Raw genomic sequence first — 139,366 nt, forward strand, 5'->3', positions numbered from 1 at the left:
TGCAAATGCAAAATACATATACATACGTGTGCATATCTACATTTCGAAACTTTTAAATTGGTGTCAAAAAAGTATCCACCTGTGTTCTCTTTAATTTAAAAAGGTGAGAAGTTTAAAAGATAATTGAAAGTTTAACATCTTTAAAAGGCATTCTGAGCTAGTAGAGAAATTGTCAGTTGTTTGAAACTGATGTACGTGTCTCCATAAAGACTGTTCCACTCAAAACTCAAGGCAACCGTGAATCCAGGTGGCATGTGGAACTGTGGCTGGATGATGGGCACGTGTGTTCGTGGGCTGTAAATGGTGCTGCGAGCAGCGATGGTCGCGTGTGCTAATGTGGAACCGGAACCCACTCCATCTGTTCTTCACCATGGCTTCCGCTGTAGGACAGCCTTCAGGCAGGACATGAAGCTCTGGAACGGCCTTCTCTGTATGGGCACTAACTTCAGAATGGCTTACTTGGTGTCACAAAAGTAACATCTTAAAGAAGTTTGAAACATGTACTCTGACAAAAGAGAGGAAATGATAATAGATGCAACACAAAAAATGCACAAGATAGTAGAAGACCATGAAGAATACAGCAAATAGCAAAATGCTTGTTTAAACCAGGAAGAGAGTCCTCATCAGAAGAAATGGTAGGTAATTTTGGTGACCAAGAGTAAGCTTTTTCAGTCTTTTTCAGTTTGTGAATTTCTAAACATTTCTAAGATTATCCACAGAAATTTTGTATCTATATGTTGTTGCCAACTGCATGGGGGTTTGTTTAAGATAGCTCTCTAATGAATAACGAGACTTTCAGGCTATGAATGGGAAAGCTTAACTCAACAACATCTTTTTCTCACATTATTTTAAATGTCTGGCAAACTTTCTGCCAATTAATGGAATATTTTGCCCATTGCAACTGACTCCCTTTAGCAGCATGATGGTGACAGGTGGAGCTGTGTCCTACTTTATTCGGTAGTGTCCAACATCATCAGTTGATGGCATGAAAACACAGTTTTTAAGAGCCTGTTATCCGTGCCAATCATCCCATATATTTTATTAAGTCATGCCAATATTATATGTTATTTGCCAGGCTTGCCCTATGATTTCTCATGTTTTTGGTATTCTGCACAGACTTAAGCATCAAGTTCTTATTTTTTTGTGGTGGCTACTGGTGCATATACCTGAAGTATTCTGAATGTAAAGTTTTGCAAATCTCTTGTTTTACACCATTAAGGAACATACTTTACATCCCCTAATGTAATTTATTGTATTTGGTCTGTGTAGTCCAAATACTTGGGATAATGTGATATTTATTACTGATGTGTATCATTTTGCACCTAACTCCAAATCATGATGCTTGTTGACTGTTCCTGAGCAGGGTCGAGGAGCCTTCCCAATGTCCCCAACAGTACCAGCAGCTGTAATCCCAGACTAGAGCACTCAGCCTGGACTCTGTCACTGCCCGTCAGGCTTACTGAATGTTAAATTATTCGTAGAGTTGAAAAGAGAGATTACACTGGCCAGTGGAAAAGGTGTTACCTGGAACATGAGGAAATTACACTGTGGTTGGAATTGGCGATCTGAGGCGGGAATGGTTTTGTTTGCTTTGTGTTCCCATCAGAGTCATTAGAAACCTTTTCTGCTGGAACTACACAGGGATTCCTGGCATAAACCTTTGGAAGGGGGTTTGGAAGTATGTCCCCATCGGATGGTGAGGGGAAAAGGGAAAAAGTTGTAGAGAATTATCAATCTAATACAAAGCTTTAATGATAAGGAATATAGAATTGGAATATAAAACAGTTACTTATCCACAGGACCTGGTAACTACAGTGTGTGCTTAGTTGCTTCAGTCTCTCGCTTCACACAAGCTCATAAAGCTTTACCAATGTATCGAAGCATAAGTAAAAACCTCACTGAGGCCTTGTGCAAGTTGTGCCTGTGTACCAGTACGATGTAGAGAAACTCAGACAATTTAAATCCAGTCAGGATGGATGCAGTTTATGCATTTACTCATTATGTAATTAGCCAGCGATTGGTGCAGAATGAAAGTAACAAGAACAGGAGTAATTGATAAAAACAAAATTATTATCCAGGAGCAAAGAACTTAAAGCTGTACCTTGGCAGTTCCTGCAGCAAGGAGGCCTGGCAGGTATATTATACCTCCCCAAAGGCAGGAATGAGCGTAATGTGTTAAGCTATGGAAAACTCTTGTGGGCTCACGTGTGTGTGAGCAGGCACACATGGGAGACTGGGGTGCACCGTGTCACTCAACACGTGAAGTGAGAATAGCCATTACCCTGCCAGGGCCCTTTTACACTGAGGGTGGTGAAACACTGTCCCAGGTTGCCCAGAGAGGTGGTCGATGCCCCATCCCTGGAGACATCCCAGGCCAGGCTGGACGGGGCTCTGAGCAACCTGATCTAGTTGAAGATGTCCCTGCTCAGTGCAGGGGGTTGGACTGGATGACCTTTGAAGATCCCTTCCAACACAAACTCTCTTATTCCGTGGTAACCGCTCCGCCCGCAGCCGCCCGCTTACCCCGCCCCCGCGCGGCGGCCCGTTGAGAAGAAGCGGGAGGGGCTCGCGCACGCCAGCCCCCGGCCCTAACGGCTGCTGGTCTCGCGCGCCAGCGAGCCCGGGAGACGGCGGCGCTGCCCTCACGGGGGCGCCCTAGGGACAGGCAGAGCCGGGCAGAGCCGCCGCTCCGAAGTCCCCGGGGCCCGAGGAGGCCGGAGCCGGGCGGAGGAGTTCCCTCAGGTGGGGTTGGCGGCGGGAGCGGCCCGCGGGGAGCGAGCTGAGCGGGAGGCAGCAGCGGGCGGGTCGGCACTGGCGGCCGGTGTGAGGCGCGGGAGCGAACACCCCGCTCGGCCGCATTGGCGGTTGGTAGAGCCCTCTGCCCCGCAGCGTACGTGTTACTCCAGTCACCGTTCCTCAGCAGCAAGGGCGGCTCGTCAGTGTGGGCTGTCATAGAGTCATAGAATCGTTTCGGTTGGAAGAGACCCTCAGGATCATTGAGTCGAACTATAACCTAACTCTGGCACTAATCCATGTCCCTAAGAACCTAATCTATGCATATTTTAAACACCTCCAGGGATGGTGACTCCACTACGGGAGCCTGGGCATCCTGTTCCAATGCCTGATAACCCCTTCTGTGAAGATTTTTTTTTCTAATGTCCGATCTAAACCTCCCCTGGCACAACTTGAGGCCATTTCCTCTTGTTCAATCACTTCTTACTTTGGAGAAGAGACTGACACCCTCCATGCTACAACCTCCTTTCAGGTATTTGCAGAGAGCAATAAGGTCTCCCCTCAGCCTCCTTTTCTCCAGGCTGAACAGCCCCAGTTCCCTCAGCTGCACCTCATCAGACTTGTGCTCCCTCATTGTAGCCTGCTGCATCTCTTCTAGAAACATGCTAGCTATGTAGTATTCTTCAAACCAACAGGACTGAGAATCCTGTTGTAGTATTTGTTAGACCCTGTTAGATTTGTCGCACCCAGCTGAGTAACACAGCTTGTGGACACGGCCCTGCTGCCTGCACCCTCTGCTCTCCCAAGCTTTGTAGCCCCATGGAACCCAGTCATCATCATTAACCTTTCTTCCCCACTGAAGCCTTGTTGCAGTTCCACTGCTTGAGCTGTTTGCACAAGGTGCTGGAAGAGCTTTTGTGCCTCTCTCCCTTTCCTCTAGTCACCCTCTGGCGACAACTCCAAAAGCACCAGATGGCTTTTTCGGTGCATGAGTTGTTAGGCAGTGTGGCCCTTTCCAGTGAGATGGTGAAGTGCTGCTGGTTTAGGTTGTGGGGATTCAGTGGGGATTTTACTGAGTGAAGAGGTGGGAAAGTGACTTCTCATGTCTCCAGGGGGGACTGTCACTAAGGTAGGCTGAGTGCCATGGTGCATTTCCAGGTGCAAACTCTTTCCTGGAAGAGCTTTTAACCTAGTTTAGCTACCTATTTTTCATGGTTTGGGGTGAATGCAAGAAGCAGCCTCTTCTTTGTAGTTCCATGGCCCAAATGTTCCCCAGGTACAGCATTCTTGCAGTTAGGCTTGCTTACATTTCATAAGCAGTGCTGTTCTGCTGGTGTTTTGTCTGCTCTGGAATGCTCATATCGATGGGGCTCCCCAAGGGCCAGAGAAATGCTGTTTATCTGGGGCCTGCTTGGACAGACACAGAAGTAGTTCTAGGTGTCTTGAGAGTTACTTAATTAAACAGGTAGTTAATAGGTAAGATTGGGCAGCCAGCTGGATTCAAGGCTTACCAACCTAAATTAGGAACCTCAAAACATCTGTGCTTTGTGATAGCAAAAACCAACCCAGCTTCATGTCCTGTGTTTGGCAGTGCCTTCTACCTTATAACTGTGAAAGGACAGAAACATAATGTGGGATTTCCAAGTGGTTTTGTACAGTTTTTTTTACTACTTGCACGTTCAGCAGTATGTGTGTCAGAAGTGCTAGCTCTGAATTCATTTATATAGTGCTAGCATGGTGCTTTCTGTTGTGTCACGTCATCTCTACTTCCCCTTCTCTGTGTATTTATTTCTTTATTTCCTTTTGGGCTGTCATCATTTGAGTCCTCAGAGAATAAGGATTATGAGGTTTATGCAAGTTGTGCATGGAGTACCTGAATTAACCTGTGGTGGAGTTAGTTAACTAGGAAGTTGATGGCTTGTCAACAAACTGTAGCTGGTTTATTTTTTGTTTTGTTTTTGCATTTTACTGATACATTCCTGTCTGCTGTCAGACTATGGCTCTAGATGGACAGTAATTGGATCATTGTTCTTGTTTTCATATTGTAAATCAAGACTGATAGTTATTTAAAGAAAGCAGAACTACCGAATAGCATTACTAAAAAAGTGGGCAGCTTTTCCAAGGAAGGCAAACTTCCGAGCTCATGGTAGTTTCAAAAGACTGAGAGAAGTGAACTGCTGTTCTGGTCTCACTGCTTACTCTACTAATCTGTTGAAAGATTAGGTGGCAGCCCAAAGTCTGTTCTTGCAGAGATGTAGAAGGACCTTGTGAGGGCATGCAGGGGTGGTGCAGGACCATCCACAGTATTAAAGTTCAAGTGCCACTTCAGTGTCTCACAGATGCAGGGCACTGTGCTCATGCTGTTGTTTGGTTGTTGAAGAGCTAAGCTAGGAGTCAGGGCTAAAATGGGGTAGAAAAGTGGGACTTAGAAGGGTAGAAGCTTTGAATGCACTTACACCTGGGATAGGTTTGGCTTTAAAACATTTGCTCTTTTCTTTAATCAATATTTATTCATGAATCTTGAAATGTAGGTGACCTATGGTGACCTGGGTTCTGCACGGGGGAGGCACAGGGCTCTTTTGGATCTTAATGAGAAAGGCACATAGTGTAATAACATTGCCACTTTATAAGGTAGAATAAAAAAAGAAATATAGATAGTAAATCTCAGTTCCTGACAGGTGCTGGGAACCATGCTTCCGTGCAGCATCAGAGAGACCCCAGATAGATTCCCATGGAAGATCTGAAGTTCAGTCCCCTCCTGCACCATGGTGCCTTTTGTCTTGCATAAGGATCAAACCCATCTGTCTCCACCTGACAGGTAGGAGCACCCTGTCCTCTCTTTCGTGATGTTCACCAGAGCGCAGCACCAGCAGGCACAGGGCATTCTAGCTCATCCCCTTCCAGTGTTGCGTATGTGGGGTCACACAGGAGTTACCCCTGCTAATGCACCAGCTGCTCAGGCCTGAAGTAGGAGACCCAGCAGTAGGCACAACCTGCCAAAGATCACTAACTTCTCCAATAAGTCTTGAACGAGGCACCCAATACAACCTGGAAGAGAGCAGGGCTGCAGCAGGGCTTTGATATTGAAACTAGTTAGTGGGACAGAACAAACAATAAGAACTGAAATACTCAAAGGGGAGAGAATGCGGAGCCTGAAAAAAGCTCAGCAAAGGCCTTTCATGAGGATAAAGTGGACTGAAAGATTAGGAGGAGAGCAGAAACCAATGTGTTGGAGATTTGAACAAAAAATACAAATAACAGCATGCAATCCCTCAAGTAGGGTGTGTAGGAACGAGTTGTAAAAAAGTTCTGTGTGAACTGGAGGAGCTGGGAGTTGTGAATGTGTAGAGAACATTGCAGGTTAAAAGGATTCAATATTGGGGACATCTGTAAGGTGAACAGATCCAGAAGAAAACATACTGAAAATATGTAGAAGGGGGAAAGAAAGAAAAGTGGTTCATTTGCAGATAGTTTAATGAAAGAAATATTAAAATATAGGATGTCTGGCATGTTGTGATACTATGCTTAAAGAGAAGTGAAAGCCTGATGTGACTAATAGGGTGCCCCAATTTCATAGAATCATAGAATTCCAGGTTGGAAGGGACCACAAGGATCATCTGGTCCAAACTTTCTTCACAAAAGCATATAGCTCAGTACCCTGTCCAGCTGAATCTTGAAAGTGCACAATATTGGGGAAACCACCACTTCCCTGGGGAGATTTTCTCATCATGGAAGATTTGTGGACTTTCCCCATTGAACTGCAAGAACTTTCTATTTCCTCTTGGTTTAGGATTTCTGGCACATTACTGTTAAGGAATGATAGCTGTATAGACAGACAGTGGGGAGTGTTAATTTTCTCGATGTACAACTCATTCAAGCAGAATGCTACTACTGTATCTGAGATTTTTTTGCAAGGTTTCAGGAAAAAATCACAGAGGAAATTTAAAGGCCAGCTGGCACTGCTGTGATGGTCTGAATGCTCATTGTAGCCACAGAGGTGTGCTGTTTATCTAAATAGTGGGACTTGTAGTCTTCACTGTGCAGAGAGAGGAAATGGCATAACTCAAATTTATTGAGTTAGGGGAAGTGTTTTCCAGTGTGCTGATTTAATCAGAATTCCTGAAAGCCTACCAGGATTTTTTTCCCATGAGTTTATATTGCTGTATTGACCAAATCAGTGACTTCTCACAAGGAGGCTCCATTTAAAAACAAAGCCGGCACCTATACCATCCATTTTCTAAAGCTGTCTGGTGCTGAACCTGCCGATTTCAGCAATATTCAGTTTTTATTGCTCTAATAACTGCATTGTATGGATTTTTGCATGCAGTTGATCAATGCAAGGGCAATAAGTCAGGACAAAATGCACCTCATTCTCATTTCACGTACCCAGAACCATAGATTCAACTCACAGGCACTGCCCAGGTCCCACATATACACATCTGAAATAAATCTCTACATAACAGTGAGGCACTCTGTGTGTCCTTGTAGCATGGACATTTGCTTTCTGTTTGAGCTGGGATGAATTACCCTTTTGGAGCATTTTTTTAGACAGTTGAGTTCAGCTGCTTCAAAGAAAGGAACCTTCTTTTATCCTTCCTTTCCTTCCTCCCTCCCTCACACATACATGAAATCTGAATTTGTCACTAACTTTCTAAATGCAGCTGAACTGTTCTATTCCATGTGCTTTTTTTTTTTCTTCTCAGTATTTCAAAGTATGAAGATATTCCATTCTGCCATGGCCTTTGCTTAGTCTAGCTGAATCATTAAAGCATTATTGATGTTTTCTTCAGCTCTGTTGATTTTTACACCCCATCCCTCCCTTGAATTTGAGGCTGAGTCTCCAGCCACAGAACAGAACTTGACAGGCAGGCAGATGTGAGCAAGGTTTGGCAGTCAGAAGCTCACAGGAAGAAACTTCTGTGTTGCTGGTTTGGAACAAGACGTTAAGTGAATATTCCCTGAAATTACTGTTATCCAAAAAGATTTCTAGTTTATCCAGCACAACAGGAATTTCCCTGTGAGCCTTAAGCTGAGTCATACCCGTTTAATATAGAACGTTGCATAGTTTTTAGGGACTTTCTTTATTCTTCATTGCCAAACTCTTCAATGTTGGCAGGATTTTGCTGGCAATTAACTTGACTGATAAGGACAAACTATACCAGGAGGATGAGTGATGCAAAGCTGAAGGGGCTAAAAGTCCTTTCCCCTTCCAGAAAACAAAAAACAGCCCATGAAGAAGCATCTTATTATCTTGTCTGATTCCAGCTTCTGTGTATTTCCTTCTTGAGAGGCAGTAAGCCATCCTCCCTACCTTCTGTTGTCCTCTACATGGCCATAAATCAGGTTAATTTCCTCTCTCCTGTGAGTATTGTCTTCTCTGAAAATAATTCCAGGGCCAGGGAGTGATACTGGGTGAGTCAGAAGCTGCTCCAGGTGCTCGCTTTCCCAGTACACTTGCTTCCCAGCAAATTCCTTGTAACTAGGCCAAAATACCACAAGTGACTTCATCCTGCCATGAACTCATACCAAAAAACACCCAGGAAACTTTCCAGAATATATACATACATATATATATATATACATATATATATATATATTTTTATTTTATTTTTTATTATTTTTATTTTCTTTTTCTTTTTTCCTTGGGAATTTCTTAGCCCCAGAATTATAAAATGTATACCCTGTACCTCCTTCCTAGAGGTATCTCTCCCCTCATGCCCTCCCCAGCCCATACCTTTAGTGTCTTGTAGGATGCCAGACTCCAGATCCCCTATCTCGTTTAGGGCAAGGGCAAGTAATTGAAATGTGATTTCTCACTGTTTGCAAGAGAGTCCAGCTCAGGCTTTAGGGCAGTCTGTTTGCTTCACCACCTGTAAGTACCCGCTGGCATACAGCCCATGTGAATCCCATTATTGCAGTGCTAGAACATCCCACTCACTTCTCGCTGCCACTCAAGTGCTACTTGAGTCTTATCTTGTAAAACTTCTGGAGAGTCTGAGTATAACCCCCCTGAAGAGCCCATATTAGCCAGTGTTAATGACACTGATGCAGAACATTTGCTTCACAGTAGGCAGATAGAGTATTGAAGTCAGGTCACAGCTACAGGGTCTTTCCTGAAGGACCACTATTTGGTGATCCTAACTTGACAAAACACTTCAAGGAGGTTCCCTTAGGAAGTGGCTATCAAATCTATCTTGACTTTTCCTTCTGCCTTCTGCACTACTCTTGGATTGGAGCAGCTACTTTTATACTGTTTTACTCAGTTGTCATATATAGTAGGGTTTTCATTGCTTCTTAAGACTCAATTTTTATTAGTCCCTCTGAGTTTAGGCTAGTGCTTCATTACATTTTCTCTGACTCCTGCAGATGCTTGTGGCTTTACTTTCTGGTTTGATTTCTTCTTTGCTATATATAGAATAAAAAAAATACATGCTCCACTTGCTCCTGGATCACACAGCATCTAAGTAGCAAACTAGTAGTACTAAGTATGGTTAGCAGTTGTGTTCAGAGGACTGCTGAAGAGTGTGCTGGTCCAGTCATCCTGAAGACTGCTTGAGTATTTGTGTAACTGAACATAAAGTCCATCCTTTACTGGGTTTAGATGAAAAGCACTGGGCAAAAGACTCCGTTTTGAAGCAGAACCTGTTTAAAATGAGGTGACACTGCGCTCTTCCAGTTGCAGCAACCATATAGGAGAAGCTGGGTTATTTCCAGTGCCAGCATGTGGCTCTCTTCTAACAAACTGACTCACCATGAGCTGAAGCTGTCACTGCTTCATGAGGCTGAAACACTGAAGCTCAGAAAACTTGCTCATAATTACAAGTTGGGAGAACAGAGAAGGCACAGGCAAAACTGTATTTAGTGTAAAACAGCACTCCATGTAGAATAATTTCAGTGAAAGGTAGCTTCTTACCCCATGAAGGTAAAACATTGGTTCAAGCTGAATTTTACCCCTCATTGGGCTGGGCAGACAGTTCATGGTCAGCTGGTGTGCAGTGGACAACTTCCATATGAGCTGAGCACGATGCTCCAGTGCTGAGAATCTGCTGTTTACTCACAGTCTGCAATCTACATTGTCCTAGAGTTTGGTATTTCTCTTGCAGGGCTGCGGCCAAGCTACAGTACGTACTGCTGTTGACAGAGCTCTGGCTAGGGCTGGGCCCAGCCCTATTCATCGGTATGTTGGTTCATTCCAAGTGTCTGCATCTGTGAAACAAACACTAACTGGCCTCTGACTGGAATTTTCTATCCTGTTCTGATACAGTCTTTAACAAAATCTCTAATGCCTTTCAAGAGCTTTTTTAAATAGAGCTTGTGCTAATTAACTTGGTCTCACATGTTAAGGCCATACTTACCTACTTCAGGCTTTTAGAATTTAAAAACAGGCCAGAAACTTTTCAGGTTTTTAAAGTCGATTTATTTGTTAGAACTGGCAGAATAGAACTGCCCTTTCGGAGTACCAAAATAATTATTAAATTAACAGTAATTGTTTCTCTTCCTTGCTGGGAACTTCGTATTCCCAGTAGCTTCCAGGTCTGGAAGAGCAGAGCTGACTCATGGTAGTTTGGCCCTGATGCTACTTTGAAGAAACGTTTTAAATTATCAGAGGTGCTGTGAGCTGCCTGGTTTCCAGGACAGCCCATCTTCCAAGCACTTTATCCTGTTTTTTTCCTCTGGTGTTTTCACTTGAGAGAGAACTTCCTTCATGGTCTGAGCTTCAGTCTTGTTCATTCTGCTTTTGAAAACATAGTCCACCCTTGCTTCCAAGCTTCTGACCTTACTTCTCCCTGTGATATTTAAGTTGTCCTTCTAGCTGGCTGCAACATTTTCCATCTCATCTAGGTTTTTATATAAGACTTTACATGGGCTTTGGCAAAAAACCTTGTTTTCTTTTATTTTCACCTCAGCATAAGAGGTCTGTCCTTGCTTTTATGCTGTGATGTCTGTGGATGCTTCTGGTTCATCATCCCCATACTGCTTTCCCGCTCTCCTTTTCAACAATTTTGGAAGAGTTTTCAATACATGTAAAGAATGATCACACCGTAAAAGCTGGCAAGGAGAAGCCCCAGGGAGAAGGCAGCAAAACCTGTGGTGTATGCATACTACCATGCACAGAAGTTTCTTTAGAAATAAGCAGCTCGTGTCCAGATTTTATTTCAACTCAATTCTGTAAATTACAGTTAGGACTTCTTTTCAAGGCAGCTCTTTTGCTTTCTTTAACTAGGCAGAACAGCATGAAATAGTTCTCCAAAATAACCTTTGACTAAAGGGAAGGAAGATAGGACACTCACAAGCAGGAATTCTTTAGGCCTAGGACATTTTCCTTATAAATGTGGGGGGGGAAGGACATGCTTCCTACTCTCTTAGGAAACTGAAAACTGTGCCAAATGGATCTCCATAGTTCAGGTTGTTTCACCTGTGGAATTTAAGTAATATTTAGTTGATGCTCAAGAGGAAACTCTTCAAAAGCAAGAACAGAGAATATTCTAAAGGCAGCAGAGGTTATTTGCATTAACACAAGATAATAGCTTTTTTTTTTTTTTTTTGGAAAAAAAAAAGGTCTAAATATTTGTGTGCTGCCTTAACCTGTTCAAAGGGAAATGTTTTTACAGCAGAAATTGTTTCCTGTCATTACAAATGCCTAAACCACAGTATCTCAGAATCCATTTCTGCTTCTCTCCTCCAAGGAATCAATTCTAATATAAATAGTTGCTGGGGAAAAAGAGGTGGTACATCACTTTAAGCAGCTTCTTTCACCTTGAAGTTCCTGCTAGTTATCTTCCCAAGTTCTATTTACAGAGAAACAGGCCCTGGCAAGTCAGCAGCTTAACTCCTTATTCTTCATTTTGCATTTAGAGACTGGTTTGCCAAGTTACTCAGAAGAAAATTGCATACAAATCCAAGTTGAACATTTCATGACCTTGCATGGTTCTAGAAATACCCAAATTTTAAGAACGAAGGCGTTTCAGCAAGTTCCTATTTCAGAGATCTATTTCTTCAGCTTCTGCTGGTGGCAGGAAGAAAACAGCAAGCTGATAGTTGTACAGATCTTGTTTACATAAAAGTCATCACATTTACTTAACCCTCACATTTTGTTGCATACAATATTCTTTGTAACATAAAGGTTTTAACTACAGAGTTCTTTTTTAAAGGATGGGTTCTGATAAAAATCTGCTGCTGTAAATTTTAAGAAATGCCACCACGTCCTAAGTAAATTCATGGTGCTAGTGCTAATGCTTTCTTGTAATTGAAAGGTTCATCTTTATTTCGCTTTAGCTCAGATGGATCTATGTAGTCTCTGGGACTTGCCTTACTGTTAATGAATGGAAAGAGCCACTTTAAAGGCACAGATAAATCACTTCTAAAAATGGTAACATTCTTGTTCAGACCTATACAAGAACAGTGTTGCAAAGGTGGGTGTAGCATAAACAGCAGCATCTGCTACTATGCCTGATACCTGGAACCTTGGGCAGTGTAGATACATTTCCAGGATTTTGGTATCCAGCTTTCAAGTGGGTGGTACTGTGTAATCCTGAAAGTAATTTCTAATTCTCCACTGCTATGTAAACCCACACTGCTGAGAAGCCAGGTTTCATCTGCAGTGAAGTTTCTGTTCATATAGGCCCCATGTCCAGTAAATTCTGGCCTGGAGACTAACTGCCAAGTGGACCCATGCATGCTCAAATGCAGAGAAGACCAGGAGAACAGAATTACAGCAGACAGCTCTTGAAAAAAGCAGTATTTATTTTAAAGTACAACCCAAAGTTGTATCCCGTAAGAAATGCACAAGGTATCTTGTTTCTTCCACAAGTGTTGGCTGTGTGCATTTCAGTTCAACTTAAAAATGCATTCAGGTTTACAAATGTACAAACAGCACAGAAAGTGTATTACAGTCTCAACAGAATGCTCTTACATTCAGCCATTTGCTCTTAAGGTTTTGTGTTGGTTTTGTTGGGTTTTTTTGTTGATTTTTATTTTTTTTTTTTACATTCTTAGAACCTGTGTTAACAAAGACAGCCTTATTTTAAAAAAATACTCTGTATTTTAGCACAAAGTGCCTTTTGATTTTAAATTAGAACTTGGAGGATAATACTGGAAAAAATTTAAAAACCCAAACTGGTACTTTTCATAAAAGTATTGCATGCCAGGGCCGTTTTATAGTTCAAATTGTTTCCTAAATAAAGATGGAAGATGGTAAAATATGAAACCAGTGAAATTGTTCAGATTTACAGGCTTCAACTGTAGCTGGGATTTGTGGCCACACCCAGACTTTTTCAAGCTTATCCACAATCTCACACTACCATATTGCAGGGCAGACTTCAAAAAGGAGCAAGTGATGAAAGCATGACTGGTGGCGGGGGATGAAAAAAGGGGGGGGAAGCAATGACCAGCAACAGCCTGAAAATGATGTTTCAAAAATTTGCATTCAGAATTGTATCATGACCTGAATAAGAGTTCTTTCCTTTTGCTGAACTTCAGTTTTCATGAGGATAGTGTGAATTAGACCAAGGATCTGAACTTCTTCTTCCAATTGTTGGGCTCCAAATTCTCCAAGGATCGTAGGTCTGTCCCATGTCTTCGGCAGGATTGGCAACAGCAGCAGCAGGTGGGGGCGGAGCGGTGGTGGAGTTTTCACTACCCATGAGATCAATGCCTGACAACGCGTTTGTTGGAGTGGTGAAGGGAAGGCCACTGCTGAGGTTGCTCGACCAAATGGAACTGCTGAATGGAGTGGTGGACCATAAGCCACTTGGGTTGCCAAGGATTGACTGCAGTGAAGACAAAGCCCAGTAAGTAGCAGTTCAAGCTTAACTGAACTAGTTAGAATGAGGTAGATGAACATGGTTCAAATCTCACAAAAAATTACAAAATTGAAGTTGTAATGGAAGGTCACAGCAAAGTCTATTCCTTGATCCTTTTTTGGCTGTTTGCAAACTTTTCTCCTTGTACTCAGACATATCTGTTACAAATTGCACATTTTGGGTGAACCCACCTGTGTTCAGCCACACTGTACCTCCCCATATTCCCAGTGTATACTTTTTCCCCCATCCAAAATGGCTCCAGATGAAGGGAGAGGAGACTGGGGAACTGGCCATTTGTCATGGAGCTCCAGTAAGTCTGTCTTGGCTCAAGACATCTGGAAGTCTCTGACAAATGGTCATGGTGCAAATGCAGGTGTGCTGCAACATGTCACAACTGCATTTGGGATGCACAAAACAGGTACAGCAAGCCTAGAGAACACATGCAGAAATGAACAAGGGCCAGGTTTTGCCAACTGTTTTATTAAAGCCCAAACAGTAGCAAGCAACCAGCAGAGGAATCTAACCCGTGGTGTGGTGGAAAGTGACACCCGGAAGCAGCCAGAGATGGAGATGAGAAAGGTTAAGCATAACTTTCATGCTAATATTAGCACAGAACCTGCTACATGTAGGCTTAACGCACTACATACCTCAGTGCCAATACATTTAGTGTACATATGCTGTAAATTCAATTTGCAAATATACAGTAAACTTGATACATCCAAAAGGCAGTGGACTTGTTGAGTAAGTGCTGTAAGGTACAACCATCCTTATGTTTGGATTTACTGGGTAGAGATAGGGCAGATGAAAATAAAAATCCCTTTAGAAAAGTAAACAAGGTAAACTCTGCAAATGTCTTCATTTCCGTTTTTTATTTTCTCCTTGGCAATGAAGATCAGCTCACTGTAATCATACCTGAAACTGGTTGGACACTAACACATTACCACAGGTCCTCTTAGAATTACCAAGGGTTGGACAGGAGCTCTGAGCAGACGCAGGGGTTAACTGGGCCAACATCATGAGGGCTCTCCAATGTCACTGAGAAGTTGAGCTAAACTAGGGTCACAGTTTATTACTGCTACATAACTAAAAGGTTATATTTAAGCTCTACAGGCATTAGACGACTAAGCTTACAGCAGGAAACACTCGTTCTGCTGCTCAGACACCAACCCTGACACATTCGAAGTCTACTCTATTTTCTCCTGTGCGCAAGAGCCAAAAACTATTCCTATATGTCCCAAAAGCATTTGGGAAAGCCCGACAGACAGGCAATTGCTCATAAAGTTGAAGCAACCAGGAAAGGAAGAGCAGAGGAAAGTACCCAAGACTAGACTGCTAGGCTGGCAGCAGGATGTACAAAGTGGCAGCCAGACAGAACCACACACAGGGAAATGGAGGAAAGAGGAATAAGGGACTGCACTTTTAGAAAGAAATCTGGGAAGAAGTACCAGCAATGCAGCAAGGCCTGAGGGGAGATGGGATCCAGAAGTCAAATGCTATATATACAGAAGCAGAGTTATGCATAAAATGGGAAAGCAAGAGGAATAAGGACGGAAAATGATCAAAATCAACTCCCCAGAAACCCTCCTAGAAAAAAGGATAACACAGAAGCCACTGTGCAAGTGCTCTTTGTAAGAACAGCTGTGGCTCTTGTGCCAGGGCCCTGGCCTGCTACCTGCAGTCTTATCTAGCACTTGGAGCAAGGAAGTTCAGTGGCAGTACAGCCAAGTCTTCCTGCTCTGGCTCACCATGAGCACTTGGGGGCAGGGGGGGAAATCACTCTTGCTAAAAACATCTTAGACTACTTCAGTCTGTTTGCTGCTGTTTGTTTGTTAAGTGATCTTCTGATTGAATAAGCTCCTGAAATGCATCCCTCCCCCCCCTTTTTTTCTTCCTCCTTCTTCCCCAAAATTGAAGTATTTGAAGAGAAAGACTGACAATTCTTCTCTACCATTTATCTGGTTTCTGTCTCGATGCTTCCTAAAGTGCACCCTAAAGCACACTTTCCAAGTATTTTTCAGAAGTAGCTGCGCAACAGGTTAGGGGCTAGAGAGATTGTTCAGGTTGTCTTCAATTCCTCCTCCTATCAAATGCTGAGACATATGCCCTCCATGTGACTAAAAAGCAAAAATCTCTCCTTATATAGTTCTAGTGAGGTTACAGCTATGGTTGTAACCACATGAGAAGGGCAGGATTGGTGAGTGTGTCTCTAAGAAGCTGCATGACCTTCTTCAGCTTCCCCTGCCCCCACCTTCCTCTGTTCCATCTGAATTGCTACCAGGTGAAGTAAACAGTGCCTCTTACTCACTACAAAAACATTTTCGGAAGACAAGATGAAGAATGATTTCAGCTGGCACTGAAGACAGCTGTTGTGGTGTGAGTTTTATTCTGACAGATAGAGAAGCACAAGGATGAGAGAGCACTGCTACAATGTGTAAAAGCTTTTTTTTCTTCCTCTTTGTCTATGCTCAAGTTCTCCATCAAAATTAGGAGTCAGTTTAAAGACTTCACCTTATGCTCAGGCCTTTAGTGTTTTTTTCTAAACTGAAAAGAATACATTTGAGGTCATTTAGATAAGTTATTCTTGACCTTTTGTTAATTTACAAGTAGGTGCAACACTGGATTCAGGAAGCAGAATCAAAGTCTGAAAGTTATCCTATTGGCTACTTTGAAACTGTCCAAACTGGAAGCAACAGAGGCAGCGTCCAGCCATAGCACAGGAGCAGAATGGTGCTTTCCACAATCCTGAAGCACGTGGGAATGGAGCACACTTTTCTAAGTGCTGCAAGGTGCTCTTGTGAGAAATATTTTCATGTGAAACAATCTACATGGATTTGTCATCCACAAGTGAGCAGACAAATCACTCATTGTCCAACAGCTGTGTCAAGTACACAGAATGATGAATACATATAACTTGCCTTTTCCTTTATTCCTCAGTCGATTTTTTTTAATCCAAATTTAAAAATCCTCTACATGAAATTAGATGGCAGATACAGAAAGGGTTTGGAATAGTAAAAAAATGCTGTATTTGTACTGAATACTTACTGCAGTTGTGTGAGTCGGGGAACTCGAGCTTGTTGGCCAGGAGGGTGCAGAATCTGTAGCTGAAGGATCCCAGATGGATGATGGAACGTTACTGAATTCACTCCAGTTTCTCTGAACATCCTGCCCATATGCAGATCGAGCTAAACCAAGTTTGCTAAAAACCTCTAAAAAGAAAATGAAATAAAACTGAGTATACTACTCTTCATCTTCTTCCAAGAACCACAGCAGACTAATACTTTTCACAGTTTATTTCCCGTATTTTTTCTAGCAGGTCCTGCTGCAGTGCAAGGAAAGGTCATGCAGTAATACAGATCTCATTTCACATGCCCAGCATCAGACAGTGGCTAGAAAGTTAAAATCATGGTTATAGTGAGGAAAAGATTTCTAAGCTCACTGTGTCTTATTCACTATCCACGTATGGGGTATGTTTGGTTCCTGGTATTTATCCACAAGCAAACAGTCAGGAGACCGGGCAGAAGCACAGCACGGCTGAGAGCCCCGGCAGTTCCTCGTAACAAGGAACCTCTGCAGATGGAATAAGGAACTGGGCTGAAGGAGCCTCTTGTAATTGCAGCACTTGTTTGCCTGGCAGCACTCCCTGCCCTGGTGACCCCGGTGCACAAGGCAGCATCGGCTGTATCCAGCCCAGACCCCATCTCCGCCAGAGGAGAAGGCACAACCAGCGCTCGCAGTTTGCATGGTCCAACTACCTGCAGCACCTTACTGCCAGCCCTCAGAGTGTTGGTGATGAAGATGAAAGAAACCCACAGCAATAGCTGCTGTTGATGCCACACACCCAGCATTGTTTCAGTAGACATACCATTTTTTCAGTGGACAGCATTTCTTCAGTAGACATAAAATCCATTTTGCAAATGCCATATGGAAGATTTGCTTTGCTTATCTCTTGCAGGCAATTTAAAAAAATATCATGCATCCCCAAATAGGGTATAGAAATCTACAGAAAGTATGCAGAGCATCCATGCCCTGCCTGCATCAAGGCCCAAGTTACAGAAAGTTTACCTAAACATTTAAATACAGGATTACTATGCATCAGTTCATCATGCAGCTACACAAACACTGGAGGAAAACACAAGAGGAAAGTAACATGAGGGACAGGCCATTGCCTTATTCATAAAGCAAAGGTTTTATGCAGCTATTAAGTGCTCAAGAAACCACAGGCCCAATGGCACATTTCTGAGATGTACAGTAAAGCTTCAGGAGGAAGAGTGGAGGGGAGGAAGACTAAGGAAAAAAAATAGTAGACCACATATCAAGAAATTTTTCTGAAACTGAAAAAACTTCAAACCCAATTATTTCCAGCCCAAACACTGTAAAGAGTTTCCACTTACTCTCTCTGGGCTGAAACACAGAATACACAAAGTCACATTTTTAACATACTTTCCTAAGTAGTCATCCTTTTTGGGGACAGCGATGGGAACACTGTACTTAGAACAGTGGAATGGAGATGTGCCATTTCTTTACCTGTATTTGAATACAGAAAATCCTCAAAGCCAAAAACTCACCTCCAGTTAAGTTAAAAGAATGTCCAAATGCAGAGAATGAGTTGAGAGGGGTGAAGTCGGGACTGCTGGGATTGCTGATAGGGCTCCACAAACCTGAACTAAAGATTATGGAATAACGGGAAAGCAATACACAACTCATTAATACAGTACTATCAACAATATTCACTTGTGGTCTGCATACAAATGTACATGTACAAATGGATGAGGGTTGGTATGCATTTAACTATAGATATATATCTATATATATATACATCTACATATCTACATATCTATCTATCTATCTTTATATATACTTAATCATGACCAAGATTTAGGATATCAGCTTATTTTTGTTTAAACAAAAGACTTCAGTGAAATACCGTTTTCCTGTGTATACACCTACCTTGGAGGAACACACTGCTATGGACATAATGGTCTTTAATCCCTAGCCTGAGCTCCACCACAAACCTGAGAGTAGCTCTTTTGATCAGTTTTTCAGAAAACTTACAGGGTCTAAGCCACAGTGCAGGATTTTTTGAGAAAAAGATAAGATTTAGAATAGCTCAGGAGGGATACAAATGCTCACACTCAAGCTTGTGGGCAAGCTTCTTGAAATTGCAGATGAGCTACCTGGAACCAGTAATAAACATTTACAAAAACAAACCAAAACCCGCCCCACAAACTTTGCTCAGAAAAGCAGTTCCTTTGTGTATCGAAACTTGAATTCAAGTCTCTTTCCTGTTCCAGAAAGGTTACCAGACTCTCACTGCTTTTTACAACCAAGACAGACATGCACTGCCAAAACACGTCAGAAAAGCCAGCGTGCCTGGGGGGAATGTGACTGAGTGCAGATCTGTTGTGCTCCTACTCGTAATGCAAAGCCCAGCGACAGTTCTGGTCTCGGTGTTAACACTGGGAGTGAAGGACATTGCCGTACAGCAAGATAATTCTGTCTGTGAACTATTTCAAGTGGCCTTGGTTTACACTCCTCAATATTGAAAGACCCAGGCTGATTTCTCTTTGCTTGAATGCTTGGGGAACACAAGATGGTTGAGTTACTGGGAATAAGGCAGGGGAAGTTCCCATCACATCCAGAACACCCTCCTCTTTCAGTCACTCCTAAGTTCTGAATTTTTTTGCAAGGTGAAAGATAGTGTGCCCAGACTTCAAAAAAACAGTTTAAAAAGGAACCAGAATGAATTCTGTCACTACCTTCCAAATGCCATTAAGAGTTTACAATGTTCCTTTCTAGGAGCCTAGGTATTTGCTTAGAGAAGATAAAAATTACCTGTCAGAGCCATCGCTGTCAACAACTATGTGGGAAATATTGATATTGCTGGAAACATCCGTCTTGCTTGGAGAAACCTTTGGTAAACTACTGCCACCTGCAAGAATATAGAAGATATAAAATGAGTAAAAAAAAATAACAACAGAATATTTAGGAAATAGTCAGAACTCCGAACTGGTTTTAGTACCTGGGCTCTTGTCATAACCTGCAGCTACAGCAGCAAAAGTGGGGTTACCGTTCCTGCCTGGAAGAGAAGCTGCCTTTGCCAGCTTGTGTTTGGTGCCATTCGGCTGCTTGCTTTTCGTTTCACTTAAAGGAGAAAAAAAAAAAAAGTAAGGTTTTGGACTTGAGCAGCTTGATAAAAAAAGCAGCAAATTAAGCTAGCATTCATGAAAATGTTAACAGCAGCTCAACAGCTCATGTAATTGCACATTTTTCCAATCTACCAAGGCATAAGAAACCCTGGAAAAAATATAAATAGCATGATAAGATATGCGCAGTAATATCTGCAAAGCAGCAGTTTCCATGGGAAGAGGAAATGGGTGTGAGAAACGGGAGCTGCACCACATGAAGCACGTGGGTTCCCCAGGTGTTCTGTGCTTGGGAAACCAGCCGGAGGTGCAGATCTGGACTCACTTGCTGCAGCTGCTGTTCACAATGCTGCTGTAAGTGCCTCCTCGTGGCCCAAAAACCAGAGATGCAGGAGGAGGAGGAGATGGAGAGGCAGGTGTCGGTGAGGGCTGTCGCTGTTTCAGGAAAGCATCTGCGTTCAGGGTTTGCAGGGAGAGTTTATAAAGGTTGTCTGTAGCTATAAAGAGAAAACAAAACACCTTCCTGTAGTATTTACTTTAAACCAAAGGCTTCTCTAACCTTTGCTATGCTTTCTGTTCAAACTGAGGAATTATGACAAAGGCTGTTCCCAGTGATTGAAGAAGTAGCTCCTGCCCTATGTTCATCTATTATCACTCAGGTTTTCTACCTATTTTCAGAGAGATTGTAGTGCAATAAAAGCATGAAGCTAAACTGATTTGTACAGAAGAAAGCAGCTTTCTAGGTGAGCGCTGTGAAGAGAGATGACTTTATGCTTGCATGCAACCAAGAGGACGGTGATTTAATCCCCACACAAACAACTTAAAACACCACCAAAAAGCTTTTAATAGAGTACCATGCTAACCACTGCATTAAGGTGTTTTCAGTGTTTCCTCTCAAGGACAAATCATATAATTAGTTTCAGCTCTGGCTACAGCAGACTTGACCAAGGAAAACCTCATCTGCTGTAGAAAATACATTTCATTTTCAAGAGACAATTCTCATTTTCTCAAGTTCCCCAGCAGCTTCTAAATCCTGTTGAATACCAAAGAACTGCAGAATGGCCCACATTCTGCACATGCAGTTTTCAAGCCTCCCAAATTGTACCAGATGCTGTCAACGAGGACTACAGTGGAAAACAGGAGCACAGCTACGCAGGGGAAAAAAGACAGAAAGATCTATACACAGACCACGCCTACCTACGGATATTGATTGCAGAAGACCAATTCTGCATCCTCTAGCCATTACTTACAGCTGCCAGCTTTGTGGAGAGGCACAGAGTCCCACTCAGGTGGTGGAGAATCCTTTTCCCCTTCCGAGCTGCTGGTGTTTCCCAGCTCCTGTCCAGAACCACTGGGGAGAAATTTTGCTAATACTGATGGCCTGCTCTCCATTAACTTACTGCTTGGACCTATCACAACAAAAGAAAAGCAAGTCCATGGATAGTAAACCGAACAGCTTTCTTTGCACACCAGACTTAGAATTAAGCACTCAAGCAGTGTTACAGCCAACTGAATAAAAGTCCCGAGGTATTTATAAAAAATAGCCGCACTCTACCTCTTGTTTTGGGGAGGTTTCTTGATTTAGCCCCATTCGTCAAAAGGTGCTGTGTAGATATCTTGGATGGAAAGGTTTTGCGCTGTTTGTTTTCCAGTGGGGGGGTATAAGACAATTCCAAGGAACTAAACGAAAACAGAGATCCATTTATTTTTAAGCTTTCTGAAATGCTGTAAAGGACCATATATATATATACACAAATATATATATATATATATATATGTGCAATATGGTCTTACAAAAGACTCTTCTGTGGCTTTCTTACGTGAAACTTATGCTCATCTTCAAAGCTATTAATAAACGGAGTTTTGTATTTATCCTATAGGCAACTCCACCCTTCCCAGCCCTGGCTCATTTTCTATCCACACTGCTCCACACATATATTAGGGCTCACTCACCTTCCAGGAGTAGCTTTCATCCTGGAGCTCCAGGATTATAAATCTGTTGATTATACAGAGGCAAAGAAGAGATGGCAACAGCCATTTTTCTACTCTGCCCCCACACATTCTTGTTAGAGCACATCCTTCCAATATGCTATTGTCCTGAATGGATATGATCATCTTTTAATCAATGACATAAAACTACTTAAACCTACCACCAAATTTACTTGGCTATATATTGTTCTTTTTTCTCTCAAGTCTTTCTAGGAAGGAACTATTTTACCCATTTCCTGCAGAAGAATTCCAAACCAGCTCTCATACTGTGGCCTTTGAATACTGTCACATGTAATGAACTTGTGATTTAGATGATAATGGAAAGTAGATAATGGCAAGAGTAAACACGATAGGGGGGAGGCTTTGCCAGGCAATGTTTTCAGAAATATTTTGGAGGAAATTAATTTATACTAGTTACTAATCTCAGTTAACATAGCATTAATTACAGCAACAGGGAAAACAGCCAATATAACATGCCTCAGTTTGGTAAAATTTACTTCCGTGGCACTTGGAATGAACTAGGTATAGCATGACTAAGGTTCTTCATTTTTCCCCTTTCTATAATCTGCAGTCAAATGCCTGCCAGTAAGGGAAAGGGACTGGCAGCAGCAGCCTCTTTTAATAATACACCCAAGATTCTGATCTTACTCTATGAAAGGAAAAAGGAAATTGCATGGCTGTGATTTTACCAAGGGAAACTAGAGGCCTGCATGTTAATGCTGGCTTACTGGGCCACCATTAGAAGCTCCTGTAGAAACATTAACCCTATTTTGTGTATGCTTAACATTGCTTAACCTGATTTTCTTCTCTGAATTTAGTTCTCCTTTTATTTACACACTATATGCCCATTAAATAATTTATTATTTACAAGCTTCAGATATTCGCTGATATCAGGAAGGAAGAGGAAGCTGCTTTAAGTTATCTGCTGTTGGCGTTAGCCAGACTGGCAGCCACAACAGTGAAATACCCTCTCTTACCAAAAAGCCTTTGTTGTGCTTACCTGGTTTTCACATCTACAGGGATTTCTTTCTTGATACTTGTTAGCAGTTTTTTAGTTTTCTGTTTTACTTGGACTATTTCATTGTCAGGTTTTTCTGGTGTGACTTTTCCCTTTTGTTTTTCAGGTTCCTATAAAAGACATGGTAATAGCATATTAATATTCATGAAAAGTAAAGTCCCTCTTGCATCACAACATACATAGTATAAATAGGGCTGAGGAAAGAAAGCTATTTGAAAACACGTGCATTTTTGCAGCTAGAAGGTATCTTTTTGCAACTTAGTGAGTATACCTGTAAAATATATTATCTATTTTTGCCTATTTGGAGAAGTAGAAATTGAAATATCGAGCAAATTAATGTGCTTCAACACCTCCAAGCCTACTTAAAAAGGTGGTAGCTCTGTAATGAGACCTGTACCACATCCGTTGTACACAGTCCGGGCCTTCTAAGACAGACCATTCAACAGAGCGAAGTGTATTAGCAACTTCACCATTCAACTTATTATTTTTTAACCATGCTTTAACACTTCCTGAATACAAGTATACTGTCAAATAGCCATCCTGAAAAATCAAAGGTGATTTTCAAATGCAAATTTACTAAACCATAACTTTTCAAATATACTACATGGACTTCTTTTATTTATTTCCCTCCTCCCTGCCCCGCCCTGTTAGAATCCCTATCTTTTCCAAAGTTCAAATCTAAGACGTCAAAATTTAGGCTTGGTGTTCCTCGCTTTGTGATTACCTTGGCTTTGTTTGGTTCCCTAGTTTAGGACAAAAAACATAAGACAACCTGACCACTAAACAAATTACTGAGCTTTAGTTTATTACCTAGAAGGGTGTAAGCCAAATGACTAGAAGGGGTAATGACAATGGTAATGAAGTTAACTACCTGCTGACAAGTTACCACCACTGAACTGACCCTTTGTAACAACAAAATGCCTGGTTTTAGCATACACTTCAATTATTGAGTAACATTCATGTCAACACTTTGGTGTTTTATTCTGCAAACAGAACAGGCTAGGAGCCTGCAGAGAGAAAATTACCACTGTGCTGCTGACAGCTGGTGTCTTCTTCAAGCCACAGTCACTCAGGTACTTTGTCCTGAGACTACACGATTCAAGCACCTTCACACTCAGAGAAGCAAATTTTATAGGGAAAGATGTTTTTTAATTAACATTCTTCCTTTGATATATATTATAGTATATGAAGGTTGGGGGTGAGGTGGGGGGACCGTATTCCACCAAGTAAACAAGATCCTCCTTTTAGGAGCAGTGCTGTACCTCTTTGAGAAGTGGTTCCGTATCTGGGTTGGAGGTTTCAGTTGTGGTTGAAGAACTGTCATCATCTGCCAAGGAATCTTTCAGTTCATCTTCCTGTTGCTTTCCTTTCCCTCTTCTGTCCTTTTCTTCCCGCTTCTTCTGTGGCTTAGCCTTGCGCTGAAGTGTTTTCCCTTTCCCTAGGGAGACAAGGATGCTTCAACTTCTCAGCAGCAGTAGTTGGAGATGGGCTAGTTCATTTTGGAGGCTAACCCACATGATTAAGCCTCCCAAGTTTGTCATCTGTTATGATCCACCAACCATTCACAGCCACTTCACACCAAATGTGAGCAACAGCATCAAACCTGAAGAACTCCGAACTCCATTGTCACATTTATGCTCCCGAGCTCTACCTCTATTGCCTCTTTGTAGACAGTGGGCACCTGGCTACCTATAATTCTTCTCTGCTTTTGTGCCTGGAGGACCTTTTAAACACCTTAGAATTCAATTTCACAGTTTAACCATGTAAGACTAGATTTAAACATGAACTTCAGAAGCTGGTACGAGCTTTATCATCTGAACAAATGCAGAACAGAAATTATTACTTGAAGAATTGATTTGTTTTTTTCTGCAATTTCTACAGGCTAACTGAAATGTAGCATAGTGTAAATTCAAACTGTAGAGGTTTAAGAACCTTCAAAATCAAGTCAAAGGTCATGGCTTGCAAAATAGGTAGGATTACGCTCCCAGGGAGTAAAAAAGTTATCAAAAAATGCATCAATACAGAGAAACTGCGTGTGGAGTCATCATCATCTTACCATCACCTCTTGTTATTCTCTTACAGGATAAGAACATTCACAATGTTCTTATATCTTTCATTAGATGTAATCTATGCCTTTACCAGCAAGATCTTTCTTAGATACTGCCCTTCAGCCTAAAATTCTCATTTATAAGCCACGCAGTGCCTGCCTACAGCTTCCAGGATGGACTTAACAGTGCACTCAACTGAAGACTCAATTAACCCATGCTGAATAAGTGGATTCAGCCTCTTCTGGGATTTGTACCAGCTCAGGTTGGAATTGAGTCTGGAAGCACAATGACAGCTGTCATATTTCATTTGGCAAAACGTCCCTCAGGGAAAGTTTGTACCAAAACATAGATTTGCCTTCAGTATTTTGCCAAATAGCAGATACATATCAAAGGGCAGTGCCTTCGAAACTTTGTTGTGTTTGTTTTGGTTTTTTTTTTTCAGACTTAATGTTTTCAGTGCTGAGAACAACTAAATATTGGAGAGAAAACTTTCTTTTTATTGTGAATGCAAATGCAAGTATAAATAAAAGCAGATCTTTGTACGGGAATTTTCTAAAGGTCAGCTTCAAGCTTATTGGGGGTTCTGGTTTTGCCTCAGGAGGCGTCCTCATTCTAAGATTTCCTTCACATTTAGCCTGCATTCAGGATTGCTAGACAGTGTAATGTTCACTATTAGAAAATCTATTTAAAATGTTATCATGACATAAAAATGTAATGTCAAGCACCTGTTCAACAAAATCTGATGTAGCCTCTGCAGCAGCCTGCTAGGACTGCAGTATTAGGAACCTGAAACAGGTGACTATAAAGAGGAGAATCCTGCACAGGATGTGATGCCAGCCAGTTTTAGTCCAGAGGCTGCTGCTTCTGCAAATGTTTGTGACCAGCTCTAGCAGTTTATCTAAAGACAAATATCAGTGTCTATATGTAGATCCAGATAGATAATGGAGCTTCCCCTCTGGTTTTACAATTTTAAAGAGGGCAAATGGAAATGAGCAAGTTTTATTTGGTGCACTGAGCTTTTGTGAGTCAAGTTACAGCTTGCAGGTTGTGGTTTTGTTTTTTTTAATAAAGCTTGTCCAAAAAGAAGTCTATATGCATAAATCTGATTTATTCATCTAGGCCGATGAAGAGGTCAAGAAACCTATCTGGATTGCAAAATGTAACATTCATAATATATTTTGCAACACAGAATATGTTTAAATATTCAGCAGACCACCATGTCAAATCACAAATAATGCAAAGCCCCTGTAACAGAAGGAAAACTGTGAATTTATCTGAATAAATTTGTAATCATGAGAAAGTTACAAAACAGAGAAGTAATGCCAAAAAATGGAACCCATGTAGAATGATTAAGAACTAAGCATTTTATCATCATTTAAACAGCTTTTGAAATTGATAGACAGATCCACACAAGCAGCCATTGCAAAAAAATGCATTTAAATCTAGTTGAAAAAAATGTAGTCAAAGGTCTATCAACACTTAGAAGCAGCTATTTGCTAAGCCAAGCTCCAAATGCATTGACTGCTAGAAGTTGCCATGGGTACAAAAATGTTGCAATAGGTACACCACATTATTTGGATCACGAATATGCTTTTAAAACCAAACTCCATGGTCCCCACGTACTGTGTAGCAGCTGCATCACACAGGAGTACCACAGTGCAAGAGCTGGTTTCTCTTTAAGTTGAGCTACACATGGCAGACACACTTCAGAAGCGCTCACAGCCCTTTCAGGCATTCAGTGCATAGGCTGGATCACGGAACAGCTTGGGGACGTTCAAAGCTCATCTAGTCCAACCCCCTGCAATGAGCGGGGACATCTTCAACTAGATCAGGTTGCTCAGAGCCCCGTCCAGCCTGGTCTGGAATGTCTCCAGGGATGGGGCATCGACCACCTCTCTGGGCAACCTGGGACAGGGTTTCACCACCCTCACTGTAAAACATTTCTTCTTCAAAAATGTCCTCTTTCACTCAGACATGTTCTATGAGAATGTTGCATCCTCACTACCAGCCATTTTGCTTTCCAAAGCTCCAGTACCACACTATTCGCTAACATAGACACTGCCTTAGAAACCTACCCAGGGTCACATCATCTGCTGCAGTACCATTTAGTCTTTATGAAATGAAGACCTGACAAACTGGTCATAATTCCCTTCAGATTAATTCCCCCCACTACATCACCTCGTCTAAATTAAAACTGAAACAGCCTAGAAACAAAGTAGCATATTTCACAGTAGGATCCTAAAACCTCTCATCGGAGTCTCCACTTTAATGCATCACCACATCCACACTGAACTAATTAAGAACTTCCTGCTCATGACTACTCAACAGACTGAAGCTTTCCCCTTTGGTGGTGCCTGATCATACAGATACTTCAGGGTTTGTGTCTTCCCACCATTCATTTTCTGAGCTTTATCAACACTGTTTCTGTACAATAGTGCTGTTAGAAAAAAGTGAGAAATAATTTAGAAAGAAACACATTAAGATTAAATTTATAATCACATAACTCTGGGACACAACTGAAATGGCTAATAAAAAAAGCATGGTTAGAAGTTGTACTGTAACAAAATGTTTATAAGAAGGAAAATTACCGACATATAATTTTAAAAGTCTGAATGTATCTAATGTAAGAAATTAAAAACATTTTTTAAGCACTAGACAACTGACAAGATGCACAAACAATTCAAACTCTGCTCTAACCTCACGCAAAGATGAATGCAACTTATAAACACAGGTGCCATATATCAATTTGCTGACCACCTGACATCAAGGATTTTTCAACAACTGCATGTCTGGGCATGAAGAATTCCATTCCCAAACAATACTACCGGGGTCTACCCACCTCTCTCTCCTCCTCGTCCCTTTCTCCCTGTCTCAGTTTTCATAATACACTGGGACAACTTCCTTTTCCTTTCCTCAGTCCCCAGCCCCAAGTACAAATGATGGACAGGAAGGGCAAAGGAGTAGCAACCAAAAGCATCTTTCTTCTTCAGAGGGTCAGATGTCTAAACATTCACCATGGCTTTCATCAAAATGTTCCAAAAATTTTGCAGGAAGAATCACAATCTAGCTTTGCAAGGAGAACTCCACTGCCACAAAATGAATGAAGGAAGTGTTCAGGACACAGGCATGTAGAGCAGGGTAGGGAACAGGGGAGAAGCTCTCACTTTCCACGCTATGAAAACATGACCTCTATGGTTGATTAAATCTTGTTGTGTGGCTTACACAATGGATCGTGTTAAAAACCGCAGAATTGTATTACCTTTGTTTTTTGCTAGTGGAGATGGGGGCTGCTCTGTAAACACATCTGGGGAAGGGGATTCTGGGTGGTCAAAGTCTTTTTCCATGGTTTCTATGAGCCCAGTGAGATCTGAATCCTCCGAGCTGTGTCTTCTGCTGCTGGTGCACTCGCCATGGGGCGGGCTGAGCAGCGGTAGCTGTGGCAAAGCACTCTCAGTCTGTTGCTCTTGCTGCTGGGGCCCGGGCGCCGGGGGTTGCTGGGGGGGCTGCTCTGCCAGCGCTGGCGGCTGCTGCTGCGTTGGCTGCTGGTTCTGCCTTGTCCCCTTGGCCCTTCTGCCTGCAGCGTGAGCCTGGGCTGTGGCACCTGCATCCAAAGTAAAGGAGCTGGCTCTGTTCACTGATGGCACGGAAGCTGTTTGTGCTGAAGTCCTATTAGGTATGCTTGAGCTGCTTTTGGGTTTGATGTTTTCAACATCAGGTGCATTTCTACTGCTGTGAAGGTGTGCTGTTGCATTGCATTGCTTATGATTCCCAGCACTGGATCGTGAAGACGAACCGCCTGCTCCATAGATCCCTCTGGATGAACTGTGATGAGAATCTGATCCAAGTGCATTCAAGCTGGAAGAACAACAAGTGTTTAAATATACTCTACAATGTTTCTGTTTCTCCACATGAAGAAAAGAATCACTAGGTCCAAAAGAATCCTTGAACTACACTGTGCTTGGCATATAACCAACAAAAATGCCCAAAACTTGTTTGACAAATCAGGAGCCTTTACCATTTCCTGTTCACTTGCTCACTGCACATATGAACAATAACACAGTAAAATGACAGTCAATATATATGTTGGAGGGAACACTGAAAGGAGATTTCTTTTTAAAACTTCAGACAGCAAAGGCAGGAACTTCTGGCCTGCATTTTTTCTGCAGTCTATAAATTTCATTTTCAAGAACATTAACAGGAGACTTGGCAGGGTTTGGTTTTGGTGTTCTTTTTACTCAAGCCATCTTTTTATAAGTAACTGGGAGAATCTTTATTCATCCACATCCTGTTCTAAAAAGCAGTATTACTTTCTTACTGGTGCCTTATCACTAAAGGGAAGAAAAAAAGGGGATAACATCCCACAGAAAATCCACACAGACTTACTTTCCATCAGATGAAATTCCAACTATTCTCCTGAGATCAAGTGGCCTTCCCATATCAAAGGGAGGGTTTGAGGCCTCAAAGGACAAGCGTCTCCTAAATGGCTCCCAAATTCCTTGAGCTTCTAAATATGCTGTTCCAATTACCATGAGAAAGAGCACACTGCAGAGAAGAGAGGAAGTTACCTAAGTATTTCTTAGTTTTGAACATTTTAAGGTTAATGAATCTAATCACAACACAGAAAGTTTTTATCTTGTACTGAAAAGCTGAAAATTGCATCCAAACCACAACTTCATCTGATAGAAACATCAAATATCCAAGTCTGGCATGATATAAGACATCACTAACACTGAGAACATAAGCTAGACGCAAGTCTGATATGCAGTTGCCAACAATATTAAACCAAAAGAAGAATAAAGAGATATAATTAAAATATCAAAATGGCATCCAACTGGTCAGCAGCTCTCACAGCTGGCTGGTGCAATTCCATTTTAAAGGCAGAGACCCTTTGTAGAGAACTGTACGGCTGCTCAAGAAGTAACATTTAGGAGCACAATTTCAAGGAGTTTTACAACCAACTGCATCTGCTGCAATACCGTGTTTACAAGTTCTCCACTTACATAATGCACTGCAGTGAACTACATTTTTGAATGAAGCAATAAAACCACTGCAGAGACCTTCATCACAGGGCTATCGATTTCATCTTCTAACAGGTGGAACTTTTGGGGAGAGGAGACACAATGGCGATGGCTAAAGCTTGCCTGGCCTATTACCCTACAAAGTTGATGAGAAAAGAACTTTAAATTAGCAACTTTGGTTTCTGTTCTCCCCCCTGTTCTGACTGCCAGTTTTTCTAAGCCAAATCTATGAAAACCAGCATCAATTCACACAAAAGGATGAGATACCTCTTGCTTAATTTCAGATAAAAGAATCTAGTCTAGATAGCTTTTAACTGTCACCAAAACTAAAAGCAACTCTGGAGACCAACTCAGTTGTTGGGAGCTGGTTACCAGTGCTTTTTCCCTGCCCCAGGGATTAAAAAGGATTCTAGATGCATAACCAGATGGCAGAAGATTGGAAAAATAATTTTCATCCAAGATGTTAACCAGCAACAAAAAAGTTAAATTCAATAGGGGAAATTGTCAGACAAGCTTACACAAACCGTTACTCAAAAGAGTAGCTTGCCTTGGGTGCCATGCTATCGCAAATGGAATTAACTTTGGGGTGTAAGGAATAAGACATCATCTCTTTCACTTACTAATTGTAATCCATGATGCTATTTGAAAATGTCACAAGCCTAATACCAACAAGAGCTTCATGTCTGCATCAACCACCATCCGCTCCGCAAACTCAGGATGGAATGCACAGTGTTCTGGTGAGCTGGGCAGACACTTCCCCTCAGCCCCACGGTGCTCCCCTCACGGTACAATATCAACGCTGGGCTCTGCAGAGGTTGTACAGGGGAGGCTTCTGCAAAAGGTCACCTCGAGGGCTTCTCCTTCTCCACTGTTCTCTGGGTAAGGACTCTACTGCCTTTACAGAGGCCAACTTTGGTGCTCTGATAAACAAATACCAGCTTTAAAATAAAAACAGAACAACCTGTGTTTTGTCATCTTTTTAACTGCACATTCTGGTTTTGGTGTGGTGGTGGTGGTGGGAACAGTAGCGGTTTGGTTTTTGCTTTTTAAAAAAATTATTATTTAAAAAAAAGAAAAAAAACTAGCTTAGAGTGTTCACGTCATTTAAATGACAAAACAAATAAGTGTGAGGAACACAGTCTAGACACCCAAGAATGATTACGGTACATCCCTCTTCCCCTCACGGTTTTATCCTGGAGCACACACGCCTAGTTGGTAAGTTTTTCCCAAAAAGGACTGGCTCCTTTGTTGTTTTTGTACACATCGTATCATGCTGGTCTTCAAAACTTAGAGCCACAAAGTGTGCTAACAACTCAAAACAATAGCGATTTAGGGAAGGCAACAATAAATGCCATCTTATCAAGTTAAAAACATGAACTAGACAAACTCCTAGAGTTGTTCACTCCTAGCAATTAAGGACAGCTTTGCAACAATATGGAATTAACACCCCTATGTGATGGCATCCATTAAGTTGGAGCCTGTCTGTGCATACAATCTTTGAAGTATTATGAAATGATTACATTAGGACTCTATTCTAGCCTGCTGCTGGAAAGGATGTTTTGTACTTGGAGGAAAAAGACACAGCAAGAAGAAGGCTTAGTATTCTGTTGTAAAGTCTAATTAATAAATACAATACCTATATAATTATCCACACAAACTACACTTACGAGCTGACAAGCATTATTTACTCTGTCAACAAACTAAAGAGAAACTATAAGCTTATGAATTTCTAGCAAATATACAGAAGATAGCCACTTAGGTGCTTACTCAGCACTTTCCTAAGTAATGCAGTGTTAGTCAGGAAAGAATTTCCTAAGTAGAAGAAAATTTCCCATTACTTAGGAAAGTAAGTTTCTTAAGTAACACTGCATTACTTAGGAAAGTGCTAAACAGTCAAAACAGAAAATGAAGGAGGCTGTAAGTTTATCTTCTCTATTTCTTTTATTAATCCCTAGAAGGAAAGAGAGCCTAATGGAGCATTTGTGTAATACAGTGCAGGAAAATGGAAGAGCCAGTACCTTAATATGAAGAAAACAACAAAAAAGGCTAAAATATTACATTTCTGTAATAATACTTTGGATTTGCAGCACACAGAAATACCACTTTCTCATCACATGCATCTACAGCAGCAACCCATCTCACATGAAGATATAAGCTTAACACTAATGACAAAGTAAAACATCCTTTGTTGTTACTGGTAAGTAACAACTTACGCTATTAGTTTCTCCGCTGGCTTTTTTTAATGGATAAAGGCAGTGAGGGAAAGTGTCTCACATCCTAAAGGTGAGAGGAACACATTCTTTATAACCTCAGATTCCAAATAAATAAAGAGAGGTAGAGGTTAGACTAGGAAAACAGAGTGGAATTTTCAACCCATATTTAAACCAGTCATAGCTAACAAACATCTGCTTGCTGAGAAAAAAGCACATTAATATGCTACTACGTAACCTCTGAGTTGCCAACAATGCCCTTTAGCTTCTCAGAAATCCCATTATTAGTATCACCAGTTGTCTGTCACATCCAAGTGGCAGCAAAGTTAAATTCATCCAAGGCACCTGCTAAGCTCATTGCAGTCACTGCCTCATGCCCCTCTAAAGCACAATACTCCAGAAAAATGCTTATGTTTCTATGAGAACCTATGGTTAGCAATGCTTTAATACCCAATCTGATTCAAGACTGGTGTGATTATTTATCAAAAACCTACACATTATGAGGGTTAACAGGAGTATGTATCTCACTTAAAGAAACAGGCCCAAGGCAAGAAGAATATCATTTTGTCCTCAGGTTGAACAGCAAGCCAGTACTCCTCAGCCTTAAACCGTTCACACTCAATCCACAGTACTGGTTATTAATGTGCTCTCCTTTTTCACCTCATCTTATTTTATTTTACACCCATCACAGCACGCACTGAATACACAGACGCTCCTCTGTAACCTGCATTCAAGCAGCAGCAGTTTGTGCACACGCATTGATAAGAGCAGACGCACACACGCTACCTCATGATTCCTGAGATGACGATGTACAGGGCCAGCTCCCAGTTGGGCCTGGGCAGCGCTTCTGCACACGTTGCTAACATGTGGTACGGGAGGGATGCGTTCAAGATAAATATGAATTCCGAGCCTCCTGTGGTGATGAATTTTAATTCACGTATGACCCTGGAAGCAGTGAAATCAGGTGTAAACCTGCAAACAAAGTAAAGCATGTTAGAAGTTTTCATATGAACAGCGCGAAGGGTTTGTGGTCATTTATATTACTCATAAATTAAAAAAAAAAAAAAAAGGAAAAAAAACCTAACCCCACACCAAAACCACATAAAAACAATCAAATCCAAAACCCCAAACAAACAAAAAAACCCAAACAAAACAACAACAAAACCTCCACCAATTACTCCTATGCCTGTCATCCCAATCAAACATTTGTAACAAACAGTCCTAGTAGCATGACTAATAATCATCCACACAATTAGCCTAAAAATACTTATGAGTATCTTTCAAATACCCCAAGATGTATGACTCAGTTCATAAACACCTATGCTTAACACACCTGAAATTAGATTGCCCCGAAACACCATATAAAGATATATTCTAATAACTGAAATTAAGTTTTGACCAAATCTGTTAAAAGAAAGCTATGAATGCAGTAAAAAAATAAGAAAAAAAAAATCACAGCAGCTGTAAGTAAGCAACGGAACCAACTATTCTGTGAGCTATAAAGTTCTTAAACACTTCACATTTAAGTCACAACAATATCTCTTTCCAAAAACATCACCGTTATGTTTCCATCTCATCACAAACTATGATTGTTGCAGAAACACCAGTGAAGTTTCACTGCCTGCAATATCTTCTATGTCCTCTTGCAGAAAAGCAGCATCTTCTGAACTTTTCACACAGCATATTCTGAATGGTTAACTTCACATCCAAGCAGTGTTAAAAGATTGGGTTTGGTGCAGAGATGTTTTACAATAAAAACTGACAGAATTAAACAAGCATCATTTAGGCAATAGACAAAATATTCAAGACTCCAATGCTGTGCGTTATGATAATAATCCTTAGTCTAAAGGCTCTTTTCTGTTTACTGCAATGCACCAAAAGCATGCAAATCTAGATCTCATGTGCATTCACAACTCAAATGAAGGAAATGTATTTAAAAAACATATAGTAACACTGTTCCAACCCAATAAGTTATACTTACTGGATAGTAATGAAAGTGATACTGTAGACAGTCTGAAAACTTGAAGTTATTTAAGTATTGAATAGTGTTTGCAAGAAAATTGAAAAATGTCATAAGTTGTATTAAAAAAAACCCAAACCACTCAAAGCTTAAGTAAAATCCTCAGAGTTCAACCAACAGAGTTTTCCTTCAAAACAGAATTAGGTATACAGAATTCCTAATGTAAGATTCCATTTAGATGTAAGAAAAACCACTTACAATATGACAATGTCTTTAGAGGCATTGGCACTTAGTGCAAACTCATGACAGTTAACTACTTTAAATCCATATCCTTCACACGTATAGCCACTGATTTCCATAGTTTTCACGTTAATCTGCAGCTGTCCTGTGTTCTCCACTTTAAATGTTCTTCTCAGTGTGAAATTCGGTTCTCTGTATTTCATTTCTAGAAACGAACAGCAGGAAGTGGTTAGTGTTGTGCTAAATAGGTGTCCTTCATTATACTGTACAGCCAAAGAGCTCTGTCAGGATTGCAGCAGGACAGGGGACCCGTGAGGCCCATGGAAGTCTTTATGTAACCTGCAGGAACAGATCTCTGCAGCCAAATTCTCATCACCATCAAGGCAGGACACTTGTGCAGTTCCAGAGCACTCCAAATCATCACGGAAAAAACACAAGCCACCAAACCTCTGATAGCACTGCTGCCTCACAAAGAAAATCATCTAAGCTGTAAAGTTCTTTGACGCACTGCTTAGTGTTGTGGTATTCTGGGAAAAGTGCCACCAGGAAGAGAATTAAAACTTGGTTTTGTGTGTTAAAAATAAAATTAATGGTTGAGCTACAACCATCTTACTAGCAAAACAATGCCTAAACCATGACATGGAAGAGGTTAAGCTTTACATGAAGTGGTTTTTTTCTCATCCCTCAGAAAAAGCAGAATTATCTCAGATAATAATTAACATGGCACCTTACAAATATGTCCGGAAATCTGCAAAGTGACAAAGCAGATTTTAATACCAGATAAAACTAAACCTCTTTTACCGGTTCCTTTAGTAATACAGGTACTCTTAGCTCTCTTCTCAGAAGCAAGCCTGTGCCACTGAGGAGAAAACTTCTGACTCCAGTGTAGAATGTAGGTGGGATTTAATTTGCATCAAGGAATACACTCTGCCTTTTTCCACACTGGCTGTGTGCACACAGATACTGAAGGTGTGAGGGTGGAAAAAGTATACGGAAAGTTTCATCTGTGATCCAATTTGACTTAAATTTAGGAATGAGAGATTATCTCAGTAAGTGTACTAGGACCTTCACCTCCTCTATCTTGAATTTTAGCAGATAAAGGGCTTTTGTTTCACCATTCCTAATTTTCACATTGAAATGAAAAAGGTAAAATATTTCATTCTTCGCCTAAGTGAAGAAGCCATTTTAATGTATTTAAAGGAATGAAACTTCTGGGGCACTAGAAGAGGGAAAAATACTTTCACATTTCAAGCTGTACGTGTAAAATGTCTTTTCTGTTCAGCACAGTAGCTCACAAAGTACTCACTTTCTGAACAGTCTTTTAATAATGCTTCTGTGATTTTAAAGCGTAAAGAGCTTCCTGGACCAGGAGGTTTGCCTGCAACCTTCAAGCTCTCAGTCGTTCCTTGTCCTTGTACCATTATAGCATCTATTACAGTCAAATTATTTCTGTATACAAAGAAAAAGCGGAAACATTCATAAAAGAATTATGCAGTCTATTGCTCCTGCAAGCTTCTCTAGACTATGGAGTTATATCCCAAATCCGGAGGACAGAAATATAAGCGGTTCCACAGATAATTCCCCACAATATGCAAGTGAATAGTGGGGATCTCAAACATAGTTTGCAAGACAAGAACCTAAGAAATCACAACATAGTGTACAAATAAAAAGCCCTATCAGGTACTGGTTAAAGTTTCTACTTCATCATCATATTAATTCATCACACCTGATACAAAAGTGAAATAGTTATTCCAACAGAGCTCTTTACTACTGGACTTGTAGCTTGATCTTGCAAATGCCATCTATAACTAGAGTCTCTGCTTTCAAGACAGAGTATGTATTTAAAACTCAAGTCTCCCAAGTATAACAGCGGATTACATATTTCTATTATATTTATATATATATGCACTGAATACAATTTATCTACTGTAAAACATATCAAAATTACATTTAAATTAAATATTTCTTCAGACACATATAATTCTACTATTATTCTTTTAAAAGCAATAGTTTCTTATTGGCAGCAGATCACAAATATGATCTTGTATGTAAATAAAAACTATCAGAAAAAAATCAGACTCATTTCAGGAACATCTCTCATACCTGATAACAATTAATGATGAAACTGTTTTATTAAGAACTGGAGTGAACTTTACTTTGACAGACTTTCTCTCACCAGGTTTTAATATTAGGCTTAAAACTGACTGACGAGCCAGGCCCTTTGTAAGTCCTGCAGTGCTCTGTAGTGGCTGGACCTTAAAGAGAGTGGGAAAAACAAAGTAACACTTTTAAAAAAAGGCATTTTTTTTACATATATTTGATAGAAATCATTATTTCAGCTAAAAAATTGGTCTTGTCATAAAGAAGCATCCTGCCCAATGGTATACTGTTGTTTTTTTTTTTCAACCAGAAAGTCCAATAGCACAAGAATTTCCCCACTTATTAGCAAACCACCTGTGTTTATTCTGAAGCAGAACACAGGAAGACACAACTGAGCTAAGCTACATACGTGGATTCATAAAGATCTAGTAGAAAAATAAGAGTTCAGAAGTTTTTTAAACGTATATTTAACACCAAATTAGCATTAAGCCATTATGTAACATTTTCTACCCTCAAAATGTTCCATTGTTAGAACATTTTTAGAATATTGTTTTTCCTAAGTAAAGAAAAAAGGGGAAGAGCAAACTTAAAATAGAAGACCTATTGAAAAAAAGAGTATTCTGCTAAGTTTGCTGTTAGATACTGAGAAAGCATCAGATTTCTAATCTAAAACTACCTGTAAATGGAGATGAAAAGGTGTATGCATTGGGTGAGAAAAGCAAGTGTTTGGGATGTGGCGTGCTCTATATGAAAAAGCACACATTTAAAGTTGTCCACAAAACTCAAATTGTTTAAAATAAAGAACAAAGCAATGGAAAAACTCAGTATTTTGCAAATTTTAGAACTACCAGCCACCACACCAAAGAAAATAATCATGTTTCAGTAACAGTTAACAATAAACACAGTTTCCAGTAACTTCTGCAATGCTATTATAACGTGAGCATACAGAAAAAGTGATATTTTAACTGTTACATAGGACTAAATACTTTTCCCGATTCCCTGAAAATATCCAACATAAGTATCACATTTTTCACACATACTAATACGGAAACTTGAAGAGATGCACAACAGAAGCAGTATTAAAACATTAAAATATCTAAATTTAAAAATCTAAAGAACCTATTGAAATACTTACGCAATTTCTGAAGACCTGGAACTCCAGAGTCCTCAGGTTGAAATTAGTTGGCTTACTCAAATTGAACCTGAAACAGATATGCAATTTTTTTCCCCAGATCAGGGAAGATGACATACTCGCACTTAAGGACTTTAGCACAAATCAAAAACTTATGGTAGGATTCAAATTACACGCAGCTGAAAGGATCATTCCATTTTTCTTGTTTCCCACCCTCACACTTCAAGTCAAGGAAGAAATGTAAACATTATTTTAGCTTAGCAAAAATTACAGATGTGAGTTCCATGGCAATCAGCCTACATTCAGTTCTCAACTGGCCTAATGATTCAAACTCTAGAAGTGGCCAGAACTGTAACTACCAACACAGTCGCCAAATACTGCATGTGTTTTTTGTAAAATGCGTTTTGCTGTAGAGTGAGAATGAAACAATACTCTGAAACAATACTTACCGTTCTAACATTTTATCAGCGAAGGTGGATGGGTTCGAATACAAAGCAACAGGCAGGAACTGAACATACACAGGAACATCAGCTGGATTTTCTAGAAAAATTTCTTCTTCCTATTCAGAAACATAATTTTTGTAAAGTTTATACTGGGGTTAATGCAATTAGAAACACTTATTCAAAACGCAGTCCCTCCAAAATCATACTTTTAGCAAAATAACTTACTGATGAACTGTTTGTATTGGTAAGAGGGAAGCTGAGATGTCGTGGTGAACTAAGTATGGAAGGCCAGGTCACTTCTGCTGTAATTTTCAACCGGACGTTCTTCTGAAGATCTGTGTCTACTTCGAAGACAGCATTCAGTCTGGAGAAATAGTCACAAAACTTACTTCACGGGAGTAAAATAGGAAAAGCTTGGAAAAAGCAGCATGCTTAAAAGCACCCTGAAAACAATATTAGCTTGAGAACGCAATTAAAAGAAACACTGAGCTCTGCACATATGTCCTGCTATTAAAAAGCACAACAGAAACTGTCAAAACACGCCCAACCCAAAGATTCTAAAGATATTCTCTATTTAAGTGTTGTTGCCAACATCCATCCCTTCCAAGTTCTGTTTTGGCCTATTTATGGATAAAGTTGAGCAGAAAATGTGGTAGGACTTACGCAACGCATCACAAATCTTTCGGTATTTGCATTTCTCTTAAATCACTGTTCTCTGGACACAGACACATTTTATCTGTCATTAGGAAGTGCCTACCTAGCCCCTACTACTGCGGAAAGAAATCTTGAGAATTTAACTGAGATTCAGATCAGTAAGAAAAATAACCCAAAATGTATTTGATTATTTGTAAAGGTATAAACAGTAGAAAGAAAAAACATCAGTCCTGCTACAGTCTGTTTCCAATCCAATCCACTATCCAGAAAGCGTATTGTGGCTGCACACGTGTAACATACCGTAAATCTGCAATGCATACATGGATGTATGTGCCCATATTCCTGTTGAACAAATCTAAAGCAAATCTGAACTTGGGGCCAGCTACTGTTTCCATCAGTGAATGAACTTCTTTGCTATTAACCAAGCTCTGCAACAGACTTGATTCCTGTTCTACAAGCTCCACACCGCAACCTGAAGCAAGACCAGCAGCGCTGAGTTCTTGAGTCAGCAAACCAGATGAAACACTAGACTCTAAACCTAAACATGTATTTTGGAGAGACTCCAAATGCCCACACTGGAACGCCTCAGTATTCAGAAGGAGCAGTTTCTCCTTTGCTGAATGCTACCTTGGATAGCTGGTTAATTGTAACTCTCTTAAAAAGCACAACAAATTTCAGATTATATATTACATTAAATAATATTAAAATATTGTATAGAATACCTAGAACTGCTACTTATTCAGAAGTAGTTTTTCATAGACTTTTCCTTTACTGTCCTCTTGGTGTAGGTGATAGGACATTCCTGAAAGTTACCAGTGTGGCTAAATAGAGAATTCTGCTTAGATCAAATTTGTTCAGGAGTTATTGACGTATCAGCATTATAACAAAAAAGTGATAAAGGAGATATGCTTTTGTTAATCTGTTTAGCTACATACAATCATTCTGTTTTTCTGCAAATATGCACACCTTTTTCTAAATGATAGTCTGGGTGCTATCATCACAAAAGACACATGCACTTGCTGTTAATGCTAACTTATGTCTCTCGGAGATTAAATCACTTTATGTATGAGAAGGTAGATGTTTGAAAGGTACAGAGCAGCCTACAGAGTTTGACTTTTTCTAAAAATGAAATAGCAATCCTTAATCACCTTCTACTTAGCTGAAGCAGAGAAATACCAGACAATTTTATAATTCACTGAAATGCAATCATCTCAGAATAGTAGCAATAGAACACTTTATGAAATCTTAGGAGGGATATTGAGGTTACTACTTTAAAGCAGATTAAGCAGGGATACTGCACAGATAGTATGTGTTTTAGGAAGTTTTTGCAGTGTAAAGATGATTTTGCTGTTGCCATCTTTTCAAAAACTGCAGCATACTCCAGGGAAATGTAAGTTTCAGTGTTGTGTTTGACTTGAGGAAAATATTACTGGTTTTTAACTTTTAAAATGCTCTCTTTAAAGAAAATCTGTATTTTATAAGAGCACATATAACACAGAATTAACTAGTGATTTAAGGCCTGAGAAAGTAACAGTTTTAGAATACTTACCTATGGCTTGAGTTCTCTTTTATTTCTGCCCATTCTTTGAATAAATTCTCATGTAAATCCCAGTCAGAGTCCCATGCATCTTCTTGCATTGCTACGCTGTGCTGAACTTTAGATTCCGCTTTAAGAAACAAGGTTTTTTTTAAATCTTCATGTAAAATGTAAAAGGAGAAAACTTTTTTTTTTCCTAAAGATTTTCATTATAAAGTTGAATGTTACTTACATTTAGACAGAAAAGGCAATCCTACATAACAATGATCTCCACATTGTAAACCAGCATCAAAATAAATATTTGCAATCTGCAAAACAGATAAGAGCAGATCAATTAAGAAACTACAGAGTAAATCTAATGACCAAAAATAAAAGAAGATTTCTGATGACCACAAAAACGTGACACATACACGAGAGAGCAGGTAAATATGTAGAAATAAGGCATAAACAAACCTTTGATTTTTTCCCTGGCTCTAAATCTTCTTTATTACTTCTTAGCCTCTTATAATAAAACCTTACATCTTCCGATAGGGAGCGTATGTGTTGTATTTTCACTTTCTGAGAAAAGGAGTTCATAATGTTCAGGCTTTGGTGAACTACTTTCCCCTAAAAAAAAAATAAAGAGTTAAAAAGTCTGCAGGATACGCATTTTCCCCTAGCATATGTATTTATTTATGCAGGCTGGCAAAGACCACAGTAGAGCTGAAATGTTAAACTGAGATTTTAAACTATGCTTTCTCATAAAAAAGCGCCACTTCTAACACTTCAAGGTAAGTTTCTGTAAAGTTGTACCCTTCCCTCCATCTGCTTCCAAACACAGTTCATCCCTCTTTCAAAAATAAGTACACCTTAAGTGTCTTGAAGAGCTAAGACAACCGTTCTGCTTAATCAAGTCATGCTTAAAAGGCACCACAGGAGAAAAGGCAGGAGAAAACTCCAGTTTCTGAGCCTCCTATTATAGTAGGCAAAGAAGCTTCTTGTAAGAGATCTAGTACATAGTTGCTAGTAAATAGAAATAATCTGTAAGAAACAGTAGAGTGAAGCTGCAAATTACAAACACTACAGGTGGCAGAGGGTATTTATCGGTCTTCCCACTCCCAATGAAATTAAGACACCAGGCACTAAAATAACTACATTTAAAAAGAAAACAGGGCAAGCTTTTTCCCCACGCTTTTATACCCTTCCTACTCTTCCGAGCCAAGTATTTTAGCTTTTAAGCATAAAACATGTAGTTTAACTGTTTGTCACAATCAGAATCATTACAATGTCCTCACTTGTAAACCAATGATTCTGTGTCCATGCTTTTCACCTTATCTCAAAACCCGGCCCTGACAGGTAAACAATTAATAAAACCCAAACCAAACAAACAAAATGCAACTCACGGCCAATGACATTTTGTCAGATTTATATAAAATGAACAAATACAAGAAAATTTAAAGACTATCTTCTAATGAAAGTGACTAGAGTTTTTCATGTTTCCCTTTCAGCTTTTTAGAAAGCCAGCAAGGCAAGGACTGAAGTGGACAGATGAGAGAGACGTACTTTTGCAGGTTCAAAATTTGACTGTGGGCTCAGGAAATAGTCATGTACTGTAACAGTCTCAATAGTAACAGTTTGTCAGAGAAAGAAAGAAGAAATCTCTAAACAGTATAGTCCCATTAAAATGAATAAGAGGTATATCTGAGCTTCATTTATGGAATCCTGTTTGTAACAAACTGCCATCATCTGAGCAAGATTAATGTTTCTTAATCTCCATAGAACAAATATAAGGGTCTTTTACTAAGACCCTTATACAGCATTTAAATATGAAACAACACATAATGGAAGACAACTTTACTCATCAGCAATAACAAAGCTAGAACAAAGCTACTGTAAGCTAAAAATGCCATTATGAAGCAGAAGTCACCACGGCTAAGATCTGTTTAAATCAAGACACTGATTTTTACAAGGCTTGTACACACTACTAGCATATTGCTGACAAACTTCTACAGAATACCAAGAGTCACACTTCAGTACAAATACACTAAAATTATAAACAAGGACAAAAGCACTGGGAACTGGTCAGCTGCAGGAGAATTACATCCTAGGTTTGCACTGAAAAGCAAGTGTTACTAAAATTGTAGCACATCGTTATTGCTGGATGTTATAGCTGTCAAATTTCTCTACCAAACATTGAAAAAAGAAGAATGGATGTTGTTTACTTATTTTCCTAACTAATGGAGCCATTACAGAACAACTAGATGCAGAAGGATCATGAATTCAGTTATCAGAAGCTTAGTTTGAAATGAATCCAAGAAAAGAGAAGTCTGCTGTCAGTGTCCTCAAATATCATAAGAGCTGAGTGACCAACAGAAGTAGTAAGTGAAGCTGACTGTTCAGAAAAGCTTTGGGCTTGAACACAGAAAACAGCCTAGAATCTTGTCAAAGGTGACAATTATATCTGAATTTACACTCTCCCAAAAAATGCAGGAGCCCAAAGGTCTGCTGAATTAATAATTACATGAAAACATTTTCTAGAAAAGAGCATGAAGCCAATAAAAATCACAGCAGTCTGGGGAAGAGAAAGAATGATGACAGCAAGGAAACTACGCCTTAGAGGCTGATAAATACAGGTGCTGTAAGAAGTAGTACCTGCCAAAACCAAACAAAAGTAAACAAAACAAACATTTAAGCTAACCAACACCTGGGGCATATCCTAAGATATATCAAGAAGCTCTTTAGCTATTATAGTTAGACCAAAATAAAGGGAGACTAAAAATTACTTCCTCAAAATGGAACAAAATATTTCAATGTGGCATCCAAGAGGGACAATGATCTAGCCAGGAATTAGGATATTTAAATTATAATACAGAAACTGCTTTGTATGTGGTAAAAGAAAAGGAATCATAGAATAGTTTGTGCTGGAAGGGACCTTCAGAGGTCATCCAGTCCAACCCCCCTGCACTGAGCAGGGACATCTTCAACTAGATCAGGTTGCTCAGAGCCCCGTCCAGCCTGGCCTGTAATGTCTCCAGGGATGTGGCGTCTACCACCTCTCTGGGCAACCTGGGACAGTGTTTCACCACCCTCAGTGTAAAAAAATTCTACAGACCTTTAAGTTATTTCAGTTTATCAAAGGCTTATGGAGGAGTTCATTGATGAAGTTACAGATACAGTAGTCAGCGTAATAAGTATCCATGTAATGGTGAGGCCATAGAGTCAAATAGGAAACATAGATCATAAAGATAAAAGATAATAAGTGACCTATGCAACTGTAGGCATGAATGCTTGACCTCAAGAGCAGCAAAAGACTTCAGAACAACGTGTGAAACAGAAGATCAGGAGGAAGATGGAATGGATAATGAGGCAAATGTAGCAACGATTTACTCAAGTCCTGCTGACTGACCAAACTTCCTCCGACGAGAACTACTGCACTACATGTTCAAAAAATTATCATTTATCTATCAGACATGAGGTAAAGCATTTGATAAAGTGCCAGTGAAAAATTACTATTCAAGAGTACACAAGCTGTAAGATAAGCAGGAGATACTAAGGAGCTATCGGAAGATGAGGTTGAGAACAGACAGAGCTCTACAATAGATTAAGACTATGCAGGACAGACAAAGAAACAAAAAAAAACATTTCCACCAAATGCATGGAGTTAGTTCTATCCTTTCAGAAAACCGCCACCTCTGTCTCCTTTGGCTACTTCCCCGTTTAGTTTTCAATCTCTCTCCCTATGATTTTCCATCATATTACATTTCCCACTCATCATAAAGTCACATAAAAAGTTCAGACTTCAATGAAATACCAATTGCCAAGTCAATATGCCTTGACTGCCCATGCTTCTATGGTTATGTGGCGTTCCACATAAGAGAGAAGTGAGAAGAAAATATTATCTGTTAACAGCTTGCTGCTTGAGTCTGTGGCCCTGAGCAAAGAAGCTGCTTCCAGCACTCACCCACTAAACAGCACTGCAGGAGCAGAGATGAAAACAGACATTATGTACTTCTGCAGAGAGCTGTAGACCCACAGAGCTTTCTTGCTTCCCTGTTCGCGTACTCTACCATGTACCCTTGAGAAGATTTACTTTTAGTGTGGAAACAACACAAGAGTCCTTCCACAGAGACCATGGACATCTTATGCTGAAACGTCAGTTTATCAGCTGACTTTGCTGTCTTTGGTATTAGACTTCAGGAATGTGAAAAACGCTTTGTGTAGTTTCATCTCTCTCTTGATGCCAATGCCCATGAATTGGCAACGACCACAGCTACAGTAGAATAAAGTTGCAAAGAATCAGGTTTGGGATTGTAACAGTATTCCAAGATCCCATTCAAGCAGGCAGCAGAGGAGATGTAGGGATAGCTCGTGCTTAGGAGATGGGGGGGTGTCCTGGTTTTGTTAAAAACAAGTTTCTGTTTTAGTGAATTTGCCTGTCAGCTAAAGCCTTCATATTAGCTGCATTTTCCTGGAGAACCAGACACATGTTTTGGTAAACCTAGCAATGGAATGCAAACTTATTGATAAGCATGGATGCACATCTCGCAAGAGGGGCGACGAGAAACAAGGGACCAAGGAACTGACCAACTGTGTATAACATCCCATTCACATGAATACTTCATATAAAAGTGGGAGATCACGAGGATCTCGTCCCTTTTCCCTATGGCCGACATTAGGAGAGGACCTTGCTAGTCGTCCCTGCGAACTGAGGCCTAGTGACAGACTGAATCCAGCTCTGGTTGGCTGTGGAGTCTAATCCAGGACTTTGGGTGCCGGCTCTGCAGTTGCTGGGACTTTCAAGATTGGTTTTGTATATTTTGTATTATTTTCTCTATTCTTATTAGTAGCATTAGTAAAACATCTTTAATTTTTTCCAACTCTCTTCTCTCTGTTCTTCTTTCCCTCCCAATCACCTGTCCTGAGTGGGAAGGGGGGAGAGGGAGGGGCAAACAGGGGAAGTCGGGGGGAGAGGAGGTTAACAATACATCCGCCAGGGTTTTATTGTCACCCCACAATCTTAACCCTCGACAGGGTTGGGGAAAAAAAATCCCCCAAAATAGCTACAAACTGAATCATAACAGTTTGGTGCATAGCACAATCTCTTCAGCATTTTGACATGCAACAGTTCAAGACAGCAGTTTCCCTTGAAAAGGACAAACAAATAAAAAACACAGTAAGAAAACTTGTAATGCTATAACTCAACACTCTTACCGGAAAAGAAGGTGGAAGAAAAACATGTTTTGGGGAACAGGTCAGCGAGCCTACAGCAATCACTGCCTTCACTGGTATAGTTAAAATCTGGAGGGAAAAAAAACAAACAAACAAAACAAAACCCTTACATTTCAGCCTGTAAATGTCTCTTCCACTTTTAAATGGCATACAATAACACAGTTCCGAAATTCTACAATTAATATCGTCTCGGTTTATATACACATTTCAAACAAGGAGACATGAGTTAACATTTCAACACATCATCATATTCAGAACAGCCACTCCATATTGACTGACCTTTGCTCAGTCATAATTAGCATCATTCTAAATGGAACAGAAAAGCATAGTTAAAACATAGTTAAAACATAAGCTCTTCAATGGGGCATTATAGAGGTCTGCCTCACTGAAGTGGGGTTTACTTTGTTGGAAAACAGGACGATAACATCAAAAGTAAGTGAGCATGAGGGAAGAGGACAAACTGAACTTCTCAAAAGACATTCAAAGTCACAGTAAGACATCAAGATAGACGTAGACTTAGAAAAAGGAGTGTGGAAGAGATGGCAGTGAGACCCTTTCTGTGTATTATTGAAGATACTAATAGAAGTAGAATAACCTGTAAGCACATGCAAGAAAATAAAAACACTTCAGATGCTGTAACTGAAGAATTACATACATGTACAAACATATTTTAAAAGCTCAAAATCTCAGATAACTGGCAGAAATGTGGAATTTCTCATTTTCTCCGTCTTTATGAGAACACCACAATAAGCTATAGTTTCCTGACTTCATAGGCAGTGTGTCACTTTTTTTTCCTATATAATATCATCCAAAGATATTAAGTAGAGATTCCATTATGGATTGGAATCTCTCTCTGCTGCAAAATAGTTTATTAACAAGACAGACATATGAAGTTGAGAATTAATTGTTTGTTCTTTTCTCCCTTACGAATTTTAGTGTAAGAACTCTGTTTCATTAATTTTCAGCAAACTGCAATTTCTCCAAAACAATTTTCACATTGGCTTTTGACAAAAAACCTTTGAAATGATACTTCAGTGTCAGTAACTGATAATGTACCAAAAAGCACATTGTCAGCATGCATTATGCCAAAAGATCCATGCATTGATGCTTTGAGGATGTATCAAGTCATTGAAGAATCCATACTTCAAAGCATCAAGTGAGATGTAAATAAGTATTTCTGAAAGCCAGATGAAAATCATAATAAAAGGCATTTTTCTTTCATTCACAACAGACATAGCATAAGTGGCACTACTGTCGTTTGATGCAGGCTTAATTTGCAGAGAACCTGACCTCCAGAGGTCCCTTCCAACCTCAGTTTCTCCCCGGTACCGCAATCTGTTCATTCTCAAGAATTGAACATATCATTTGGGCTACACCCATGAATATACAATAAATTTACCTCATAATCTGTCGTGATTTGTACAGCTCCATCATGAATTCCTTCAAGTTCTTTCGCCATTAGTTTTACTCTAAACACAGCATAATAACCTGATGCTAGTATCACCTGTAAACAGTAAAAAAAAAAAGTTGTCCATTGTATTCCATTAGCTAGAAAGAAATTTCACTAAAAAACATACCAAACCCCCTCTAATTTCTTTCAACTGAACCAAAATCCATTTAAAATAGCTATCAGTCGTAAAAAGAAAAATTCAAACACAAGTTACTAACACAAAAATTATCTATTCCTTGAAATGATAAATTGCACTCTTCCCAAATAAATAATGAGTATCATCTGAGGGCACAGAGGTTACCATTTCTGAAGTTTCCCCTTTCAAAATCTAATGAAATCTGAACATAATAATCCTTCTTAATATAAAGAAATCCTATATGCTTTATGATTCATTCAGACACATTCAGACGAAAATTAAGAATTCTTATCCTCCCTTGCTAAAATGAAACTGCAAGAAGTTGCACAGATTTGTCTACGTTTTTTCTCCTCCTAAACCTATTTATAAGCAACAGAGTCAAAGATTACTTACTGAGGACTGATAGGATGCACTGGCGTTTTGTAGTTCATGGTGGTTTGCAATTATCGTTGTTCTGTTTCCCTTTTCCGTTGTTAGAAGTTCTATGGCCAAACCATCCCCCATAACATGCCAACTTTTTATAGCCAGCTTAAAAAGAACAAAACGTACTGTTTTCAGTAACAACACCGATGTAATTTTTTTAAAAGGCAAACTAAAAATAAATTCATCTTTACCTCTATTGGATTGCTGTTGATGACTGCAAATAAAATGCTGGTAGCTTCTGTTGCACTCAATATGCCAAAATCTATAAATTGCTCCTCAGTTTTGGGGGGCAATACGAAGTACTAGAAAGATTGATAAAGGTATTTTAGCATAAGATTAAATATAAAATGTGCTCAAGCTCTAAGTTCATTAACAAATGCATTAATGGGTCTAACATAGCAGTTCTGTGACAACCTCAAAATTATGTAAATTTTCTATGTAAAAATGAAAGGAACCAAAACCAATTTTTCAGCAGCAACTGAAGCTGTTTAAGAAAAGAACTTGCAAAATAATTCTGAAATTAAAAAAGCCATCTTACTATAGAAGTAAAGACCTGCCTCTTTATTAGTCTAAAATAGCTTAAAAAAAAAAAAAAAAGAAGAAGAAAATACTTACATCTAAAAATCCTGTGTATGCTCGGACAGGTAGGTGAAATTTAGAAGCATTGGTGATAAGCAAAATATTGTTATCTATATGAACAGATGACGTGGAAGGCATAAAATGAAGTGTAAAAATATATCTGGATTCATTAGGCGGAATTAAGACTGGTTTACTGAAGTTCTGGACCTAGATCAGTGAACAATGAAGACCAATGTTACAATTTAACAAAGTGCATCATACTTAAGCATTTACTATTAGGTAAAAAGTTTCAGTGAAACGCAACTTACTTTAAACATTGGTTTTGTTTCTTCTGGCAGCACAACATCATGTATAAGGACTGCAAAACTGAATGTGTTTGTTAGATAGATTGGTCTTTCTACAGAATCAGCAGCACTATCACGGATGTGAAAGAGCGTGGCAGCATGATCAAATCCTAAATATCTATTAAAAGAAAACTGTATGAGAAAAATGAAGACTTTCCTCAAAGTGTTTTTATTACACAAAACACTAGATTTCATTCAATCCAAAAGCAAAAAAGATACGTAACTCCCACTGCATGCTGAAAGTATATTGCTAGCCTTACCGTGACATTGATAATCAAGTCATTCAAACCAGATAAGAAAGTATGTGAATCAGCATATTAGGAGGACTAAAAGTACGTGTTGGGATAGTTTGCAAATTGTGCATCTCCTTATTAACCAAATCAGTTATCTGCAGCACAAAAGTTCTAATAGGTAATATTTCGTTGACTTGCCTTTAAAATACTTTGTCAATTCTGTTGATAAAGTAGCACCCCATTTCAACAGTAATTTTGAAGTCAACTTAGCCACACCTCGTAAAGAAATGACGAAAAATAAGGAAGTACTGACAGTTCTTCCAAAATTTTGCTTAAAACCAAAAATATTTTCTCTATCCTCACTTTATACAGCAATAGAACAGCAAATGCAAAAATGGAAAAATTTCCAATACAACATTTTTAAAATGTCTAATCTGCAGCCTTCAACTGCTCTGAAAAATTACTCACTAGGGTCACTTTGAACCCAAGCCTTGAAACCAGCTTATGCATTACTAAGACTACCTCATCTACTAGTGTAAAACCACAAAAATTCAACCAAGTAATTGTTGATTCAGATTCAGAAAACTTACTAATCAGCTCTTTATAAGCCCTCTCCGCTTAAAAAGGCTGAATTCCCTGCTACATCAGCTAATTTACAGCATTTAGGTTTTGAATTATGGCCAACTACTGTAAGCTTACCCATCCAACACTTCTGCTTGATATGGTATTTCAAGTTTGGAGTAGCTCTTCTCTTTCGCTTTAACAGTTATTTTCCCAGAAGACTGTGATGCTTTTTTTGCTTTTGATGCTGCACACACAAGAATATGAGGTTTGTTAGAGCAGACAAAAAAAATGATCCATTAGGTTAAACTACTGTGAATGTAAAAATAAAAGCACAGAGCTAGCACAGAGCATCATGGAGAAGAAAAAGGGATGTTAAGAAAATTTCAAAAAGCAACTGACATGGAATAAGCGTAGGAAGTAAGAGATCAATCAGGGTTGCGAGTTCCTCCTCCTTAACACCAGTTAGCTGACCTGCCTGAACTAGTAAGCTTACATAATGATCGGGAAGACTGCTTGTTCCTATCAAATAAGTAACTTTGACCTGTTCAGAGGATAATTCAGATCCCAGCTGAGCTGATTTCGGGTATGGAATACATCTATCCCTCCCCTAAACAGAAGCTTATTGAACTTCTCTAATGGGGAACTTGAGATGGCTGGGCTCCTCACTTAGAGCTACCAGTTGAGCAGGACTTCAGGCCAGGAATGCAGCAACATTTCAATAATGAAGAAATCAAAGACATGCTAAACTTTACAGAAACAGAATCAGAACCCATGTAAGAACCCAAATTACACAAGCCCCAGAAATAAAGCTCACAGGTCTGCTCCAAGATCACAGCACAAGCAGTTATCCTGGTAGCAACACTGCCAGAACAGTCAAGGGATTCAAATACTAATTAGGAGAAACCATCAGCCTCTGAAGTCCCTGCATGTATTAGGACACTTGAAATAGCAAATATTTAGGGCTGGCAGCTTCACTTAAAAGAATTCACTAAGTCAAGCCCTTAGAAACACATTAAACAGTGTGTCTGGGTATTTTTCTCCAACTACCATTCATTCCAAGATCTACTGTATGTTAGTCAGTAGGTCCTCATATCACAATTCTCTCCAGGTTCAAAACTGGAGCATAATACCACCTCAAGTTGACAGAGTTCAGCTACTTCAGAATTTATTTATAGGATAAGACACACTTCAATCATCTTACAAACCATAAGTTATTAAAAATCTGAAGTGCTAATCAATAAATAACAATAATAATAAAAATTGATCATCTCCTCTCTATCCACATGACTTCTAAAATTATGTCTGAAATGAAAAACATTGTGTCTATAAACTTCCACTTCTAAGCAATCCCAGCAGAGAAACTTTAGAGCACCAACTAGTATCTTAAAGCACTAACATCTGAGTAGGTCAATAGAATTCTGGCAGCTGATTAAAATCTCTATAAAAACAGAGGTGCCTTTCTACAAAATGTCAGCATAATATCTGGAGTCACACTATGCAGGAAGGAAATGACCCAGCACTTCTTTCATAAAGATATATATGAAAGTCACTATCAGCATACATAACATATCTTTGTAGAAAAGGTACTAGTAAAAGATTTTTCCACCTTCACCTCCCTTTATCTGTAAAATGAATTCAAGATAGCAAAATAAAATAAGCCAACTTTCATAGTAAGGTTCTCAAGAGCATTGCAGAGCCCCGTTTCCATGTGCATTCCAATATAAAAGGCAACATTTTTAGAAATAAGATTTTGATTATTTTTTAAACTATGAAGGATCAAAGGGCAATTCAAGGGATATAGTCTCCTCTAATGTATATTACTGTGAGGAACATGTCCTGGTTTGTTAGGGTTTCTCAAAATCAAATGCCTATTTAGACTAACAATACCTTTAAAATAATCTCTGTCTTAACATAAGATTATTGCTTACATTTAATAGAAATTTGATGTTCAATTTTTATATACGCACATAGAAGACTGCTTAAGAATTCCTTCTCTTCAACAATATTTGCCAGCCTAAGTTACCTGCTGACTATGATTAGAGATGATCCCTTCAAAAATAAGTCAGAAGAACTGTAAGCCTTTTCCAGGTAGGACAATCCCATTTCCTTCTCAAAATTACAAATAACATTTTGTTAAGAGAGTGGAAAATAATTCATGAAATTTCAGCAAGTTTTAAGAAGCACCTGAGAAGTTCTAAGAAAAGAGGAGCAGTACTTACCATCAAAGCTAATACTTGCAACTTTGGTATATTTACTTTCAGAGGCTTTTAACGTAACTGGCTTGAAATGCACTGTTATAGCTTCATTCTGTGGTGTGGGTCTAACACTCTGCAAACAATCAAAATACGGAGCACCTGTAAATTTCTCACTGTTAACATACTGTGCAGCCTTCCCATATCCTTCAAAGTGATACAACAGCAGCCAGTTTTGGCTGAGTTCTTACAAGTCTGTCCTTCCTATAACAACGCAGCATCATAAAAGGCTTTAGAATTATTTCAGGTCTGCCAAATTACTAAGTCGGTAACCAGGAAAGTGGGCAATAGCAGTGAGAGTATGGATAGAAACATCAATAACATAGAAAACAATCTTTATTTAAATAAAGATTTAGTTTTTTATTCTTAATGCTGCAGGGTTACAATAGCTAGACCATTTGTTTTGGTGCACTCATTAACAAAGCTGTTAACTGACTTGTCTAATTACTAGTGATGATACAGACACCTGCCTTGTCCCTGTTCTCATGCTAGTCTGCAGAGCTGCCACAGGAAAAAAAACCAAACACTTTAGAGAGAACATTTTTGTAAATCTGAGATGACACTCATTCTATACCAGCATTTTACAAGATCACCTTTTGTATCTGAGGGTTACTGTTTTAAACTAAATTAAAAGGTGAATTGGGCATTACTAGAATAGCAATTGTGTCAGTTGTTAGCACCAGAGCTGATTTGTATAGATACTGCTATGCAGCAGGATTATAGATTCCAAGTCAGTATCTGAAGACTCTATAAAGGATTGCTAGCAAACTCTTTATCTAGATTCCATGGAGAGAAACCAGGCATGGAGCATTTAAATGCTCTTATTCTTGTTTTATTCAAAATTAGGATGGCTGCCATGATTCCTCCTTCCCAGCTGCCTTCTCCTGCTGTAAGAATGGCTCAGCTGCTCATGCAGAAGCTGTTAAGCTACTGCAAATTACAGGATGCTGTGTTAAGGAAACTGAAATGAGTGCTGGTTTACCTTGCACTGGGCTGTGGAGCTTTAGCACCTGCTTCACCAGCAGCTGAGCCTTTCTTGGTCAGAGAGGAGCAAGGCAGACAGCTACTAGTACAACCAATTACAGTTTCTCCAAGCTCAGCTGTCCTTGATTGTAAATTAAAGCCATAAAACCATGCATACATAATTAAGTTCTGCAGGCCACATGATCTTTAGAGGAAACAAGCAGTGCTGCTCCTGCAGCTAATGAATAATCTCTGTGAACTTGAGTGTAAGTTTTGTATTTTGGATTTATAATACTGACCTTTGTCAACCACCCACATACACGTGGTACAGATATTTGCTATTTCTCTTCACGAGTCAATTCATAATTATCACAATTTTCTTCTACATACTACAAAACTGAGATCCTGAGGTGCCTTTAAAAAAAAAAACCTCTTAAGGCAGACAAAACCAAAGCTGTAATCAGGTTCAGAGCTCTGGCACGGCAGAAAGCATAACCATTTCTAGTAGCTCTCTTCATGGAAAAGGCTGGGTTTTTTAATTACTAAAGCTTGAAATTATGCTGATTTCATTTAGCAAAACAAATCAGAAATATTTGAAAGGACAGTCTGTTGCAAAAAAAATGGCAGGTTTCACAGGCACATCTCTTAAAACACAAGTGTAACAAACCTAGATGTATTTACTCAAAAAGTCTACAACCAATGATTTAAGGAAGTAATTTAGCACTGTTTTGTTGAAAATTTCTTAATCACATCACAAACATTTCTCATTTATTGCTTGCTTACATATTATGAAAGGAAACAGATAATTAAGACAACCAAAGGAAAAACCAACATCCCTAACAATCCTTTCAACTTTACTTTTCTCAAATTTTAACCTATTTCAAGTAAAGCTGAAGCAAAACTTGTCCTGAGATGGGCCTTAAGAATCATCAAATACAGACAGGTCATGACAAAACACACATACAAGTTCCATCAAGGATCTAACATCACCAGTTTTTCTCAGAAAGCATCCTGACAGCAACTTACAGCCGGCTGAATATGAGCCAGCAGTGTGCCTAGGTGGCCAAAAAGGCCAACAGCATCCTGGATTGTATCAGAAATAGTGTGGTCAGCAGGACTAGAGAAGTGATTGTGCCACTGCACTCAGCGCTGGTGAGGCCCCACCTCGAATCCTGTGTCTGGTTTTGGGCCCCTCACTACATGAAAGACATTGAGGTGCTGGAGTGAGTTCAGAGAAGAGCAACAAAGCTGGTGAGGGGTCTGGAGCACAAGTCTGATGAGGAGCAGCTGAGGGAACTGGGGCTGTTCAGCCTGGAGAACAGGAGGCTGAGGGGAGATCGTATTGCTGTCTACAACTACCTGAAAGGAGGTTGTAGCATGGAGGGGGTTGGTCTCTTCTCCCAATAACAAGTGATAAGAAAAGAGGAAATGGCCTCAAGTTGCACCAGAGGAGGTTTAGGTTGGATATTAGGAAAAAATTCCTCACAGAAAGGGTTGTCAGGCATTAGAACAGGCTGCCCAGGGAAGTGGTGGAGTCACCATCCCTGGAGGGGTTTAAAAAGCTGTGTATGTAGATGTGGCTCTTCAGGACATGGTTTAGACGTGGACTTGGCAGTGCTAGGTTAATGGTTGGACCTGATGATCTTAAAGGTCTTTTCTGACCTAAACAATTAAATTGTTCTGTGGGGAAGAAGAATTAAAACCAGACATGCTTCATTAACACATGGCTCTCCCATGAAGTGCCTCAGTCAAGACTTCTGACCCTGCTGCATGAAGATACATTCAGTATTTAGCATAAGAGCAGAAAACGAGGATTTTTAAATGTTCTACAGAACACAGAGGTGGAATAAAGCTTTGTGCTACTGCAGAAGTTATTGGGAAAGACTGTGAAGGTTTAGTTTAATAGAATAGGTATAGTCTGAAAGTCATTAAAGAGGAGAAGAGTATGGATTGAAACACCAGCACATGCTCATCCACATTGTTTACCTGTCAGCAGGCTCCAAAATACAGCTTTGTCTTGTCTAGCCAGCATGTTGCTCTAAAGACTGAGCAGTCTCTAGCCTTTTACTTACAGATAGTAAAGACACAGTTACCGTGCTGCAGGAGGAAAAAGCCCTGTAGCTAAGGCTGGTTCAGCGAGTGTCAGAACCACCTCTGTACTGTTTTATTCCCTTTTACAGACACAATTATTTTGTCAGTAATAACTTGGCCTTCAGTTTAAACAGGGACACAACTAATTGAAGTTCACTTTTGCCATGCAGCACCATCCAGAATAAATTACTTTTTTAATGGTTTAAGGGAACTTTCCCTTGATAACTTTGAGATGTATTCAAACATGCAGACTGAAAACAACTCAGAAGTAAACTACTTCTTGCAGGTTGATAAGAGACAAAAAAATCTACTCTGAAGTATGTGAAATTTTGACAGAAGTAAGTAAATACTTCTTTATGCAAACACTTATTTTCAAACTGATAGAATTCAGGTTCAATATACAGCTGTCCTGAAGTTCCTGGTTCTTTATGCATCAAACATTATCAGGAACTCAAATTGCTTTTAGCAATCAGATCGACTTAAGGTGCCTTAACAAAACAGAAAACTTTCATTCTAAACCAGGGATAAAAGAATGTGTTCAGCAATCTGCATTTACTAGATTTTTGACAGCATGGCTTAATCGTTGCAGCATGACAACAGTGCATCCTGTTATGAAATAAACATGATTCTCCCTAATAATAGAGAAAACCCTAGAAAATGTAATTCAGAAAGTTTTTATCAAGAGTTTTAGAACTCAAAAAAGAAAGTCAAGTGACTGCTGCTTCTTTTCCTCAACCAATTTGTTGGACCACAGCATGACTAAGTGCTAAAAGGCAGAACAACTACAACTCTGGCAATGGCATTAGCAGCCTCTTGTATACAGCTGACCTGAAGATATTTAGTTCCTCCAGCACCCAGCTTAAATATATGCTAAATATAGCCTTGGCCTTTTCTTCTGACATTAAGAGGAAATTTGTCACAGAGCTCTGTCTCACTGCTTTGAAACTCTAGCTCTAAAGGCTCAGAAATCAGTCTCTCGAGCTTTCCTAGAAGTAAGGTATTCACCAGGCTTCTTCCAAAAATTCTTTACTCTTGCTTAACACTTTGAAATTCCCTGATTGGCACAGCAACAGAAATTCACACAGTGCTTCAAATGCTACAAACTTCCCAACAAAGCTGTGCCTTAACGAGAACAACTGACTTCATGTGCCACATGTGACACGCTGAAAAATACATCATATCCAGACTTATGTGGCAACTTTATCATTGCAACAGTGAGTCCCAAAAGCTTTAAGACCACCAAATTTACTGCTTTGATATACTGTAAAAGAATAATTCATCTGGTAAAGTTCTGTCATGACATGTATAATGGCTATCAAATAACAGCCTTCCATTAGACCACAGTTTACAGTCTACAGTCCAAATACAATAGCTTAAAAGAGGGGTTTTTTTTAAATGGAGGAATTTGAATCATGTACTGCATTATCAGACATTAGAAGTGATACTGATGGTTTGAATATATGATTATTTGCATTGTACTCAGGAAGTACATTACACACTTAAAAACGAACAAAACCCAAACCTCAAACACAAAAAAAATTATCCCTATGCCAAAAACCTGGCAAATCTAAGAAGATGGACATGACATACAACAGCAGTCATAGCTGGAAAAATAATTTAATAAATTTTTCAACCCTTTGATTGTAAAAAATAATATACAGGTATTTTTTTAAAATAAAAACCCTCCATGGAAGCTGGTTCACAGCTGACAAGGCAACAACAGACCTTATAGTTTCATCTGACCTCATTAATGCAATAAACATTAGGACTCTGACGAATTAAATTCTGTTTGCACTATACTGCAAGTTTCTCTCAACTAGAAAATTATTAGTGAATAACTTAGCAAGCGTTGCAATGGACTTATAACAGTGGAAAGTTATTACTAAAAATATGTCCTGTTTCTAGCTTAAATTTATCTAGCCTCAGTTTCCAGCACCCTATTTTAAGTTTTTGTTAGACCTCTACTATTAAAATACTACTCCCTACAGTTACACCTATATTCTCTAATAAACACAGAAATGCCCTCCAAGAGCTCAGTAAGAAACCTTTGCCAATCTTTCAGTCATTCTTCTGGCTCCTCTGGTTTCTTTTCAACACTTCAACACTTTTTGAAGTGCACTGGGACAAGGTATAGATAACTATACAACTAAATCTGGCAAACAAGACAGACAGGAAAGGGAGAAGGAAGAAATGAGAAAAGCAGTGGGCAGTGAGAAAGATTACACAGGGAAAGGGTATGAATGAATAAAGGCAGACTACCAGACTAGAGCCAAAATTCTGTAATAAAAATAAAGGGTAGAAAATCCCAAAATTTTGAAGCTGGCTGAACTTCATGTGCAGCTGCACTGATCTTACTGGAAAGGGCTCTAGAGTGTTTGCAGGCTTTTTTTCTTGTTTCAAGCTACAAAGCAGATAACCTTAAGAAAACCAGGGTCATTTTACAGTATGCTCTTGAAAGCTCCTCTTTGCTCATCTTAAAAGATTATGTTGGACAACCACTTCATACACTCTCATGGAGTGTGTGATGAGGACAAAGAATCTCACAGACTCTGCATTAGCAACCTCTTGTTCACTGAACGGGAGTTACTGTTCACAAGTATAAAAGCTTCCAGAGGCTTAGATATTGCAGGCACAGCCTATAAATGCCGAAAACAGCCATTCAAAGAAGGCGATGAAGCATATTCATCTCACCATGCATGCAGATTAGTTGTCTTACTATTAAGTTAGGTTTTCAGTCACACATCACCTAGCTTCTAAATCTGAACATTACGCAGCGAACCTATAAATGATCAATTTTTATGAGAGAAAGTAAATCCAAGTAGACAGTTTCAAATTGAAAGGAAATAAAACTTACTGTAATTGGCACATCTTTTGTTCCTGAATTTAATAAATGCAGATTTAAAATTTTTGGCAGATCTGTTAAAGAACAAAAAACATACCTGGCTATTAGGCCATCTTAACAGAAGAACCTTATACAAAATCATCTGCACTAGCTGGTTTCTCATACAAATCCACTGTTGTTTAGTGTTTACAAGTTACACTAACATGACAGTACAGCCAGTCAAAAACCGCTAGTCCCAATAATATGACACACTTAAAAACTGCATTTTTGTTTATTAGTAGGTATTACATGCTTCAGCTAACTGCTCGTATTTCTAACACATTAAGAAATGAACAGGCTAAAAATCCTACCATGAATGATTTTGCCAGATGCATCAATATTCAGCAAAAACTCATCTTATTTAAAAATCTTTACATGTTAAGTAAGTTGTGTGGAAAAGGACTTTTGAAGCTACCTTTTTTAGTTCAGAGAAGATATATACTGTTCTTCTTCACTAAGAAGTCCCTTCTACAGTTTCAAAAGATATCTTCTATTTTACTACTTTCTGCCATATATATGATGTTTTAAAAATTTCACTAAACAATATTAATTTAAAATGTAAAATGTTAGGCACAAATGTGTAAGTGGCACTTCAAAAAAAAAAGATCTTATCATAAGCAACAAATTCGATTTGCACACTCTCACTATTCCATGTGTTTGAAAATTGTTTAAACTTCTGCAGTTGTAAAGCAATGTTTCAAAACAAGTTCACAGATTAAGTAAACTGGCAATGGCTTTCAGACTAAGCCATGCAAAACTGTGTAAGACTAATGTTATTTCTGGACTTATAACTGGATGTGCAGGGTGCTGTTTACTTGTACACATCTCAGTTATATTTGCAGGTGAATATATCTGTGCACCATTGTACACATTGTTACCCTGCTTTTGAAACCCTGGCTTTTAAAAAGCATCAATTCCACAAGCAACCCTGAACAGCACAAAGAGAAATGGGCTTTCCCCTCCCCACCTTACTCCTTATAAGTACACTTCGAGATCTTAAGTATAATTTACCTTGTGTTCGTAGTGTACCAAAATCTAGCATTTCTGTTGATGAATAGATTCCTGGTGCTTCAAGAAAAAAAAAAAAAGAAGTCACCATTTTCTAATATATTAAAGTTAATTAAGCTGAATAACAAAAACAACAACAAAACCAACAACAATCAATAAAAAAAAACCCACACCACCACTTTTCTACAAACCTGTTGTAACTTCTACTTCAACAGGGAGAATGATAAATTCTGTATTGTCTGAGGCATTTGTTTTTATTCTAATGAAGGCTGTATGATTATCTGCTTCTCTTGAAGAAAAGCTGGCTCTCATCACTCCTTTTGTTTCATAGGGAGGTATTTCCTGATAAATAATCAAAGCACATCTATGAGAGTGCAGTCATTACAAAAAAAGCTGCCACATCAAAAAAATACAATAGAAGCATTGAGTATAATTGTATTAAGAGAAAAAGCTGCCATAGCAGTAAGAGAGAGGCTGCATGTTATTAAAATTACCATTAAACTCAGCAAGGATAGTCGTAATCATCTAATATGACACTGATTAAAAATAGGTATATGCAAGAAGACCTTCATGTCCCATTTGATTAAGTTTTATGTATTTAAATTGTGGTAAGATGACAGACTAAATTGTCAGAATCTACCAATAAACAAAATCTATTCATAAAAATATTGAGTGCAGTAACATCAAACATTGGTTTTATATATTCTAATTGTTGGGGTTTTTTTTCCTCCAAAGCATACATAAGGCATTCAGTTTTGGTGCTGAACACAAATTGAAACAGTGCAGAACTGCAAGGAGACAGAAGTTTGTGGAGGTACAGGTTTGTAAGCCAACAAACAAGTTTCTGTACATAGCCTACTCCATCAGTTCCAATCCATCAGTTCAGGGTTTCAAAGACAACTTTTTCTGTATTTGCTGGATGCAGCTGCAGCCCAAGACTAGCTTCAGAACAAGAGCTGACATACTGACACTGCATATTCTTCTGTTTTCGCACTTATTCACAGACTATGTAATGCAGCAGTTCATTAATGTTTCAGAGGATGTGATGTGACTCTTCCCTATGTGTAACCAGGGATCCAAGGTTTGTCAGATCCCTGAAGTTACTCTCAACAGTGATTACAAAAACACTTCTGCGTATGCAGACTCCTTCAATCAACCATCCAAACATTTGGCATCAAAACAATTTTAGGCAATGATGCACATCCTTATGTCAAAGTATAATCACCACATTTCAAATAATTTCTTCTGCTTTGCAGCTTTTTCTAACTGCAGTGCAGCTCTGGACATCGCCAATATGACATATCTGGAAGTTTCTTCCTACTGGTTTAATTTCTTCTAGTTGCCTTATTGTTTCAAAATACCAGTGGCTGATATGTAAAAGAAGAGGATTGGTGCTGACTAGTATTAGCCTAACTGCCTTTCCACACAATACACTGGAAGCTTTCACATGCAAGTCATCATTGCTTGAACTGGCAACCTGGCCTAGAGAAGCTGAAAAGCTACATGCTTGAGAAACAGAACTAGAAATAAGCCTGACATTTAAAAACCCTCTATTCTTTTGTTTGTGGCTCTGACATGTTTGTTACCTACCTACTAATGGCTACAGAATTCAACATTGGCCTTCAGTTCTTTTCAGAACAAGTAACGGGCTACCTTTAGAAGCGATGCCATTAGACTAAAATGGTGTCAAAACATTAGGGATTTCATGTTTTCAAATCCATTTTAATGTTTACATCCAACCCTCAGCACGTGTTTAATCTTTCCACTGCATTTTTTAAAATGCTTGTGATCTGAATTCATACTCACTTGTCTGCAACTTTTGTATCTAAAATTAAAAGATAGTGCCATATTCCAGAAAAGACAGGAATTAAGTTCTGTGATCATCCCTCTTAACTCATTTGGAACTATCCTGGCTTTACTCACTACAGCAGATGTAACTGTCAGTGACTGTAATGATACACTTGAGGAAGACACAAGTTTTGGAGCCCAATGACTTTAAAGTCTCTCCCAGAACAGTCATCAAAAAAGGAACAATTCAAATTAGGTTTTGTATGTAGCTGGACATTACCAAGAATGTGATATAGAGCACAGAGCAAATACTTTACCTTCAGGAGGCTCCTAAATTTTATTTCACTTTAAGATGTCACTATGTGTTACTTCAAAACTCCATTAAGTGAATATCACAACAAAACAGATTTAAAGGGCCAGACCACAAGTCCATCCAACCCACTATCCTGTCTCCCCCAACAAACATCAAGAGTAAAGAGTAACTGCAGGGCATGCATGTAGGAATATTTTCCAGAACAGTTTCCAGCCACTCTCAACTCATGGATCTAGGGATTTACTGCAGCTAGACATACTGTTGATTTATTTAGTAGTCCTTAATAGATTCTTCTTCCCTGAGTTCATTCAGCTGCCTTTTCAAGTCATGTACACATCCATAACAATTTGCAGGAAGGACTTCTTCCGTTTTTTAAAAAAAAAACAACAAAAAACACGTACATTTTTCCAGTGGGTTAGATCCAGCTCACATGCCAACAGAGGACTGACTACATTGTCCTGAACACTCAAGCAGGTGCAATTCATTCTTACTGGGAATCATCTTGTTCCTCTCATTTCAAAAAAGCACAGCTCAATGGACATAACGTCTTGTAATTATACCTTTCCTTCAATTCCTATTACTGTACAATTAACAGACCCTGTTATAGTTTCAAATTTTTATGAGGTATTTTTAATGATTACATGACAAGAAACATAAGTTGATAAAAAAAAAACAAAACTAAAATCATATCAAAATAAAACCTCCCCAAACAAGCACAACGAAAGCTGCAAGAGATGACTGCTCACCCATAGCTTCCTTGTACCTCCTTGCTGTCCTGTTGGAAGCTCTAGATGTAGATCACCTCCACTGGAATACATTTCTACCACCTGAGGTGGATCACAGGAAGATGTCAGCACTCAACATTAAAGGGATTCTGTTTTAATTATCAGGTATTCCAGTGTGCAATGGCATGGGTTATCAACTATCTGACCATTACAGTATCTTATAAATTCACTTTCAATGAAGATATAGCCACTTGCTACTGCCACACTTTGTTTTCTGTAGCATTTCACTTTCTGTGGATCACTTAACCAAATCAAATCGCATTTATCAGAGGACTATTCAGTTACTTGTTTGGTTAGGTATAGACATCAATACTGCCTTAACATAGAAATGTTCGCCAGCGTTACACACTAGGATACATGTAAAGACAACTTACACTGTGCATAACAAGTAGAAGGAAGCTAAGAAGCATGCCTGGATTAAAAGTACAAGATCTATTCAACTTTGTTTTCTTCAGTATTTTTCCTAATTACCAGTGAAGTTTAATTATTTATTTTGCAGTAATTAAGACCATTTTATAAATGGAAATTTCCCAGTAAAGCCTCAGCTTTGCAATGAAGAGATCTGTGAGCATAATCTACAATTTCTAAAACAACTGATTTGCATTTAGACACAAAAACATTTATATAACGTGCAGGACTTGGCCTCAAATAGATTTAAAGTCCAAACAGGATTTTAAGAAGTACTAAGATAAACAAAACTTCAGTTTCATATCATAAACATATATGAGCATTTAACGGTTTTCTCTTAGGCTCACCTGCAAAGGTTCACTGTGAGGGTTATGTATATTTATTATAGGAGAAAAACTGCTATTTACAGGAACTCGTGCCCCAATAAATGGGCGCAACCGATAGGGGTTCGGTACTCCAATGCCAAACACCTAGTTCAGAAAAAGAAAAACAAGCTTAAGTAGCTGCACAGTCCAACATGTGTGTGCCAATTTTAGTAATCTTCCAAGTACTCTTTTCAATTAATTTTGAAGTATGCTTCTAAATGAATATTTAAAAGCAGTATCATGCTAAAGCACAGAAATAAAGAAACTGGTTTAGTATGCTGGTAAAGGGTATTTCTCATAGCTGCTACTACTTACACTGACATATTTAGAACACAGGAAGTCAAAATACCGTCTTTTTCTAATATTCTGAAACCCTAGATACCAGCTAAAGGTTAAAAAGATGTGAAATATCCTTTAATCATACCCTTACAGAACAGACTATCCATATGGGAAACATTTTTGTTGTTGTTTTCAAAACATTGCCATGGTAAGAGCAATTTTCTTTCAACAAGAGCATTTCTCTCATTTTTCAGACTCTCTCATCTGTCTGGTTTATCTTTCTGAATCTCAAGTGAGCAATTTTTTGCCAGCTTAACAACTAACATTGTCCTGTCCCTGGATCAAATGAGTACAGAGCTAAAGAATGAGCTAGATCGCTACAATGAGCCACTAAAACGACACACACATGACAGATGTTGGGAGGATTTTAAACCCTGCATAAATTCATCGATCTGGTTTACAGTACTGCCCTACAGATATTTACAATGAGATACCTCTGTGTTACAACAAGCAACAGGGATGAAAACTTCAACTGGCCTGATCAAAAAAACCTTTTGTGCAAATATTCTTGGATAGCTCAGCATGCCATAATAGATGCTGCTCTAGTTGATTCCCACTCCACAACTTCTTCTGAAAGAGTAATTCTCTTACCTGATAAGTAAATACCCCATGATTGGAAGTGTTAATAAATAAAGTATTCTCTACATTTCCCACTACTCTTGCGAGGAAAACTACATCAAAGGACGTATTCCCTCCTGGAAGAATTTTCTGGAAAAAAATAAAAGCAAGCAAGCAGAGGAATAAGCAAAACTGTTTAGTGAAGACATTCCACCCTGCAGATGAACAGTAGTCTTTGCACTAGAGAAAATCTCCATCTGCTCGTTATGGAAAACTGAAGTTAGATACTCCACTGCAGATTTCGAGAGAGAGAAGAAAAAAAAAAAAAATAGAGGTTTTAGACAAAAAAAAAAAAGCCAGTATTTTACAACTATTATGCAGTGCAGAATGACATTTAATTGGATTTTTATGTTGAATTCTGAACTCAAGAGTTCTCACTGGAGAAAGGCAATTACTACAAGACTGATATAAGTGAGACACGTTGCTTATAGACAGGTTTTCTAAAGTGTTTACATGGTCTCTGCTAAGCCACAGGCCCTGCAAACAAAACTGAAACTAGAGGACTATATCTAACAGTAATGTCTCTAAGAGCTAAAAAGCATAGTGTCAGCAGAGTTTACTTGGGTTCCTGTAACACAATTGCAGTAGTTTTAAGTGTATTGGAGTGACTGCTTCACATTAATACAGCTCCACCGGAATTACAATTTTCAGAAAAGTTATAGGAACAGCTTGCTCCTGTATGTGTTCTAAGACAATGTACATTTAGTCACTTCAGCAAAGGAGATTTGCTGTTAAGCCAGCAGTTACAGTATATACCAGCATAGTTGGAACTCCTATGCAGTATTTTACTCCTTCTCTTCTAGGAGAGTTTACATGTGTTTCTGTGCTCAGTTCAAATTTGCTTGGTAACTGGTATAAGATCAAGAAATGCAGTAGCTCATTTAACAAGCTCCTACTATTTGGGGTAGGGAGGAGGAACAAAAAGCTCATTTTTGAGAAAACAGAATAACTTACCCGGTTTTGAAAAAATGATGCATGAAAATGTGACGTTGTAGCAGATATTGATACTAATGTAATTGTTTCTTCTGAGCTAGGGTTATGTAGGTAAACTTTTTCCATTTTTGGCATTCCAACTGGCCTGTCAGAGAGAATATTTTCAAAATGTTAGAATGTGAGAAAAAGTAGTATTGGGCTTTGTCTCATTAAACCAGATAGGAATGTAACAGTGATGAGCACTGACAATAAAACTTTGCATTAAATGTTTTTAAAGTATCATATGTAAATTCTACCTTGAAGAATTACTTCATTAACATATTTTCCATTATTTTATTGATTGCTTTTCCTGAAGGGTTACCTAACATTGTATCAACCTCTAAAATGACACCTATCCAAAATGAAATTCTATTTTTCAGGTTTTTACTTCAGAATCAGAAGAGGCTACGTTTCCTATTACTGTGCTAGAACCTCTAAATATTTATTTCAAGAAAGGCTGTACCACAGTAACTTAAAATAAACAGAACACACCCTAGACAAAAGTCTAAGCACAAATTTTCCTGCTAGATTGTAAGTATTCTTATCCAGAATCCAGAATTTTTCTGGTATTATATTTTATAATGTGCTCTACAGAATTAAGTACACAGACATATGCAGCAAAAAACTGTTTTATTTGTATATTGCACTCGAATTCATACCTTAAGGAAAAAAATAAGAAATGCTTGAGAGAAATCCTTGAATTTAAGAAGTCTGTAACACAGAAGTCAAACACTTAAACATCAACGCACTTTTTCAGTAACAATACATGCTAACAATTTATTTCACAGAAGCTTTAGTCTTGTTTCTTTCTGCTTACAACAGCTGATGTGAAAATAAATACTTTGGTTTCCCCATTTATTTTTCAGACTTTGGTATCTCTTCAGAATTGTTCTCATGCGTTTTAACACACACGTGTTAAGCATTAGCACCAAAGTGCTAATAAAGTGTAGATTACAATTTACTCCAAATTAAATTTTTGAATTCAAAACAGTTAACTTTCAAGCTACACGTATTCCATGTAGCACTCCTACCCATGCCACTCACTCCGAACACCGCAAGGACCACAACACTATTGATAAGAATTATTATCTGAAGTGATAAGCAGTTGCTCTGCCATTCTCAGTGAATTTAACAGGCCAAATTAACAATTGCTATTGTAGCCGCACCACAGATTTTCAGCTTGGGGGGCGTGGAGGAGGAGGGCATGTCTCAACAGACAGAGCAACATATGTTTGCTGCAAATTAAAGGTTGCCTTGGATGGAGGATTTAGTGACAGTAATCAAACTACATCACAATTTACCAAGTGACTACAGTAGCAGACAGAACCTCCTACTTATGAAACACAGGCTAAACAGACAGATGCTGAAGACTGTGATATTATTTCAAAGACACAATTATTATCCTTCAATAAACTGCATAATCACTGACAGTAGGCTACATCTGCACTCTACTACTGCAAATCTCTTCGCTTTTCTTGTTGAGTCCACCTCATTTCATGCCTCCATCAGCAAACCCTTGTTCTTGATCCCCCTTTCACTGTGGAAAAAAAAAATATCTCACTTTGACTTCTCCAGCTTAACCGGTAATGAAGACAACAACTTTTCTCCTCACTTTTTAAGACTCACACAAAACCTAACAAAACCTAACATCCGGGTTAAGCTGTATGTCACAGAGGCGAGGGGGGTTTGCATCCTGCCACACCGTAACATAAAAACACTTGTCTCTGTTGCCAGCATACACGGGGATATTAGAAAGGGAAATGGTTTATATCAGCTGTCATGTTTTACATTAACTGCTGTAACTGCTACATTGCTGATCAATGGAATCAAACAGTAAACCTATATACCTGTTCTCCCTTTGCAAGGGAAAAGCTTATCAGACTAGAGGCATCTGAATAGAGAGCCACCTTGGCAAAGTTCCTCATCTCTACCTCACCCCTCCCCCAAAATCCAAAACAACCAACAACAAGCCACAAAAGCACAACTGAGGAAAGCGTTTGCTGATACAGAGTTACCCAGCACCTCCTGAATTCCGAACCCACTGCTTCAAACACTCCTTCACTGACATCAACACAGCTGGTAACTGTGAAAGGCACAAGCAAGCTCTTATAACAGTCTGCAATTTCACAGTGAATTTGTTTAGAGAAAAGTGGTCATGCCTTAAACAAGCACTTTCTGATCCTACCAACACATCCACCAAACAAACAAAATAGGAAAACAGTCCAACTCCTCCAACACTGAAGAAAGCTCTTTCAGTCTCTCCTGAGGATCACCTGTCTGTCCCCTGGTTCTCACTGCAAACTTCTCCTCAATGGAAGACATGCTCCCAGCACCTTGCTGCAACTCTTTCGCTTGCCACAGTGCGGTTTCTGGGTGCTTCTCTTCCCCAGAGCACATTCAGTAGCTCCCCAAGAAGGGGAAACCATCCTCCTTCTCTATTACTATGGACTCAAACCAGTCTTCATAAGACAGGCTTAAGAGACGAATACGAGACTAAAGCAGAACAGTTTCTGCCAACACCAACAGCAGGAAGCAAGAGAAGGTGAAGTATTACATTACATAAGCACTGTATTACATGTGAGCAAATGACATGACTAGCACATCACCTGTGGTGTCTACAGAAATTCAGCTGTGTACTGAAAACATGAAAGTTGACTTAAGTGACACTTTTTATGATACATAATGTAAGAAACACCACAAAGCCAAGAAAACCATATTGAATGAACTGGTAACACTGAAGTGCCAGCCTATTCCTTCCAGAAATGTAGTTTGGAAGTAAAACCCATTATCCCAGGAAATGTTTCAAATCTTAGCAATGTTTTAAAAAGGCCTTCACGCTTTTCCAGTTCTGAAAAGACAGGAACGTAGAAATATATTTGATAGACTAATGCCTATAAAAACAACTAGTAGGGAGGCAGCCCTCACAGCCATCACATAGTTCACTAACTTCAGATTCCAGACTAAACCACCAGAGTATGATCATAGGTGATAAAGGCAGAAGTCAGTAAAAAGGAATTCTGTTGCTAGGACTACATTTTATATTACTATTTTGTTGACATTCTGGTTTTGCTACAATAAGTCCAGTATTATGTTTTGCTCAGATACAGGTTTCCTTATATTCAAGCTTGATGTTAGCCAAATCTACAGAAATAGGACAAACCTCACTTATTTTTTTTTCTGCCATCAGACATGGTAAAATCCAGGTAAAGCAGTGTGCACCAGACATCTTTAATGCACCTACATCTAAAGGAATAATCACATAAGGGATGCTCTCCAGGCTGTGGATTACCAAGCCACAATGACCTGCACAATATAACCCCTGGTGCCAAATTTTACAGCAGAATCTCCTGGAGCAGTCACAGCTAGCACTTGCCACTGCAAGAAGCTGGTACAGAGACACACCTTCAGGCAGACACGACCTGTCAAAGCATGTAAAATTTTGTTCCTGATCTTTTGTTCCTGCATAATTACACTGATAAAAAGCAGATAGCACAACCTAGATGAAAAGATGGTAACTAACAAGGGCGAGGTGCCTGTTCAAATGGGTAAAGAGGTCGGTGTTCACATTCTTTACTGCTGCAACTCAACTCTTTCTGAAGTCTGAGTTAGTATCTGCAGTGTATTCTAAGTATGCCCCCTATAATGGAATTAATTGCTGTTCTAGGGATGAAGAGGCAGAGTCTTTTAACAAAGGAAATGAGTTCCTGGAAAAAATTTGTGAGATGAGTCCTTGAGTTACTGGTTCAAACTTAACTTGCAAAAATATCTTGATGCTCACTCCGAAGCAAATATGCCCTTTTAAAAGAGTAATTACATTTTTTCTTACTGCATGTAGAAACCTCTGTAAAATACTAATTTGATTTATGAAAACTGATGCAAATCTTCTCCTGAAAAGCAAAGGAAATCTGTTCTTCCTCATCCATCTCCTTTCTAATGAGACTGGAGAGCAAACGGAAGTCAATCAAAAGCTTCCCATGTAGATTTTTGGAATGCTGGGAATATAGATAAATACACCCGAGATTCAATTCAGGTAAATTCCTCATGAATTTGAGAGTTTAACAAATATGTCTTTCCCTAAGTATTTTTTTTCTTTTCGCATCTTTGGCAACTGTTGAAACAACTGAAAACTAGCTGTCGCACAGCATATCAAAAGTTTCACGTGCATTAAATCAGGATCCTGTGTCAGATAGGCGTGAATAGCAGATGTAGAAAGCATAAAAAGACAGAGGCCTAGAAAACTCTCCTAGCCTCTCAATACACACACCTTGGCAACTTCCTAAACCAATGCAAATGGTTCTCCAGTCAGAAGATCAAAGAGAGTGAGCTCTAACAAGCAGAATTTTGGTGTTGACTTGTAATGCATCCAGCTGCTTTTAATGAAATGAACTGAGCAGGTCTTACAAAGTTACCTCCAGAGACTGGAAGGAATGCCTTTTGTACCTTATTCTGAAGAAAGCGCTAGTTTCTTTCGTAAAGGAAGCCTGCACGAGCTACAAGACTGGAGGATTAGTGACTAGAGCATTATTTCCGTTTCACATTAAACTGTATGTGTCACTGGCCGGGTGACACAGGCAAGTTGCTGCTTTAACTGAAATTACAGTAACTGAAGCACATAAGTTTGAGAATGCAAATGTGTCTCTAATTCAGAAAAGCAGAAGAAAACAGAAGTTGCTTTTGTTTGGTTGGGTCTTTTGTTGGTTGGCTGGTTGGGTTTGGTTGTTTTTTATGTGTGTTTTTTGTTTTGTTTGTTTTGTTGTAGTTTTGGTTTTATTTTTTTGTATATGTACTATCCTATAGAGCAATTGTTTCTCAGCTTCCAGATTTCACTGACATTTAGCAAACCAAGAAAATACTTTTATATCACACTAAGCAAAAAGTTAGTGTCCATGTAGCACATTAAAAGGAGCAAATGCCTCATTTTATGTTAGGAATCTAACTTAGATCCCACACAACAAATCATACCTTTTCAAAAAAATTAGCAAAACCACATTTAAAACACACCAGTAGTAGAGTCTTATCCAATTATGTCACCAACTGTGATTTGAATGCATCTAAGAGTGTAATAACTATTATTTGCTTTGGCAGCATTTTGCAGTCTAGCATGATATGAGAACAAAACCAGAGGTCGATCTGGACTAAGCGTCAATTTACTGTCAACAGTTTCTTACATTTAAAAAACTCCAAGGGAAATGAAAATTTCATTTTGCAGCATTAAAAAAAAAAAAAAAATCCAATAACCTCAAACTCCCACATATTAGAAGTGTATCAAATGTACTGTATAAACATTTGGCTGCACATTATAGGCACCTATAAAGGTCCCTTCACCATTGTAAATATACTTGTTTAAAATGTAAGAAAACTAGCGATTTGGATGAACTCTGTAGTTGCTAAAATTCTCTACTATTTACTGTTAAGAGATTAGAGTTCTTGGAGAAAATAGACTGATTTGCAACATTTGCCATCCTCTTATGTTACTTCAAGTAACATGACATCTGAAGACCTGCAAGAAGGTCTCAAATACTTAAACATTACCAAGCAATCGCTTTCAAGGCCAGCTCAAGTTTTCATAGAATAACCTGACAAATACTAGAGCTCACAAAGAAGAAACATGAAAATGTTCAAAGAAATGCAAAATGAGATTGTTTATCAACAGAAAACTGAAAGACAAATTATCAGAACACTGTCCTATCAACAAGACATCTTTGTGTAGAGAATGGGACCTTGCTCAAACGGAGTGAAGCAAGAACCACAATCCACCACAGAAGCATATGGGGATCAACAATCAAAATATTACTTTTGCCAAAAGCATCATTTCATACATTACCAGTCATTTCTATGAAGCAAGGGATGTCAACTTGAGCTTTAAATTAACTCCACATTCTAAAATTTTGATGGTAAGCAGTCCCGGCCCATATTAGTGTCCTAAAATACTCAAAACCCAAGTGCTCCACTACCAAAAGCTATTTCTAGAAAAAATAAAAATTGTGAAGAACTTAAAAGGTTTACTTTTGACACAGTCAGAGTTTAATTAACAGAGATGAGGGCAATGTATATATCAAGATCTACGAGGATTCAAGTTCTCCCACGCAGCAGGCGCAAGAACTGAATACAATCTGCCCTGCAACAGTATTCTGCAGCCTTCACCCAGAGAGGCCACCTGTAAGAGCTCCAAGATGAAGAATTGTCTCAAACACAGAAAGCCATACAGGTAATGACTGTTCTGCCAAAACAGCCCCTGAGCAACCAACTCCCAAAGCTATGGAAGATGATGTAATCATTACTGTTTGTATGTTAGAACACCTCAATTATTCCATTCCAATTTAACAACAGGGAGAGTAACAGATTAAACAAGAGATTATAAGGAACAGAACACAGCTAAGAAGAAAAGCAGCTAGCTGTGGAGCTGGTTCTGGGAGGAGGGTTTTTTTGGCTTGTTTGTTTTCTTTAAAGCCCCTAATCTCCAATATCCAACATGTTGCAGATTTCTTTTCCCAGAGGAAGGCTGGTGTAGCTTCAGAAACACAAGCAGGAGGCCTTCACATTATATAACCAAATGGGTATTCCACTTAGTCTAAACAATCCCCTGGAGCCCTGATATGGGAGAACCTGCCTCAGTTCCACCCCATTCCCGAAGGCTTAATGTATACAGAGAACATATTTGCATATCTCAACATATAGCATACATTTCCTTTGATAAACGTGAGATTAACTGGACTGCCTTCAGAGTGGTAGAGTATCATGGTGTTTATTTTATATTAAAACAGCATTAAAAAACCCCAAACTGTTATAAACCAGAAGTATAAGGCTATTGTAATCTCACCTCTAAGTAGAAGACAGGAAGCACATTTAAAGCACCTATTTATCAAGTTCATACTGATTTTGATGTTCTGAGATCCCTAGATAAAATAACTTCTAATAAATATTATTCCTGCTCAAGTTGGCATGTTTTTGAAACATCTGATTAAACCCACACACTTTTAGCAGACCAAAAATGCCACAGGAAGGATGGGCTAGCTTACAATTGAAGTTAAATATTGCACCTTTCTCTAGCCTTGGAATGATACATATTGATACCTCAGCATAAACATGAACTTTGAACAAGCTTGCTCTACTAAATGCTATGCGCTACCTATAAACAAAACACTGTTTAGGTATGATACTTACGCAGAAACTAAATATGCATTTATGTCTTTCCTAAAATCCATTATTAACAAAGAAAGAAAAGCCAGAATTTGAATGTGAAAACCCTATCCATTTTAAAAGGCAAAAAAGCCAAAAGCTTAGGTCTGCATTATTTGACTTCCAAGGTACTTGGCACCTGCTGTTTGTTCTCACCATAAGGTTGAGTTACTCGGCATTTCTCAGTTGGTTCCTTTTCACTTAAATGCCTAAGTACTGATTTCAACCTGAACTTTGGGGCTCCATATCTAAACCTTTTCTAAAACTGTTTTTGACTTCTTAATGAAGTTATAATAAATCAGAAGACAATTTCCGGCTAAGATTACAAACTAAACTACAACAGATAAATTAATTGCCATATGCTGTTAGAAAAAAAAATAAATAAACAGAAGACTTAATGAACAAGATCTAACACAGAGATTCCCTATTTTAACTGACAGAAGGCAGCCAACCCCCTGTGCAGTTCTGCATTTATTGTACAGAACCCTTCCTAAGTAAAAGATTTGTATCACTTTAACAGTGTACTAGATTGACATTATTTCTTCAATGCTTTCTGCTCTAACAAGAACAGCTTACATAAAAAGCCAAAATATAATGAAGAACAGCTTAAAGTATTTATAATACTGTTTAAGATCTATATTTAGCAAGAGGGGAAAAAAAAAGTCAGCTTCGGAATTTCACAAAGCAAAGAAGCACATGCAGCCTTATTCAGATAAGCACGCAAAGTACAGACAACCTTTAAAAGCAAGATATTTCAGAGCACATAAACAAATCACTTTATTAGTTTTAGGAAAAGGTATATAAAATACATTTCAAATGTCAAATTCTGTAGCTAGAGAAAATAACTTAAAACCAAATCAACAGGTAAGTTTACAGTAACTCTAACAAAGAACAAACTGCTCTACAAGTTTGTGTTTGTATTGCACTTACCAGTATAATTTGTTAACTATAACCTGGTTTGGTTATAGGGAGAGATGCAGTAGACCAGGGCTTATCATTATGTATTTATTCAATTTAGAAGCTCAATATCCTCTTACCTAGGACTAGTTACATTACACAAAACAAAACAACACAACATAAAACATAAAAAGCTTGAGGTTCTGAAATTCTGAAGGAATAAGGAAGAGAGGACAGAGTTATTTATGATGTCTTTACTCAGAAATCAAAGTTACAATTTTGTTAGACTGTGCACAAATGAATTCTGTACAATGATGCATTTTCATATAGCTTTGCTATTTAGTGGCATTGTGTTTGGCTTTTTGTATAAAGGTTAGTCCTGGAAAACTACTCTGCACAGACAATACACAGCTACAGCCTCTCTTTCAGGAACACAGAAGTATATATACACCATATCAAAACACAGGGGATTCCATGAACATCTCTGTGGTCACCACACTGTACAATGGTCTTTCCTATAGTGAAGGGGTACTATAGGTTTATTAATAATCTGTGGTTTATCTGTAAATAAAGCAGCCTCTCATTAAGTAGCAGTGCTGGCTGAGGATGGGGGAAGCAATGCTGTGCTAAGGCACACCTGGGCTATTTTCTTCTTTCCAGGTTGAACTGTTGACAAAATGTTTGAAAGGTCCTCACTGCAGTTTATGTCATGTCAAAGTGCCAATAATGCACAGAGGCTGCATCCATGTACACCAACTCCAGAACTCATTTTGACTGTTAACAAGAGAATGATTGTAGCTACCTATACCAAATAACCAGTTACTGGTAAGAAAAGCGAAGACTGAATCACTTTTCGGATTACGAACAGGTGTATTGAAATTGTTAAACTTCCTTCCTCCTTCCTTTCTTATATCTCCTCAAGAACTCATAGGTAAGTTTGCTGTAAACCATTACATTCAGCCACTGAGATGCAAACCAGCAACCACCTGCAAGGCAGAGCACTGAGCTAGGTTCCTGGAGGCTGTTTGTTCTCTTTGAGGCTGTATTTTCATAACTCTACATTGCTGTTCTAATAACTGCAGACACACTGACAAAGTTTTTTTGCCACCAAAGCAATAGTGAAATGGACATGCTAGAGCAGATGCTCTCTGACACGGGTTACATAAAAGCAGAAAGGTAATCTCATTTCAGCACATTAAGTTCCAGCCTGCAGAGTAACTGTTCAAGTACCTAAGAAGTAAGTACAAGTACCTATGCTACCAAAACCATAGCAGCTGAAAGGTCACTATATGATGTCTATGGCTGAGTACACCAGCTCTCTGGAACAAGTAGGTCAACCACACTTAGGGGCAATCTATCAATGCCATTTAAATATACAATCTTCTCCATCAGTTTTAAATGCTCTTGAGATTTCGTTTGTTTCTTCTTTTCTAACTAAACAGATGAAAAGACTTTTCAACTTACTGTTCATGGAAATCCAGCATTGGTGGCTCAAACCGGAGAGGTCGGCAATTTCCCCGATATAGGGATACACTGCAAGAAAAATGAAAATTCTGTAAAACATACTGTTAAATGATAAATTTTTGCTCCCTTTCCATCACAAAGTGTCCTTTCTTATAAAAATATCCATTAAAGCTAATAATAGAGCAATTAATTCACAAGAAGATGGCCTGACAAACTTGCCCAGAATACAGTAATTTTACTAGCCACTTGCATGATTATGTGGTGTCTCCAAAAAAATTATGCAAGTGTACGTATCTTGGAAACTGGCATAACTGAACTGTTAGTTTTACTCTACATAGTGATGGCTAAGTGAAACTGTAAGCTAAATAGGTTTATATCATCTTTCATAGCAATGTGAAATGGCCTTTCATAGCAAGAGGAAGTGGCCTCAAGTTGTGCCAGGGGAGGTTTAGATTGAACATCAGGAAAAATTGGTTATTAGGAAAAATTTATTAGCAGAAAGGGTTGTTGGTCATTGGAACAGGCTGCCCAGGGAAGTGGTGGAGTCACTATCCCTGGAGGGGTTTAAAAGGCATTTAGACAAGGTTCTTAGATATATGGTTTAGTGCTAGAGTTAGGTTATAGACTCGACGATCCTGATGGTCTTTTCCAACCCAAATGATTCTATGATTCTAATATCCTAATATCCAAACATCCTCCTCAATGTAAAACAGTAATTTATATACACCATCATGAGTTTCTCTAGCTAAATCTATACTAGTAAATAAACCATCTTGGACCCATTTGATGCTACTGAGGCCACATGGAAGAAAATAGCTGATGTCTTTACTATTAAAAACTCATGATCTCCAGAAGATTGTGATTCTGCTCTGGAAGCATTCCTTAGCTTTGCCTATATTAACCTCCCACTGGACACTCTAGTAGGTGAAGACTAAAATTTAAAATACCACTTGAACAGTCCAGCAGTGAAGACAACAAAGTATCTGGAAACATTCTCTACTACTGTTTATATTACCAGTACAGTTAAATATAGCACAAACGACAACCCATAAGATAATGTACAAGAAAAAATACAAAACAGTTTCATTGACTGAAACATTTTCTTATTCAGAATGATGTGATTATGACCACACATTAGTATCACTGTAATTCAGTAATGCTTTATTTTGGGTTGAGTAAAAATATATTCACACAATAAAACATAAAACAGGGAGACAATAAAATAAAATAAATAAACAGAAAAGGCTAGAGAATGGCTCAAGACCAATGGCTTCCTTTTTTCTCTAAATACTTTTTATTTTCATATAAAAATAGCACTCTTGTTTTATACCCTTGTTTTCTGACTTTGTATCAATCCTAGATGCCCAAAGAGAGAGTTGCAGTCACGTGTCTTGGGTAAGCAAAGCTGCTCCATAAGCCCAGCCAGGGCAGCAGAACCCCCCAGTTCTGCCTCAACAGAGGGAGAAGCCAGGAGCTGGAAGATGCCCTTGGCCAGGTTTGTGTGGCTCACCTTATGAAAACTGAGGCCTTGAAAACTCAATCTAATTCCAAGCAACATACTTCCAGGAAATTATTTATCAAATTCAGATGTCTTTCTGTCCTCCAGAACCACTTCAACAAAGAAGCTATCACAGGAGTAAAAATTTAAGAACAGGGTAGGAAAACTATATTCTGTAATAGCAGAGATCTAGGCAATGACAACACTATAACAAATTAACAGCCTTTTTTATAAAAATGCAAAGTCTCAAAGACTCACTCTAGTACTCCACAACTGAATCTTCACACTTCAAGTATAATACATGTATAATAGGAAGATCTCTATTAATGCTAATCAATTTACAGCTCTCTTAAGCTTTGATGTCAAAGCATCTTCAATACTTCCTAGAGTTGTCATTAAAAATAGCTTTATCCACATAATAAAATGCTACTGGGGCAAGAGTAGACACAGTACAGTCAGCTTTAGTAAATACTTATATATGCATGTGTGTGTGTGCACACACACATGTGTATATATATATATATATATCACAAAACAACAGAAGTGAAGGTGTAAGACACACTAACAGGAAGAATTGTATTCGGATCTACAGATGATTACAATTCTTGCTACTACTAAGAGTAAGTGCTGTGATGAAATACAGGTGTCAAATAAGAAAGAGTTTAACCTTCTCAGGCTAAAATCAAACCTTGTGGAACAAGTACTCAAAATTAAGTTTACAAAGACACTGGACATAAGGAATAAAGTTGGAAAATTCTATTAGCGGTGATATTTTGAAAAGATAAAAAATGTTGATAATAAGTCTTCAAAGTGATCATCTTAGTTTTCAAAGTTTATGGTCCAACTTTAAAAAGACACCTAGAGTGCATTTTTAAACTGAAAACAACAAAAAGCTCAGGTTGTCAAGATAACACTAAGCAGAAACTACTCTTCTTCAATAATGATTTTTGAAATAGTTCTGTTAATTTTGTCCAATTTCAAAACTCTGAACCGTCATCCAGCACCTCTCTTTTCCATTGATAATTATTGGTAAAAGGACATACCAATACCTTTTACGAAAAAGTTATCAGAAATATTCACAGTATTTACAAATGCAATAATGAAGATCTTTATTTTGAATGCATTGAAAATACCATAAGGAGTAACTTGACCTAGCTTGAACAATCAGGACATACACAATTCTCCACATACATTAAAAGCTTAAACAACATTTTCTCAGACTGCATAGCTATCTTATCCTGGATAGCCATTTAGACAACACAGAATTTTTAAATGGAAAAGTCTGGTAAAGGCAACTACATCATAATGAATGCCAACTACTATAATAAAAGTAACAACTGTAATAAGATTTAAATGGGAACAAGTAATATTGGAATTCCCAAACTTTGCCTCCTGAAATGCCCAACATGAGTCAACTTGCAGCAGACTCAGAAAATGATGATAATGTCTGCTCTGCTAGGCACTTGCTCACTGAAGGCTGGATACACCCATGGGTAGGGCAACCTTATAGCATAATAACATTTAAGTTAATTACTATTGTATGCATGTAGAACTATGGCTCCTGATCTTATATCAGAATTTAAACATTTTTCTTTTCCTACCCCTTCAAACTTTTTAACTTTCAAAGCAAAAAAAAAAAAAAAAAGAAAAAGCAAGATGAGAAAGGACTTCTGGCATCTGCGAACAAGCTCCAGCAGGCCAAGCATTGGCCAGGAGTCATCTGAACCTGTGAAATTTCAAGAATGACTAGTTCCTGGCAATGATTCAAGATGGTCCCAACACTTTTTCCCTTCTGCAAGAATTTTGATTTTAAAAATAAGACTTGAGAGTAAAGTACACACAGTCCCTGACACAGTGATCATCCTCACTGTACCATCCATTCTGTCATCCAAGTGAGAGGGCATCAACCTCAGCTACTAACTACTGTACTGCTACTACCCAGAGGCAACCTACTACCAGATGCAATTAACTGAAATGCAACTTCATGTCTCAATAAGGTTAGTCACAGGTCTGGTTATAAAGATGGTCAAAATATCAATGCCTGGAAGGACTGCAGGTGACATGGATGTCCATCTGTGTCTAAGAACACACTGCAGCACTCCTATAACGTTGTCCTGCTTATCACAGAGTACTAGGCACTCATAATTTGAAATAATCTGTGCACATCTCTGCATTTGGATGTGAAGAAAATGCCTGTCTAATATAGTATTTAAAGATTTCTGCAGAGTTTGGCAGTAACTGTTTCTCTGTATCCTCACTTTACCTTTCTAGCTGTTCTGGGATTTCTGGAGGAGGTCTGTGCTCTGCGGAATCTTATCTGTACCATCTTTAATAGCTACTGTGGAAAATTCAAATCTAGGCATTACTCTACATGTATTTTTTCCCACATTACTTTACCATTTTTTTAAAGGGTTTTATTTCCTCTCCTGTGCTGTAAATCATCGAGAAATAAAGACGACATTAAGCTGTCAAATAGCAAGAGATCTCATTATTTTATTTAGTAATACAAACTCTTAGAAAGCCACAACTTTGTTATTTCTATTACTACAAAATCGAATGGAAGTGTGTCCAAAAATAACCATGTGAACTTTAAAAATCATAAATAGGCAAATACATCACAGTGGCTATTTTTTGTGCCAGAATGTCCTTGAAAGAGCCACCTCAAAGACAGAATATTTTTGGTTAAAAAAGTTAATAACCCATCATATTTCCCTGAGTGCATCCATGACCCGTTCAGATTTTAAAATAAGGCTGAGCTGCATATATCAGAAAATGTATTTAAATTTTTATAGTTTAAATTATTTTAGAAATATGGATATGAAAACACAGTCTCACTGAGAAAATGAATTCCCACAAAACATTTGATGACCGGTATCTGGCAGTAACCACTGCTGGAAGTGCAGATGAAGAAAACAACTAGCAACAAAAGTCTTTCATTAACTACACCCAGCTAGTGGTTGGCTCAGTTATGCCAACATTAACCTTGTATTGGCAAAACATACTCATGATACCAGACCTTAAACTTCAAAGCCAACACTTCCTGAGGCGGTTGTCTGGGGAAAGGGTGGGGAAAGAACAGGGAGAAGCTTGAATAGCACCTGACCATTGGGAAGAACAAAACAAATTAAATGGCTAGTTCATTTCCCTCCTTCCAATTAGTGTTAAAAAGCAGATCAAAGAACTGAATAAACTGTCATGATAGGGAAGAAATATCTGCAAGCTATACCAAGAAGGTGATATTATAATCTCTAATAAGGACATAAAAAACAAATCATCTAAAGAAGTTTAGTACGTGGATCAGAAACAGAGTTTTTAGCAATGCCACTGAAAAAAATCACCTCAAAAAATACTTGAAAGATCTGTGTAAAATCAATAATGAAAGCGAGAGAGAGAAACAGAGAAAGAAACATACAGACAGCAAAATTGGGTGTTTACTTTGTAATATGGCACTGAAGAGTTTGCAATGCAGATCTTTATCACACTGCAACTGAATCCCAAATAGGCTAGCACTCTGAAGTGAATAGATTATTTCTCCTGGCAAAAATCAGAGATTTTTCAAATTTGTAAACCAGTGCTTTAATAGGATACACTCTAGAACAGTGACATTTCAAACACAGAAAGCAATCTTAGATGAGAAATTAAAATAAGCAGTCCTGGAAGCATACCTAACCCATAGCCTCAGTCTCATTCTCACAGACCACCAAAATCCAGTTGTTTCCTGGGAGACAAAAAAATTGCACATAATCCCCATGTCCTAATAAAGGCAGCTTCTTTCTGCCATTGAGACTGAACAATTAAAACAAGATGCTATCCCATTTAAACTATCTCTGTGAAGTCTGACTCTACCCAAGACATACATGCAATCTGACGGACATACTGCAGCACAGAGCTACAGCTGTTTAAATTGCTATCCACAGCTGTGTCCCCTACCATTTTGCAATCCCCAAGGGCTCGCAGAAGAATGCAACAAATACCCAGAGCACAACAGCTCCAATTCACAATCCAGGTACAAACCCATCTGGCAGGCTAAAATAAGTCACCGGACCATGAACTGCAGCAGCTGAGCCTCAGATACACAAACTTTCTCTGTCACAGGAGAGAGAATCTTTGGCAGGAAGGACAGGTAAACAACAACTGGGGTACCAGCATCTTAAACCACTCATGTTGTTTGGGAGTTATGAATGACCAGATGTCCAGTTGATTTAATATTACAAACCATGACATGAAAGAACACAATGATCACTTAGCGTACACTGCTTGGCTTACAGAAATGGAAGGTTTGGAAGTTAACATTAGTTACACTGCTCTGTAACCTATTTGCTTTGATTGTGTTCTTCTGGAAGCATTAAGGATCATTATTTATCTTTCAACATAGGAGAGAAGTTCAATAATGAAATTTAAGAGATCCTTTTACTGCTGTGCAAAGTCTGCATCCACTACTGGGTAATGAGCACAGAGCTGCACACAAGTGGTTTAAGATAGCAAAATGGGGGAAACCCCAAGCAAACAATTGATTTAAAGTGCATTACTTTAATCTGATCTTGACCAAAATGCTACAATTTACATGATTACAGCAACCAGGAAAATCAAATTCAAGTAACTCTAAATGCATGGGAACTTCACATGTGGTAATTCATTCTCCTATCATGGTATCGTTACACACACAAAGGCGTATATACAGAATGTGTCAGCGGTTAACAGATAAATCAGTACTGAATACATCTTTGGACATGATTATTTATGAGAGCAGTTTAGTGAAATGCATATTGTGCTTCCTTAATCCCATGTTAACGAGCAAGTAGAAAATAAGTAGTTTAGTAAAAGCGCCAGGTAGAAAGTTTAATTAGAGGGACTTCATAGCAAGAAATAAATAGCAAAGTCCTGAAGGGCAAAAAGGAGCCTCCATTGCTGGGGAAGGGAAAAGACGACAGATTCAGGGAAGATACAGCAGCATTAAATTTCAAGCTTTATGTAGAACAACTAAGCAAATGAGAAGTGTGTATAATACAACTTTGTGTATTATGGTATGTGAATTTTTTCAAGTGTCTCAAGCTTCAGGTCAAAAGATGAAGTAACTGCCCTATTTAAATACACAATATTAACTCTTCTCTTCTACGTTATCACAATAAAGATAATGTGAATTTATGTTTTAATTTCACATAGAGTGAAAGACCTTCCATATGCTCCTAAGATTCTTCAGCACCTTCACGTTCACTCTTAGCCTGAAAACCTGAATTCCAAGTATAGTTAGAAACCTGCTACTAGGTAAGCCAAAGTCTACAGTATTTTCATACAATTCAGGAGAGTCACATTGCATGATTTAGATCTGTATCTAATCAGAAGGCAGCAAAGACTGGTGGCAAGTGACATAGATAGAATCAAGGCTTTTAAGTGTAAAACGAAAAATGCTGGGTTTTTTCCCAGAGATTTTTCAAAACTTGTTGCTCTTAAGTCCATGTTTAAGCAACCATATACATAGTAAAATAAGAACTTTTCATATACTCGAGATGAAAAAAGAAATAGTCCTTTTACTACATTTCCTGGGAAGGAAACAGAAACAACCTCCGAAAAAAACCCCAACAATCTAGCTGTATTTACTGAAAATAAGCTATGCCTCACACGACAGTTTGTTGAATGCTACTGTATAAGAAATAAGCTTCACTATTACTGTGCAATGTACTTGTTAAATACACAGGAGTATTTGAAGAGTCTCTAGAGAAAAATTAGGGACCAAGGAAAACAAGATGCCACTTCTTTTTCTTCTCAGATACCATATATGCAAAGTTCTCTGATAACAGATTATGTACTTGGGGACAGTGGGGGGAACAATATGGACCGGGAGTGGGAGGGGGGAAAGGCACTAAAGAATCTAAGGAAACTAACATCATGAAGTTTTTATTCAAAAGGACTGCAATAACTTTTGAAGCAGGTGAACCAACCCACTCCTTTCTCAATAAAAATTCAGTAAAATGATAAGAAAAAAAAAAAAAAATACAAGCAGTCTCTCAGTTTACCCCCTCTTTATTTACAGAGAATTACTCTGTGGTATACATCAAAGTGAATTGAACAATTCTTCCATATCTTATTCCATATATGAAGTTATTTAGCTGTTCAATACTAAAAACTGTTTTACATTTTAGTTTAAATTTCCTCTGTATGAGATAAATAATTGAAAAATTACATGACTTGTATTCAATATTGTTTACACGAAAATGTTATGAGGAATATCACAAATCTCACAACAGGATGGCTATATTAAACTTTTAGAAAATCATGCTTACCTTTTCTGTTGATATGAACTGAGGCCTATAGTTGTCTCAGTCTGTAATAGAAAAGAAAGAGTTTTGAATTTAAGATGCTGCCGACATTATACTTCCTGTGGGGAAAATATACCAGCAACTGTAACAGGTTAGTAGATCAGATCTTGAAAGACAAAAGAAGTTCTGACCTAGAGCAGAAAACAAAATGCAATTGGCTTTTTCCAATTTATTACTTAAAGAAATCAAGCCTCTACTGAAAGACTGGCCCTGAACAAGAACTGCAGTCAGTTCCAGTGGAAGGAACTCCTACAAACTGTAAGAAAAGCAGCAACTTAACAACTTAGAAACTGGGAGGAAGAAAAAAGTCCAGGAAATTACATTGTAGGGAGTAAAAGAAAAGCCTAGCATAGATGTCAGAAACAAATTGCTAAGAAAAGCATATTAAAAAAATAATCGTAAAGCAATTATCTCACTGGTGTAATTTAACAAACTAGAAAACAAACAACTCTATAATCTCCATTTGATTAGGAAACTTCATCTCCTTGCCTCCTAATGATCTTCTAGCCTCTATTATTCATACCTTTATACTACTACTCTGCTGGACACTACAGTTAATTACCTGAAAACAAGAGGGGTTAAATTGTCTAATTCCAAGTAGTTTACCCTTGCCTAAAAGAGCCCAACTAGTTTAGAGGGCTGTGTTTGGAATGTCCTCCTGATACAGCAAAAGTTAAAACATACCTGACTTTGAAAACTTCTGTCTTCCCATAGTATTTGGAGACCAAACCAAGGATTTCGGTCGTCCCCTTAAAGGAATTTCATGACCAAGATGAATATTTGCCTTCCGGGAATGGGAAGAAAGCTTACAGGCCTGTTAAGTCTATGGTGCACCTTGGCTCACCTGACACAGTTCACCTCTAGTATAAAGATGTCATTTGTTTGCAAAGGGAATACAAATTTCTCATAACTCATTTCAGAACTAAAATCAAGTCCCTTAGCTGGGCATTTGTTAATTTATATTTCAACTATAAACTACACTTTTTTCTTCCCTGTTTTTCCTAAGATAAAACTACTTTTTCTTAAAATATCTTTTAAAGATATCATTACTTTAAAATGTCTCTAATGAAAGAAGATATAACTTTATTTTGCATTTATGGAGACATTTCTTTGAAATTTTATAATTACTACTATTAAATCACTTAGTCTACAAACATTAATGTTTGATTCATGTCAAGGATCAATTCCGGATTGCAAATCTAAGTAGTGTTTCAGATTTAGAAGTGAAATTATTTGGTTTATTGACCCTGCAGTTATACCAGACTGAAGAAAGCTGGAATTGTACTATTTATCATTGTAAAACAAAGCTAATCTATTTGTAACTTGAGGATTTACTTGCAGTTTTAAATGTTTACGCAAAACATCAATTAGCTTTTTTTGTTTTAAAATCTCTGAAATACAAGGGCAGATTGCCTTGCTACAGGGATGTTGCAGGAGGAAGAGGCTCATATGAAATTGTGTTTTGCAATAAAGCAGGATCACTGCAGTTCTTCCTCACTGAACACAATTCTAAGATACAAGGTAAGTTGTTTGATATTGCCAATTTTATTACAATTTAAAATCAGCAAGTTTTCATTTAAACTTATGTATTACATTTGTACCATAGTTAGGAAAATGGGGTATTTCTTATTCTTCATTAAAACATATGGGCTTGTAAATCTTTCCATTAAGTTTTCCTAGCTAAGGTATATTGCTTACATACTGATAAGCTTTTAGGTCAGCTTCTTAATTTCACCCTCAATTTTCTGTTACCAATAAGACAGAAGTAAATAATGACAACTGCAGTGAATTGTTTCAGAATATTAATAGAAAATCAATTAAAAAGAAAGCAGAAATTTAAAATCAGCTTTAGTCAATTGACAAATGCTTAAGATACAAAATGTTTTGTATCTAAAACTTCCCAGGAAGTACAGCCTAACAAGTTAATTGATCAGCTCTGAAATCTAAATCATTTCATTAGAAAAAGCAGATTTCTGCCTCTCGTACCTTATTTTGAATGCAGACTGGAAAAGTGAGTGCAAACCTTCCAGTTTTAAATAGCCACCCATTAATTTCTCAACTTGAAAAATAGATAGGAAACTGAATCAAAATGAATTGCCTGAAAACATTTTTTCTCCATCCAAAAAATGACTTGTGCTGTCAAAAGCTGGTTTAACACTTCATATAAGCACTTGTTCAAAACATTAAGCCACTGACTTCCTCTGGTTCACAAGAGCTTGATTTTATAAGCTCTGCAGAAAATACACATTGCTTGAGTATTTTAAAAAGGGTTTTAATAAGCTTCAGACAGCTACTTATAATTACATATCCTTATTATCTACTTTTCTACCATAATTTTGACAACCATGAATCACTGTCTGCCTTTCCAATTTAATTTTTTCTTTTTTTTTTCTTTTTTTTATTTTTTTAATTTTAAACTATGTAACTATCGCCTACAGCTTCCAGATGTACCCATTCAATCTTAAAGCATATCAGACTACATCTAGCACTGAGGGCTCCGCAAGAGATGCTGCACAGTCTAATCAGTAGGAACACAGTAGTGCTGGCTTGTAAAGGCTAAAGAGCTCGAGTTATTTGACTGCAGCAAAGGGGGAAGTTGATCTTAACCACAGCCAGCTACTATCGATCTAGGCTAATTGACAATTTGCTCAATAAGTCTCAGCATCTATGAGCTTTCTGCACATCTCTGATGAATGTACCAAATAGGTAAACTTCCGGTGTTGATAATGAGGAACTTTGGATCTGAAGATCATGCAATACAATCAGTAATCAAGATATAACAAAAAATTACTCAAATCCAGTTTAAGTGTTTTCACTAGTATAATAACTGAAATAATCTGCTATTCCTCTCTATGAAACAACTGCACATATCCCTCTTTTTTACTACAGCACAGCCATTTAAAGCCATTTTTCTCCTTATTTCACCAGTTTGATTCTTCCATGTTATGCATTCACACCACCGAGTTTCCTGCCTACTGGAGGGAGACAACCAAAAATTGCTGAGACAGTGTTCCCATGAAATATCATTACACAACTGTATTGGTTTTGGCTGGCATAATTTTCTTCATAGTAGCATGGTGCTGTGTTTTGGACTTGTGACAAAACCAGTGTTGATAATACAGGGATGTTTTAGCTGTTGCTGAGCAGGGCTTGCACAGCACCAAGACCTTTTCTGCCCCTCACACCACCGGACCAGCGAGGAGATCGGGGATGCACGAAGATTTGGGAGGGGACACAGCTGGGATAGCTGGCCCCAACTGACCAAAGGGATATTCCGCACCATAAGGTGCCATGTTCAGTATATAAAGCTGGGGGAAGAAGAAGAAGGAATACGGGGAATGTTTGGAGTGATGGCATTTGTCTTCCCAAGTAACTGTTATGTATGATGGAGCCCGACTTTCCTGGAGATGGCTGAACACCCGCCTGCCCACGGGAAGTGGTGAAAAAATTCCTTGTTTTGCTTTGCTTGCACACACAGCTTTTGCTTTATTCATTAAACTGCTTTTATCTTAACCCACTAGTTTTCTCACTTCCAGTCTTCTGATTCTCTCCCCATCTCATCAGGAGGCAGTACGTAAGTGGCTGAATGGGCTGAGCTGCAGGCTGGGGTTAAGCCACAAGAACAACTTAACTTGAGACTCCATGAAGTTAAGAGATGTATTAACACCCTGCATTCCTTACCAATGTCCTGGAAAGCATACTATTTGCTACAACTATATACAACTTTCCTTTCAGTAACTGATTTTTCTTTAGAAACATAAGCTAAAGCACTTATTTAAATTACCAGAAGTTACCTGACAGATGAGGGAGTTAGAAGACTCAGATCCTATGACATAGCAACCAAAATAGTCATGACCAACACTGCCCCATCCTTGACAACTGGCTTTGGCACAAACAAAAGACCATGCTCTATTAGGTTTTAAATTATTCAATAGGGAAAGTTGTTTTTTATCTGTGCTCTTCAGCATCATAACTGGCACTCAATACCTTTAGTATTAGTCTTAGTCTAAGATTCCACTCAGGCCACCTTTTAGACAGAGATCAAATTTAACTCCAGAAAAATACATAAATAAATGGAAATACACATCACTGACAATAGCTGACCTACTACATAGCCATGGCTGTAGTTAATTGATAGGAGTTAAATTCTCTGGCTGACCATACACTCCAGTTTTCCCATATTCTGAAATTAGAGATTCACTATTAAAATATTAGTCTCCTATCTGCACATAAAGTTTAAAATCACAAATTACTTTGGTAGGACATCATATGTCTGAAATATACTTAAAATCCATCAAAGATTCACACTTACAGGGAAAAGCCTTGTTTTCACTTTCAGATGCCTGTTAAACACAGGCAAAATGATAAATTAATTGCATTGACACTTTTCATGTTTTCAGCAGGGGGTGGTTTGCTTTTTGGTTTGTTTGGGGTTTTTGTGTGTATTTTGTTGTGTGGGTTTTCTTTTGGGTTTTACTTGGTGTGGAGCTGCTTTTTTTTTTAATATCAGGGTCAATCAAGAGCAAAGAAACAGCATACCAACTTCAGCAGCTCATCAACCATAGCATCATGGAACTAAACCAAAAATAAATCTCATGTGGCAGTTTCTAGAATTACCGCTCATTTTTATTACATGTCAATCGTTAGAGTCATGTAGTAAACAAAAACATAGAAATGTGTTCAGTTACATGTTCAAAATACTATTTTTTTAATTTGATCTTCAAGTAAAATTGTGGACCTACCGTGCTGCAGTCTGGCATGCTATTTTTCCTATGTGACTGTACAAAACTGTCAAACAAATGTCAAGAACGAAAACCATATACCACATCAATACACTATTTAAAGTGTAGCTTTTGTGGAATATTGTTGGTTTATCAGGTAAAGAGAAATAAAATAATGCTCTTTAATAAATATAGTCTTTATTTTCCTCCTGTAAAGGATGTATCTGTAATAGAGCAGCATTAACAGAACATGATTTCTAGGAAAATTTTATTAAATCTTATCTGTACAGGAAAAGCATTACAAATAACAAAATACTACCTTGCAATATACAGATCAGAAAGAAGTCTGCATGTGCACACTATTAATATTTCACAAGATATAAAAAGTTAAGTTACAGGGGAAAAAATTCAATTGGAATAATTTCTTGATCCAACTGACTGCCTAACAACAAATCAGCACAAAATCAGTAGAAATATACAATTGAGTGGGAAAAAGAAGTGGGAGACAGAAAAATCACCCCTTTTACCAGTACTGGGGGTCTATAATCCTTCCAACCAAAAAGCCGTTTTCAAGTTTTGGAGACAGATAATTATTTTTTTTTTAACTTTAAAGACAGCATATGCATTTATGCTGTTGCTACTAACAGCTGCATGCCTTCATTTATCTCTTATACAACCCTAGAAGGGTTAAACTATAGGGATTTCAGAATAAAGATCTTGAGACAACTTGCATACTGTTAGAAAATGTGAAGGCAGTCAGCCAGCACCAGTTTCAAGACTTAAAACAACTTCTCTCCAGAGTCTCATATCCTCAAGAAAGACTTCACAGAGAACCTGGACCTGAAAGCACAGCTTACAGACTCAGTACAGTTATGGAATGATACCAGGCAACAATCTTGCTGACATGTCTTTAAAGACATACCCATGGTCGTTAACTTTAGCTAGAAAACACAAAACTTCACCAAAAGAAAAAAAAAAGTGGTTAATTTTCATGTCTCACCAGCTTGTTTTAATAGCTATTCTTCACTTTGTGGTAAGAGGTCATATTACCTCGCACTACGTTCAGTCATCTAAACATAGGCATCTGCTGTCACCAGAGATTAATATCCTGGGGCAACCTGCCTAGTCTCAGACTGACATCCAGAAGGGCAGAGAGTTTCTCCTGTGTTCTCTGCCATATCTGCCAGGTCCATGTAGATGTCTGGGACAGCCCAGGGCATCTCAAATAGCACTGGTTACCTGTGTTTAAGCAACTGAATTAAAGCCCTGAAGTCTTAAACAAGGATGGGGCAGGGAGGTGAAGCAAGGAGGTCCTCTTAATCAAGACCTGAGATTTCTGGACACCAAATACATTTCTTCCACATTTACCAAAATTCTCAACAACCAAAGCTTTCTGGTTTCCCTCATAAGAGTATCCACACTAATTTAAAAGACTCAGTAGGAAATAATTTGTAAAATGTTTTGAAATGGTATTTTATAGTAAGGCTGGTTCCTTCATGTAGAAAAGCTTTCTGCCTCTTGCAACTAAATGTGGAGACAGCTACAAAACTGATATGTAGATGGCAGCTTAAAACTTCATTGCTGCATTCATGAGCTCTATGCTAATAAGTAGGATACATAATTAATGTAAGAAACATAATTAATGACGAATATCTTCCTTAAGGTAATGAAAAAATTGAATGCTGTAATCTGAAAGGTAGCTGAAAGTGGACTGAACTGAGTCATTCTTGCCATGCTCTTTCATGACCCAAACTCACATGAGGAAACAAAACATCAATTGACTCTAGCTGATGCAACACATGCTATTGACTTTGGCTTTGCAAGAGTCACTCCTGGGCATCAATTAATTCTGTTTAAACTAAAGCCTGGGGATGGCAATTCTTCCCGTATGAGATGAAGAACCTGCAATTTTTTTCTAAGCGGCATGACTTTAGCTGCTCACAAGCAATGGCAATGAACTGAAATGGCTTTTCTGCTTTCATAAAATCACACATATTGGAAGAAAGCTCTGGCAGTCATCCAGTCAACCCTTGCTCAGGGGAAGTCTAGTTAGTACAGGTCACTCACAGCTTTGGGCCATTGAGTTCCAGATACCTCCAAATTCTACAGCTTCTTTGAGTAACCTGGTCCGATGTTTGGTCACCCTCAAGTTTAAAAGCTTTTCTTCCTTACAAGAGTTTGGAATGTCACATGCTGAAAATTGTGTCCAAAATCTCTCATCCTTTCACTGTGCACAATGGAAAATCTGGGTCTTGTCAACTCTGTACTGCCCACAGTAATTAGTTTTCTCCTTGGTCTTCTAATGGCTGAAGAAACACACTCTAACATGAGAAGCGTTCCAGACCCGATCATCTTTGTGTCCCTCTGCTGTACTTGCTCCAGTATTTCAGTGCCCTCCTTGTACCTGGGTAGCCCAGACTGGACACAGTACTCCAGCTGCAGCCCCACAAGTGCGTAAGGAGAGGGGAAATCACACCCCTTGTCTTCTGGCTCTACATTTGTTCATACAGTTCAGTAGGCTGGCAGCCTTCTTTGCTACAAGGGCACACAGCTAACTTATGTTCAACTTACTGTCTACCAGGACCACCCAGGTCATTTCTGCATTGCTACTGCCTACCCAGTCACACAGGGTTATTCCCTCACAGGTGCAGGACTTGCATTTGCCTTATGGCTGAATGTCATAAGGCTCCACTTCGCCTACCAAAGTCCCTCTGAATACCAGCCCTGCCTTCCAGTATACCAATTGTTTTGCTCAATTTGGTAGCATCCACAAACTCACTAAGAGTAATCTCCGTAACACCAGCCAGGCTGCTAATCATAGAATCATTTGGGTTGAAAAAGACATTTAAGATCATTGGGTCCAACTGTTTAACTAGCACTGTCAAGTCTACCTCTAAACAATGTCCTTAAGAACATAATCTATATACAGAACTTTTAAACCCCTCCAAGGATGGTGACTCCACCACCCCCCTGGGCAGCCTGTTCCAGTGTCTGACAACCCCTTCCGGGAAGAAACTGTCCCTCATATCCAATCTAAACCTCCCCTAGTGCAACTTGAGGCCATTTCCTCTTGTCCTATCACTTGCTACTCAGGAGAAGAGACCAACACCCTCCATGCTACAACCTCCTTTCAGGTAGTTGTAGACAGCAATACGATCTCCCCTCAGCCTCCTTTTCTCCAGGCTGAACAGCCCCAGTTCCTCAGCCGCTCCCCACCAGAATTGTGCTCCAGACCCCTCACCAGCTTCATTGCCTTCTCTGAACTTGCTCCAGCACCTCAATGTCTTTCTTGTTGTGAGGGGCCCAAAACTGAACACAGGATTTGAGGTGGGGCCTCAACAGCACCAAGTACAGAGGGACTGATCACTTCTCTAGTCCTGCTGACCACACAGTTTCTGATACGAGCCAGGATGCTGTTGGCCTTCTTGGCCACCTGGGCACACTGCTGGCTCATGTTCAGCCAGCTGTCAATCAACACCCCGAGGTCCCTTTCCAACACTCCCAGGTTCTTCTCTGCTGGGCAGCTTTCCAGTTACTAATGAAGACATCAAGCAGTATTGTCCTCGGTATCAAGCTCCAGCACAGGTAACTGCCAGCTAAGCTATGTACTACAGAATACACCCATCAAGGTCAATGACCCACTTATGTGGTCTGCATCTTAGCAGTTTGGCTATATGGGTATCAACGGAGGTCACATCAAAACCTTTTTAAAAATCAACATACAATATGAAAATTTGAGGTAATAAAAAAATTCATTTAAACTTTCCACCCCCAAAACTCTGTTGCTGATAAACCAGAATTGAATGGTTGCCACTTCTGCTTAGATACTTCTCTACCATGCCGTTTGGAATGAAGTACAGATTATGCAGAAAATATTAAAATCTCTCCAGCAGGAGATGAGCATTGTTTATCCCATGCATGTAACTGAGTTCTGTAGCATCCTCACAACAAAGTCACCGCAAGTCATGTTAAGGTTCTGTCTATTCGACATTTAGGACCATTGTGATTCTCATTACCAGCTTTTGTGACTAGCAGTTTACAGCAGTTTGTGAACAAAGACAGAAAATATGTATTAAGTAAATATAACAACACAGGTCCTCTTTTTCCCTGATTTTAGCTATTCTGCAAACCAGTAAATATGAGTAAAACAATTCTTAGGACTTCACCTCTAGAAAAGGTGAGAGAATCTGACTGAAGAGCCTTACCATTTTCCTTTTTCACTGTAGGAATATGCTACTTCAAAAATACTACTATGTCAATAGAAGTACCTTCCAAACACTTAGTCTGAATAGATCACTCTGGAATATAGTGGGCCCAACTACGCTGTGCAGGAAAAAAATCAGATACACAAGGCAAAAGCTCTCAAAATAAATAAGATTATGTGGGAAACAGTCTTTTATGAACTAAAAGCAAACGTAAACATTGCTCTGAAAAATAAATTTTAGTTTACTATTCTCTTTTTAAATGAAGTCCTCCAAAAGTGAGACAGTATGTTGGCTTAACATGAAAGGATAATTTATTAAAAGCAACAGTTGTAGTTTATTTCAGGACGCCTAATATTTGCAGATGACATCATTGTCAGGGGCTTGAAGCATGTGTCAGGTCTGGACAAGGGTTCAGATAATCAGGACACACGGAGGAGGGGAAGTTCAGCTGAAGGAGAGCGCAAATCTGAAACTGGGAATAACTGATTAGGCTGCAGCACACTAAAGAACAGAATGTGTCCAGAGAGCATAGTGAAACACAAACTACCTGACCAAACAAAATGCTGTCAAAAATCTGCAACTCATTTCAGAATTACTGGAACAAGTGTTATTACACAGGGAAGCAAGTAGCAACTACTCAGTCCTTCCCCAAAGCCCCAGCGTACTAATGTTCCAATTAAATGCTACGCTTCAAGTAGTTTGTAGACAAAAAAAATCCAGTAAAGAAAGTTACACGGTGTTTTCAAAAATTTGCATGGAGAAGCTATAGGTGTCATTTAGTACAAAATTATCATAATAAAGACAGGAAAAAAACCCCAATAAACTAACAAGAAACCAACTGACTGTTTATTGGAGAAAAAAGAAGCAGCAAAATCAGCTCAGGCATAAAACAAATAGGTACTCAAGGAAACTTGTAAAAGTTACTTCTTTAGAGGCTTTAAGAACAGGAGAGCCAAGCACCTGCCAACGTTAGTCTATCTACACACAACACTACCTGAAGAAAGCACTAGGTAATCTCCTGAGGACCATTCCAACCAAACAAATCTATGACTCTCTGAAGTGCCGACCATTTATATAGACATCTGCAAATGCCTGCTAATGAAGAAAAAAAAAACCAAAAAAACTCTATATCGCATTGAGCAATGGACAATTTATATCAGTACAATTTGTGCTCTATGTTCAGGATGTAAATAAATTATTTGAAGAGTTCAAAAAGTTGCTGACTCCTTAAGGGGACTGATTCATGTGAACAATAGACAGAATTAGGAAATTCTCTCATTATTGTAATCTAATCCACGGTCAGAAGTAACATAAATTTACTCAGATATAAACCTTTCAACTAAACATGTATACCAAACGATAAAATACTCACTTCTGTTAAGACAAAGGGCAAAGCTTTTAGCACTTTCTAATCCACATACTGTAAGTTCACCCAAAAAATACAGTCTCTACTTTGCTACTGTTACCCACTAGCATAAAATAATGAAATTTCCATTGCCAGTTTATTTTTACTAGATGTAAGGATTTTTTACTTAAATATTAAGACTTAATGCTCTTTCAATAAATATCTTCAGTCAGTCTGGTCAAAACAATTTTTTCCAATATTTTTTCTTTTTTACAATGAAAGTCCTAAAATGTGATTGTGTGCAGGGGTTTCATAATGTATTAGGAGTGTTCTACCGATAGTATGTGGTTCAAATAAGTGCAAAAAACTGTATAAAAACCAGAGGATATACTGTTATCTGGAGGGAGGTGGCAGGAATCCCTAATGATTAAATTATGTAAGAATCAGCATTTGATTTGCCTTACTTGGAAAGCAACTCCTTCCAACAAGAAAAAAGCTTGCTTCCATTGTAAAGACACGAAATTCTTTGAGGGGGAGGGAGGAAAATAAACCAAGAATGGAGATGGCTTAGCCACTTCAATTATTATTAATCACTTTATGCACTCAATTGGTTATCTTTTGTATTAAAAAAAAAAATACCTGAAGGTGATGTATCATTAGACAATACTGAATTACTACTACATCGTATTTGTTTTGTAATGATAGATGACCTACAATCAACAAACATTTGTGAAAACTCTCAGAAAGACTGAAACAGAAACATTCAGTGACTTTACAGTAGGTTTAAAACTTTAGTAACAGCTGTTCACAAGATGTAAATCTGTTTTTTACAACATGTATTTGCTTTAATTTTTAGTTGCAGTAAACAGTCACAAGAGGTCACCACATTAAAATCTACAGGGGAAAAAAACCTGTAAGCTAGAGAAAACATGCTGTATCATTCTGATTAAATGCAACTGTTTTCACTTATGTAGGTATTTCTGGCTTAAGAGCCACAACTATAATATAAAACATATATATGACTTACTAAAAATTTTGACTCTCACCAGTGTAGCAGCAGCCAAATGAAATCCAAAGCACTATGAAGTTTACAGTGCAACATCCAGAATTACTTAAATTTGTCCCACCATAACATTTAAACTTATTTTCCTGTCTGTTACATCTTGCAAGAAAGTTGGAAAGATTATCAACCAATTTTACTTATTCATCTTTATAAGAATTATTCAGGTGGTTCACAGCAGCATCATTACTATCTAGTCCTGAGAACTACAGTGATTAATAGAGTGCTTAAATAAGTAAATAATTCCAGAATTGTAAGATTATTTTAATCTGTTAAACAAAACAGTAACAAAAATATCCTGAGTGTAAACCCCCCTCCAACCAAATAAAACAAACAAAACTACCAACCAAAGAACACCTAAAATGTAGATAAGTGAATGTGACTACGCCATTTTTATCTTAAAAACTGGGCCAACACCTGTATGTCATTTTAATTAAACCACTCTTGTCAAACAAAACATATTCTAATAGAGTACGTAAAATAAAAGAAAGTAAGCCTAGTGATTTTTTTTCATTTATATTAATACTGATATCTGGTATCTCCATGCAAATTAAATAAATATTCTAAGGCAAAACCTGCAATAATTGAGACTGGAACCACTATATGGAAAACTTTCACCACATTACTCTGTATGTCCAAAAACAAGCCTATGTATATATTTAGCATGAGAATGTGATTAGTACATGACATCTAAAAAACTGTTTCATGAGGAACCTGGGGCTTTCTCGTTTGCTTCATTGATAGGTTGAGTTTTGGTTGGTTGGTTTTTTCCTGTGTTTGTTTTTAACTGCAAACTTCTCTGTCACCAGCTTAGAGATCATTTTGAAGGATCTTATATTTTATCATCATAAAATCTGTAATAAGTTAATCTTGACTTACATTAGGGACCAAGCAGTGGAAGAAGGAAAATGAACCCCAAACAATCAAACAAAAAACTCCAAATCACTTAGGCAGGTGAGGGAAAAATAAAATACACCTTCATAAATCTCAAATAATACTATCACAACCACACAACTTTCACATTATTGTCTTTTCTAGTCTAGATGGGAGTTGAGAATTGTAAATCAAGCACTGCACCAGTGCTTAACTTCATTAACTAATCAAGTTAAACATAGTCACATGCCATGAGTTCGTATAATTTAAACAATGAATTGCTTGCTTGCTTCTTCTCCCTCTCAACTGCAAGGACTTAGACCAAATAATTTTAACAAAATATATTATTAAAATACATTCCACAAAATGCACGTGTATGAAATTCTAGTCAATAGAACTCCAGAACTACACAGCTCTAAAGTGTCAAGCCAGGTTACTATGTCTTGCATTCCAACTACTACTACTATCTCCAAGTACCAGCACATATTCTTTAAACATTTTATCTGTTTTGACTTATGCCAAAAGAAAGCTGACAAGAATGGCAACGTTATACCTGAAAAATCCATATTTGCAACAGCAGTTACCTCACCGCAGTAATTTGAATTTTCTTTAAAACTAGTGGTGACTTGGTCCCAAAGGGCTGCTTTTACATTTGGGAATCTGGCAACACTTCCCAGTTCCTCTAGTTGTGCTACCCAGTTGCATCCCAACTTTACATGAAGACGAGTCTTAAACATAAAGCATCCCCTAGATGCAGAACAAAACAAAACCGGACAAACAGGCCAGACAGAACCTGTGGTAAACTCTACCAGTTGCCCAATGGAAAAGATCAGGGAATCAGAACCTCAGGACACACCAAAAACACACTGTTGAAAATAACTCTAGATGGTCCAAAAGTGTTTTGGACTTAAGTCTGATACTTGCTCATTTTCAAAATGAGTTTCAAAAAGCAGCTATCAAAAAGATGAAACATTGCTAGTTCATATGATTTACTCAAGAGACTACATACCTGCAATAGGTCTCCTTCATCAAAACGTAGCATTTCTATTATGCCATCTGACTTGATGAAAGCTGCAAGGAAAAACAAAAAATTAAATAACTTAATAGAAAAAAAATCGTTATTAAAAAGAGCAACTTAAATATCTAAAATCTGCTGTGCCTCATTTTGTAGATAGAGCTATGACAACCCAAAATAACAATGCAGAGTCTAACAAAACACTAATTTCCTCTGAAAGCTCCAATTCATAAGTAACACACTCTGCAAATCAGTCTTTTGTCATATAAATGTTTAACTCCAAAGTGAACAACTTCTTCTAGATTCCCTAGAAAGACAGGCTGTACCAAGCCAACTCAGTACTCCAACCAATATGACCGGGTACCTAAACAAATGAATTTAACACATCTAAGCCCAAAAATAATTCCAACACTTCCAAACAGAATTTCAGTTTCATTTTTACACTGAAAATATGAATTGTACATCTAGAAAGCCTTCTTCACACCGTTCCCTAACCCTCAGCGTGGCAACAACTCTTTCCATCTTGATGGTAACATAAAATTTGAAACAGTTTAGCAGTCTTTGCACCATGTGATTGTGTCAGAAACATGTAGGAACCTCAAATTAAGCATTCCTCCTCCACTCATTTCCTTTAAATGTTTGGTCAGGCCATTGTTGCAATTGTTCTTCAATTCCTCTCAAAATGTAGGGAATGCTACTTTCTTTTAAAGACAAAGAAATAAGGGCATTGCCCTTCCTGTAAAATGTAATAATCTGTACAAGAAAGAGATCTAAAAGTTCAAAGAGATCTAAATTTTACTCCCCAAAAGAGTATTCACACCCACAACAGCTGATCTTTAGGATAAAATACAGTTACAACCTCAAACCAGAAAATGTATATTAAAAAAAAAAATCCCTATAAATAACTCATCCCTTACTCTATCACCTTTTTCCATGACTGGCTTTACTATTCAGCTAGGTGAAGTTTAGAGAGTGAGAATACACCCCTCTTTCCGCAAAGAGGAACAACTTAAACAGAAAGAAGTTAAAGATTTCGCAGCAGACAGGAGAGATAGTTCATGCTACTGGAATATGGAATTTGCATCCCAGTCTGAAAAAGAAGATTTAAACCTTCACCTCCAACTTTGAAGGTCACTGTTCCAATAAGAACAATTATTAGAAGGTCACCAACATACTCATTTATCTCTAAGATGTTTTAAAAAGAAAAAGTGACATTACTTTCAGAAAGCAAAAACAAGGAAAAAGCACTCTTCGCAGACAGGATTAAAGGTATCTACCACACAGAGAAGCACTGTTTTTGACACATATTTGTCCCAAGCATTTCCTCACTGGTCACATCATTCAGCATCCAAAATTCAGTCTGCTACTTAACACATCATTGTTTGCACATCCCATTCTGCACCCCTGACTTCCCCCATATTTTGATACCTTCTCCTAAATGGCACAAACTCCACAACCTTGTTTTCATATGGCCAAAAGTAAAACTTAACATAAAACAAAGATTGCTCCTGTCATCTCCAAAACTCTCTTTTGGTATGCAGAAAAAAAAGCCCAACCAATCAAAAATCTCAAAGAACAAAATTTTATACAATTATTTTTCAAGCCGCCACGTCTCAGAATTCTAAGATTCAGCAACACAGGCTGAGAAAGCAGCCCAGCTCATGTGGAAGTGTGAAAATTACCACAGAGGGGAAGGAGGAGCTCAGATTATAAATAATATGCATGTCCTGCCATATTAACAGTAGCATGAGTGGCACTGGTCAGTCATGTCCACAATATCTTAGAAAAATGTTTGTGCATATTTATTGTTATTACCTTAGTGATTTTCCAAACAAACAAAAATTATTCTTAATCCAAGAACTGGCGGTTGGGTCATTTATATTGAAGGACTATACAGAACATAGGGCAAGACATTAAAAAAAATAAGTAAGCAAAAAAACAAACAACAACAAAACAGCATTTAAATGGCTGTTGCAAGATCAAGTCCTGCAGTTTATGAAGATCTGGGATTTTAAAATTTAAATTACTGGACTACATCTATCAGTTTAAAGTTTAATCCAGAAAGAAAGAACAAGTGGATTCTTGTCAACTGGCAATACATACGTAAGACATTCAAGTCACTGTTTAATTTTGTCTCTAAAACTATTCAAAAAATCTATACGTGAACTGCAGTGCAAGCCATAGGAAAATGAAGCTTTGACATGGTAGGTTAAAAAGCAAAGTGTGACAGTTAAACACACACAAAAAATAAATTTCAGATTATCTGATATGAGGGGAAAATTTCCATTCTTAACTTAGGGAGAAATCTAGAATTTCTCATGTATCAGATTTATTGTGGATTTAATAAACACAATTTAATATAAGAATTTACCAAAAAGAGCACACTTTCCTAATATTCAAAGGAATTGCACCTGTGAAGTTGGCCTTTCCAGTATTCTTTCATTTTCTAGCTTCCAGCTCTGGAAGCAAAGAATATACACAACTTGACTGTGACAAGAAGAACTAACAAACTACTCATTAGGAATACAAAAAACTGTTTTCTAGTCTATCATCAACCAGTAAAACACAAAATGTTTTTCTTCCTATGTATGATTTTACATAAAACTACAAATTCTTAATATTTTCCTCAGGCTTTTTTCCCCATTTGCAGGTACAATTCTTCCACAGGGATAATACACATGGCAGCTCACAGAGACCAGCCAAAGCCTCCTACCCAAGCAGCTTGAACACGGTCAGCCCTTCTGTAAACCCAAAGCACTTTCTCAGGCACTCTGCACTTATTTTGTCGTTGTTGCACCTTATGAACAAAGGAACAGATGTTACGGAACATTCTGAGTGGATGACACTGTTAAATAGAAGTGCCATTCATCATTATATCATTTAAGAAATGTTTTCAGAGAGTGGATGACAGTTAGTGCCAGGTGAAGTCAGATGCGCTGCAAAGCTTGGCTGCTGGCCATTTCTCAGTAGTGGCATCTCAGACTGTGATGAAGTTTCTGTGGTTATACCCCTTACCTTGTTTTAGACCGATTTTCAAGACTTTGTTTCTACTTTATCAGCTATTTCATCAAAGCAAGGAAATTACAAATAAATACGTATACCTTGGCAAGATGAAAGCTTCTTTTTGCAACTGACTTCTCAGACTCAATTCAGGATGAAGGAACGAGTCACCTCATTCAAATGAGGCAAAGCCAATTAAATTTTTAAAAAACTCCCCTGATGAGTCATAAATAATCACCCAAATCTCTGCAAAAGCAGCTCTCAAACTGTCCAATGTGGACCACAGAGAGGACAAGGTCTTCTTCAAAGTGAAATGTTGACAGTGCCCAAAGAGCAGAACGCTTCCTTCTGAATCCTTGCCCATTCCAGAATTAGATACAGTTGCTCACCATTTGTACTTGTCCTACCTGAGCCGAGCAAGTTCACAAACTTCTGCAGTGCAAGTCCAAAAAAAGTCTTTTCTGTCCTTTTACACAAAATACATATGTCACCAATAGAGAATAGGTTATTACCAATGCCAGAAGACTCTGCAAGCAATTAAGTATGAGATCACTTAGGCATGGTTTATTAGGTGAAACATTCCCCATGCTACAGAGGAAGGTGACTGTTTCTGCAAAGTCTCTTAACAATTGCTCCTGGAAAAACTACTTCCCAATGTCCAGACTGATACCATCATGTTCCATTATCAGTCTAATACTGTAGCCAATACCTTAATACTCTGGAATAGTAAACTGCAGCAAGTTACAAACTGCTGACTGTGCTATTTTGGTCACCCCTACCACATGACTGGCAACCACTACAAGAGGGGCACAACAGAACATTTGGGGTAGGAAGTATTTCAACTGTCACAGTGGGATCTGCTGCTGCACTAATCAGAAGCCATGAAGCCAAATTACACATTAGGAAAATAATTTCTTCCTGACCCTCCAGGCAATTGAAGCCCTGAAGGCTGATTAGTATTAGTTATTAGTCAAACTTTAAATGTCATTAGCAAGTTCACAGCCCAAAGAAGGAGAAGGATGAAGATTCGTTATCCACAGATTTCAAGTCCAGAAGAATCAGTCTGCTCTTCCTCCTCACCTTTGCTGAACAGAATGTTTTCTTCTAAGAGGTATACGCAGATCCCCCTCAGCAGAAAACTTTTATCCTTTCAGGCACACACAAGAAGAAAATTTATCAGATTCACTCTCACTACCAGAATACTAAATCATTTCAGGGTCAATTTTTTCCAGCTTATATCATGCATATCCTGGTTATCTCCTTTCAGACCGTAGGTCACTATTAACAGAAGTGATATAAGCAAGAGCAAACACTAAAAATACTGTTTCATTTTCTGTTTTCAATTTACAGCCTTTAAAACGCAACTTCTTTGTTAAAGTCAGCTTTTCTATGAAAAGCTCATTAAACATATCATTAAAAACTAGGAATGTAGGTCTTTCCATTTGCTTCCAAAACACCTTTTTCTACAGAAAGTATTTTCTAAGCTTTTCCAAGCTCTTTTAAAAATGGCAAAACAAAAACCACAACCACAGCCATAATCTCCACCCCCTAAACCACAGCTTTCTGGAACAGCAGAAACACTATCTAGCCATTATTACCAGTGGATTTCTAAATGCTTTCCCCTACCCTTTCCAACAACATCACAGTGCTTGATGGTAAACACCTAGAGTAATAAAAATGGAAACGATAGTGACTCTTCTAAACAGATATTGAATTCACTTAAACTCCTCAAAACTTAGGCATAATCTTCTCACAAGTTGATATAGCTAAGCAGCCAAACTTTGCTCAAATGCAGTCCTATTTTAACTGTCTCTGGTCCAAGTCTTTTATATTTTAGCTTAAAATAAGAAAACTAAACACATATAAAGCATCAAGTAATAAGAAGAAAATTTTAAAAACCTATACTTCCCCAAAGTAAACCGGAACTTAATATAAAAAAATCACTTCAGCCAACACCAGTCTTTAGATGTGTCTGAATTACACATAACAGAATAAATTTGCATGTAATGTGAGACCATTCAATATGTCAAGACTCTTGGTGCACGACGATAAAAAACATTCTCCACGGCTCACAGGTTATGAGGCCTCCTCTGAGATCTGATTTTTAAGGTGGCTTTGCAAATTCTTCTTTCCTTTAGCCACTGTCAGTTTTTTAATTTCAACAGGAATGTATACTCTGGCCTATATGCTTACAAAAACACTATCGTGAAATATTACTTTGTTCTGGAACAGCTACTCCATAATAGTGCTTTCATTTATTTTTATGTTTATAATCATTATATGTCCTCTTACATGCTTGTAAGAACTGTTTTCTCCCTTAACTCTTGTCTGAACTAATCTTCCAGTTTTCTTGTAAACTGTATTTACATAACCTGATATCATCTAGTTTATGAATTCTCTCCAAATTCTGGAAATAGTGTCCCAACTTATTAAAATTGGGCCTAATTTACACTAAGTTTTTTTAAAAGTCCAGTTTCTAACCCTTTGTCTTAATGACTAAGCTCACTTCAAGGTAAGTACAACCACATGAGCCAGTTACAATGTGCTAAGTGTCATTCACTTCTGTCTATGTAATTGTAATTACAGCATTTGTATCACTACCGGTTGAACAGCACAACTAAACTGGATGAGTTGGTTTTAAAGCTTTGACTATGAATTAACTGCTTATGCACAATCACACAATTTCAATAATCCTGAACAGTGGAAAATGGAGCAGCTTGTGAATTGCAGGCAGGCAGATAAAGAATGATAAACCAACATCATTATAAAAGGAACACTGCATTGTAAAAAAAAAATAAATACCACACAGATAAAGAAAAACAGAATTATGCTGTAATGTAAGCAGCCATTTTTATCTGCTTCGAGAATACAAAAGTCTGGTGAGCTTCAAGAAACACATCCCAGTTCAGTGTTGAACAATATAAAAGCTGTTTAAAGAAAGGCCTTATTCTCCAAGGTGGAAGCTATCAGCCTGAATTTCTGTCTACATCTCAAGAGGTGAGCGTTCACTGGAAATGTAAAACACCATTCTCTTAAGAGCCACCAAACCTCAGGCAAGAGGCTCTGAGAGACAAGCACCAGTTATTAGGTTTCCTTTCTAGCTGAATCCTCTTGCACTTACATGGCCAACTTGCTTGTTTCTTTTCCAGTAGGCCATAACAAAGGGAAATGGATAATTTTTCCAACAGACCTCAGGAAGAGCCATCACAGGCAAGACGGTAAATACACACAAACTAGTAAAGATCGTATGCAAAATTAAGTCACTTTGAAGTCTTTTTACATAGAAATATATTAATATTTTTTTTTTATTAAAACCTCTAATTACCATTCCTCAAAAAGGCAGCTTGCTGTATTTTTATTTTCTGTTTACATATTGGAGTTGAAATAGAAACGTACCTAGATTATGCACTTTAATCATCATGTAAAACAAAAGAGCATTATATTAAGGTAAATTACAAAAAGATAGATTTTTCATTAAAAACCTCATTTTGTACTACTGATTAAAAAAAAAAAAAAACTATGACTTCACACAACACATACTCAAGCAAGTTCACATGCCCCAACCTATGCCCAAGTTAGTACAAGCTAAAGAGAGAGCAGATCATTTGCACTGCAATACATGAGTGCACAATTCACTATTCCACAGTGAGGGGAAAAAAAGTCAAATAATTTGTATTTTACTGGACACAACAGCACAAATTTGAGTGTATACACTGTTACCCAACTAAGTCTGTATATAATCTTTCACTAACTTACTCATGTGTCATTTCTGACTGTAGAAACCAGACAGGCTTCTTTACATAGCAAGGCTCTTTCCCGGTTAAGGACAGCTGTCACATCGTGTTCATCCACTCATCCCTTTTCCCCTTAGTTAAGGCTGATGCAGGTTTTTAGGAATTCAGTGATCAATTCGGTTCTTAAAGCCAGCCACAGATCAGAAAGTGACAGCACAATTCTGATTCAGAACATGGGCCCCCAAGAGACCACGAAGCTACTGCTTAGGCTGAGAAAGGAAAAAAGCGGATGCCCCTCCTGAAGACACAGTTCACACATCTGGCTCACAACGGTTGTTTCACACTTCAGAAGATGGTGCAACTGCTTGAAGGTTTCTTTTAAGGAGTTTGCACTGCTTGGATGTATCATGTAACAGATAAATCCTTGCAATGAAACTATAGAAACATACCTAGAAACAAAAAATCTCACTGGAAGTAACACTACACCTAACAGTCTGCTTTCATTTAGTTATTTTTGTAAGAAAATTACTTCAGATTATTTTAGATGGACAGAAAAAAAAGAAACACATTATTCAAACACCTTTATTCTCAGATGTTTACTCTTACTCAGCCTGTATTTCCACCTTCCGGAAATGTGCATTTTCAATCATTTCAGCTACAGCATTTTTTTTTTTTTACTCTGTTTTGTAAATAGGCGTTTAAAAAGTTATCTGACATTGACCAAAATGGTCTATTTCAGATGGTAGCCATAAATATCATATAACTTTAAAAGTCACTAGGCTATAATACCTATTATAAAAATTTTCTTTAAGTTGGTGCTTTACTTTTAAACACTGCAATAATTTCATTTGTTCCTTCAAAGATATTTAATTGCTGGCTCCAAAATGCTTCTCAGGAAATAAATTAAATTCTGTTTCTTCACGAAGACTTCATAGTGGGGTATGAATGAGAATATTTCTTTCAAAATATATTTTTTTTTTAAAAAAGGAAAAAAATTCTCTCATTTGGAGAAAGATTTCAGCACACATTGTTTTTAGGTCAAAGATAACAATACTTCTGACACTCATGGAAACTTCTCATAAATCATTTAAAGAGACGAAAAAAATTAAAAGGAAGTTCAAGACAAACCCAGCATCTACAAATAGCATCCTTTTTTCTGGCTTTGGGCTATGCAAATTATGTTTTTTTATTCTTCCTAATGATGGTGATTTAAAATATTTTAAAACTTCAATATGCTAAATTAGGTATACCTCTATAGATTTGTCATTATTTAGCTTGTACAGACATAAAATTAATTGGAACTAGCCTCAGAAACAAGATAACCTGTCCTGCAATGAAAGAAGGGGAAAGTGGCAGCCCTTCCAAACTGTTCTTAAATCTTCATCACACTTCAGTTGTCTAATGTTAAATCATAAACTTCTAATTGTGGCATTCTGACTAATCACATAGCACTGCATATTGATGTGTGCACAGATAACACGGACTTCAATTGGAGTTCTAGCTATTTCAGCACATACAAACATTTAATATGTAGTTTACAAGAAATTAGTCACTTCACAGATTCTGCAGCCTCAGAACAATGCATTCACTGACAATAACTGTAAATATTACCATTAAGTCAGTCTTCCAAACTTGCATTCTTATGAAATTAGCCACCGAACAGAGCCACAAAACCCACTTGCTCAAAAAAATTGATTGTGCCAATCTAGTGCAAAGACCTACTTAAAAGGTACATCCAGGCTGATTAATGACCTTGATAAACCTACACAGAGAGCAAGAATTGTTCTCTGCACTGTAGAAAAGAGGAAGGAGGATGGGATTTCCATAGTTTCCAAGAAAACCCACAGAACAGGAAGACTGCAGAACCAGACAGGTACCTTCCAACATCTAAATGCCTTGCTGGCAATGTGAATGCCATCAGGTAAAAGCCACAGCTATGCTCTGTGGGCACCCCTCTGTTTTCAATCCCCATTCCTAACTTGTTGCCTGCTATAGAGGATGATTTGTATCACTCAATTCCCGTGTCAACACAGCAACAGTGCCCTGCTGGGTGAGAGTTCTGCTCTTTACCCTGCCCTGATCCCCCCCTGCCATTTTTTTTAGTCACTTCTGAGGAACTGCATTAGTTTATAGCACAACAACGGAACCTGGACACCACATTAATTTAGATTTTGCTGCCTAACACCTGCAGCTGGTTTAAGACTAAATTATAACTGGAGAGAAGAATCACTGGGAGGGAGGAGCAAAGTATCTCCACCCTCTCTGTGCTCATGTGGCAGCTATTACTCAAGTGTCCACTGAAAACAGCTATTAAGCCTGGAGGACAAGCAAAAAAGCAGCAAGCTAATGCTTAATCAGCTACCATACAAAGTCTATAAATACAATGACCGAAGGTCAAGAAAAGGTAGGAAAAGCCTAATGGTAAAGCCCTAGTGTTAATGATGTGGCAGTAATAAGTATATCAATTGTTTAGCAAACCAGACTATTGAGCAGGATAGAGCTGGCCGCAATGTCTGATAAAGCCAGAAGAAAAATGGGTGGAGAAGTACAACTGCAGCAAGTTTTGAAAGAAGATAAAATATAGGGCAAATAGAATGAAACAAAATAAGGGAAATTCAGGTTTGGAGAAAAAAAAAAAAAAAGAAATTAACAGTGCAAGTAGGCATATGGAAATGAAATGCTTAAGTATGTTTAATTGCAGAAATTCGATTCAGCTACCCAAAATACCTTAGAAGCAGCTACCCTTCTGAAGTAAATAAACAATCTCTTCTGGTGAGACTCTTTCAGAAACTGTCATGATGACCTAGGTTGACACCCTGCGCAACACAGATCATGATTTCATGACATAATTCTGAATCCTTAGGCATAGTACCACAGTCTGTTTTGGAGACACATCTAATTCTACTTTAAAGATTGAAATCACCCCACATCACTAAGTTGCCCCTTACCTAAGGCAACACTAACTTATTTTCACTAAATATATGTACCTTTGCTAGATTAAATGGCCCTTTAGCGTTAGATTTTTTTTCCCCTAATACAGGTACTACTAAAGCTTCACGAAATAATGCCAAATAAATTCTTCATTCAGTTTCTGAGTTCCTTAATCTAATGTACTTTCCCTAGAGAAATTCAGCTCAAAGGAAGAATTCATGAGACTCATCAAGTACTGAAACCCTGATAAAATTTTCCCTGATGTTTGAAGTTTGTTTCAGCCTTTTCTCCATCAGATAACGATATCTGGTAGTACTAATAGGCAGAGTAACTACACCTGTGAAGAATCAGTGTCCGTCAATAAAATAATCTCTCCTTCAGCAATGAACATAATCAGGTTTCCCCGAAAACCAAGGAATTTGTTCATCTTTTCATCATTACAAGATACAGTTTAGCCAAAGCTACTCAAGCAGATCATGACCTAGTTAAGCTACATGAAAGGCAACTAAGAAGGTATATGATAATACAGAAGCAGCTGTATCATAATACAGAAGTTCCCCCCACACACACCTTCCTTCTTAGATTTAGGAGCAAAAACCTGCAAGAGCAGTGTCAGTGCTTTCTGTCACTGAATTAAGTAGCAGGATGGCTGGGGGCAAGGGTCTCACCAGATAATGGTCATTTCAGGTACCTCTCCAGACTGCCCAATGCTGGCTCCACAGACTGAAGTTACCCACAGGTCAAAAACACCACAGCAAACATATGAGAAGGAAATGGTTTCCAGTAAGGACCAAGTACTCCATGTCTCCTACTGCAAGAATGGAACAGCCAAACTTGGCAACATTCAATATCCAGATCTCTCAGTATCGCCTCAGATATGAGTCGCACAGATTGTTAAGTATTACATTAATACACCTTGTATACTAACATGTCAATCACAGTCCAATTTATTGTCATATTACCAGCAGCTAGCAAAGATGGAAACCAATGGTTATATTATCCTTCACATGAAAAATGGAATAAAAGTATTTCTTCTGAAACAAAATTTTCAAGAGAAAAAATGAGAACTAGGGGACAAATAAAGCCTATGTGATGCATGACTATAGAACGAGAACAGTTGACAGGGTCTTTGTTATTCTATGATCACATTTCTTTAGTGATGCAGCAACACATGAAACTTCCTGGATCAATTTACAACTCCACTTCTTTCTAAATCATATCTAAATTACAACTACCATGGCATTAATTTCACCATGGAGTTACATGGAAATCCAGAATTCTCCTGTCTTACAGATATTCCTGTCAGTTGCAACAAAATTACCAGAACTTCCAACTAAGTTTTTAAGATCATGAGGGCCACCCAAAACAGAGAAAGAGTGATTCAGGCTGGAATTGACCTTAACACATCATCTAGCTCAACCCTCTGCTGAAGCACAGTGAATGCTGCATTTGGACGATGTTGCTTAGGCATTTTTTTAGCTGGGCCTCAAAAACTTCCATGGTCAGAGATTCCACAGCCTCTCTAAGAAATCTGTTTTAATGCCTGTCTTCACAGTGAAATATGGTCTCATTTTGTCAAGCCAGAACACTGCAGTGATCCATGGAGAAGTCAGTGATTCACATAAGATCTAATCTGAATAGGTCCATGCCTGTACTGTGCCCCATGCATGGGCTGGCTGTCAGCCTGTGCTGGGCAGCAGGATGAGCACAGCCAGCTCCCTGTAACAGAGGAGTCTGCAGGCAGCTCCCAGTTGGTACCAGCCATTATGCCACCTGGGCAGCCTTGCCTTTATCTAAAAGCACAGCTAGAAGCTCTCATGTGAGCATCATTTCTGCTTTATAGTAGAAATCCTGAATAGAGTTGTTTTCTTGTAAGGAAATCCAACAATAGCTGGAAGGACCAACATGGGGTAACCCTTTCTACGGATGAGGTCTGCACAATACGCTGAACATGGTCGGGAGGCCTGTTTGATGCTGCACAACTCAGGGTTCCCAGTATCAAAACAAAGGTAAGATTATCTATACTATTCTCTCTGTATAGTGTTAGCTCTAATAAAGATCATTTTCAATCATATTCTACAGTGCTTAAGTGCCTTTCTTACTCGCATCACCACAGACCAGCACCTCCTGCTACAAAACAAACCTTCCCTGTTTCATTGCATGGCCATTGTCTCCCAAGCCCCTGCCATGCATCTCTGTGATAAGTCTGGCTCCACTTTCTTCATAACCTCTACACTGATATCAGCAGGCTGCCATGAGGTCCCTCCAAAGCCTCATCTCCATGCAGGTTTGAGTCCCTCAGCCTCTCTTCATAGGTCACGTGCTCACCAGCTATCTTTGTGGCCTTCCAGTGGGACAGCAGAGAGCAAAACTGGAGGCAGTGGTTTAGGTGTGGTCTATTAAGTGCTGAGTATAAACAGGAATAAACACATTGTTCAGTCTAGTGGCTACACTCCTGTACCCTGCCAGGGTACATTGCTGACTCATGTATAGCATTTCCAGCTTGTATCCCCTGCAAGTGGTTATTCTGTCCCATTTGAAAGACTTTCTATTTGTCCTTTCTGGATTTCATGAAGGTCCTGGCAGCTCATTGCTCTGTCCTGTTTAGATCTCTCTGAAATGCAGCCCTGCCCTTGAACACACTGACTGCTCCCCAGATTCAGTACACACCAACACCAGACCAGTGACAAAGATATTAAGCAGGACAGGTCCCAGAATAGAGCCAGGGGGAACTCCTTGTAAGCAGCCTCTAAGATAGAGAACAAACCACTGCTGGGAATAAACCAAAACCAAACACCCTGTAGTTTATCTAGTTGCTTGGATAGTTTTTATCATTATCTACAAATTCCACCTGCAATTATTTGTACAGTATTTTGGTCTAAATCACTGACTCATTAAGACTTTTCCTGTATTGCCAGATGATTTCAGATTTATTTACAAGCTTCAGATAATTAGTTTTTAAACTCAACATACTATATCAACATCTCAAATGCAGGACCCAAAAATCCCCTGGTGGAAGCAGATGTCACGAAAAACAGTTGATTTCTTTACCTTCTATAATCTTCAATCTAAACCAGACATTTTCAGTCTGCAGCTTATCTATTACAAAAATAAAGAAATTTCATAAGCCAGTCACATCATACTATGCTGAAGCTATCCAATTTCACACTGCGGAAACTACCTTGAGATGTTTCTAACAGAGTATGCCTGCAGGGAAATGAAAAAGCTTTATGTCTTCAAAAGCTAAAATTCTCCCTTGAAAAATCTTTTCTTTGAGAACTTTTCTCAGACATTTTTTTCTTCATGACCACTCTCCTCTCAAGCACCTCATTCTGCTTCAGATATATGGATCTAAAAAGTCAAGTTGACAAAAAAGGGTATATAAGAGGTTTAGTGGAAACAAGTATTTGAAATTATTTAAATCAGTACCATGCTTGTCTATGACTTTGTCTCCTACCATCACTCCCTCAAACGGCAATTTAATTTGTTTCACACCACTAGTAGCTGTATTTCCTGACTTAAATAACTTTTAAAATAACTCTATAAACAAAGAGCGGTTTGGGATTTTTTAAGTAACTTTAAAAAGTCTGTGCACATTCTATTACATGAAATCTGTACAGTGCAACAGACATCTAGATGTTCAACTGAAAAAAACCCCTCAGATAAGCCTTAAAAGACGATTGTTAAGACAGATTACATTATGAAGAATAGTTAATGGATACATGGATGAAAAAATTCTGAAAACCTAAGCATGTTGTATTAGAGTCAGCTAAACAGTTCTATTAAACTACATTTTGTAACTTCACACAGTACACGGACAGAAGGAGCTGTTAGGTATACAGTTTCGTTTCCTGTACACCTCCTTCCATTAAATTTCATTCAAGTATCCTTAAAATCTGTTCAATAACCACAGTAAAGCTCCAGCTGTTTTCAGGTGGTTCTCTACCGCTATGCATGCCACGCAGTAGGAAGAGAGGTATTAAAAAAAATCACTATGATAGTCATAGTAAAAAGATAGATCTAGTAAGTGCAGCAGGAAAAATCTCAAACTGGTCTTAATTTTTTTTCTCCTTTTCAGAGAATAGAACTACATTGCTATCTTCCAGTTCCTTGCTGTTTTCCCATTACATTCAAGATCTTTAAAAAGAGAGAGCAAGCACGACTGTGCACAATCCTGGTTTAGTCCTTTTAATATTCCAGAGCACAAGTCATCCAAGCCTGCTTATCAGAAAATGTTAAAAACAGATTTAAGCAGATGCTGCATCACATCATTGCTACTGTTGGTAAATCACTAATTATTCCATGTAGACAGTTCAGAAACCAGAAATAACCAACATTCCTGCATCACATGTTAAAATTTTACCAGCTGCATGTAACTAACCCGTATCTGACACGGTATTATTCTTCACCTGCATTTATTACTAGAAATATAAATACCTCCCCTTTAACTCTCATGGTCATTGGTTCCTTTGGTTTCCTAAATCAGGCATCTATATTTTCAGTTTACAAGCTTTACAAAACAGAAAAAGGGAAGTTTGTGGCAAGAATTACTGCCTCCATATCCAGACTGTTTGTTAACAATTTCTCCATATAAGAAAGGTGAGTGATAGTAAGCAAACTAAGTTGCACTATGTTCCTATTTCCAAATTAACACGCTAGATTACTAATGCCAAATGTCAATCACAAAATAAAGCCCATTCAAGCAAGACACTGATATACTCCTTATGTAAGAAGAAATTCTGCATCCTCTATCTTGGTATTAAAAATTATATATGCTGAAATACTAACACAAATTTTTAGAAATAACAGAAAGGATTTTTAAAAAAACTCTAGTTTACACTCAAATCTGCTGACTACCACAGGTGAATGGCTCAAATCAGTTGCTTTTGTAATAAGCACCTGGTGCGTTCACCTTTTGGAACTACAGGATAGTGCAGGCTAGAAGTGACCCCAGAGGCCTCCAGCCCGGCTGCCTGGCCAGAGTGGGTCGAGTTCAAGGAAGCTGCTCAAGGTATCACCCAGCCCAGTTGTGAGTAGCCCCACTTATCGCCATGAAATGTGCAGGTTTACTTCAGATGCTGTCTTTTAGAGAAAGGGAAAAAAAAAAAAAAAAAAAAAAAAAAAAAAAAAGACACCTTCTCACAGCTCCCATTACACCCAGGTAAGCTCAGGCTGTAGACTGACAAAGTCAGAGGCACCACACAGGATAGCAGTTACTAGTGAGAGAAATAAAAGAGAGCGTTATTGACTTTTATTCTTGCTGAACCCACAAACACAGCAACAAACCAAACTGGTTCTAGCCTGCACTTTAGTCACACAACTTTTACTGCTGGTTATGCATGAACCACAACATCTACCATCCACTGTCAAACTCCCAAGATTACGGTTTGAAAGATTCTTTATACTTACAAACTTTGCAAATCACACCATGGAATCGTAACATGTATTGCTTTAAGCAGAGCAAAACTGGGCATGCTTTGAAATAGAGTGACACATGGCAAATATCCAAGCTTTACTGCAAAGAGCTGAAATTTTAACATGCACAAATGTATTCAAATTACTCAAAGTAAACCATATTGCAATACCAGCTACCAATCACAAAAAGCACAACTGAAAGCTTTAAATAAAGCAAAGCCTATAGACTTCTTCAAACTTTGGAGAGGCTTCATCATGTTAGGCACTATACAAATACAGAACAAGTTCCCTCAAGAGTTTACAAACCAAGGCCCTGAGCTGCAGCACACCATCCTTCAATCGACATTTACAGGTGAGGGTACCTCAGTCTTGCAATATAACTGCACATGGGTGAGGGAGAAGATGCAGAGAAGGGAACAGCAAACATGTCATGATTACACAAAAGGTGATGGAGAATGTGTGGACTCAACTTCCTGTCCAGTGCAATTTTTCCTTAAATTTAATTCAGCCCAAAGATTTTGCAGACAAGTATAAGACCTTTCAATCCAAGCACATGGTTAATATTTACCATTCACAAGAGCAAAGACATAGCGCAAACCTAATCAGCTCTCCCATAGTTAAGCTTAAAAAATGCGGTGAGACAACATGGTCAACTTTCATTCACTGTGGTTTCCTCACAGTGATCATGATTTTGATGTGCTTCCTCAGCTGCTAGAGTGTTTCCAGTTTGACTGAGGTCATTCCTTCTGGATCACATTTTGACTTAAGTCAGGGTCAAAACATTAGCTTTAAAATAAATGATAACATACTTTATACTAGTTCTGATAGCAGGATATGACAAACAAGCCATATATGCGAAGAGCTTTTTTATAACGTTATTTTAAACATAAAAGCTTTCTCCCACATCACCTTACAGCATTAATCTACTTTGTATAGTCATATGAATTGGTCTGGATTGCCATTTTAGATACTGCTAAAAAAAAGCAAAAAGGAAAAGCTACTTGCCTGAGATTAGACAGAATGGCAAAAATGGAAGCAGAACTCTAGCATCCCAGTACACTGTTTTAAAGACGACACCTCCCTTCAACTCTTCCATGATTATTTTAGCTATCATTTACACTCAGTAACTATCTTTGTTTCTAGGATGTTAGTGGAGAGCATGTCAAGCTTTAGAAAAAGAGAACATTCTGCATTTTCACTGACCTATCTGGTATCAGATCTTAGATGTTTAAATAGTAATTTTTCCCAGATCTAGCACTAAGATATAACTTCAAAAGTTACAGTTAGGGATTGAACCTAGCCTAAGTGCCAAACTTGCTCTAATTGCACCAATCTTGTGAGCAGGTGGGTAGAAAAGAGAACTATCAAAATAGTTTTGACGGTCTTTCAGTCAGCTGGCCAAATAAAAAGTTATAAAAAAAAAAATCACTGTAGTATAATTTTTTTTTAAATTATAAATCAATATAAATTAATATAAATAAAAGAACAACACAAAACATTTATCAGAAAGGCACGCTGATGTTAGACATTTGTCTTCAAGATATTTTACTCACTACGGTGCTTATGGCATTACTATGGCTTCCTTCAACCTGAAACCCAGAGGGCTGTTATGTGACCCCTCAAAAGATAACTAAAAAAACCACAAAAAAACAAACTAAAACAAAAATCACACGTGCTGAAACAAACTGAAAGTTGTCCTTGATCCATGTGGCAATACAGAACGTGATAATTACACTAGGAAAGGATGAGCCTACTAAAAGCCTGAAAACCATATGTGTTAGCAAAAGAAATTCTTAAGCAAAAGAAATTCTTAAGTTATTTTTGCCCTCCTAAATGGCATAAGGTTGGGAACTGAGGACTCAACCAAACAAAACAAAACAAAAAGCAACAACAAAAAAAGTCACACATATCAATGTTTAGTCTGAAAGTGATGTTTAAGTTTTTTTGGCTGGCCCACACGCAGTTTTCTCTACTCCCATATTTGTTCAGATAGCAGATACTTTCCACAAGTTCTCTAGCACAGAGAGTATACAGCAATATCACTGTTCCCCACGAGTTTGATTTACAGCTTATATACACAAAGGATTTCAGTTTTGCTTATTGCTGTCAGACAAATGGCAAAGCTGTTTATGTTACATTTTTACCCTCAAACTCTTTAACTAAGATTGAGGACTAGAAGCAGTCATGTCAATCTGGAATACTTCAGCATCCATCTTCTTCCTACTCATGACAGCTCCATAAAGAACTGCTTGCTGCTCCTTCTCCACAGAAGCATAAAGAAGCAGCATTACTCTTCTGCACATCAGCTCCATCTTTCCCGTTTCTCCTCCTGTACATGAAAAGAGGAAAATACTACCCTCCAACTGCATTTTTCAATTTATTTTGCGATATTCTGATCTATTATTTTTTCACTCTTATTGCCCAAGTACCCATTTCTATCCATTTTTTTCTATGTCAACTTCTCTGAAATAGATACTGCACTGTGTAGCACTACAGTCACCTTCCATTCACCAGTGCAAAAATAGTACAGGAGCAAGAATCCACAACCTCAGTTCTCAACCCTCTACAGCTTCCTTCCTGCAGCTGTAGTGAAACATGTATGCCCACATTTGGGGGATGGAAAGCATATTCCTAGCTATTTCCTTACTTCCAGGTGACTGTTTTTTTAAACTGTGTCTTACTATGCTTACCCTGACCTAACCTGGTAGAAGCTAAGGCACTGAAGGACCAAGCCTGAAACAGCTTCCCCTCCCTTCTTCTGAACTAGTGTTTCATTGTGAGCTCCTACCATGGTCTGAAGGCCCAGTGACCAAGTTGGTCTCTCCTCACCTATGCTCAGTTACTGCCCCTTGCAAACTGGCACTTAGATTTTAATTTAAGATCAGTGGGACGGGATCTCACAAGTCACTATTCAATGTTGTCTTCCTTTAAAACTCCGCTGTTCTTTTATCCAGGGCTATAAACAGGCATTGTACTCAGCAAAATGAAGACTCCAAGCTAACAGTTTTCAATGTGCGATCCACAAACGCAGATCATCAAGTTCTTCTAACTAATCCATAAAAGACTGATTAACAACCAAAACAAAACAAATAAAACAAAACCCACCAAACCAAGACTTTTTAGTAAGCTCAAGTGCACTACTCATAGACTACATTCAAGCAGCAGAAATCTTAGGAAGAAAAATGAGTGTCAGAAATCAGAAAGACTGAAAAAAGATCCATGTTCTGTATGAGAATCAAATTCACTTGTTGAAAATGACAGAAGTGTTGCTTGCATAAGTTTTAAGTAATAGACTGTATCAATAGAAGGAAATGGTACAAGTACAAATAATTCCATTTTCCTGAAGGGCTTCAATCATATCCATACAAACTCTGTGAATCTAAACCTGTCTTTGTTGATCTAGGAATGCCAAGGAAGTCCACAGAGAAAGTCCACAGTATCTCTTCCTTTCCTGATTTCAGCTGTGATAGAGTTAATTTTCTTCCTAGTAGCTGGTAGAGTGCTGTGTTTTGGACTTAGAATGGTAACAATGTCGATAACACACTGATGTTTTGGTTGTTGTGAAGTAGTAGTAGAAGACTTTTCAGCTTCTCACACCATACCAGGTGCACAGAGGTTGGGAGGGGGCACAGCCAGGACAGCTGATCCAAACTGGCCAAAGGGATATTCCATACCGTATGATGTCATGCTCAGTATATATTTTTGGGGGATGCTGGCCATGGGAATCACTGCTCAAGAACTGGTTGTGTATAGGTTTGATGAGTGGTGATCAACTGCATTATAAAACAAGTGATGCACATATTATTTTATTATTATATCAGAGTTATTATTACAATTATTTTCCTGTTCTGCCCTATTAAGCTGTTTTTTATCTTAACCCACACAGTTTACCTTTATTTTCCTGATTTTCTCCCTCATCCCACTGTGGGGAAGGTGATGAGCGAATGGCTGTGTGGTGTTTAGCTGCCTGACAGATTAAACCCCACCACTTCCACAAATGAACAAAGCCAAGTCATGACCCCAACTGTCACTAACTTTTAGGGCATGAATCAATTCTATCACACCAGCATATGACATCAGTGATAAAGCTTATAAACTCATATAAGCTATTACCTGTAAAGGAAGACAACCAAAATCACAGTTAAAAAGTAGGTATTTCTGAAACATTGGAACTTTTCTAGTACCTCAAGACACTACAAACTGAACTGACAGACTTACAAATTCTCATCACTCAGAATGTTAAATCTTCTTCACACTGTTTTCTAGATGTTAAATTCTCTGAAGACAAAGTCAAGTGAGCAAGAGTGGCTGAGACTCAAAATTGGGCTTTTTTTAATCATCACCTTAATATTAACATCATCATATTTATAAAAACAAGTTGCTAAGATATTACTCAAATTGAGCCCTTCATTAGAAAATTAAAGGCATATCTACATTTATTCTGATACATTATTAGGATGCATTTCTTCCCTCAAGTCTGGTCTAGAGACATGACTACAACCTCTTCACTAAACTCCTATGCCATACCCTTTTCATTCTTTTTAATTCTTATTCTGTTTCATCCCCTCGGACCCCATCTGGCCTGATACATTACAGTTTCCTTCCAATATACCCTCCTCCAGCATAGCAGCTTGTTTGAAAAGTAAATTCTCATGTCAGCCAAAGTAAATATGTTTCACCTACTTCTCTATAACACACTACATTTATCTGCTGCTTTTTAATGCTGCCACACAACCACAATTTAAAGTAGACTGTGAGTCTGCACCTTGGAAATGCTTGAAAGTCCTTCTCAGCAATGCTACAGAATATGCTTAGGTGTTTCGCTCGGGGCGCTTTTTCCTTGTTAAACCACAATGAAAATACAACGTGCCAAAATCAAAGACGCTAGAAGTTAAAAAGTCTTCTTCTGACTTTCACTAAAGTTTGGAGAAGACACCATCGACCTTGCAAAAGCGACAGCCACCTGTCAAAAGTTGGGGGAGGTGAAAGAGGGGGGGGGGGTCTCGCTGTCACTTCCAAACGTGCATTTTTGCCCTTTCCCAGGCAGGTTTGCCGTCTGTTTGGCTTGGCTAGGTCTCCCGCTGGAAGCCTGCCGCAGGGAAACCAGCTCAACGCGAGAAAGCCTTTTTTCTTTCTTTCTTTTGCTCTTTCCTCCCCCTCTCCTTTTTAAAGGGCAGCTCCAGCTCCATCCCCGCCGCTGTCAGGGAAGGCAAACCCCAACCCCACTAAGTTTGCCACAATGCCAGCAACGTTTCCCATAGCACTACACATACGTACATACATACATACATACACACACACACGCAGACTCGCCGGCGCACTCCGACAGCCGCGCTGAGCGCTGGGGGCTGTGAGGGGGTACGGACGGACGGACGGACAACGGCAGCGAGCGCCAGCGCGGCCGCAGCACGGCGGGCAGCGGGACCCGGCGGCCCCGCCGAGGGGGAAGGGGCGGCGAGGCCCGGGAGCCCCACCAGCCGCCCCCCGCCCCCGCTGCAACCACCGCCGGGGAGCGCGCGGGCCGCGGCCGCCACCAGCCCCAACACCGTCGCCAGAGGAAGAAGAGGAGGAGGAGGAAGGCGAGGGGGAAAGGATACGAAACGAAGGGAAATCTGGGTCTCACCTTCCTTCTCGGCCCGGGCCGTGTGGAGGAGCACCGCCAGGGCGAAGCGCAGCGCCGCGCCCCGCCAGGCGGCCGCCCAGCTGCCGGCGCGAAGCAAGGGCGAGCCGGGGCAGCCGTGGCAGCCAGAGCAGCCGGGCGCCGCCGCCGCCGCCTCCCGCCGCGCCGTCATCGCGCTGCCGCAGCCGGTGCGGGTCCTCCGTGTGTCCGGCCGGGCCGCGGCGCGCGCGCGGGGGAGCTCGGGGAGGGGAGGGGCGGGGGAAGGGGGCGGGGCGAGGCGGGGCGGGGCCGGAGCGAGGGGCGGGCACCCTGCAGCGCGCTGCGTCTCCTGACGCGTGTGTCACGGGCGGGCGCGGGAGGGGAGGGAGAGGGCGCCGGCCTGAGGGGGCGGGGTTACCAGGAGAGGGCGGAAAGCAGCTGCCATTTTAAGTATGGGCAAGCCGCCTGCTTTCATCTGGGGTAGAGAGTTTAGGCAGTGGGTTCTTATGCTTTGCTTTATTTTATTTATTTTTTTTTTTTAAACGTGACTTTAGCTCTTCTGTGGGTGCTTGTTCTTCGTGCTGGAGCCACCCTGACTCTTTAATACTCTCACTTGAAGGGTCGGGGTGTCGCCGTTATTGTTTTCCTACGGAGGGCGCTGGGGCTTCTCCTGCCCGCCTTCAAGATGGCGGCGGGAGGGCGGCTGCGCGCAGGGCCGCGGGGGGAAGGTCTGTTTCCTACGGTGCCTGAGGCGGTGCAGGGGGAGCGGCGGCAGCGCCCGCGGTTAAAGGCCGCCTGGCGGGCACGTATCTCTCTGGTGTTTGTGGCCTTTTCCTGTGCCTGAGTTTCTGGAGGCCCAGGATGTGGTGGGGCAGGGGTGTCGGTAGCGTTCACCGTGAAGGAGTCTGCTCCCGGGCCCGTCTGCGCAGCAGCCTCCCCAGCCATAAAACCGGAGGACAGCAAGGTGTTACACACCTGAGACACAGTGTGAGGTCTTTGTTTGAAGCGAGGGTGTGACACTGCCACTCTTGAGGAAAGATAGACGGCTGTCACCATGTGTTTCAGTGACACAGGTGGGTGTAGGGCCTTTGTGGAAAGCATGGAGCAGATTTGCAGTACAGGAGAAGGCACATTCTTACAAGTACAACGTTGATATGCATCAAGCGGACCAAACGTTGCCCTGGCAGATGGGTGCGTTTCACTGATGCCAAAAGAGGCCATGACACCAGGCACATGGTGTAGCAAGGCTAGGGATAAAAATGTGTGAACTGCAGCCATAGCTTGCTCTGGATATTGTCTGTCCAGGGTTAGGACTGATCCTGCCAAAGTCCTTTTGGATAAAGGAGTGGAGGGAAGAGTCAGTAGTACAAAGAGGTTCTGTTCAGTGGTGAACTGGCTTAGTCTTTTAGAGTAAAAAGTTGTATGCACCCACGCTCTGTTCCTTAATCATTAATTTGCCTGTGTGACCAACACTGGGTTTGGAGTGCTTGGAACATGTGGTTGAATTTCAGCTCTCACAACAGCATTATAGATTTGGATGGTGCGATATATCCAGTCTTTAAAGAACTGACTAATACACAGCCTAACTAAAAATAGTAACGTTTGTTATGGGTCTTACACAATCATAATATACACTGTTCTTTATTGTCAGAACACCCCAAAACCACCTTGAAATTCTGGATACTGTGGTTTTGTTGAACTATGGCCACAGCATCAACTAGGTTTATTCCCAAGGGAGAAATGAAAAGTTAGAAACCTTGGATCCATGCCTTCCTTGGCAACAGTACTATTTCCAGCAGATGTGTGAGGAATCAAGTTAAAGGCTTCTGTATAATTAGTAATCTTTCAAACTTGCATAATCTTTTGACCAGTGCATTGAAAAAGGACATACATGAGTCAGTGACTTAGGAGCATGAGTCTCTGGCCACGCTTCTCAGAACCTCACAGACCACAGTAAATATAAAGCCTGATCACCACTGTGAGCAGAGGCCCACATGTTGACTGCTGTGGGGGATAGGTATGCACATCAAAGAGCATAATCAAACCTAAGTGAAGAACTCAGAAAGACAAACAGCAGTTAGCACTGCTGCTTTATTACAGTGATCTTGATTTTACCTTCTTAACTATGCTTCTGCTGTACATGCATTACTTTTCTGGAAAAAACAAGTCAGCTATTTTCTATTTCTCATATTTCAGATCCAGTGTTGCACAACCAAGCAACTTTCTTGCTCTAATTCATGCTGTAGAGCATCCTACCCACTAAAATGAATGGAAACTCTAATGAAACTAAGATGTAAGGATGGCAAAATCTGCCTTGCAGTAAAAATGGAAATACCAACTGCGCTATTAAAAAAAAAAGTTGGTGATATAAATGAGAGAACGACTGTGAGTCCTACCATTATGGTATGTATGAATCTTCAACCTAACAGCATTAAAATATGGGCAGTTTTTAATTGTTCTATATACAGAATGTCTTTTTCAAAAGCTATTATTAAATGTGTAGAAAACAAATAGCTCACAGTATGTATTCTCCCTTTCATCTTTGTCCAGAACTCCTGCTGTTTTCTGTGCAGGAAAAAAACAATACAATATGGTTCAATGTCTGTAAATGATAAAGCAAAAAGCACTCTGCTAATTTATTTCTGAATTAATCTGGGTTATATTATTTCATACATGTTTGAGGCTCTTCAAGTTATTTGGTTTATGCATGCAGTGCATATAAATATTAATATTTGGGTATTGCAGTATTGCTTGAGCCTATTGGACAGTTTCCTAAAAAACCAATTCCCATAGTAAAACAAAATAAACAGCCTTCTTATAATAAACTATGATGAGATGTAGAATATAATCCTTATGGAAATGTGTTGCAAAGCAGAAATTGCACAAATGCTTATATGGTGAAGTTCAACAACTAGCTCGGTAGATGAAGAAATGTCCTATTCTAGCGGAGAACACGTCAGAAAGACTTTGAAATGGGGAGCCATACTCTGAATTGTGCATCCCTTGCCAGTTTTGTCAGTGTGATTGCTAAAACAGAATGAATTTAACACCTGAAGGGGTATGACCAGTCTACCTTCACTCTTGCCAACCTTCAGTGGAAAAGTGTGTACTTAAAGACTGCGACATTTACTAAGCTATGGTAGCTTGAACTATTCCTCCTAAGCACACCCAAGTGTCAGCACCCAACTGTCACAGTAGTTACTTTCGTTGATAGTTTATACTCTTTTTTTTTTTCTTTTTTTCTTTTTTTTTTTAAATTCTGGACCAGAAACCAGAACTTCTAAAATACAGATATGTGGTTTCTCTCCTGCCACCTTTGCTATGGACACAGAAATGTCTGGGAGAGTGGCAGAGCAGTTAGTTAGAGCTGCTGGTACTCACTAGAGTTTATCTGCCTGACAGGCTACAAAAGCAATAATCAAATGTTTGAATCACCTTGTCTGTCATGTGGGGCGTTACCTCTTCTATGGGACACCGATCAAATCCAGGTGATGTCACACTTGAGTAAATGAGAAATGGTTGTGGGGTCCCTCTCTCAGGTTCTGCTGGGAGGACAGGAACTCACAGTGGGAAATATAGTCTCTTAAATTGGTATTGAGATTATTGAGATTTCTGTTGTGAATATACCCCGGGTTACTTCCTCTTTGTTTTCACCAAATTGTTGTACATGGTCAATTGGTTGAAAATAAACCAAGCAAAGAAAGAAATCGGGAGAGAGGAGGCTGTTAGATCATCCAATCAACTTTTCTGCTAGTACAGACTCAGCCCTGGTAATTTGTTTATTAGTATTTTTCAAATTCTTTTTAAAATAACTTCATTGAAAGAATTCCTGCCACTTCCCCTGCAAAATTTGCACAAGCTCTCTCTGCCAACAAGATTTTCAGATATTCAGTCTTTTCCCACCCTCTTTTCATTTACTCCTACTTGTTACCATATGTATAAGCCCAAGTATTTCCTCCACATCCTTAAGGTTTGCATTACTTAAGCATTTGCTGTCTGGAGACTTGCCTCCATCTACCTCTGCTTTAACAAAACTAGATGTATTAAACTCTTTTAACCTTTCCTTATAAAACCGCTCTTCCAGATAATTCTTGCTGCTTTTCTTTAAATTGCCTCATTTGCCTCAACGTTATGATGGATTGCACAGAAATGATACACGTACATACCGGCGTTGAATGTGCCTGGGAAAAGTTGTCCATTCAGAAATGTTTCAATGAGCTCAAGCTGCCAAAATGAGTTTGCATCACTTGGCTACTTTCATGAACACCCTAAAACTAGGTTTACCACCCTGTGGACCTGTGGCGCATCTTTTGCTTGCCAATACATTGCAGCTCTGGTACATGGCTGGACCCGTGTGCTGGAGGCAGCCCTGCAGTGAGGACAAGTGGCTCAGGGCTCCTCCCTGCCCCATTTAATTGTCCATGGCAGCTTCAAGGCATTGGAGGGCTTTGTCTCCAACATTTTATTTGTGGCATTGCAAAACTTATACATTAAGAAAACGGAGTAGATATATTGGGGTTTTAATATTCAGTATTTTCTACAATATTTATTTTCAGTGAACCTTTCTTACTTTTTACTTAATGACTTTATTTTCTAGGTAAACAGTGGTAAATTTGCTTTTTTATTATTTGTTTTACTTCTATTTTCTGTTCACTTAATCACTCTTATGATCATACACCTAAATTGAAACCCAAGGTATGTAATATAATTTTTATTAACCCATTGAGAAAAAGGATCCTTAATTTCTTTAAGAATGTTACATTTTATGAACTAAATGGAATGACCCAGAAGTTACTTTCTCAGAGAAAGGGATGATCACCTTCTCATCAGGCTCATCAATTATGATACACACTGAGATACACAACAAGAGCCTATCTTTCAGCTTTGCCATGATAAAAACCATGACATTTTAGTTTACTGGTTTCCTCTAATAATGCAGTATTTTGTTGGCAATAGTGCTAGCTGTAGTATTGCTATTGTGAACTATGATGTGAACTGTTGCTGTGGATCTATACCTAGAATCATAGAATCACAGAATAGTTTGGGTTGGAAGGGACCTTCAAAAGTCATTGTCACGGAGGCACCCTGTAGGTTAGTTTAAGGGACAACAGGGTCCAAAAACAACTTTTATTAAACTGGTGAGAAACAGGGTTTTAGCACTCCAAAAGTGACTTAAATAAAGGTTCAGATATCAGTTGAGGAAAATTATTAAAGGGGCAGCAACTAATACAACAGGCGGTCCACAGAGTGCATACACGTGGCTTCACTCAAAACAATGCCGGAGCCGTCCCTGAGTCCCGAAGAAGTACACACTTGCCTAAACACGGTGCGGGATTATATTTAAAGAGATACATGTACTCGTAGTGAGTACGGGAAGTGTACACTCGTGACTCTGCGAGGGTAAATTTATAATACACTCGCAATCCTGCGAGAGTTAATTTACTTACACGTGCAAATATGCACGGAATATTACACGTGCTTACGTGGAAGCACGGGAGGAAAATACACTCGCGATTGTGCGAGGAAATAATTTAAAGTACGCGTGCAAATGTGTACGGAAAGTTACACGTGCATATGTACACGGAAGGAAAATACACCCGCGATTCTGCGAGGATTAATTTTACACACGCTCCTATGGAGCACGGGAAGTTATACGTGCATATGTGCACGAAAAGTATAAATATACTTGCAATCCTGCGAGAAGTTTTACTCACATCCATGGCGGCAAGGCAAGCAGAGTCTCCATCCCGGGGAGGGGGGCTCTCGGCGGCAGCATCTTGCTCGTGCTCTGAGAGACCCGCGACAATGGGCGGAGTCTCGACGAGAGTCCCGTTTTTATCTGATCAGACCTGACTGTAGGCATTCTAGAAGCTCCTCTGCACGCCCACTCACTGGTGCCTTGGCACTCCCTTCTCCTAATGGCCCTGGCCAGGGTGCTCTGGGGCCAAACAAAAGAAGCTGTTAGCCTCAAGTAGCAGAGAAAGAGAGGAGATGTGCCCACTCCTCCATACTGAAGGAGGGAGGGGGAGAGAGGGGGCAGAGAGGGGAAGAGGAGAAGTGAGGGGGGTTGCATTCTGCCACAGTCATCCAGTTCAACCCCCCCACAATGAGCAGGGACATCTTCAACTAGATCAGATTGCTCAGAGCCCCGTCCAGCCTGGCCTGGAATGTCTCCAGGGATGGGGCATCGACCACCTCTCTGGGCAACCTGGGACAGTGTTTCACCACCCTCAGTGTAAAAAATTTCTTCCTCATGTCTGGCCCGAATCTCCCCTCTTGTTGCTTTTCTATGCAAGAGACAGAACCTGACACACCAATGTGATGTTCACAGAGCTCACTTTATTGTTGGACTGGGCTAACTTTATACCAAAGCTGCCCTGTCCACACGCATTGGAACAATGTGATTGGTTGTAATATGTGCTATACAATAATGGGATAGGCTGCATGTACCGTCCACGCGCTCTGCACGCGCGTGTCTGGCGATTGCTCATTCATTGTTACCTTCTTATGGGGCTCCTTTAGTTTCTTTTGTCTCTGGCTTCTCCTCTCAGCCAGGCTGGCGATAACCCCATCCCCCCAGGGAGTTGTGGGGGGGGGGCTCTGCCACTACACCCTCTTTTAGTTTAAAACCATTACCCCTTGTCCTGTTGCAACAGGCCCTGCTAAAAAAGTCTGTCCCCACCTTTCTTATAGGCCCCATTTACAACTAGCAAGTTGCATGCAATAAGCATTAGCCTCACTCATTTCACCACCACTTCCGTGTTTCGCTGCTGATACATCAGGGTCATGCAATTGCCACATCATAGCCCTTCTCTCCTGCTGTGGTCCTGGCACCAGACAGAGTGGGCTGGTCTGATGTAAGATTAGCTCATTAGTTGTGTCTGCCCTATAGGTTTGGTGTATAAAAGGTGAAGGCACCCAGAGGAGGCTGGCTCTGTTCTGTGGGTGTTGTGTGGCTGTAGCATAGTGACACGAGCTCTCCGTACTGAGTGACAGACCACTGTTACTTGACCAAATGCATTAGCAGTGTCCTCAGGCCCTATCCCATGCTGGGATATAGCAAACTTTGGAGGTACAGCACAAAGGGCTGAATCCCACCACAAAGTCCAACACAGCAGAAGACTTCAACACCAGATTAGCTCCGTAGTACTGTCAGCGAAGGGAACTGCTCCTGTTTCTCCATGTGTTTGTTAGACACTTTGCTAGCATGCCCCAGACTTTCCAAATTAATTCCTCAAGCGTGCAGCAATACAGCCCCCTTTTGCTGCCAGCACAGTAGTATTGCCTCCTCTATGTTTGGCAATCTGGCACCATTTCTGGTGTAGCTGATGGGTATTTTGGTGTGACAGCAAGGCGTGTGATATTTATTTCCCCCATAGTCCACACTGATTCAGCTGGAACTTCATAACATGAAACTCTTCTTAATTGTAGTCTGGTAGAAAACCAGGACTGCTGACATGGTATCATAGTGTGGTACCCACAGAATCATGCTAGATAGCTGCTAAATGTGTTGTAAATTCTATATGTTGATTTTTCTGCTGGAATTGGAGGCATCTAGTGCAAAAACAGCCTTGACTGCAGAAACAATCTAGTGATGCATTAGAAAGAAAGAGAAAAGAGGAAGAACTAGAAAATAAATGGGCCCAAACAGAGTGCTGACCAACCAAAACCCTATTCAACCCAAAGATACACAGACTTCATTCTTAAGTTCCTAAAGCTTTTCTTAGAGTTGAAACTTATTGTAAACCTGTTCTGTGAGGTGGCACAGGCAGGATTCAGGAATGACCACAAAACTATGGATGAAGTGCCAAAAGTAAATTTATTTTTGTTACTTCACCAACTAGGGGCTCCCCAAAGCACCACCTGGGCAGAGGCACACGAGGGGGGATGCAGGCACCACGGAGCTCGGTCCATGCTAGAGCATCACCAAACCTGCTTTTTTGGCCTGTATTTCAAGGATTCACACAGGCACAGTTTACCACAGTGCTTTGTTCTTTTCCACAGCAGGACAGGAATCTAAGCATGTTCGATAGGGTGCCTCTGAGTCTATCAGAGGCCTATGTTATCTAAACACAGATGTTCTATTTGTCCAACACACAAGGCTAAACAACAACTAGTATGATATATGTGTTTTTCTACACCCCAGCTGCAGGTCACTTGACATTTACAATCCTTCTGGCCAGTCCTCCATTATTTTCCCACACCTGTTCTTTCAGTTTAATGTGATTCTGCCAAAATGGTGGTATACTCAGCTATGTGTATTTTTTTCTGATGGGCACATCCAATAACACTGCAATCATGTGCCGGTGCCAAAAGATATCCATGCCAGGTGAAAAGATGTTAGTTAATACTGAGACCGGTGAAGTGCAAGTGATATTCATGGCCATTTGAAAACGATCAGCACGCTTGTTCATTTATCCATTTGTCCTCCATGCAGATTCAGAGGCCCAGCCACAGACACCTCCATCTGAAATTCTTGGCCAGAGTTTATTCAGTTCTGTGCTAATGCACGTGGAACCCAGATATCCTTATGGCATCAGAGGGCATTTTTGCGAGGTGCTATTGATTTCAATTCATAAGCTGAACAGAGTGATAGATGAAGCATGCAAAAAGGGCACACATCAGGTGCTGTGGATTCTGGTTTCTGCCTGGGCCTCTGATTCTTAAAGAAGAAGACTGAAATCAGAGACATCTGCTCATGGAGATCAACTTGCAGGATGAGGCAGGATGAAATTCTGATGGTAGAATTTGATTAAATGCCTTAAAATTTGAAAGCAGCTCCACTTGCTTCTTCCTGCTTTGTGTGCTTGTGGTGTGTCTTCTTGTCTGTCTTTAAAATCTCTCTTCTGGAGGAGCTTGAATAGTTTGATGATAACCTGCTTCTTTTTGCCTTTCAGACAGCTCTAGATATTTTCTCCCTCTTAACTGAGTCATATGCTTCATAATATGAAGACTGAGTAGGTGGATGTCTGGATTTTCCTGTCCTTTCAGGTAGCCCATGTTATCGTTAGCACTGGCATTCTGGCTACAGGCTCTCGGATGTGCACTTCTTCTTTTTTGGTATTCTGCTGTCTCTTTCATTTCTGTTTCTGAGCTGGATTGTATAAACGATGGCTCTTCACTGTTGTCCGACTTCCCCTTTGTGACTGTGGGATTAGCATCTCTTTCGGTTCTGCATGTAAAAATAGAAAAAAAAAAAAAGATGAGACCAAAAGCTGGAGTAGGCTCTCATGATGCAGCTCTGTAGGTTTGAAAAGAGCTTCCTTGGTGTTTTATTGCTGGTGACTGACTGACATCACTTTAACATGTCTCCAAGTCCTTTTTATCTAATCTCTCACACTGGGAAATAAAGGCTCCCAAGAAGCAATACAGAGATGTTTATGGATGAAGTTTAACCCCAAGATCTATAGACTGTACTAGTATGATCATTCAAGGCTTGATTCCCTCAGTGTCCATGTTTATTTGTGACCACTCCAGCTTCTTTTAAAATGTGCTGTGCTGTCCTTTTTGTGCTGTAGGCTCTGGGAGTAAGAGTGGGCTCTATAGAGCTGAGGTACAGAGTTCATTAGTGTCGTCTCCTCCCTTTCACCCTTCAGAGAAGATACCACATCTGTCAGTGCAGAAGAAGGAGATGTGGCACCAGCTGAGTGGGACAGGAGTAACACGGCTCCTGCAAGAGGCTTCAGTAACAGCATGGGGCTGAGCACTCCCACAAATGGGATATTGCCAGTGATTCAGGAACTGGCTCCAGTTCCCAATGCTGGCTCATCCTAACTGGCCTAGAATGTCTTACTGCCCTGCAAAGTTGTATCTAGTGTCTATCAAATCCCAGTCTGCACAGGCTGAGATGTGGCTGAGTGTGAGATATCCCAGTCTTCTATTATACACCAGAGTATAAAAAGATTTAAAAAATGAAGCGCTACCTTGGATGAAGAACTGCAGCAGGTTGGTGGGCCAAGGAAGCCTGAAGTGAGGCTCCTGAATGAACAGTCAATTTTATTGGAGAAGTTTATCTTTAAAAAGAACCAGCTGCTCTTCTTCCAGGTGCTGCTCTCCCATCAGCAACACAAGATCTGTCAGCTTTGCCCATCCAAACTGAGGTATAGATGTCTGGGCATGCATCAGGACAGAGGTGGAATTTCATCTGACAGAAAGAACAGTGCAGGAGTATTGAGACCTCCCAAGAAGACAGAGCATTTTGGTACTGGTGCCCTCTCTGGAACACTAAAGGACATTATACATACCTCAGGGGTCACATCTACATCGATGAGTGTAGAGAATTGCTTGCCTACTGTTGCACTTTGAGCTTATCAGGATGCAGGCCAGCTCCAATACGAAAACTGAAACCACAGTGGTGTGACACTGCACTCATGTTTACCATAACCACTCTCTCTGTACAGCTTATCAACACAGCTCTGAGCTTTGGGTTAATGCAGCTACCTAATACCCACACCAGTCTGGCTGACGTCCAGCTGGCTCAGACCATGAGCAACTGCATGCACCACTCTGCACAGACAGACCCTTTTGGTTAGTTGCAGTAGTCAGCTCTCACAGAGGCTTCTGCAGCAGTTGTACAAGGATACATGAGTGAATTGGCAGTCATTGCACAGTGGAAGCAAACAGCTCTTGTCACAACAGCACTGCTAGCATATAATTTCATATTTCATAGTATATAATCCCTTTTGGATTGTTTGAGTAAAATGTAAAAATGACAATATATTGAAACAAAAGAAAGAAAAAAATTAAACCAGAGCAGCTCTAAACTGACATATTTAAAATTTGAAATGAAATCAAGCATTTCCAAAATAATGGTTTTCTTGTGGCTCCAATACAAACAGTAAACAACAACATCCAGATTTACTTGTGCAGAAATGATTTAGGTAGTGAATGAGAAGGAGATGGTCATAGAGGGCTGGGCTCAATAAAGTATGCTTGCAAGTTCTTGAAAAACCCAAGTGGGAAGAAGTCCCACAAATCTGTAAACTATGACTCAACTTCATACAGATAAGGTTTTCATGGAGGAATATATGACAAAACCTCTGATCTTGGCTACTGTGATAGAAAATTGGGTAAGAGGTGATTCTGCTAATGTCTTAATCATAGCTTATACAGAATTTTGTCTTGCCAACATTCCTCTTCTTCTCATTGTACTTTGACACAGCGTGATTGCCTGAGTGTCTCAAGTGAACTCAATGGCTCTTTCAGGAGGAGGACTGGCTCCTTGTAGGGCCACCAAAGCTGTGGATGTGTCAGAAGAAAGGGACTAGATGAAAAGCAGCCAAGGGGACTTCCTGGCTGGGGATTGTGCAGCCAGCCATCAGCCTGCTTTCATGGAAACTCTAGTACAGAAACATCCCCAGAGAACCATTTGGGTAAACAAGGATGACAGATGGATCTGAGGAGTCCAGCTTCTCCCTTAAGCAACATCTGCTTGTGTAGGAAGTATCCAGAAAACCACACCACGCTTAAAAATGAAACAAACAAATAAATCTGCAAGAAGAAAAAGAGCAAACCAAGATAACAAATTAGCTGCCAAAGTACATACTGCCATGATAACCTGCATTTTGACAATAAAGCTGCATGAAAATGTTGCATAGCAGCAGTCATGCCAGATAAAGAGCAAAGATCATTCAGGATTATAACTGAGAGCTTGAGCCCAACAGGGGCTGGTTATGTCCAGAATTTGCAAGTCCTAAACTCTTGATCCTGCTCAAAACATATTTATTTACCACCCCTTCTAGTTTACCTGCACGTCCCTTCTAAAATATTGGGAATGCGAAAGACTTACAAATATTGCGAAGTGCAGCTTTCTTAGACTCTTGTGTGGTTCATAAGTCTTGTGATCTGTTCAAAGTCACAAAACTGAGATGCAAAACGGTTACGTTGACAGAAAGGTAGGAAGAGGGAACACCAAGGCTTCATAGCAATGTTTTTTCAATAGAAGACCTATACATTTTTAAGATATGAGAAACCATATTTTTGAAATTACTGTCCTTAATAAAAGAAAAAAAAATAGTGCTATAGTGACTTTCTGTGAAATTGCAAAACTTGTTACTACATTTCGTCATTGATAAATAAGTTGGCACCCTAGTATCTACCTATATAGAAAGCTGTGCAAATTTCTGGAGCACATGCGAAAACCGAGTTATTTATAGTTTAACTTTTATTTTCATGCTTCATATCTTTGAAACCAGTGTCTTTTTTAGCTCTTCAAAATACAGAGGCATCAGTTTCATTTTTGCAAACCTACATATTTTAAAGGAGGTGTTTAAACAGTGCTGGCAACTTTGTATTTCTAAATGTTAGTGTTCTGGTTTTCATCTAAATAAAGCAGGGTTTTCAGTTGAAAATTAAGTTTGTAAGCTAAAAAAACAAGGTTAAAAATGTAGAAAAAAACCAAAAATGCCAATTAAAAATGTCTGTTTAAAATTGGATCATAATGCCTGCTGCAATGTTACTGATGCAATGGCTGTAGAACGCAGAGTCTTGGGACCAGGCACAGAAGCAGAAGAATTAACTTCTAGCTACTGCAGCAGGGCAGAGCCCTGTGAATCACACAAGGAAGCACAGATCAAATCCTTTTATGTAAACATCATACGGGCCTGGCACTAGTCCTCTGTGCACCCTGGGAGGACTGCTGATGTGGCATTCCCCAAGTGCACATTTGCTTTGCGTAATTGTGGGCAGTCATTCTTAGGCACAGGAGGCCTAACTGTGGAAGCCTTTGTATCTTCTTCTCAGGGTGAGCAAAAATAGATGGGGAAAAGCAAACTCTGAACATGGCCATGGACTCCCAGAGCCACCTCGTACACAAATGTCCCATACCCAGGTCCAAGCCCACAGAGATCCAGGTCACGTCCCACTGGCTCTGCATCATGTGTGGGCTCCAGAGCCATGTCACTGGCATCCCCTGAGGTTTCCCAGCAGTTTTTCCACGTGAGTGCTGAGTGCTGAGGACCCATCTCCTGTTTCACACCGATGTTTAACTTGCTGAATCAGGACTCCATGAACTGATTCAGACCGGGTTTCTAGTGACTAATGCCAGGCACTCCCTTCCTCCTAGGCAGCAGTAGCTCCTCAGTGCTCCCAAGCCCTGTTCAGCCAGGCAGCTGCGGGACTGGAAACCAGATGTGCTGTTTCCCCCCACTCAACAAGTGGTGATGGATAAGGCCTTATTTCAGGTGGCTTTTTTTTTTTTTTTTTTTTGGTTATATAACAATGTCAATTTGTAGCCTGAACTTTTTTAAAAAAAATCTGTGTAGTTATCACAGAATCACAGAGTGGTTACAAAATCACAGAATCACAGAATGTTAGGGATTTGAAGGGACCTCAAAAGATCATCTAGTCCAATCCCCCCACCAGAGCAGGAACACCTAGATGAGGTTACACAGGAAGGTGTCCAGGCAGGTTTTGAATGTCTCCAGAGAAGGAGACTCCACAACCTCCCTGGGCAGCCTGTTCCAGTGTTCTGTTACCCTCACTGAGAAGAAGTTTCTTCTCATATATAAGTTGGAATTGGAAGGGACCTCTGCAGATCATCTAGTTCAAGCCACTCGCCAAAGAAGGTTCACCTGGAGCAGATTGCACAGAAAATAAAGATAAAAAAGTTTGATCCTTGCACTCACATATCCTATAGTTTGCGGGACTGATCTTCTCGAGGACAGTCTGGGTGGGGTACTCTGAAATTCCCATTGTTGCTCTTTTCAGTCAGACGAGATTAGATATGTAATAAAGCAAATATCTTAAGAATACTTTCAGCGTTGAAGACTTTATGATAGGCATAGTTTTATCTGTTTATAGCTGTCTTCTGCCTGGTTGTTTTATCATTCACATAGAAGTTTGAGACTTAGAAGAGCACTCTCAGTAAAAGCTCTGGTATGACTTCCCTTTGCCTCTCCTCATCCATGAAACACAAAAAGTGTAATATAATGCAAACACAGCATCACCACCAGGCACTCTCTGCAACTTTTCTCTATTTTGTGTAGCAAGAGTTTGAAAACATTAGCAGTTGGATCACAGGCATGATCTCCATGGCTGCAGGAAGCCCACCACCTTGCAGTCCTTGCAGGCTCCAGCATGAGATTGCCTGCTGAAATCTGGGTGATACCCTACATTCTTCATTCTAGATTATTAGTGACACAAAAATGTTTGTTCTGCCAACCAGGCACATCCATTGCATGCATTTTTCTCTTGAAGGCTTCAGTGAAGAAGTCAATGACATCCTCAGTGAGTTAAACTTTCTTAACTAATCTTCTAAAAAAGCTTCACAAACCTGAGCTTTATCTTCCTCCTCTGGGTTTTCTTGAGTGTCTTCAGTTTTTTATGTCTTGTGTTAGATCATTTATCATCCTCTGAACTATCTCTGGTGTATGCATAGGCTGATGACACAAAATTGGGAGGAGCTGTTGACACTCTTGAGGGCAGAGAGGCCCTGCAAAGGGATCTGGACAAAGTGGAGAACTGGACAATCACCAACCACATGAAGTTCAACAAGAGCAAGTGCTGGATTTTTCACCTGAGGCACGGCAACCCTGGCTGTACATACAGACTGGGGACGAGATGCTGGAGAGCAGCTCTGCAGAGTGGGATCTGGGGGTTCTGATCGATGGCAAGTTGCACATGAGCCAACAGTGTGCCCTGGCAGCCAGGAGGGCCACCCGTGTCCTGGGTGCATCCAGCACAGCATTGCCAGCCGGGCAGGGAGGTGATTGTCCCGCTCTGCTCTGCACTGATGCGGCCTCACCTGGAGCACGGTGTGCAGCTCTGGGCAACACAGGATAGAAAGGATATAGGGCTACTGGAGAGTGTCCAGAAGAGGAACACAAGATTTGGAGGGAAAGCTGTATGAGGAGTGGCTAAAGTCACTTGGTTTGTTCAGCCTGGAGGAGACTGAGGGGAGACCTCATGGGGCTACAGCTTCCTCACAAGGGAAGGAGGAGGGGCAGGTGCTGATCTCTTCTCTCTGGTGACCAATGACAGAACCCAGGGGAATGGCAGGAAGATGTGCTGGGGGGGTTTAGGTTGGACATGAGGAAAAGGTTCTTCCCCCAGAGGGTGGTGGAGCCCTGGAACAGGCTCCCCAGGGAGGTGTCACGGCCCCAAGCCTGACAGTGTTCAAGAAGAGACTGGACAACACCCTCAGACACATGGTGTGAACTGTGGGGTTGTCATATGCAGTGACAGGAGTTGGACTCGATGATCCTTGTGGGTCCCTTCCAACTCAGGACATTCTATGATTCTATGATATGAAAGGTACTTAGCAGAACTTGCAGTGGTTTGTGCTCTGTCTTAATTTGTCAGTGTCAATGTAATTGGATGACCCAGACTCGCAGTCAAAACCAATAAGACATTATGCTCTTGATAGCAGGAAATAGTGCCGCTATTTTGAATTACATTTCTCATAGTTATTGCAAAGCTTTGACTCAGTCGTTGGGGAAGTTGTTGAGGGTTTTTTTTTTTCCTTTAATAGTTGCAGTATGGGAAGTTCAAGATGATGTAGATGCAGTCAGGCCATTTTCCACCACCCAATGTAACCCCTCACAGCTATACACTGTGACAAGAAAAAAAAAAAGGTGCAAGGGCACGCTGTGGTATGTCACCTAACAGTACACCCAGCTGCATTGCTTAAATCCTTGCAAATTTAAGGGTTGTATTAGAGCATTAGCTTCTATTCATCTTCTGTGAAAGTTTCGCTGATTTCCAGAAAAAGTGGGATGTTTCACACTTCTTGGCCATGACATGCTGTGAAATGTTTGGGTATTATCCTTAGAGTCTGGTAATGTCAATCATGTTTTTTGTTCTTGCTTAGAGCTCAACTTTTGATGCCATGTGAGGCTGCATCCTGACAAAGAAGAAACCTGACAGCACAGCTGTAGTTTCAAATACTCACGCAGGTTCACTGAGGTGTGCTATTGCACAATGACCTAGTTTAGAGCTATCACGGGGATCAATTAATCTTTGTCACTCCGTACTCATTCTAGAAGCATCTGAAGCCTGAAGAACTCCCCGGAGCCATGTCAGTTCCTGCCAGTTTTCTGTGGAGGGGTTCAGTTCTGCACATTTACTCACTTCAGTAGCCCAGAACACCTCCAGGGTCCCTAGATGAAGGCAACTCTCAGTACAATAGCAATAGAAATACTGATCACACAACATAGTCCACTGAGTTTTCAGACACGCCAAACTTGATGGGAGATTAATTTCTTTTTAGTAGCTCTTGGTGTTATTTTAGCAGTACATTTTCTTCTCCTTCAGCTTCTAAATATTTTTTATGCATCATATTTTTGCCAAATCATGACCCTTTTCAGCTGTTGATTTCTGTGAAGAGCAGCAGGTGCCTGGACAGGTCTTTGCATCTGTTGCTCCAGTCAGTTGTTTTGTGCTGACATCTCTGCAGCTCCTGCTATCCTGGAAGAGACTTCCCTCCCTTTGGGCAACTCCACCTCCTTTGGCCTTTGTCTCCACATCATCTGGAAATACCATCTGGCCCAGAGTCCCCTTAAGAAACAGCTTCTTTTGTCTGACCCATGGGATGCCTATGAATGCTTTGCACTTGGGCCTCCTCCAACTCTTTAGTCGCTCACTAGAAATGATTCCTTGAAATGCTGCATCTGGTCTAAATGACTCACCCTGAGGCTGGGGTTTCACAGCTGATACCTTTAAAAAAATATCTTAAATTTCTGTCTCCATGCCTATAGCGTGTTTGGTAGCCGGTCCACGGCATTATCAGTGACATTATATTCCTCAGCTAACAAACTAGGACTTGTGTTTGTGTGAACTCTTTTCAAAGTAAATGTTAATACGAGAGTTTCTGGTGGCCTCCCCCAGGGTACATGGTCTCCATGTACTACTCATTCTGAATTCAATAGACAAAGTTCTGCTTTACTTGAACCATTTTCTGACCAGAAGGCAGAGGGAAACCCCCAGCAAAAGCTTCCTTAATGCAAATAACCACCTCTGTGGAGGTTGCCCCATTGCTGCTTTTAAGTTTGCTGTTTATTTGACATTTCCAAGAAGCCATGTTTCTGCTTTTTGCCTTTTTGCACTTCAAGAAAAGTTTTATAAGTGTCTGCTTCGCAAAAGACACAGCCTGCATATTAAAAATTGTGGCAAAAGTCTTTGGCCTTGCCACGCAGAAGCACCTTTAAGTTGCTGTCCTGCTTTCCCTTTACCCTCAGGGAGCATCAGCTCAGTGACTGGAAAGTCCTCCTACTCAAAGCTCACAAATTTCTTCTTAGAAGAAAAGTTTTTTCTGTTTTGAGCCCACTACACAGGTGCACAGCACTCAATGGCTACCAGGGAAAGATAGTAATGTGTCCAGCACAAAGAAGAGCATTGCCTGCCTTTACTGCCGCTGGCTCAGAGGCTGCAATTGCAGTATAAAGCTGTAGAGCGTGTTTTTAATAAAATACAGTTCCATCTTCTGGAGGAGGTGCTGTCTGGCTTAATAAGTTTTAACTACTTATTCCCTCACCTGTCTGGGAGACAGCAGGGACTGGGGGCTGCAACCGGACTAGGGGCTGCAACCTAGAGGCAATTGAGCTGCTGGGAAGGTAATGGTCGAGTTAAAGCTGCGCATGGTTTTTGTGCATAGGAAGGCCTAGGTCAAGTCAAGGAAATGATGAGAGACTTGCAAGACTCTTTCGAGCCTGAATCTGGCCCTTGGGCTTGGAGCTGGACCTGCATAGTTGTGCTTTCAGGTAACCAGGCTTGCTGCTAATATGCTTTTCTCAGTAAATGAACAGCAACCGAGGCAGCTTGTCAAACCATCTTGTCCTCGTTATCAGAGTGAAAGAATATTGACTCAAACCTCTGCCAGTTTGATTTATGGTTGCTGTGTGGTCAAAGATTAGTAGGGTAATATAAGGCACTGATCGGCTGGATTACCAATACCTTTACAATAAATCATTTTTTTAAGACTTTGTCTCGAGTAAAATGAATGTTTTTGTGAAGATTAGCATTAGAATTGTACGTAATAGATTTTGTTCTCCTTTTTTACTTCTTCACAGAAAGAAAAGGCCTAGAATAATTCCTTACTGTACCAGTACAATCTCATTTAACTTTATAAACCCTGTAATGTGGAATGACTTGTATATAGCATAACAGCTGACGTGTAAAGATAAACAGGATTATTTTATTATTTCTGTGATTCACTTGTCATCAGTCCACATTTACTCATACTTTGAGGAGCATATTGATAGGTAGGGAAATTTGTTTTAGTTACCAAACAAATAAATGGTTTAGTTCATTTTGTTTATGGTGTGTATCTACCACGATGATAAAAAGCAGACATTTAGGACAAAAGTAGTTTCTGAGGCCCATGGCTTGTGATTTCAGATTTGTAGGCAGTAGACAGCTTTTTTATTAATTTATGCCTGTGGGGTAACTAGAGTTAGTAATGCTGGTAAAATAACAGCTGCTGAATGTTATTTCCATACTATCTAGCAATTATAGCATGTGCCATCACCTGATAACTTAGTTGTTCACTTGTATGGTCCTCACTCTGATGGTTTCAGATATTTGAATACTTTCTCCTACTCCTAGGGTATCAGATGGCTCTGAACAGTGAGTGTGGTCTAACAGGCTCTGTGCAGAAGCTTCTGCCTTTTTCTTTCCCCGAAGGGGAAACTGCTTAGTAAGCAAGGCCTTCTGGGCTCATGAATAGAAATACTGGACACGTGGCTGAGACCCTTCTATCTCTGCCTGTCTCTTTTCTTGCTGAAGGGAGGCCAGTTTTCTTTTTTTCTTTTTTGTCATTCTGAGGGTGAGAATTATTGATCCTCTGTTGCCAAAGATATCCGAGATCTGTCCAGCCATCTGCCATTCCTTTGGGAGTGCGACACTGCGCCTCCCATCCCTGTAGTGTGAATCCAGTGCTTTCCTTTTGCAGAAGGGCAAGATGGTCCTTTGGCAGCTGATGATCCAGCAGATAATACAGCTCTGATCCCATCATACCTGGTAATCCAAGTGCCTTCTTCTTACCTAGCATACTGTCAACTTTTTCTTATCGGTAAAAGTCTCTGACAAAAGGGACAGAGGAACCCAGGTTATATAAGGGAAAAAAAACCCCAACTAATAAAAATTCTTATTTCCTATAGTGATCAAGAGATCAACCATAGACTGTGCCCCTTACTCATTCTTCCAGCCACTAGACACTTCTGCAGAGTACTATATAAAACCAATAAGCAGCTAAGTGCTTTGTGTTGCTGAAGAGTTGATATATGCATGTTTCAGTTCTCCAATCTGTTCCCTTCTGATAAAGCCAGGAATTAAGAACAAAACCACCTAAAATTAAAATTATATTAAATTATATTACAATTATATTAAAAATTATAAAAGAAATCAAATACAACTAGTTGAAGTGGAGGAAAGGCTACTATCTACAATAGGGAGAAAGACTTTTTTCTGGGTGTTCACAAAGCTGTGCTTTCTGCTCATCTTCCTCTGTTGATTTTCTGTATCTCCACTGTCCCACCACTTTTTTTGCTTGACTGCTAAACAACTTTTGGTCATGGGCTTCTTTTGACTAATCAGATACAGCTAAAGTTTTGAAGCTGCCTGAATTCTTTAACTGGAAAAGACTCAAGACAAATATGAGAGACCACCAGATCCTTTCCTGTCATCTGTAAATAATTTTCAAAAACTGCAGAGAATGTTGTAGACATGTCAGGTTTTCAGTAATTTCAGGAGGAAGGGAAGATCCCAATGTAAATACCAAGTAGTATATGTTATCTGTCCTGGGAGGCCATCATGGTGATCAAACTGAAAACAGGCTCTTCAGTAGAAAACTGCCTGCAGTTTTAATTAGCTGCTTTTTTTTTTTTTCGGACAGTACCTTATTTACCGAAGCGTAGGGCAACCTTGAATGTAAGGTGACCTCTAATGTCTGTTTTAGCAGGAAAAAGAAATCAAATGTCAATGTGTGCTGAAAATTCCCTGAATTATCTTTGCAACCCAGAACGATCCTACGTCTGACAGGCCACCTTTAATGCGTGATGTAGACAAGAAAATTAATGTGGAGCAGGAAGTGTGCTGGTTTTAAGGGCTGGGTTTTGCACTTAAATGATGCAGTCACTGGTTACACGTGAAGTCAAGGAAAAGCCAGGGAATAAAAGTTGTACCTCTTTAAATCTTGAAGGGTGTTTCTAGGAGAATTTCTGGACAGAAGTGTACAGAAATGACACTAAAGACTTCTTCAGAAGAGCATGTGGGTTTTTGCCTATGATATGGGTAATGTAGGCAATTACGTAGTTCATGGGATTCTATATCACCCATACATTGGTGGAAAAATTATATGAGTAATTAAAGGTATACCTTACATCTGGATCCTAGGATCAACAACTGTGGGAAACCACAGCAGGTTTGGTATTGGGTTTGGTAACCAGATTGTAAAAGAAGGAACCAGGAGCTACAGATAACCCTTGCTAGCAGCAGCGCTGCTTTGTGTTCTGTGCAACTTGTGATTGCAACGGTGCGATCGAATTTGTGGCATAACAGCGCAAATGGGAAAAGTGCACATTCATTCCAGAGGTTGGCTAAAAGTTGTAAGCATCATACATCCACCCCAAACTCCAGGCAGACTGGACATTTCAGCATCAGAATCTCTCATGAAAATTACTTCATTTACTTTAGCTGGTTTATGATTTAGGCTACAATTCCTTTGGGAATCAGGTTCATGCTGGTAAAAGTCTAAATGCCCAGGTTTCCAAGAAGTCCTTTCTCTCCCTTCTTCCCCCATATCTGGTTCCAATATCTGGAAGAAAAGCCCCAGATCATTAAAGGTTTATAGATTTACTTAGCTAGAAACTATTTTACTGTATGTAATAACAGGTTTTAATAGCACGAGTACAGGTTTTTTTAATTTTGCAATTCTTGCAACAGATCCAAACTTCCGCAAATGGCTAAAGACATCCTTCGGATGTGTCGTCCTGATTACGCTCATAGTCATGTGAGTGCCTGCACTTAGCTGTAGCATTCAGACTTCCAGCTTAAAAGAAGTTTGTTGAGGGTTATTCCCAAATGTTTCCAATCACTCAGCCAAGCAGGACATAAGCTATCCTCGCAAAACAGGGAAGCTGATATAAAATTGTTTTGTTTGGACCTGTATCCCAATGTTGCACATAAAGTGCTCAGAGCCACGTGAAAACGTGGCTTTGAACCACAGGAGAAAAGTCATGGCTCAAGGATGTATTACACATACATGAGGACTACACAGATGCCTTGACAGCTTACAGGAGCTGGGGAGGAATACATTTCAGGAAGGCCAAGGCTGTAGATCATTGCCTGGCATCTCTTCAGCCCTGTAAGCTGTTCTCTCCAGGATCGGGTTTCAGAAAGGAATGTCGTCACGGGAGATTTTACACCATGACTAAAACTGCTGACTTTTCAGCAGGATGATTAACCTCCCATTCCGGGCTTGGCGCTTACTTTGTTTACTAATGCATCCCCTAGTTGTTACGTGGCAGAAGAGAGGGGATAAGTGCTCTGCCTCGGGAGGATATGTGTGAGCAGAGAAAGTACCACTCATCTCCCCACCATTGTAGTCTCCTCCGAAACAGGAGGAAGAGCCCTCATCTGCAGTCAGGGAGCTATTACAAGCAAAGAGCACCAAAAGGCATTTGAGTTCACTCCCAGCAGAAAAATTATCTATAGAATAGAGTGTCCCAGGCTGCAACGTGTCTTCTGTTATGTTCTCCATGCTGGGAGGGGGAATCTGGACAGGGTGCACTGTAAAGGCAACAGCTGCAGGGAGGTTTTATGGCCACCTGGTTCCAATAGCAATGCAGCTCTGTGGTGTCAGGAGATTGATTTGAGACAACTCCTACAAAAACATACCTTTTGCTATATGGTAACAAACCACCAGCCAGAGGTGAAAACTTTACCTGCAATCACACCAAAATATTATTTTTGGTGAAATAGTGGGTAGTCAATTACTCTGAAGGATCAATAATACTTGAATGATGACAGTTTCTTAATGTCACGTAAATACCATGTTTCTCATTAGCTGCTCTTTCATAGTAGCAAAAATATACCTCAAAATACAAAAGTTCAAAATGGGGGACGAGGTGAACATAGCTAACTTGTGCTGTGGGCTTGGTTCAGTCACTGCAATGTTTACAGGTTCTTTGTGAGTGACAAGGTTTTATCTGGAATCCCAGCTTCCTGAGTCATGGGATTTTAAGAGATTCTTCCCTCTTGTCCTTCCCCTCCTGTCAAAGGATGATGTTGGCAGCCATCATGAAAGTATTTGAAAATGCAGGCTTCCTGAAGCCTGAAAAAAGAGAAAGCAAACAAACCCACCTTTAATGTGTATATACATACACATGCCTACACCCATACACGCATAGGTATATGTATATATGGCATGGATGGGTGCGTCTGTGTGTATCTGCCTATCTGCATGGAAGGAAGGAGGGAGGGAGAGACATGAACATCTCATGATCTTTGTGAAGGCAAGGATTTGGGTTTCTGGGAGGCAGTCACTGGCAATGCCAGCCCTCTTAGAAAAAAACAACCAACCAACCAACCAACCAACAAAAAACAGCCTTAGTGAGAGTTTGGAAATACGTAGCTGGTTTGGAGAAGACTGAGCACACTGCCAGACCAGGTCCTTTAGGAGAAGACAGCACACTGATGACTCGGTATTGCAAATGCCTGATCCACTTGAGCAGCTTTTCATGTGGATGGAAGTGGCAGTGGGGAGCACGAGCTACCCATGAAGCAGCACAAGAGCTTCATCTCCTCCAGCAAGAGATTCCAGCACCCTGATACTGCACTTGGTTTTCTCACTTGTGGTAGTAAAGTTTGCATCATGCTTTGTGAGGTCAGAAGCTAAGGATCCAAAAATTGCATTCTTCCTCATGAGTAAGCTTTAGCATGCTCTGGAATGACTCATCAGGTTAAAGGGTTGTCAGGCCAAGCCATTTATGAAAATATGCTTTTAAATATTGGCTGAGTTTTCTGAGAAGGAAATTTTGTATAAAAAGCATGAAGAATTGCAATTGCATCCAGTAGGAATTACATTTTAGTAGGCATTACATTTTTTGGTCAAGATTTGTAGTTCCATATGATGTAGATTTTGATTTTACCTTTTTTTTTCTTTTTTCTTTTTTTCTTTTTTTCTTTTTTTTCTGCATGCTAAAATAAATTTTAAAGCAAAAAACAATACATACATGCTGGCAAATATTCTTACCATCCAGTGTATTCAGAGTTATTTAATTAACTTGTCAGGCTTGTTTTTTACTGAGCTCTTTCTGTGGCTATGACAAATTATATGTTCCAGATCTGATTATTCATTAAATGTCAACTGTGAATTTCAGGCTCCCTCATGCTTAAAATGTTTAATGGGATTAAAAATTAAAATATGTTTCTTAATTTTATTTAATTTATGACTTCAAATTACAGAATTTAAATTCAAAGGATGCTACAGAACACATGAATTAACTGTACTGAGCTAATTAACTTTTATAATAATTTTTTGTGACGGCCGCACATATATTTTCAGACCTGAAATAAATGACTGGACTGTTTATTACTGAGATTAGTTTAAAAGCTTTGTTTTGATTTCATTGGTAGGCACATTTTAATATACTTTTGGAGTAAATAATGAATGACTGAATCATCATTTCATTTATCAGAAAGATTCAATGATGAAATTAAACATTATTTCAGAATATTGTTTCCTGCTGTTTCTTGAGGGGCATAATAAGGCCTTGGGAAGCTTGTTTCAGGACTTTAAAGACATGAACATCTCACTGCTGCACTATAGGAGGCTACAGAGACTTGACTTTCCTGCTGTAGGGGAGCAGGATTAGAGCTGAATTTCTCAGTAACTGCTGCTCAGAACCCCCTGACAAGCCTGGCCCAGTTCATACCGATGGCTACGGGGTGGTTCCCACAGATTCCTATAGATTCTGGATGAAACGGATTAAAGCTGTGTTGCACAAATTGTAGTTGGCACATTATTTTTCATATACCTGTTTCTCTGGAGGAAGTTATTTTATCCTTTTTTGTCATGAAGATGACATCTCCTTTTTATTTTTTTTTTTTCTTTTAACGAACTATTGTCCCTGTATAGATGACTTTTTTTTTTTTTTCTCCATTCAAGGCTATAAGAGAACTTTAAGTACAACCTTGTGTAAAATTTGCATGAGAAATTATTTGTAGCACACAGCCAACCACCACTTCATTACCCTTGCAGGAAACCCCCTCCCCTCTCAACAAAGCAAAAATTTAAAAATAGGACTCTGTATGCAGAACCTGACGTTATCGCTGCTGCCTTCAGCTACAGTCCTGTCATTTATGACAGTTGCGTAGTTCGTGCAGCAATGTTTATGAAGATGCCATTAGAGTAATAAGCAAGAAGGAGGA

At 39.3% G+C, this 139,366-nt stretch overlaps 1 protein-coding gene across 5 annotated transcripts; it reads right to left on the minus strand.

Moving 5' to 3' along the window:
* Window positions 1–12,323: 12,323 nt before the first annotated feature.
* TMEM131 (transmembrane protein 131) lies at window positions 12,324–115,845 on the minus strand. Of its 5 annotated transcripts, XM_080342584.1 has the most exons (41): window positions 115,025–115,845; window positions 94,316–94,377; window positions 81,067–81,107; window positions 73,288–73,356; window positions 63,730–63,853; window positions 62,749–62,865; window positions 61,801–61,923; window positions 61,007–61,087; window positions 58,351–58,501; window positions 58,163–58,219; window positions 57,125–57,186; window positions 51,184–51,292; window positions 49,100–49,208; window positions 48,132–48,285; window positions 47,860–48,030; window positions 47,436–47,546; window positions 47,215–47,349; window positions 46,635–46,739; window positions 45,218–45,304; window positions 40,481–40,633; window positions 40,260–40,335; window positions 40,040–40,157; window positions 38,062–38,200; window positions 37,843–37,952; window positions 37,397–37,463; window positions 36,265–36,416; window positions 35,468–35,610; window positions 34,180–34,366; window positions 32,748–32,933; window positions 29,117–29,275; window positions 27,993–28,588; window positions 23,948–24,123; window positions 22,668–22,795; window positions 21,234–21,358; window positions 20,929–21,087; window positions 20,004–20,175; window positions 19,555–19,676; window positions 19,368–19,464; window positions 18,101–18,198; window positions 16,578–16,741; window positions 12,324–13,502 (listed from the first exon to the last, which is right to left on the minus strand). In XM_080342584.1, exons 1-41 carry the CDS (start codon window positions 115,191–115,193, stop codon window positions 13,209–13,211), a joined length of 5,658 nt encoding a protein of 1,885 aa, XP_080198710.1. In that variant the 5' UTR covers window positions 115,194–115,845; the 3' UTR covers window positions 12,324–13,208. The 5 variants fall into 5 exon arrangements, with proteins under 5 accessions (XP_080198710.1, XP_080198711.1, XP_080198712.1 ...); XM_080342585.1 differs by lacking the exon at window positions 47,436–47,546; XM_080342587.1 differs by lacking the exon at window positions 12,324–13,502 and having other exon boundaries at window positions 16,602–16,741; window positions 18,101–18,193.
* Window positions 115,846–139,366: the final 23,521 nt, after the last annotated feature.

This window comes from Nesoenas mayeri (assembly GCF_963082525.1).
Source record: "Nesoenas mayeri genome assembly, chromosome: 1".
Classification (NCBI taxonomy): Eukaryota; Metazoa; Chordata; class Aves; order Columbiformes; family Columbidae; genus Nesoenas; species Nesoenas mayeri.

Bases quoted from the DNA above. Each gene is read 5' to 3' on its own strand.
- TMEM131 (XM_080342584.1), bottom strand. From the start codon at position 115,193: ATGACGGCGCGGCGGGAGGCGGCGGCGGCGGCGCCCGGCTGCTCTGGC. The intron at 40,336-40,480 runs GTTTGTTTATGC...TCTGTTTTGCAG, and splicing joins AGCCAGGGAAAAAATCAAAG to ATTGCAAATATTTATTTTGA. The intron at 13,503-16,577 runs GTAAGTATTCAG...TCTTCACTGCAG, and splicing joins CCCCGACTCACACAACTGCA to TCAATCCTTGGCAACCCAAG.